At 41.0% G+C, this 144,179-nt stretch overlaps 1 protein-coding gene across 2 annotated transcripts; it reads right to left on the bottom strand.

Moving 5' to 3' along the window:
* Positions 1-32,846: 32,846 nt before the first annotated feature.
* On the bottom strand, positions 32,847-142,171 carry TBC1D4 (TBC1 domain family member 4). Of its 2 annotated transcripts, none has more exons than XM_068929634.1 (19): positions 141,631-142,171; positions 78,713-79,315; positions 77,228-77,317; positions 73,032-73,136; positions 70,568-70,700; positions 68,571-68,662; positions 67,599-67,709; positions 66,895-67,014; positions 63,152-63,226; positions 61,896-62,122; positions 50,094-50,254; positions 49,011-49,220; positions 45,316-45,477; positions 43,553-43,711; positions 43,011-43,255; positions 40,011-40,170; positions 37,484-37,653; positions 35,158-35,334; positions 32,847-33,476 (listed from the first exon to the last, which is right to left on the bottom strand). In XM_068929634.1, the coding sequence occupies exons 1-19, from the start codon at positions 142,129-142,131 to the stop codon at positions 33,258-33,260; spliced, it is 3,720 nt and encodes a 1,239-aa protein (XP_068785735.1). In that variant the 5' UTR covers positions 142,132-142,171; the 3' UTR covers positions 32,847-33,257. The 2 variants fall into 2 exon arrangements, with proteins under 2 accessions (XP_068785735.1, XP_009678449.2); XM_009680154.2 differs by lacking the exon at positions 141,631-142,171 and adding an exon at positions 84,756-85,015.
* Positions 142,172-144,179: the final 2,008 nt, after the last annotated feature.

Raw genomic sequence — 144,179 nt, 5'->3', positions numbered from 1 at the left:
ATACCTAGATAGTATGACAGACTAGGTGAGGTGAGAGGTATTTTTTTATCTCCAACTTAAATTATTTTACAATTCCTTACATGGGCATTGCCACTGACAGCAGGGTTCTTGCCGTGCACCATATCAAATAATTCCCTTCAAGGTGATAGAGGGAGGAAAAATGTTCTTCTTTGTAGTAGCTAAGGAGTAGGAAGCAGTAGTAAATAAAAGATTTGCCAGAGAGCCTGTCAGGGGCACAAATGCACACAATGGAACAAAGCTTAACACACTATTATATAACAGAGAGAACGGCTATAAATACTCAGTAATCAGGTTTTTCACTTTTATGACTCTACACATCTATCCATTCCTTGGACACAGGATTGCATTATTTAAAGACAAGTGCTGGACCAAATCGTAAAACTTGAAGTGCTTTTCAATTGCCTCCATTCCCTGACTGATATTAAAAAGAAAAAAAAAAAAAACAGGCAGATAGGTAGAAAAAAAGCTTGCTAAACATGAAGTGTTGTGTTATGCTAGCCCATCAAATGCTGAATTATTATTATTGGCAGGGCATAGTAAACATTTGTTAAACAGCAAAGCTATATTTGATAGGCTTGGCTTATTTTCAGAGGGCTAATAACCACTAATAGCCAAAGGCATGTAGACAAGTGAGTGGACATATCTGCAAATCAGACCCAGGACTGCTTCAGAAAGAAATGATGAAAAGGGAGGCACAAACTGTGGAAACACTTCTGGTCAGCTTTCATACTGGCATCAGTGCAGCTCATTGTCAGCATTTGATTTACTGCATCTATGGGCAGAGAAGAGAATCAGAAATCCAGCGCTATTTTGAACCTCAAGAAATAATCACTCACAGGAACAGCATTTTCAAACTCAGAAGCACGAACACCTGTGCTCTTTGTTAACGCCCTCCTTGCAAACTGAAACGCACCTTTGCTTGCTCTCCTCCCACAAACTTCTGAGTAAGTAAAAACAGGATTTGTGAGTATGCAGAATTTTCTCATTTCATTCGTTCCTGTTGCTGAGCATTGCGGTTCAGAAACAATATCTGCAGTATTTTGAAAACCCAAATAAAATAGTGTTTCAGACTCAGCAAACTTCATTTCCTTTCTCCTTCCTGATAATGCAAAGCACTGAAATGGGAGCTGAAGCAGCAAGCCCCGCAAGATATAGATTAATATTCACTCTGAAACAAGAAGAAATATTCTCTAAATAAGCAGAAATAAACTGCCCTCCCACTGATTCTTAGTATCTCCTAGATTTTTAGCTCTTCAGAAGCTAGACCCTCTGGCCCATTTTCACTGCTCAAGGTTAAAAGTTTGTGAAAAGGAAAACCCCCCAGTGTCACAGCTTGATCCTAATCTGCTGCCACTGCCCTCTTTCCCTTTCCTCTGCTGTTTACAGTGAAAGGAGTGCACAGAACAACCATAGCCGAAATCCATTCCAACCACTTAACGTAGGATAACCTGGCAACTGCTTTAAATTGGAACATACAGCTGGAACCAGCCACGTTCATAGCAAATAAAGCCGTAGGCATTCGGGATAAGATTCACTGGCCCTAACTTGAGCCGTCTCAATCTGATCAGGTAATACAAGGTCAATTTATGTATAGTGGAGAGCACAAGCATTTCATGTAACCTGTCTAGACACCTACCTTAGCGCGAGACGAATCATTTTCTCAAGACTCCTATTCCCTTTTGTTAAAGGGGCTATGGAGGCACTAGATGAGGCTTTTGGTACGTTAGATGCTCAGCTTAGGGCAGACGAACCCATAAGGGTTCACAGAAAGTTTTCCCGAAGTTCTGTTATCCACAGATCACAGAACATCTTCAATATTTGTTAAAAAACTTCAAGCCTATGGAAAAAAAACTAAAATTATAACGTTAATGAGCCACAGAAAAAAGCAGCAGAGATCATCACCAGTGTTCTGGATCCCCGCAATAGAAGGGCATTTTCATGAGGGGCAAGACACAGCGCAGGCACTCAGCAGACAAGAGTCTGGAATACTATGAGGAGGACCACCACACTCCTCCTGACATACCTCCTCTCTGTCTCAAGGGTCTGCACAGATTTACGCCAGGCTGTAGTGCTTCCAGGAGGGGAGAGAAATGGGCCAAGTCAAAGCGGAGGAGCTGGCTGGCTGAAGGTGGCTACAAGAGCTTCATGAAGTGGCCCTACTTTGCCAGGTGCTTGGAAACATGAAAGGTATTTGTTAATGACAGGAGGGAACTAGAGACCTTAGGCGACTACTGGAGGACCTAAGGCCACCAACAGTGGCATGATCTTCAAATCTTTATCCACATTTTATATATCAATGTATAAGCACAGTTTGCTCTGGTCTGGCAGGAAACACAAGCATCCCACTAGCGTGAGGCATATAGAAACATAAGTCTGAATAGTATCATGGGACACACAATTCTGTAACCTGACTATGATTCGAATTTATTTCATGTGACTGAAATAAAGACATGATGGCCGTTCTCTACACAATTCCTGCCTTGGCTGGTTGTTTCTCTGAGGAAAGGAACAGCGTTTGCAACCCAGAGCAACACATGCCATCTGCTCGCTTTCCTGAGAACCTGCCATGTGCGATAGACTCTACCTCTTCATTGTGAGTAGCCACCTTTGGCAGCATATATGTATGTCTGATATGAGGATTAAGCCTAAAGACAAGGGCAGTATAGATTCCCTGCCTCAGAGACTCTCCCTCACTCCTGATAGTAGTAAACCATCGTCATCAAGTGGGACTCGTCTTTCTGAAAAGAGGATATTTTGCCTTTTAAATGCACCGTCTGTGCTTGTATGTATGTGGCGCATTTCCAGACCATTTTCCTGAAGTTTTCCATCCCTCAGGTTTCAAGAGATGCAGGAGCCCAGCCTACTAGAGCCTCGTTCTCTTTCCTTCTTTTCTGCCACTTCAGCAACATAATTAACACATTGGGCTACAGTCCCTATGGACTCAGCACGTCATTCTTCATGACAATAAAGTCTAAGCACTGGGGTCAGATATTTAACAATGCTCAATAGTAATAGGAAGTCCGTAAAGCTATCCCATAATGAATTGCAAGTTTGTCTTGGCAAGTCAAGGGCTGTTATATTTTGCTTCTGACAAAGTAGTCCCTTAAGCTGGACATGTAATAGGCTCCTGATCCCTCCTTCTGCTTTAGTTTCTTCGTATATTCCATGCACTTTGTGGTATTAAGGCAGTTACGATACAAGGAAAGATTTTCATTTTGTTTTATTTTGTTTTTTCACGGGGAATGTCTTAGAAGAATGGTGACTGACACCATTTAGCTGATGGTGACTCAGCTAAAGTTACTTCTTAAAACCTACTGCCACAGCAATACCTTTGGAGATATGTGAGTTTCTTCATTTCCTTCCTCTTCTGCTCCCTTTCTCATTGTTTGCAGTTTCTCCGGCAGATGAGTTGAAAATCAAAATCTTACTGCTGGAGGGAATATACTGTACATCTGTTTCCAAGTTCAGAAATTATTGAGATCATAGTGTTTGTGGATCTACAAAGACATCCCCTTGTTCTAACAAAGACTTATGCCAGTTCTATCTTGTTCCTGCAGTACGTATTACATTGCCGTACACATTACATTATTGCTAATCTAAATTTCCCATATTACTTTTGAAAGTAAACGCACTTCATCTTGATCATCAAATCGGTAGGACACACACCACCACATAGCTGCTTAATTATGCATGTGAACATTTCACTTTATCAAAACTATACCTTTCATGTGCAAGTCTCTAGCAAAGCAGTGACTTCTCTGAAGCTGTTTTTTGAGACACATTCCTGCATCACTTTACAGTTACCTATGCCACAGTGACACAACATTCACATTGTAGCATGCCACAATGGGATGCAAAGACAAAACAGGAAAATATTGCTATTTGACAATGTAATGCTGACATTATCTGCTGTAAAATTCGTAGCAGCTGCATATCCCGAACAAAACACAGGACTGACCCTCTTAAAGCCAACCTCAGTGTAAAGAAGAGACCTGCGGAAAGAGGCTTTTGGGTGCACTTCCAGCCCAGGGCCAGAACACAGTTATTGCTGTTTGTGTGCAGTTACGTATCCTTCAGAGTTATACCTACACATTGACACAGGGATAGAGGGAAAACTTTCTCCCTCATTAAGCTCAAGAAGAATTAAATCTCCAGTGCAATAATGTGTCAGTCTGACTCCAGTCCTAAGTGGACTATCCTCCATAGCAGGAATTACGCTAGGTGACACTCTTAGTGGTTGCAGCAAAAGGCTAATGACTGATCACTCCTTTTACTTCCAATCTAGCTCTGTGGATGTTGTGACACAGTATGTAGGAGCTAACCTGCAAAAGTCTGTCCTGTAAGTACTATGAGGAGAGACGACTCAATCTTTCAACACTATCCGGTCAAAATATAGAGGAACACCTACATGATTTTAGTGTTTTGATTGTCCTATATGCTTTGCAGATTGGAGGATTACTTGTCAGCTATCACTGCCTCCCCTGATTTCTGTATTAAATAAGTCTATTCTCTTGCAGAAGCAATGTTATGCTTCTTAAACTATGCTTCTGCAACTATGACCTAAATGATTTGCTTCTTTGGATCATTAGCTTGTCCTTGCTGTTGAGAAAGGACACCACCGCTTATAAGTTAAATGTCCACTTCAGCTGATGAAGAATACCAAAGAGATTAGCATGGCTTCATCGCCGTTTTGTCCACACTTCATATTAAATTTCCTTGCAGATTAAGAACTATGTAAAATGCTTAAATTATTGCAGAACTATTTTTTCTGTGTTTGCTGGCCTGTGGGTAATAAGATATAATACTGCAAATGGCAGATGAGCAGAACAAAGACCTAGAATATGAGGAAGATATGCAGAACAATGATATAGTCATGAGCAAAGCAGCAGGACAAGAGGACCTATGGACCAATTTGGGAAATAAGCTACAGCCGAGTTAAGTCCATCTGCAAACAGTTGTGCTGAATATGTCAGTTTTCTACAGGCCAGAGAGCGTCTAAGGACCAGATTAAAGATGTTTCCTAAAATACTGATAAGCTTATGTTCATCAAATATGATGAAAGACAATCAGTTTTTCCATTACTGTTACCTGCTTTTCCATGAACAGGGACAGGCAGCACATTAACAAACAAAACAGACTCCAAATATTAGGTGGTCTCCAGTGTTCAGCTAATCTTAGCTATAGACCTTCCCTTCCTCTCAGAGCCTGGCACCTTCCCATCCTTACTAATTACACTGGGATGGTGCCTGCTGAGGATTCACATTTTAGCTTCAAAGCCACTTAAAAAATATTTAACCCACAATTCCCAGGTGGCACAAGGAAAGCAACCTGCATCTGCATTTTCCAATAAATGCAATATAATGTTCTCCGTTTTAAAAAGTAATTAGACTAGCTGTGTATTCATTCCCTTTTTGGTGGAGTTTTCACTTCAGTAGGGTTATTAAATTTAATAGCCTAAATTCTGTTAAGTTACATCAATATAAATATGTCACTTCCAAAATATGTAGTTTTCCACTCTTAACATTCAATTGAATGTTTGTTGCTGTTTCTGAATTTGAATTATTTTAATGATAGCTTTGGTGTTTCTAGTTACAGAGAATTGTCACATTAGGTGGATTATCTCACTTTTTCTTGGCCTTTGTATAAAACCCCTTTCTATTAAATATAGAAAGTCAGGATTCAGTATTAACTTTACTACTTAAAACGTGAGAGCAGATTGGGAACATGCTTGCTACTTCCTTTTACTCCTGTAGACAAGAACTTCTGTCCAATTGATAGAGTGGATTTATAGTGATTCAAAACGGACTAATTGTTTGCACAAGTCTATCAATCAACAGTATTACGTCAGGGATTAATTTGCCTTTTAACATTTAGGACACATGTTATGCATATTAAGGGTATACATGTGTACACACTAATGTGCTCTGACAATCATATGGGTGTTTATCTCAAAGTCTTTCAGGGAAAATCCACCAGAACTGGTAATCCCTTCTGTAGAAAATAATCATTAAAAATTCACCCTTGGCCTGTTGCTTCCTTCAGTATTTTACACATTAGGTATATTAGGCATTTTATATCATAAAATGCCGTTAACCATGAAATATTCTCCTTTGCCATTTGCCTTCTATTCATCAAAAAGAGAACGTGTGGAGTGTTTCTACAAGGCTGCACCCTTTAAAGCCTTGCTCTTGCAAATGCTTGACTTCCATGACCCTTGAACGTGGCCATTACTCACAAGCATAAGGTTAAACATATTCATGTCCACTAGATCACGCCTTAGCTCCTAAGCATCTTGAAGCAGGAACATTGCCTAGAGATGAGTATACCTCTGGGAATAAATTTTCATTGCTGTGCTTCCATGCACAGTGAATAAAGAGTCAATGATGTATATATATCTTTTTTTTCTTTTAATGATAATAAATCCATCCGGTGTCCTCGGTGAGACTAGTTTATCACCGGTACATCACAGCCAAATGAGTCACAAGTCAGCTAAGGCCAGTCCTGCCTCCTCAGACCTCATCTCCGTCTCCCGCGCTGGGTTCTGTACACAGAAAACACAACAGGATCTCTTCATGGGAGATAGTCAGGGCTCACTTAAAGGCTGACACTATTACAGATTCGAATCAATATATTTTAGGTATCTCCAGTCCTGAAGTCAATCAGTGGGTTCAGTTCATTTCCGTTGTATTTTCATAAGACCGTACTGGGACGGAGGAAAAAGCAGGAGGGGATCTTTAGCTCCTACTACAATCCAGCAAATATAGGACTTGAGAGGGTCAAGGCTGTAAAAAACATTAGTCACACATCTTTATTAAACATCACTGTGGAAGAGCACGCTTAGAGTTCACTCCTGCTAATTCAGCAAAAGCGAGTAACTGCGGTTTATTATTCTTCACGCAAGCATTTACCATTTCAGAGGAAAAAGTAAAATGGAAGCGGCTTGGGACTGAAGGGCGTGAGACGCAGAGCAAGAAACACACGGGTAGGCGTAGCCCTGACATTTTTACCCATATGAGTAATCTTTATGTAGACCCCCAAACACTCCACTGAATAAAGTTGCCGGACCAGGTTCTTTGTTTGGGGGGGGAATAAAGACAAAAGGCACGTCCCCAAACCTGCAGCGTGGCTCTGCGCACGCGCTGAGGAGCGGCGAAGGGATGGCAAACGGGTGGCCCGACGCTCAGCTGGGGCGACAGCGGCCCTGCTAACGGCAGCGCCGGGGCGAAAGGCACCTGGAAGCCCGATTCGCCTTCTCGGCGGCTAGAAAGGGCCCCTGGCGCCCTGCCGCTCCCCAGCGCCGGTGGCCCTCGGGCCTCATCTCTCACCCCAGACAGCCCCCGGCTTCCCACTAAGCTGTGGGGAATCGGGGATATCCATGGCAACCGGGCTCCGACCCCGGGGGGATGGGGAGAAGGCAGCCGAACTGAAAGGCCCCATCCTGCCACCGCCTCTCTGGCACGGCCAACCGCCAGCCGAGCGGTTTCCTCAGCCTCCCCCCCCCACCCCCGTTAGATCAGGACGCGCAATTCTGTCTTTTCCTTTAATCTCTTTCTCTGGGGCTTCTGCAAGGCTCAGCGGAGGTTGGCGAGTTGCTGGCTGGAGGGGCTGGCCTCCGAGAGCCCCGGCCCCGCCGATTTTGGTGGCATGGCGGCGCGCGCCTAGCGCGGCTACGTTGTGCGGACGGCCCTCGCGCTCGCGCGCTTCCGAAAGGAGCGCTCGGTCGGCGAGCCTTGCAAATCGCTGGCGAACGCACGTAGGCGCCGACCGTGCCGAGCCCTTTGTTGTGCCACGCGCGCCCGCCCGCCCGCGCCAGCCAGCCGCCGTAATAAATAGATTTTTTTAATAACACGATTAAATTGCGGGAATCAAATAACCGTAATCATTATAAAGTGATTGTTTATGCCACGGATAGTCAGACGAGATAACAGATTGCACGTTGCTTCCTTTCTGCTCGCCAGCGTAGCCTGAATAGCCGATTTGCGCACCCTGGCCCGGCGGAAGGGCAGCTGAGACCCCGGTGGGTTGGCAGCAAACCCGTCAGCCGCAGACCGTTTGGTCCAGGGACCGAAAGAGCGCCCAGAGTGGAGCTTTAGCACTGATTTCGGTTAATTTGTGATAGCAGCAGCCCCGGAAAGAAGAGGGCTGCCAAGGAATTTTGAACCCCGTGCTGGGAGCGTTTCCGTCCTTGTTTGTTAGCTAACGATTTGGGAGATGCGGATGAATCCGAGTTGCCTTTTGGATTTGCGTTCCTTCAGTGCAACGCTTTCGGTTTCGCTCTGTAGCGCTTCTTGCCAGGTATCTGCGGCCAGAGGAGAGAAAGCGGAGCGTTAAGGGGAACGTAGCGCCAGCAAGTAGTCCTGCCTCACCGAGGCTGCAGCAGTGAGAGGCCGGTAGTAAACCTCTGTGTTGTGCCCAGGTGGCCTCTAACCGCTGCACTAGCCTAAAGGGAGGCTGAAAGTCAGACATCTTACCTTTTTTTTTTTTTTGTGGGGGGGGGGGGGCGGGGGGAGAGACCAGTGTCAAACGCCTCTGGGGTTAAATGCCTACGAGTCTGCCTTTGCTTTGGCTGCTTCACACAAAGCACTGTACAGCTGTGCATTCTTGCAAAGGCCTTTCGGTATTAGTCACTGAATACATACGCTATTAAAACATATCAGAATATACCTATGAAACATCTACGGTAACTTTAGGTTTTGTTAAAAAAATATTTCTAACTATTTTAAATATTAGGAGGGTTGTTTTCCAGACGCACAGAAAATTAAGAACATCTTTGTACCCTGTGTTTTAAATCTAAATTCCAAAGAATTTACTCGATGAATTTCTGTTAGCTGGGATGGCTGAATGAGGTAGGTCACAGAGGTGCTTCAGGTAACTGATTGATGTAACCAGCTAGAAGACTACCAACTTCTTCTTCAGCTGTGTTGTGAAAACAGCCGAATCAGAAACCTGTACTTTCCCCTGACAGATGTTGTTGATGGGTCACCTATGTAGGCTATTAATACAGAGAGATGATATATACAAGCTTTCTGCCTCATCCTTCTAAAAAGGTTATTAACTGTCTTATTTATATCTAAGGGGAGAGATTGGCCAGAGCTGTCATACATTCCTGTCAGATTTTTCGTACTAGCACTGCAAATTAGGGCTTTGGGGAGTTAGCGAAAAATAAAGATAGGTGGTACAGAGCCTGAAGGAGGGAAATGTTCAGTGCAGTATTTGCATAGGGTTTAACACAAATAGAATCAGAGTGAAACCCTGCCCTGTGCGGAGGGCTAGCACGAGTCCCATGAAACACTCCCTTAAACCCTGGCGGCTTGCATTACACGCTCCACAGGACCAACTAAGGTAGATCCTTTCGCAGAGAATAAATGCAATCATTAAAAAAGAGCTGTCTGGTGTGGATGTCCACAACATTTCCAACTGACTCCAAAGAGATCCAATGCAGCGTCAGGAAATGCAAATACTATCCTCAAGTAAAACAACGTACACAAAATACACCTACCACTAGAAACTGGTAGGGGAGATAGAGATGGGTAGAGATATAGCAATTTTCTCCTACATAGGAACAGTCGTTATTGGCCAGCAATACAAGAGCTATAGAAGTGATAAATTTCTGCACTAGAAGTCCAGTTAGAGGACTTCACTTCCACTTTCCTGTGATTTGTATTCTGGTAGTGCTCGCTGTATGTTAGTGTGTTCACAAAAACCAACATTATTGGGTTTTATTCTTTCTCGTGGGTTATTTCTTTTTGATACTCTATCATCTGCCACATCTCACTGAAGGTCGAGGCAACTCAGAAGCTGCCCTAATGTACAATTTCTGCATGAAAAAAAGGGAAGGAGGAACCCTGCCAAACTCCTGCCACACTACAACGAGGCATAAGGTGCTTAGCTGAAGAAAAGGTTCCTACTGCATAAAAATGCATTGTGATATTAAGAAAAAGAAAAAAACTGGTTTAGCTTCATGACTCTGCTTCAGCCCTGCCTTGGCTCCTGCTGCCTGCACTGATTCACTGCTGCCTGCACTGGTTCGCTGCTTGCTGCTGTCCTAGCTCCAGTGCTCTGGAGCACCAGGCTCAACCCATCTCAGCACAGTGGTTGCCCCAATGAAGCTGTAATAGCTGCCTAGAGGCAGCTTTTTCCTCCTTCCAGGGAAAAGAAATGCAGAAAAGATGAAATGACCAATTCTGGTAAGGGTAGAATTCACATCATGAGTTGCCTGAAATTTGAGAAGCCTTAAAAAAGAGCAAGAATGTTTTGAGAATCTGATTAAAAACACACAGTAAACTGTAAAAATCATTAACTGCTCATATTTAGAAGTTCAAAGTACTTAGCTACCACAGGAGAGTTTATTTCCAGCTTCACTCAAGCTGCATTCTCTCCTTTGTTTAGTAGGTTCAGAGCAGCTGGAGGCAAAGACTTGTCGTTTTATTTATCTGTAAAGTACCATGCACACCTCTTGTTCCATATAAATAATAGAATACTAATAGTTATAATAGCAGCAGTGGAAATCTCTTGTGAAAGCTTGTTCTTTGGAGACTTCAAAACCCTTCTCTCTCAAATAAAAAAAAAAATCTAAATAAGCTACAAATAAACACTAAAAGGGTTTCCAAGATTTGAGACTTTCTCGAAGATTTACCTAGCATCACTGGAAGGTTTTGCTCACCGGGGAAAGATAACAAAGTCTGTTTATGCAACCAGCACTTTGAATTTAGCATCAATTTGCCTCTTATTCCTTTTGAAAGTATTTATGTTTTCTTAAAAAAGAACTTTCTTTTCCCAAAACCTGCCTGCTTCTTCTGCCTGCTCCTGCAGTAAAGTCATCATAATCCTGTTTTTATGATGCCACAGTCTGTTGCCGTGAAAATAATTGCAAAGTCATAAATTCAGTATTAAAACTTTACTATGGGATGAAGAAAGAAAAAACAGGCTGTTAGGTTAAAAACATTCAGTGAAGCAAACAAATGCCTTTGAAAATTAGCCACAGAGGCTTGAGGAAAAAGAAGATAAAACACCTCAAAGGTAAGCGGATGTATGCAATGACATAAGTCACAGTCATCCCCAGTGTGAAAACTCTCCTACATGAGACAGATCAGAGCATTTAGGTCACAGAAGAGTCATGTCTGCATGAAGGGTGGAACATATGGAATTGTTTGCTGTTAATTGGGGTGTGCCTATGACAAGGCCGCTGCAGTGCAATTTGCTTCAATCCTGAAATGTTCAGTGCAGCATAATGGTCTGGTTGGAATTCAGAGTAGAAAACTGAGTGATGCCTGTTTCTTTTTTTCCACAAATGGCAGAACAAACAATGTAGAAATCAGGAGAAATGACAATGCAAGGAAAGAAGGAGTGCTCAGAGCGTCTGAGCTGGAGCGGTGATGCCTCAGGTGTGAGACCCAGGTCTGGGACTCCAGCTAGTGGGGAAACAATCTGGGACTAGTTCCATACCTTTCCATTTTGCTTAGGGTTCAGTTTTTGCCCTTCACAAAATGAAGATAACGACATTTAGTCACCCCTGTGAAGTTCATTGAATTGGGAAAAAGGAGATCTGGACTCTGTTCCTGGCGTTTTTGTCAGTGCTGAGTGATGCTGGGCCAGTTACTTTGCTTTACCCCAGTTTCCTCAGCTTAAAAAGGGCTAACAATACCGCCCTCCTCTATAAAGAGCTTCGCAGTCCACAAAAATCTGGATGTTATTATAATGATTGGCAATCACATCACTAGGGTGGGATTAATTTGTTCAAATTCAGATGCCTAAAACATTTTTAACTCTTTTGTACCAACCCTAAGATCCTTTTTATAGTCAATAAGGGAGGATAGGCACCTCCAGAGGGCAATTCAGCTCCTCCTGAAGTGGATCTGATCCAGTTCGATTGATTCCAGCAGGATCCCACTATTTAAGGTTTAGCCTAAGCTTTTAGACACTGACATCTGTTCCAGAGAGCTCCCAGTCCTTCCCTCCACCTTGGTTGTTTTACAGTTTATTAGAAGTTAGTGCTCTCTTTTTTGGGTTTTGGGTTTTTTTTTTTTTTTTTTTTTTTTGCACAGTGCTTGTGGGGCTTGACCCAATCACTAAACATAAATGTAGTCCTGGCTATGAAGTACAGTTAGACTCCTAAAAGAAATATGGAGTGGAGTCAGCCTGTCCAGGTTTATTTTCTGTGTATTAATGCCTTAGTAATAAATAGAATTCTTACTTGTGACCCCTAAATAAAGCAAGGCCAGCCATATAGCTATTATGATGATGCCTGTGTTCTCCAGTGAGATTTTTTTGCAGCTTTACTCCCCTTCTCCAAGCTGAACTTCAACAAAAATTTGAATTCAAGACTAACAGTGACATTGAGTTCTGTGGACTTTGCATAAAGTCTGCAGTGAGCCACGTTCACATGAGGCCTTATATTTCTTTCAAAAGGCTCTCCTTGTCACAGCCACTCATGGTGGATCTTATGGACTGGCAAGGTGAGACAACATAAGGCTTAGGGAAAAAACAGGCCCTCAAGTTGCATGAAGACCCTCATGGTCATAATGAACTTAGAAGCAGAGGGAGGCTCTGCGATGACGCATTCTAAGCAAATAGCCTTTTAAATTGCACTCTCTCACCTGAGCATGAATGGGTCCAAATTAACATTTTAAATGAGATAATTTGCAGTATACCAAGCAGGCAATCAATCACACTTTATCTAGGTCTTTCCAGGAGAAGGGAGGGCAAATGTAACTGCAGCATTAAAAGAAAGAACAAAGGCACAAATACAGCAGCAGTGTTGCCCGTGAGCTCCAGAATAAAGAGAAGGAGATTTTAAAGAGTCTCCATTGCAAGATGTCTCTTTTAAACCCAAGCTTTATTCAGAAAAGCTCACAGCTTTCACATTTGCAGTAACATCTGAGGTCTGAATCAAGCAAGACTAGCTTATATGTTTGAGGCATCCTTTTTTATGCTCCTGTTTCCTTTTGGCGTTTTCTGTTGCACACTTTCCTCTAACACAGCACACATTTGCTAGCTTGTTCCACAGTCTGTACTGCTGCATACATAGAACTTCTTGTACCAGGTTTATTGAGGTTCAAGAGCAACTCAAATGCAAAGGAGAGCCCTTGTTTAGTTTCGAAGTAGCATTGCAAATGCTGCAGAGTAGTTTCCTGAAGGACACCCTGACCCGCAGACTACAGGACATCATGATTTTCCATCAGTGTTGCAGGGGTTGAGAGGCTGGGAGGTTTGAGATGTTTTGGTTTTGGGTTTTTTTTTTCTGTTAGTGATTTAACAATGGAAATTTGCATCACATGAGACCTTCCAAATATAATCTGTACCGATGAGAAGAGATATATTTATCTCCCTTTGTACTTCTCTAAGACCACCACAAATACAAATAGTAGAGGTTATTGAGAGTGATCTCCCAGCTGTACTAGCTTCTCTGTAGTGCAGCTGCATACATGGAGTTGGATTTATTCACTAAGTTTACGTTACTGACATAGGAACCCAGAGAAAGATTCCTTCACTGAATTTAGGAAAGAGGTTGGATTAAGTCAACAGAGATTATGGCTTTTTATTTGATTAAGAACTTTTAAAAATTCTTTGAAAATACTAAACAGTAACAAGGCCTTTTCCCTTGTATATGTCTTTGCAGTCCAGTGCATTAGAAGCTTGAAAAATTATTCATGGTCTTTTCCTTCATCAGTGGAGACAGAGAATATTTCCTCTCAGCTACTATAAACTTTCCTTTCTCCCAGGCTTGAGACAGCCTCTGATGTTGATTAGCTTGCTTGAAGTTCAGTAGGACATGGCTAGAAAAATCAAATATTAGTGATGAATAGAAGACCAACATTAGATTTTTATTCAAATAACTATCCGTATTTTTTCTGGCTTATCCAAAATATATTTTTAAAAAATCTGAGAAATATCTGAAATATATATCAAAAAACCCTAATAATTTGAAGACTCATTGTTGCCCTGTCACTTCAGATCACAAAGTTTGCTCATGTCTGGCCAGACTCTATACAGTGAGCAGATTCTTTATTTGTGCGCATCCTCCTCCTTTTTTTAAAAGACTTTTTCACCTTTGGTTTACCACATGGCAGGTGAACAATAGCAGAACGATTGCCTCTGTTGGAAACCCAATTGTAAAGTTACTTGCAACTAATTTCATATTTTCTACTACTCTCCCTTCAAGGCAGGTCCAGTTTGAAGCAGTACTTAGGATTCTACTTCACCAGTAGTCCTGTCTAAGAAATGAGGATGGCTTATTTGAAAGCAATACCTTTGCCTTTTCAGTTAAGGAGTCTACAAATGTTTTTGTATATTCAGCTGAATTACACATTGCTTAGATGCAAAGTCTTTGCCTTTCAATATGGCTAATACTAACACTAATTCCTTGGCCAAATTCCGGCGGGATTTCATTGCAAGTCTGGACATGACCACTTAATTGACTTATCCCAGAAGGAGGATCGCTTATTAAATAAAACGTTATTTGATTTACTAATGTTTCAGGACTGACTTCTCCATTGATGATCTGGAAAATGCAGGAGCAAATGAAAACACTCACATCCTGGGGCCATTGTGTGCGATGGTTAAACTACCACTTGATTTGTGCATCTGGAACAGTTTACAGGTGTATGAAAACTAATAAGTATTTATGAACGTTCGGGTGCTCATATTCTTTGAGACTTTAGGGCCATTCTTGGGGATACAGTGGCAAGAATCCTTAATTTAATTCAGCAAATGGATGACCAAATACAGATGAAGTGGTCTGAAAATGTAAATGTTCCCCATCATGTCACTGTTGCTGTCACTGTCTGCACTGAATACGAGTGACGCATTACAAGAAGTGCCCAGACATTACCCGAACAAACAGCGCAGTCAAGTTTGCATTTTTACCCAGAAGTAGGTAGTTGAGGTAACAGGATGCTTAGAGAGGGATTTACCTGTTGCTGGATTTCTACCAAAAGAACCTCCCAGACCCCCACAGGCACCCAGGTACACAAGTCTTTTTTGGAAATAGGATATTTCAAAGCTGGAAACAGAGGGTATAGATAGGAGGTATGATACACAAATAACACCACTCCTCATCTCTTTTCCTTTCCCCACACCAAACCACAGCAAACTATGGAGGCAGTGTTGGGGAAGCCCACGGCAGACTTCTCCAACTCACTCTGCCATTTGGAGTGTGTTGTTCTCGTGTCTTCACAGGCCATCCACCAGTCTGGTCTCCATCCCAGTCCCACAGATACTCATCCCTGGCCTGTGACAGCAGCTGCAGACCACTTGGACACACAGAATGGGTGGCAAATCCTCCATCTGGCCCAGGGCTGAGAGAACTCCACTGTGAAGGTGTTTTACACCCCAATTGCGTTCATCCTCAAAGATATAAATGGCTACACAGCTAGCAGAACTTTATCAGATCTGCTGCACTGAATCCAGAGAAGCAAAATACGCATTTTGGAGTCATGTTCAAGGTCTCAACATAGCAGCTAGCATGGGGAAACGTGGATGTGTGTGTGTGGTGGAGGATGAAGGTCACGTAGTACAGGAGCACACTGAGCATCAGATGATGCTCACAGAGGTACTGGGGGAAGAGGGGTGCTATTTTGCCTTCACTTTATCCTCTAGTGAATCCGAGCTAGGTGGCTAATTGCCAGTTACTTCTCCCCAAAACAGCTGGAAGACCAGGGATCATAACTTAGCATTTAAAGTAAAACCAACTACCTTTCTGAAAAAATCTCACTAAAGACACCTTTCCTCACGTCAAGCACAACACCATAAAAAATGCCATGTCCAGCACACAGAGCTAGGAGAAATGTGCCACTGCCAGACTGAACTCAGCAACAGGTAAGAGAGGCCCAACAGCACCACAAAGTAATTTCTGGGTTGATCATTTGTCTATGCCTGCAGGCTACCACAGGAAAGGGAACAAACAGGGCCAAAATCATGACTATGCTTGGAGGACAAACACTAGTAGTTTTTGTAGCAATATCACAGCTAATGCTCTGGAGGTTGTGAGTCACATCCCATCTAGGTTTGTTTGCTGTAGCCCACCAGGGTCCTGGGCACCGTGAAGTTTGGTCTCTCCCTCAACCAACTGGGATTTCCTTCCTGGGGAAACCAGGGCTGGGGTAGGGCTGGCACCTACCTGGATATAGAGTTGGAGCGCACATTTGAAACACAGAACTGGAAAGCCCTTCTAGGTTCCCTAGCCCAGGACAACAGAGGTCAGCTCCAGCTCAGCAGCCAGTGCTGGCAATGTCCACCTGACAGGTCAAAACAGAAAGACATACTTGCACGTTGTACTGGTGAGAATAACCTTACCAGAGTAATTATGTTACTCAGTTAATTTCCAAGACAAGCAACCCCAACAATATTTACAGCTCACTGAAAAAGTAAATGTATCAGGGAAGCAATTCCCCGTGAAACAAACAAGTAATTGAAAGAGCAGAGATCTTTGTGAAGAGAATTGTCAGTTTTCACTTGAGGGGTATTTCTTAACTTCAGCATTGTGATGGAGCTTCAAACTTTCGCAGTAAGAGTTAAACTTTAGGTATCCTCACTTTATACATCCATGTGTGTCTAAGATTCAGTGCAGTACCTGTTTGAAATGAGCTGCTGTCTATACCAAAGGACTGTACTCCACTTGCAAGAGGATGGAGGCAGTACCACAATCACCTCTTTTCTTCTTTAGCTTCTGGGAGCTCATATATTCTAAGCATACACAAACATGCTAACTTCTTAGATATCAGGTTTCAAAAACAAGGGGGGAAGATGTGTTTTTCTGGGTCTAGACTCCTCTAAGGATTACACAGCTGCAAAGATCTACCCGCAAGGGGATTCACATTAGAAGAAACATAGGATATGACGAAAAAAAAATCAGGTCTGCTCACTAGACTAAGAACAAAGAGGGAGTTCAAAAATGAAAAAAAAAAAATCTCCAAACCTGATGCTTTTGAGGATGCTAACCAGTAACTGCTAAAGCTGCGAGAAGACAAAGATTATTGAGCTGGAATTTTGGTACTAGTTTTTCATAAGGGAATAAAAGGTCAGGATGACGTCTTCCCTCCAAGATGTAGTTTCGTAATTTTCTCCCTGGTACCAAGAATGGATTCACACAGAAAGCCATGCCCTTGCAGAAGGCGTGAAATCTTCTGCTTAATATTTACATCTTTACCGAGCAGTAATATGGAAAACAGGTTTGGGGAATGTAGAAGCAAGCAGCTTGGGGAATACTCTGCCCTGGGCTGAGCCTCTGCAGAGGCAGACAGCCACCTACTGCCAAAAAATGAAATAGAAGCAGCCACACAGACTTCCTGAGAGCTGCATTACAGAAAACCATGCCTCACATGAAACAGCTTTGCTTGGCACATCATGCAATCCATACTAGCCAGCATCAGAACAAACCTGTCTCAGGAAACACAATATTTTTTTCTCCCACTGACATGTTCGTGCTGCATCTAGGGAAAAGAATCAGAAGCAGATGATGAAGTGGAAGCCTTTCACATATAGCTACGCTGAAGGTTTTTGGTTTCTGCTTGTGGAAAAGCCCTTCTCCCTTTCCCTCCACCCCCCTGAAACATGCACAGTTGAATTCACAATGATTCCCTACAGACTGAAATGCTCTGAGCTCTGACAACGAAGGGCAGTTAAAGGAGGCCAGCAGTGCAAATTGGAGCAATGGGAGCACACTGCAGGTAGCCAAATATTAGATTATAGAGGCACCACAGCCTATGAGGGATATACATAGCTTCTACCTGGAAGGAAGAGAAACAAAAGCCTCCCTTTGTGTCACACGTTTTTGCGGGAATTAAGCACAGCTCCCCTTTGTGGCAGACTGAAATTTCGCTAGGTATAGGGGGCAGCCAGTAAACTCTGCAGGCTGTCCCCAGGGAATGGCCTATTTTAAGCCTGCTTGCAAACATCTCTCTGTATATGTGCTGTATTTTCACGGAAGAATAATTTAATCTTCATTGCCATCATTAATTTTTGACGGAGAGCACCATACGACATCCTGTTTACAGCCCACTAAATCTCCATTATGAAGCCATGCTTACAGAAAGAAGAACAATCTGAAGAGCCGTGTTAACTTTTATGGTTACATTCCAGCCCTGAAATACAGAAAGATGATTAAAGTTAGAAAAAAAAAATCAGTAATACCACATTAGCATTTTGCTGTGCTGTTTTCAGGCCCCAGAACAAGAAAATCATTTTTAAACAACCTATGGTAATACAGCAGATGCCTTTAAAAATGCATGTGTAACATATTGGCGTTCATCCTTATTGCAATATTTACTCTGTCGCCTCCACCTCAGTTGGACGGTAGAGGAAAGTGCTGCTATTTAGAGCCATGCAGTAGAACAGTAATTCTGTGACAGAAGCAGAGATTTAATTCTGACGAATGGGGTTTTGCTAATACTTATTCTGCCTCACAGTCGTATCCTCTCAGTTAGAAACTTAAGCAGAAGTTTAGTGAAAATTGTTAGTTTCCCCTGGAGAAAAACAACCCAAAGCCAAAACCCACCATCAGCAAAGAAAAATGAGGATAGTCAAGAACTCCAGAGGGTTTTTAATAAAAGGGCATCAGGCACAACCAGCATTGTGAAAGGGCCTGGTAAATTTTTCACCAAAACGGGCCCAATGGCAGATATACGACCATCAAATCCACATCAACATAACCACCACTGCCCAGTTACAGTGCGTCAGCCCTCTACTGCTGCCGCCTGCCACAGACACGTGCCCACGTTACGTGAGTGTTTTACATCACCATTTCCAAATGAAGCTTCCTTACCAGTGTCAGTCCTGCCTGGGGAAAGATCTTCGTGTCTGCAGCAGGATTTTACACTGAAGCAACCAGTAACGCCATGCAGGGCTGGCTGCTTTGACAGCCCTCTGCCATCTGGCCATCTGAGTGGCAGTCCCTGGAGTGGTCAAGGGGGTAGGGTACGCTCAGGGTCTGCAACAAAGAGCAGGGGGGTCCCTGGTCTCATGCCTTCTGCTGCATACTTGTACTCTACTGGCAAGTCCAAGTAAGGTGGGTTATAAGCAGATACTTAACTCTTCTGGGAACTATGTGACACTAGATGTGCTCACCAGCCAGGGCACACAGCTTTCAATGAGATTATCATTTCAACAAAAGTCAAGTCCCATCATTTAGGACTAGCATGGTGCAATTAAGCTAGGCACACAGTTAAATTAAGGCTTCCTCAATAATCACTGAAGCAAGAATGGTACCTCCAGAGAGCAATCCTGGTCTTAGATAGGCTGAATTACTTTGAAGATAACTTGGATCTGGATTGTCCTTTGGAGATTTCTCTTTCCTTCCTCCTGCAGAGAGGGCATAGAAACACTCAAATAAGTGCTTCATATTGTGAAATAAATCTGAACAATAACTCTCCTCTAACCTACCATCTCTTCTTAGCTTTGAGAGGAGACTTTCTCTTTTGCAGTGACTTGAAGTACACCCAAGACACAGTCAAGGTTTCTAGCTCTGCCTAACTATCCCAGGTGAGACTATCCTTTTCCGATATGTATTTTACATATATTTAATGCAATTATAGTAAAACTTCCCTTATGAATATTGCTTCCAACAGCAATCATTTTTCACAATCTCTTTTCAATTTAAGAAAGTTAAGAGCTATAACTCGATATTCTAAAAGAAAATTCATCAACATTACCTCCCAGTTAGTAGTTTCTAGTGATTGTCCCAGGTGGCACCACTGAGGTGACAGTTCTTGACTATGCATGGCAGAGCCAGACATGCCTGAGTATCTCAATGCAGTGGGAGTCTCTGGAAAGAACGTCTCTTGAAATTGAGATGATAACAACTAAATACTAATGCCAACAGCAATCACATTCTGTGGATTGAGAGTTTTGGTGCTGTTTACCTATTTGGGTAAGAGAAACAAAATAAAGAATGACTAACAGTTTATACCATTGGTTCACTGAGCTCCCTCGAAGCTGCGGATTTTGCAAAAGAGCAGAAGACATTTGTACCTTCAAGTACTCCTATTCATAACCCAATACCCAGTAATGGCTATTAGCTATCACCATTTGCTGAGTTAATAATCTGTTGCATGTTCTTTTGATTCAGAGGGTTCCATGGCTTGTTTTTTTTTATTTATTAGCATTTATTAGCACTGAACTTCACACTCCAGAGGACATTTCACTACCTTCATCTGTGAAGCCCTGCATTGTCCTGTTTGAAAGGGAAGGAGCTGCCCCCCTACACACAGCTCACCAGTTCTGTTTTCTGCCTTCTTCATCCATTTCCTTGAAGAAATGTTGTTCTGCTCCCTTCTCACAACTTGATGCTCTGCCTATGTCTTGCAGTGATGAGAACGGTCCTCCTCAAGTCTTCTCTTCCCTCTTGCCCTCCATCAGCCCTCACAGTCCATATGCTTTCTGCTTAGAGTCTCCTGCTCCTGTTTCACTGCCCTATCTCAGCCCTCATCAGAGTTGTCAAGAGGCTATCGAGAGAGCAGGGACCGTTTCTAAGCCACTAAGGAGGCCTCCTCACCCTTTGCTGCCAGTACTCCTTTGTGGTGCTCTCTTTGCTGCTTCTGAGTTGCTCCACTGCCTGAGTCTGTCCCCTCTTTTAGGTTCTGGGCTAAAGCCTAAGGATCAGGGGTAGGAGACAGACAGGGAGGACACAGAGAGTGCCAGTGGAGCGGTCTTGTTTTCTCTGAACATTGAACCACCTCTCAGCTGCCTCAGTCATCATCATCTCAGCTTGATGCTCTACTGCTCCATCCCTCACCATCATCATTCCTTCTGCTGCTTGAGATACTTTGCTTTCTCCTTCCCTTCCCTCCAGCACACAAAACAGAGCAGAGAGCAAATAATTAAACTTTTAGTGCAGACTGTGGTTAGAAAGGAACAAACCCAGGCTAACAGTCACTTTTACTGACGTTTCTTTGTTTCCATGGCTATTAGGGACAAAATTGAGTCCGGAGGTAGAATCAGCGATGAAAATAGCTCTGCACAGTGGTTAAAGATTTGCAAACTCTGCTGAGAAACTGATGAGCATCTTTTTGCCTTTTCTCTCAGTCTAGGTCTAATGCATTTCTATTTAACTGCTTTGATAACATTTGCCTAGTAGAGATTAGATGTAGGATTTAGAAAAGAGAATAACTGTTAACAAATGTAACAATTAATTATGCAAATGAGAAGAGTGCTTAAATACTTAGATGGCAGACTCTGCAGAAAGCTCAACAACAGAAGCCTTTGCAAGCTCGGTGCTGTTGCATTAAGTTAATCCTACATAGTGTAATAGGCATGACTTGTGTGGCTTTTCATGTGGAGGGAACTATTAGAAGCCTCTATGAAAAGATGCACACAGGAAGTCACTCTTAGTGGTCAAATTTTGTTGGTTCTACAAAAACCCATAAAAATGCTGCAAGGAGGCCTCAAGTTCTAACAGCATGGCTTGGTATTTGGGCTTTTCTGAAAAGGATACTTCTTCACCTGCAGTTCAGAGGTCAAGCAAATAGATGGGGGTTGTTAATGCACTGGATCTTTGCTCAAAGAAAAGCAGAGCAGAAGATGAGTGGTTGTAGCTCACCTCTTCTTTTCCTGGATTGCAGAAGTTTAAATTGTGCTGAACTTGATATTTTGGAAGGGGGGCAAAGCTTTGCTCACTTCGGTGGTGAAGCGTCTTGTCTTTTCAAGGCAAAACCTAGCATATGGCTTGCTTCACATCTGAAAATGAACACTATTTGTGGGAAGCAGTGGCTATGGTGGCAGTCAAGATGTTTCTGTGGCTAGCAAGGAGGTGGCTGTAGGTGCTTCTCCTCCCTGTCTTGTTATACTAAAAGGGGGAGCAACGGTTTTATCTTGACATGTTTACAGCTTAGAGTTGCTGGCAGAGCCCCAGAGAGATATCACTGACTTGATGTGTGTCTCTAGAGCTCATGACGACAGGCAGCTTCAGCATGTAAAAGACGACTGGCCTCATTTCTCCCTGCATGCCCAATGCTACCCCAGTCCTTGTTCTTTCCTGCAATACATATTCCTCTCTCCTTTTCTACTTCCCCTCTACCTTCCTATCCTTTGGACTATTCTGATTTTAGCTGCCTGGAGTGGCTTACTCCTGTGCACACACTATGGATGCTGGTAGAGCACACATTTATTTTATGATTGCTATATTGAACCAGGCCCCATATTCCAATATACTCTCTATCTACTTAGGGCACCTGCAGCAGCTAATCCTCCTCCTCCCCGATCCTCTCCTCCAGCATTGCCTGCAGCTCCAGGTGAGGCTGCTTTGCTATTCATTTTCCTATCACACAGGAGGGACTATGGTGTGTTTTTTTTTTTTTTTTCCTGTTTTCAGAGGCTTATGCTGAGGGTCTCTTCAGGCTCTAACTCCTATGGGAAGAGGAGAAAGATAAAAAAAAAAAAAAAGACTAGCTTGGATGACACTGCAGCTGGAGAACAACAGCTCTTTGGGTACTGGTATGTGTGGAGGGACAGTGAGAGCATCACTCTCCCCTCCTCTTCCTTTCCTGCCCTGCACAGCTTGCCGTGGCTGCTAGAGATCCCATCGCTGGCAGCCAGGAGCAAGGAAGGGCCAGAGGCTCACTGGGATCCCGGTTCACATTGGAGAGCAGGGAGAGAGAGGTAGGCATGCTCCAAAGAGCGGAGGATCTCCACAGCCCAGATAGCCTAAGGGGTTCATGTTTTGTTTAATAGCATGTTCATTATAATTTCCCTCAAAGCATGCCATAAATAGGGAGAGATAGTCAGTAATTGAGATCCTTTGAGGGTCTAATCACGTTCGTTATTCGATGCTCCAAGTATAAGAATAAATAAATAGGCAGTGGAAGCTGTCAGCATTACATAATTCCACTCTACTTGCACTTTTTCAGGATACGTTTCCCACCAGAAACCAGGTCTTTCATTTTCTTAACAATTGTTCTAACCATTGGGCTATTATGTAGAGGGAAAGAAATAAGGTACCACACCTCTGCTCTCAGTGCTGCTATTTGGGGTAGGGGGTAGGAAATTGGCAAATGTCTTAGTATACACTGCAGAGAGGTAGATATCAAACCTATAGATGTACTAGACTTACTCTCCAGAGCTGTCTCCATAACGTCAGTGGTGAGCCAAGAAGCTTGAGAAAGACTAGATCAAACCTTCCCACCTCCTGAAAAGAGACATCCCTAACATAACTGTATCCATGCCTAAAATTAGTCATAATTGTCTTGGGCCAATGCTGCTCTTCTTACCAGCTTGCCCTCCTCCTCACCTCTTTGATTTAATGGTAAACTTCTTCAGACACTATGTCTCCTGCTCTCTTACTAGATCCATTTTGCAGCATCTCTCTGTGGCCTGTCATACTACCAAATAATAAAGAGTGCTTCCAAAATGCAGATTGAGCACTTAGCACCATTGCAATGCTTTGGTTCTTTTCGCATCTTTTCTCTAAGCTGCCTTGATTATTTCAGGTGGTGCTAGAAGAGATATGAGCACATTTACTGTAAGGAGTAAGTAGGACAGATGCCAAAAAGCTAGAAATCCTCAAAAATTGGCACATTATCATATGCTTTGGCACATGTACATAAATAAGCTACTACAAGAGCAGAAGTGTCTGTCACATCTACTTCATGATTTCCTGTCATAAATCCATTTCTTCCTGCCTTCCCAAACATAACTCAGTATATTCCCAACCCTTTGCAACTAAACAAAAGTTTACTTCAGTGCTGTTTAACTGCATCAGGTTTATTTCCACTGGGGAAGGGGGACCCAGAACCAAATAGCTTCATGGACTAGGGATGTTATAGTCATCCAAATCCTGAAACTTTAACAAGGAGCCAGCTGTGCTGTGCATATAAAGCATCCTCTTGCATTGCTTGTGTGTAATCTCAATAGGAATGCACAAACTAACCTCAAGCAATTGCCAGAAAAGGCGCTCTGCCTCTACAGGAAAGAGGCAGGAACTCTACACTACTGCCCATCAGGCTGACAGAAATCCAACTCTTAGAAGACAGCAAAGCATTTTAAAATGCTTTGCTTCTCCAAGAGGATGAGGTAGGTATGAAGCAGCATGAAGTCCAGCTGGAGAGCAGTCATTAGTGGTGTCCCTCAGGGGTTGATACTGGGGCCAGTGCTGTCCAACATCTTCATTAACGACCAGGGTGATGGGATAGAGTGCACCTTCAGCAAGTTTGCAAATGGACATAAAACTGGGAGGAGTGGCTGATACCCCAGAGGGCTGTGCTGCCATTCAGAGGGACCTTGACAGGCTGGAGAAATGGGCAGAGAGGAACCTCAGGAAGATCGACAAGGGGGAGTGCCAAGACCTGCACCTGGGGAGGAACAGCCCCACACACCAGTACAGGCTGAGGCCGACCTTCTGGAGAGCAGCTTTGCAGAGAGGGACCTGGGGTCCTGGTGGACAGCAAGTTGAACATGAACCAGCAATGCACCCGTGCAGCAAAGACGACAAACAGTATCCTGGGCTGCCAGCAGGTCGAGGGAGGTGATCCTTTCCCTTTAGTCAGGACTGGTGAGACCACACCTGGAGTGCCTGGATCCACTTCTGGGATCCCCAGTACAAGAGAGACATGCACATACTGTAGCAAGTCCAGCAAAGGGCCATACAGATAATTAAGGGACTGGAGCACCTCTCATACGAAGGGAGGCTGAGAGAGCTGGAGAAGAGTCAGAAGAAGAGGAGGCTTGAGGATCTTACCCTTATGTTTAAATATCTGAAGGGAGGCTGTCAAGAGGATGGGGCCAGACTCTTTTCAGTGCTGCCCAGTGACAGAAAAAGTGGCAACGGGCACAAATTGAAACACAGGCAATTCAATCTGAACATAAGAAAACATTTATTTACTGTGAGGGTGGTTGAACACTGCAGCAGGTTACCCAGAGCGGTTGTGGCATCTCCATCCTTGGAGATATTCAAAACCTGTCTGGACATGGTCCTGAGCACCCTGCTGTAGGTGATCCGCTTGAGCGGAGGGGGGTGGACCAGATGTCCTCCAGATGTGCCTTCTAACCTCAACTGTTCTGTAATTCTGTGTTAAAAAAACAAACAAACAGAAACAAAAGACCAACCCCATTCCACACAAACCAAGGAAACAGTTGAAGTAGCTCAGTTATTCCAAAGTTGTCTTTCTCTCACCCTTTCTGAAAAAATGTGAACAGGAGAGGAAAGGCTACACACATGGGGAACAGCTGGTCTGAAAGGAAAACAAGACACCTGGCAGCATCCCATCCTCATGCAGGATGTTCAGGAGACTGGGGGCTGGCTGGCATGCAAGACATTAGGGAAAAAACAAAGCAACATGGAATGAAGCATGGACATTTGGAAACAGACCATTGAGTAAAAAGATGTGGTGATGCGAAATTGATTATCAAGAAGAAAAAAAAAACAAAAATTTTAAAAGAAGGAAATGTACAGGACAAGAAGGTTGACAAACACGGGAAACTAGAAAAAAAAAAAAACACTTCATACTAGCGTGCACATTTTGTTCTGAGGACTAAGTCACTGGGGACCGTGGCATAGATCAGGCTCTAAAGGACTTGATACCAAGCGTCTGAGTTGGGCTATCGTCCACTGCACCATTACATTTCTCTCCACCCAATGACACAAACAAATCATGAACCCTTTCCCACGCAAAGTGTAGAAGTTGATTGCAGCATTATGCCAAGTTTATTCTTACGGAGAAAGAGGAGCCAAAAATCTTTGTGGAGTGGATTAGTTCAAAGTCAGGAGAAAGGAAGGCAGAGAACATTACAAGGCAGGACTGTTCTCCTGCAACTGCCCTGCTTCGTTCCTTGCAGAGACAGGGCTGTTTTTTTCCCCTATTGTCAAGTTTTGCACGTTTACGTTCAAGGTTTTGAACACAGGACCTCATGCAAGTCACCATATATAGTTTATTTTTTCAGCCAAAAAGAGAGCAAGACGGGAGAGAGTCATTATTATTTTTAGAGGTCATGAACATTACCTATTGGTCTCCATTAGAAAACTTTAAGTTACCCCCCAGTTGACTTATTCATACAGTTACACATAAGCAAACACTATCATTAAAGCAGTTACGCCACTGTGAGCTACGTAGTTCAGCATACCTTACTTCCCTTTACTGGTCCATTTGGAGTAAGAAGGACCTCACTTCCCTTTACTGGTCCATTTGGAGTAGGACGGACCACATAGCTTTTAATTGGTTTAGCCATAAAGTGATAAATTGGCACTCTTCCAACAATGCAAAACGAATGTTACCTTTGCTCTTTCCACAATATGCAAGACCAGGGGTAGGCTAAGAACACCCACTTCGGCCCATCAAAGCCCTGTTGCAAGTTTTCAGGATTACCACAAAGGTAGAGGACCCAAAACATCACAAGTTTTAGCCAGAACGATGGCCTCGGCAATGCATCCAGCCACAACAGCCATGATTATTCAAGCAGGCGACGGTGGGTGGGGAATCGCCAGCTCCCCGGGCCGCGCGACTCCATCGCTGCCTCTGGGACTGCAGCCCTTGCGGGACAGGCATGCGTCTGGCCACCAAACTTGTTAAGATCCTCTGCCTCGCTAAAGCCCTAGACACTGCCTGTCTAATGCATTAAGTTAATGTATTGCTTCTAATTGTTTCTTAAATGAACATGTGACATCAAAAAATTATGCTGTAGATTCTCCCTCATCTATATTTACCCAGGCATAATACCAGCTGCCTACACAATTTTTGTCTTGCTAATGCACAGCAATAATCATAGATCCACCCACAGCCCATCTATTTTGGTAGAGTGCAGAAATAGACATTAAACCTATAAATGTCAGAACATGCCTTCATTTTAGATGTTAGTATTATTTAAATTAGCACTTGAATGATGTTTCCACAACGTGATAGCTTTTCAAATGACAGTATATTGCACATGAAGTGCACTGGCCCTGCTTTAAGCACCTTCAAGCGCATTAGGCCTATCTATAATTTGGTGCTTTTAGAAATGCAAACATTGTAGAAGAGGTGTGGTCTCTTTGTTGATGCCCAGAAGTCCCCAGGGAAGTGCTGATGCCATAATTACCTGAGTATGGTTTGCAACATTAGGCTCTGGTCGGTAGGTAAACATGCCTTGTGCTTGTCATCCAGACATATTTGGGAACAGCTGTGTCTTTATTCTTACGGTGGTTGGAACAGCATATTATCTTGAATGTGTCCTCTGCATTTTAGAACAAGCGTGATATTCTAAAGCAACGCTGTTGGAACGAAAAACATTAACTGTAAAGTGAAAGTAATAAATAACGTTTTCTCTGTACCACCAGGAAAAAGTCATAGGAACAAATTCTCCATTTTTTATTCTGAAACTGAAACCACTATAAGATTAAATAAAATAAAATGTGGAAAGACAGACCAGTTCTTTGAGATTTAAGGGACACTGGAAGGTCATTGCAAGAAATTCTTATTAAAAAAAAAAAGTGGAAAATCTTAGTGCAATTGGATCAGCTCCATGCTGGTTGCAAGAGACAAAAATAAATCCTGCTCAGCTAGAACAGTACAAAAGGAGACAACCAGCATGAGATTGCTGGAGGACAATACGCCTATTGTAGGCTCTTAAAGTGGTGCCATAGTCCTCTTGCACAACAGAAGAGGCTAAACACTGCAACTGCGGCACCCATTTCTGAGAAGCCCATATCCGTCACTTATTAAGTCCTCTTATTACAGTAATTCTTTGACCACGACCATCACTTTGTGTTACAAACAGTGTGCAAATAGAACATCATGCTTCACCAGGCAGGAGAATAAATTAATTTCCCTCTGTAAAACAACAGCCATAGTGTTCTGTTCACATTGCACAGGAACAGGGGAACTGCAAAACCTTCAGACACATAAAAGCAACAGTGACACCTCGCGGACAACATACAAATTTAATAATGAAGTTATTTCGTCAGAAGTGTCAAGTTCAGCAGATTATGCAATCACTGAAAAATTAAGGCAAACCTGTTTGTCAGACTGGAAAATTGCCCTTCGCTGAGCGCTGGAAAGCATAGTGTGGACAGCCCAGTAGCTTCATACAAAATTAGCCTCGCTTCCTACTGGCGAAGTGCTGAGCAGACGCTCGCTGGCTTTGCCTGGGAGCGTAGCACAAGACCATCAGCGCACAGTTACGTGCCAAGGCCCTACAACAGGGTTTTCGTTAGCATTAGGCATACACTTCTCAATGAAATCTCCCACTCATCCCCACTTACCGACTTGGTTTGCACCACGGCACCATCTCAGCTCATAAAATTAACCCAGAAGACGCTTTCCAGAAGCATGCAGACCACACGGGGCAAATGGGCACTCAGTCCATGGGACCAGACTTGACCTAGTCTGATGTAAAAAGCTGAGAGATGCAGCTAGCCTGGATCTACTCTTCACTTCACACTGTACTCCTTGGTATCTGCATTTTACCAGATTGCCATTATTTCAGGCAGCCCACTTGCATCAGAGTCCCAACCAAGGTCAAATTAAACATAGGCTCAGAACAGCTCTGTAAGCCTTTCCTCACTGTTTCTTCTGCTCTGAAACAAGATTTTCAGTCAGATGGCTATTCCAGAAGTGGAGGGAAGGTTTATACTATACAGAATGCTACTTTTTTTTTTTTTCCCCACTCAGGATTAGATCAAACAAGCAGTTTAAATCTTTTAGATAAAAATAGCTGTACACATCTAAACATTTGCAACTCCAAATATTAAGCTCACACAGGTGGTTAAATTAATTGTTCAAACAGATAAAAGCACACAATTAAGTCTCTAAATTTCCAAAGACTATTTCCCCCACTAAGAAGCATCATCTCTTTCAGTCCGTTACAGTATAGCATCTTACAAATGCAAGCCCACTCAGTATTTCTTTCAACCTACGTTCCAGCAGAACTTTAAACAAAACATGCATGGCTTCCCTCAGCATGTAAGCCATATCCTCTAATCAGAAACTACAACCAATACATTTAAAACATCTAACTTTCTTTTATCATAATGAATATTTGATGAAGTTGCAATTTGAATACAGAAATAGCTTGGATACATTCAGACAAAAGTTCTTCCAATGATAAGACCAAGAACACCAACAATTCCCAATTTTCTTACAGAAAACGTAGTTGCTGAACAAGAGTTTTGAAGAGAACGGTGTCAACGAGTGGAAAACCTTCTCAACTCAAAGGAAACTTCAATGCATTTTGTTGAAAGTTCTGGACCAAGCTGGAAACAAGTTTAATATTGAAATCAAACACCTCACCAAGCACCAATCCGGCCAGATGCCACTTCATTGCACGGATGCCACTTCATTGCAAGCCAGTTGGCACACACTCCAGGAGCTGCTCAAAGCACACTACAAAAGCAATCACTACTTTACTCCCCAGCTTTCGACTGCTGCTCCTCAGTTTAATATGCTTTCAGTCGGTGTGACCTAACATATTAAACTTTAAGCATATTAACTCTATCCCTTGCACACCAAATATCAGGAGGAAGGATATAGCTAGGCATTTGATATTCCTCTTTAGAAAAGAAAGTTAAATTTTGTTCTTTCTTGTCACTAGAAAGGTTTGAGGAAAGTCAACCATACCCTGAATGCATTTAATAGCTAACACTGACAGTAAAAGCTAAACAATGGAAATACAGAATCAATTACAACCCTTCGAACTGATGGTGTAGCCTGGGATAAAGTTTAAAATGCTACAGCCATCTATGATGACGACACAGATAGAGTACGTATTCACTGTTCACACTGCCTGGGGTTAGTCACTTCAATGCACAAAAAGGGTATTCAAACTAATACCTATCTAGCTTCAGGTTTAGATTAAGTATTCAAATTCAGAACCTCTGGACTGTGAGAATGACACCAAATTCTTGCACAACTCATTGGAATTGCTTTCACAAACTCCTTCCTTTACTGCAAATCACTCTGTCTTCTTACAGTGATGATATTAAGCAAAGCAGCATCATGTTGAAGAAGGGATAATTGACCCACTTAAGATTACCCAGACATAGTAGATCAGTCTGTACTTTCAATTTGGGGCTTCATTTGGAACATGCCCTTTATTAGTAGAATAATTTCAGTAAAATCTTTCACAGAACTTTCATAGAAAGGTGAACAAAATACAAACCTAAAGATACCTTAAATAAATATTCTTCTTTTGGGGAGGGGAAAGCACCCACCTTTTTGATCAAATTTTCCATTTATAAGAGATGTGGATACCATAAAGAGCCTTCCTTATGTTAGCCCTTCTTAGCAGCCTGACCTATTTCAGCTGTACTCCTGGTAAGCAGTACTTGTAACAAGTCAGCTATGCTAGCTAAAATTACAGATCTCTGCCAGCAGCAACCAGTCTAAGTTAGCTGCTCCTGGACACAGCAGATACTTTTTCCTCCTTAGGATGAAATAGCTGTGAGAGCTATTATGTTTAGATCAAGCAGAGAACTAGTTTTATTCTGAAAACTTTTTCTCCAACATCAGATAAAAGCAAGATACAGGAAGAACAGAGCAACTGACCAAATTCAGGAATCATCCCCTTCTCCCCAGCAAATATCCTTGCCATTCAGTCTCTGGCCCATTGCACCTTGGACTTCCTCTTCACAGTAGCACAATCACAACCCAAGCAGAAATTGCTCCTGTAAAACTATCTATAAGATATATATAGAGAGAGAGAAAGACAGATGGACACAAATACCCTGTCCACCACCTTCAACTATATTTTTACTGGAAGAAGTAAATTTTTTTGCTTTTTGACCTGAAGAAGGTCTGCAGCCTATCTACTTCAGGGTAGATTTCAAGCTAGATGCCCTAGAAATATCCTAGTTACAAGCCATACCTGTGTCTAAAAATGAATTCTATGATAAAAGTCCTCAATGTCATGAAGCACTCGCCTCACTGTAGTTTTACTTCTATAGTTTATTCCTATTTCTTGTCAGTGCCCTCGTCCTCCTTCCAAACTAGGTGTACAGCATCCTTAGGAGCCCATCAAATTACTATTCTCAGCATGCTTACATACTGAACAAACCTGAACAAACAGCTACAGAAAAAAATACCTTGAGCATGCAAAACCATGCAAAAACTATCCTGCTTGTGTTCTACATTTTTTTTTTTTACAACTAGAAATTATAAGCAGATTTTTTTTTTTATCTTCCAGGAAAACAATATTATTAAGAATAAGACCAGTATTTAAAGTGTAGAAAAATAAAACTAGCCAGAGGCCATGGGAAATGCAACAATGACATTTATTGGAATTTCTCCAGGCATTACATGAAAAATTTGATAAGTGAAACAGAGAATAAAGCACATTCTGTGCATCTTAAAAAAAAATATATATATATATATATATATATATATATGGATAATCTTGATTCTTTGTAATACACTCTACTGCAGTTCCCTGGGATTGGTTTTGTCTGTACACATCAGATAAAACTTACTTTGAACAAAACTGCAAAGAACTGCCTTTTCATTTGGCATTTTTCCACCTGGTACAATACAATATTATTGAAACATCTAGATGGAGTCCACATAGTTTTATACACAGTGTTAAGACCCTGCACCCCAACTGTAATAAGAAAGACTGTTAAGTAAATCAATATTTTTAATCAAAAAACCCCACCATGGAAGTAAAAAACAACAACAAAAATCAAGAAACCCCAAACCTCTCAGTTCTGCAGTGGCGTGCAGCAAATCAGCATGGTTGCTCTCAGTTTTCTTTATATCAACATAAAGTGTAACACTTAGAAAGTACTTGCTTTCTAAATTGGACAATCTTATGCATAAAGACACTGCTGGATTTGGCACTTTGCTTAATTGTTTTGCTTACTAAAAAGAGCAAGTGTTTCCTGAAATACAGTATAAACGGTAGAGATAACATGAGCCACTGTAACACTCAATTCGACAGTTCAGACATGCATCCCAAAATATGTGTCTATTACATATTTGTTTAAGCCTCTTTGAAATTTCCACTTGAAAACATTTTCAAATCTATATGCATCTTATTACACCTTTACAAACATATTTTCGGTCTTGAAATGACTACAGCTTACCTTTCCCTCTGCCCAGGACACACACGTTCATTATTTTGTTTGTTTGCTTTAAAAAGACCACCACAAAGCAGTATTAACACAGGAATAACCTGAAAAGCATTAAACTGCCCCTGCACTTCAGAACCCCCTTTGAAATGTATATCCACTAGGTATGTGAAAACTGAAAGGTATGTCATACTTGAAACTTGCTTGGACCTCTCCCAATGCGCTTTTGCTGTATTTCCTGCAACCTGCCTTAATTTTCTTGTCAGATGAAATCCAAAAACAGCGCGCTCGCTCCCACCATGGTAAGACAAGGCTTCTTGCAAGATTTCTTTGGTTAAATGAGAACCTCTTCCACGCCTAACTATTTTTACAGCAAGTCTCCTGCAGAACATGAACATCAGAATAGATACCACTCCATAGCCTTAATTCCTTCCACCTACCATCCCTGACAAACTGCAGGATAGGTGGAAGAAAACAGAATGGGAAGGAAGTAACAGTCACCATTAGCTCTTGCATTTTTTACGCGTTCTGCGTGTGTGTGTATAGATATGTATTTAAGTCCAAGTTACTTAGGCTGAGCTGTGACATGATGCTTTTTTTCCCGATTCCAACATGCACGTGGAATTACGTTGCTGACTGGTACAACCTGGGCAGCGTATGGCACTAAACTCTCCCAGTATGAGCCAAGGAGCGATACTTAATTCCGTGATTCTGCATTACTGGTCTATGTGCACAATATCAGTAGAGTTAAACGACAGACACACATGAGTTCACATAGCTTTTCCACAGAAGATGTGAAACGTGCTGCTCTTTGGAGGGAAAATTACATTCTTTTTTTTTTCTTTTTTCTTTTCTTTTTTTTTTTTTTCAAGTATTATTCAACATATATATAAAGACACCTTATCCTCATTTTACTACAAGACAAGCACATCCGGAGTGAAACTGTAGCTCACCATGATCTTGGCTTTGACTCTGATATTTTTTTCATCTTTTCCTTTAGGTCAACTCTAAATATACATCTACTCATCATAATTACATGTGAGAATTCTTTATTTTCCCCTTGTGATTTATTTACACAATCATAAAAAAAATTAATAGCCTGAATTTGCATACTGAGATTTGAAGGCCCATCTGTAGCTATAAGTGTCCCAGCACTAGTTTTGGATAATACCGTTGCCTATTGCTTTCTAAGTCCATTGAAAGCAGCATATTCATCTTTTCTTTCCCTTAATATTTGAAGCTATGCTGCTTAGAAAACCCTGATTTATGGCTTATTTCCTTATTTTGTTTTATTATTTGGATTATAGTTTACTTCCTTCAGAAGCAGTTCACAGTCAGACAACGCTTCTGTTGGCAAATACTTCATTATCTGCTCAAGAGTCTTTTGATAAGTTATCTTCTCCTGTTCCAGGGACTGAATTATAGTCTTCATTTTGTTCTCTCGAGTCAAAATAGTCTCCAGGCTGGATTCCAGACTCTGAATTTTAGCATGAGCAACCTGTAAACAATAACATTATCTTTATATTACATTGAGATATTCTGAATTAGATTTTGTTTTTTATTATGGTATGCTATTTGGTAAGGACACAATATAGCTACATAGATATTTCTAAAAGACATCTCTGTAGGCAGACGATACAATGAGCACCTACTGTACATCACACAGAGAATGGCCTTACACGCAGGACAACTTGGAAAATACAAAATCCTCTCCAAGATGAGCTCTCTACTTTCAGCTTTCTTTTTTATAGTGGCCAGATTAATCTGAAGGAGTTCTGAAAGCGTTACAGAGGGAACGAGATGTGCAAGTCGCAGTGAGTGAACAACAGCTGGCAGTAACACAGGACTGGAATTGCAAAAGACACTTTCCCAGGAGGAAGAGGGAGGAAAAAAAAGGGAAATCACAGCAGTTGAAGTAGCACTGGAAGAGATTACTTGCCCAACAGTGATAAAGCAATGGGAAACCTCTGGAAAAGCGTAAAGTAGCAGGATGGAGAGATGAAAGGGGGAAAACAAACCTAAATAGTTCAGTCTAGAAGCACTGCTCCCCATTCTCCAACAAAAACCTACAGCTTCCTCTAGAAAGGAGGATGACCAGTAATCAGAAACCTTGGACCTCACCAGCGGCAAATCTCTCTCTGCAGGAAGTAGAGGAACTCTGATCAAGTGTTACTAGAAAAGGGAAGGAAGCCCATACAAACAAAAAGAAAGAGGTTAAGGCAGTGAGGAAGATATACTAGAATACGGCAATCTGGAAGAACAGAAGAGCTTCCATGGAGCCTTTCAAATCATTCATAATTTTTCTATGCCCTTCATGCAGTTTCAGAACAGACAGAAAAACTCAGCTAGTAACCCATAATAACAACCAAGTAATTCCCATTCTCCATAACATCACAAGAGCACAGCACAGCACCTGTAACCCATAAACACCAAAATAATGGGGACATGATAGGATCCTTAATTTTTCCTGCTTCCATTTTCAGGTTTCAGAAGCTGAAGGTGCTCTCCAGGATCTTCTCAATGCTGGTTAAAATGAACAAGTAAACATAGCAACGGCCTGGTGACACAAGGTGGTCTTTTCAGGAAAATGCAAGACAATACGTATAGGGAAACCTGAAACAAGTCCTGGTCTGGCTATGGGAGAAAGGGTAAATAGTGAAGGAGAAAGAAAGGCGGCTTTTTTTTTTTTTCTTCAAAGCGTGACTGAATCAGACAAGATGTGATGGGTGCTCAGATGTATTCAAGACTGTTAGGAGAGACCACCTTCCAAAACAAAGTATGATTATGAGCTTGTACGAAAGACACTGCCTATGCAGGTATACAGAAAGCAAGACTACTGCACTACAGCTTATTTCTTAGAAATTTCCAGCAGAGAAGCAAAGTGATAAAGGGTCAGAGGACTGATTTTTAGGTCAGATACAAAAAATTTAGCCAATAGACTATGTTACGGGAGATAAGCCTAGAGATATTTTGAGAAAATAAATATCTAAAGCAAGCAAGAATATTATAAGGAATGATAAAAAGGTTAAAAATATGCCTAACATAGAAACAAATTACCGTAATAGAGAGAACTGTTCACCTGCATAAAATGTTGCGGTCACGAGACCACTCATGCACATTCCTATTGGCTACATCACAGAAATAACCTCTCCGTGAGTTAGTGATCTTTAGTCATTTACCTGTAGCTTCTCCAACAAATCCATGTTTTGTCTCTTTAGGTGGCTGTTCGCCCTCTCCAGCTTCTCCAAAGGTTCACCTTCATCACAGGGATTCATATTTTCCTGGAGTTCATCCTGCAGCACATGGTACTCTACTTCATAAGCATGGAGCTGTTTTGATATATCCATCTCAAATACCTGCCAAAACATAAAAATTAATTTTTATCTGCAATAGGGAGTATTTACTCCATAAGAAAGCTCAGTTAAGAGACAATTCTGCCTGATGAACTTCATGTCTTTTTTCCTGTTCCTTTTAATAAAGCATTTTATGTGCAAGTCTGTAGTAAGAGCATTTTAGCATATAGAGGTCTTAATTGTAGGCATTATAAGCTACAGATTTTAGAGTAAACTGGATCACCTCTTTTGCAATTGCCAAATACTATCTCTAATGACAAGGATAGATAATGATACCTCTAATAGATATCATGATAATATCAGCAGAAAATTCTTATTTGATACAATAATTTAATAATCGGACCAGGTCTTATTACATTACTCGGGAACATAGAGAAGTTTAAGAAGAAACATTTAAATTCAATTCTCACCAGCTTCTGATGGGAGCAGAGTCTCACAATGAGGAAGAATAAACCCACACTCAAAATTGCATCTCTTGACTCCAAGTCCCCATTCATGAACTTTTATAAAACACTGTACATAGTTGCACAGCTTCTCTGTTCTCCATCTCTGACATGAAAATACTCTACTTTCCTGCTGATAAACACCTAAATATCTTGAATAAACACTGCAGCGTGCTCAGTCCTACAATGATGGAACCACATGACCCTTATCTGTATATAGATCAAGTAACAGCCTCTCAGCTTCCAAAAAGTTACTAAATCATTCAGACAACTAAGGGAAGGATGTCTACAGTGAGGTTAATTCTGTTGCTTATTCTAGAAATCTTGAACAAGTCACCAACAAAAGACACACACGTAACAAGTTCTGCTTTACGTTCACTGTTCTTCAGACAATCCAGATGTGACATAGCAATTTAAACTATGTATGGTGTTGAAGCCAGGCATATAACATGACATTTTCTTCTGATGCAACCATCCTGGCAGTTCCTTTCCAAGTATTGTAGTCCTGCATAATATCTCAGTTTTCCTTCCTTATCACAGTCCTGGGAATTACACCACCGATTTACCCAGATGACACCACCTACAGCCAACCCAGGTAGCAGTAACAGGACACAGGCAGTATGCATGTTCCTGCAGATCCAGAAGGCTACTCAGTGTGGGACCATACCACAAGGAAGTGGGCTGTCCTCCCATCAGAGCTGAGCTGCCCAGCATATAGCCACATCCACCTCTGCTCAGGCGACAAAACCCACCCTTTTAACAAAACCCCTCAGATCCAGCTCTGCACCGAGCCGGTTCCATCACGTTTGTTACAGTATGGCTGATCTGCAACTCACACAGACCACAGGACAGAGATTTAATTTCTAATAGCCTCAAAAATACTGACCTACCATCTCTGTCCTTGTCAGAATCAGTGAGTTCTGAGGATACATATTTAAAGTGCCCACAAAGAGACAAAGGTTTAGCATGGCTATCACAGTCAATGCAGCGAGAAATTTAAAACTTATACTACAGGAAGGTGCTCACAGCAGTCGTTTGCAAAAGGATTGTTAAACAACAGCCCTTCAAACATTCCAGGGCTAACTGGGACTTAAGAATGCAACTGTATTAACTGAGCTCCTGCACATGGAGATTGTTTTCGAGAGATCTTCTGTTAACTCAGTATGAATACAAAACACAAAAACAGGGCCTCACCATCCTAACTTGTGGGATTTTAAGCTAGAGGCGTTAGAAAAGTTAGCATGGGGTAACTGACCCTGGGCAGCCAGGACTCCTAGGGATCAAAAGGAGACATTGCTACGATGCTGGCTCATCCCAGCATGGTGAGTTCTGCTCCCTACCCACTAACAAGGAGCGCGTGCAGGGTTTAGCTTCGTAAAACAGTCTACTTCTACGCTACTGATGACGATGTGAAGTTGATAAGCAAAGTCACGCTTTTCCAACAGCTGGGCAGAAAATAACCCTAAAAAGATCTTCTCTAACACTGAAGTAGCAACTAAATTCCTGACAGAACCACAGTTCAAAAACCACTGAAACTAAAGCATACCCTATTTTTATACAAGTTACTGGGAAGATGACTCCTTTGTATTTCACACCTCAGCTACTGAGAAAGGAACATACTTGGAAGGACCTTTTCTATTTACCTTAGTCACAATCTCTTAAAAACAAACTAAAAGAAAAACAAAGAAAAGGAGAAAAAACAACCTTACCTGGGTAATAATTTTCTCCATCTGAGGCTGAGTCATGTCTGGAACAGTGCTTTTAAGAAAATCAACAATATTCTCAAAACTCTCACATCCCATTATAGATGTTTCTTGACTGCTAAGTAGGCTCAGTGCTACTTTAAATATGACTTCTGTTCCTTGAAGGAAAATAATATCTAAAAAAGAAAAACATTAAAATACCTTGAAAATAAGAGCTTAAGTAATTCAGTAAATATATATTTGATGGGAGGTTTTTTTCTTTTTAAGCAAACATACTGCAGATTCATTTAGTTCAGGAGAAATACAGTAGCTCTTATTTTAGCAGGAGAGTAAAACAAAGAAAAACATTTTCTGTCATCTTATAGATGTAAGAGTGCATTAAAAGAAAGTACTATATGCTGAAAGTATCGTTATGCCTGTAAGTTATCTGCAATAAGCATTTCATTACTGTCTACTACACACTATAGACTTAACTGCTAACTGTTTTTAAATTCACCTATGATTACTGAGAAGTGGATCACAGCCCAACTGTGACAGCCCAACGTACTGACATTTCTCTCTCTCCCTCTCTCTCATATTTTTTTAAGGACTGGCTTCTGCCTGTAGAAATAACCATTTCACTTCCAATGCCAACTTCCGATCATTGGTAACTTCCAATACCAATCATACTCTTCAAAATCCATAGTAGCAATCATACTGGCTATAACTGAAGTCCTAAACATATACTTGGAGGTATAATTATGTCCACATGGGAAAAAAGTCCAGGCCTTGCTGAAGCAAGTAGATACAGGCTGCATTAAAAACTAGAAACACGGTCACAGGAATTAGAAAATCTGTCTCAACCACAGAGGTGGACTTGCAGCTGCTGAGGTGAAGGCAGAACATAAGCAAGTCATCACAGCTCCTGTGCTGTTGGCTCGGTCATTCAGCCAAGAGCAGGGCCACACTACTGAATAACCATGCCTTCCCATACCAACACTGCTAAGCTATCCCCAACCCTAATCTGGTGTCACGGAGTAGCACCAGGACACTGATAAGACATTCATCTCACTTCTGAACCATTTCCAAAACTCTCTCTTCTCAACTATATGATGCACATTCGAGCAGCAAAAATATACATATTTTGCATGCACACAGACAAATACATAAAATATACATTATATATATATGTAAGTATATATTTTGAGATTGGTAGACGTTAGCCACCTCTTACTGGTATGTGAGAGGCTCACAAGACACTGAAGATGCAGGGATCCAGAGCATTAGGCTCTAAGACAGCCTGTTGACACTGCAGTTTCAAAATAAAAACATGCCTTGCTCCGGTCATTTACAGAGAAATGAACACTGACCTTACTCACCCTCAAAACGAATTTTCCAAATTCAAAGCTCACTGAAGCAAGAAATATAGCCAAAAAGCTATGAAAAGTACTTTAGCCTTGGTGGAGGGAGGGGGAACGGGGGGACAACACAAAGAACAAAACCCCAAACAAGTCCAGAACGCAATAATCCTGCTGAGAAACAGACACAGAAACCATGTGTTCACCCAAAAACAATCAGAAAATGCTTTCTGTAAAAGGGAAAACTCTGGAATGGAAAAAGCTCTAGGTGAAAAAAAAAAGTCAAAACAAAACACTCCTTCAGTAATAAAATATACAATAAACGTCAGACTGAACTTCTTACGAAAATGCAAGTGCTTTGCAAAAACAGAAAAATAAGTGGAAAACATATCTGATTTAAGAGGAAGTACATGATATGTCCTTCTACTTCCTAGATGCATGTCTGAATGTAGTTCTAACTGCCCCGCAACAAGCAAGTGCTTCATTTCTAGTGACTTGATTAACTTTGCAGTTCTTATTCCCAATAAGGAATACAAAACCAAGTAACTGTCATCCTGATATTGCAAACACTACAAGGTACAATAGTGCCTTGTACTATTTAAACTTCTTTACTGTATTTAAACTTCTGTACTAGATGCTATCTGAAGAGAAGAATGCTTATGAAAATTACTGAAATGGAACATGAAGCATGCTTAGACTAGGAACCTTCAATATACGCAAACACCTGAAACAGCCTTTAAGTACAAGTTTACTTGAATTTTTATGAGAAAAAGAGATCAAGTTTTTATTACAGTTTACTGAAAATTAGCACATTCTACGTTTTTCTTCATTATGTTAAAGTTCAGTCTGTAAGTTCAACAAGATGAAATTGTCTACAGGCATAGATAGAACGCTTGAACTGTTATATACATTTATGCCAAAGTTTTTGCTGTTCACACTTTAGAAGTCAAATCTTGGCCAATAACAGACATACTTAATTGCTCAAATTCAATGTTTCCAGGAATATATGTCACTGTTTTCTTGCCTTCCTCTCTGGAAAGGAGCTGACATCCCACTCCATGAGGAGTGGTTCTACTTGCCACCCACAACAGTCCCCCAAATGGCACTAGGAGGTAGAAAACTATTCCCTTGGAGTTTGAAAACACAGACAACATTGTTCTGCTTATTACTGCCATAAAGTAGGTAGTCTTTCTTACCAAATACTCTGGCTACAAATCCTAACGGAAACTGAGATGCAAACAGTGTAAGAAACCACGGTGCAGCATAAAGACTGGGACTGATTTCATTCTCTTCAAGATGATTATAGAGGTCTCTGTGATAATCATGAAGAAGCCTTGACAGCTGATACATCTGAATCTACAATACATTGGGGAGAGGGGAGAGGAGGAAGAAAAGTTCATCTTTACTCAGTTTTCCAAACCATTCACATTTTACTCCAGGAAAATTAACTTCAGTACAGATGGCACTGTAAAACAAAGCATAATTGCTGCCTAGGGCCTTGGGTGGAATCTACCCACACATAAATAACCCACCTCCAATGAATTAAAATCAACACACTAGTGAATAATACAGAACAGTTTGAATATGATCATTAATGAATGAAGTATCCTTTAAGTTCAGATTCAAAGGCTTAAGACAAGAAGGTATATATTGATCTAATCTGGCCAGCAAGTCAGAACTTGGTCTTGTGGCAATGAAAGCAAAAGTATCCTTTCCAAGTAATGCAGTTTTCAAGATGCCAAAATTCTCAGTTACTGAGCTGAAATATTTCTCGTCTAAGTTTACACACTTCAGCTTTCACCCTTTGAATTTTGGCCATATCTTTGCTGTATTTAAGACTCCTCCGCTGCAATCAGCACTTTAGGCAACTGCTGCACACACATCCTGCACTAGATGCAGTGAGTTAATAGGGGTGTACCAAATATGCATTTCCCAGCACATCTCTCCAGCAGGACAGGGCAATTTAAGATACTGATGCAAGAAGTGCTGCTACATAACCTGTCAAAGGTTGCAAAGCAAAGTGGTGAAAAGTTGATACTCATTGCTAAAGACACCCTTCTCGGGCAAATTATTCCCTTGTAATTTTGATGGTTTATGCTCCGCAGTAAGTCAATCCTAGCACAGAGTGACGTTTCTCTCAGAAAGCAGAAACTGAGAAGCAGGAACATATCGATTACCTGTCAGGCCCAATTTTACTGTCAATAGTGCCTAATGCTTAACATGAATTCATTCCTCAATGATAAAATGACTTATCTAGTTACCTTTCTACTTTTACTGGTCATGATCTTTCCCTAACACAGGTTGACAGTACTTGAAACTATTCATCTATCAGACTGCAGCACCCACAGACTGATCTTTTCTCTTTCAAACAAGTCAGCTAAATTTGCACATGCATTTGAGCCACTGCTTTAATGGGCAAAGCTACCAGTCAAGCACAGTTTGAAGAGTGCTGCTATGACCCATATTTACATAGGAAACTAGAATGCCACCACAGAGGCAGTAAAACAGCTACTGGATGGGTTCATTAAACCAGTTACTGGGTGGGTTTGTTATGAACTAAGGAACTAGATTTCTACTTTTTTTCTAGACAACTTGGCATTTATAAAGGCAGGAAGCTTTTTTTAATCCTAAATAAATATCTACATTGTTCTTCTGCAGGACAGAAGTTAATTCTATGTATGGCTTTGCTCATGTTTTAGTGCTGTGTGTGCGCTCTAATCCTGTTAAAAAAACAAAACAAAGGATTTAGCTTTAACTAGATCCTCTGGCTAAATCATCTTAAATAGTCCAGTTTGTCTTTAGCAGACAAAACTCGTACTGTTGTCTAGAATAGGACAACTGCCTAGGAGCCAACCATGGGCGAAGAGGTCACCTTGTTTAAAGGGCAAACAGTGGTACAAGTTGTAAACGTTCACAAACTTAAAAAAAACACTTTCTTCCTAAGAGCATCTGATGAGGAATACTTCAGACTCATTTAAGTCACAATGAGGAAATCCTGAATATCTGAATGCCCTTGAAGCATCATAAATTACTGAAAGAGTCTACAACTGCAGTATAACATACAAATGGGCAGTTTCTTGGGGAAAAACCACATATCCATGTGTTTATCACATTTGGACCTTCACTGGTTCAGAGTGTAATTTATGGGGCAAGGACACAGGAAAGACGTGGAACAATGCTCTTTATGGCTTTTCACCTTTAATTCACCACAACAAATCAGTCATGGCATAACTAAATACCTAGTGCATAGTGAAATACTCCCCTAAATCATTTTTAAAAGAACTATATACAATTTCTTTACCTAAAAATCTATTCTACTGTGCTGGACATTTGCAAAATGAGTACCTAAATTACTGGTCAAGCAAAGTGGATGGAACACCCTCCTTGCAAATTTTGTACTTAATTGTAAGTGTGTGCTAGGTAGGGAGCATGACAAAAATTGAGACCTTTGTAGCTGCCTCTTAGTATCCGCTTTCGCCACTGTGAATTACAAGCCTCAATTCAGCAATGGTATTTCCCTCTGTAATGCTACAGGCTTAAGAGCATACAGTTATGTAAGTCAGCAGACAGTTGCATTTCAAGGTGCAAGATTCCTCAAACTTGAAACCCCACAGTTTGCACAGATTTGAAAGGTTTTCTGTCTCCCTCCTAAGAGGCCTTAGGTATCTATAGCTAACTATTCAAAGGCATATATTGATCATATATTGTCATATATTGATCATATATGACAATAGCCCCAAGTAGAAATACCCTGTGGAGTGTATTGACTGGCCACTGGGTGGCACTATTGATTTGACTTGGAGTTAACAGGACAAAAGATTTAAAAATCTTCTACATCTAAGTGTTTATGTACTGAAGAAAAACAAAAACACACTTATTTTTAAACATTGCCTATATAGATGCAAGCAGATAAGAGTTTTTTGGAATAAGGAAGGGAGAGCAGCAAGGAAGAGAAAAGGAAGAGCAAAACAGCAGAGAAAGCAGAGTTTCCAAACCAGAGATCATGGGGACGTGTGACAGGAGAAGTCTGCAACTTCTAAACTTCTTTAATTTGCTTGTCACACCCTCTTCTGACTCTGAACTTGCAAAAAAGCAATACAGGACAAGAAGCTTCATAAGCCCCTGAGGAATACAAGCAACCACCGAGAACTTAAATCTCATTCAAAATTTTAGATTGCTTTACAAGACTGACTTACTTGTAGTGACATCATGTCTGGCCTGTACTGCTTGCGGAAGCCAAGGTCGTACATGAGGAATTTCAGCATTTCAAAGGCTTGCTCCTCACTCATATGTAGAAGCAGCACTCCAGCTACAAAGCTGATACCTTGGCAATAACCCACTTCCTTGTCCAGCAAAGAATACGCTTTCAGGAGATTAAAGAGCGAGAGCTGTCCTGCTCCCAGTTGGGTAGAAAAGTAAGGATGGGTAGGGAACGTCCGCCCTGGTGTAAAGAGAGAGTAGTTGATACATAGGTCTCCCCAGGAGAGGAAATAACCTCATCAGACAACCAGATTTTCTCTCTTCCCATAGACCTTTCACATGCAGACCGACTTCAGTCAGACCAGTCACCTGTTCAGAGGACACTAAATGGCATAGGCAGAACACATCCCCACAATATAGAAACCACTGTTTTATACAGCAACACCCATCTCCAGCAATAGATTCAATTAAGATAGTCATGTTTCCACTCAAAGACGCATGAAAAACCTCTCAGCCACACACACATACACACACGTACCTAGATCTACGAGGATGGCATGCTGCTGAGCTGTCAGTTGTTTCAGTAGCTCTTTGTAAGAGATGTCAGGAGGCTGTTGTTTGTTTGGCAGTCTGTGTCTGACTCGATGCTGCACAGCCAAAAATTGCCAAATTTCTCCCCGACGACTTTTTGGTACACCTGCAGGTCAGACAGAAAACAAAAGGCCTAAGCAGGGGTGTATTTTTACCACTATAACACACAAGAATTTGCTTTGTGAAGTCCTTTACAAGCCTGTCACAATTTGGCATAACCAGCCCGGGAGACACCTTACAGACAGACAGCTTCAGGTGTTGTCTGCCCCACAGTGTGTTCATTCAGTAGCCACAGTTCAGTCCCATGCACTAAACATTAACTACATATTTAACATAATTAAACTAAGCAGTACACTGTGCAGCTCAGGTACAGACACCATTTGTTTTGCCACCTCTGAGTTGTCAGCCTCCAGCAATAAATGACACATGATTATAGGCAGAGGACAAAATGGCAGAGAGCAAAACGGCCAAACTAAATTCACGGGTGTAAAAACATAAGGAGGTCCCTCTCCTCTTCCTCTTCCTGAAAGGCTACCAAATGAGTGTTTACCCTTAGAGATGCACAGAATACAAACGTTCCACTCAAGCGTAAGAGCATTAACGATCTGTAGCATAGGAAAAGCACAGAACCACTCATACTGAAACACAGCCTTTCTCTCCAGTCATTCAAGCACTTGTGAAAGTACCACCTAGATTAAAATACTGTTTTTGAACTTTCACATACATCCCCCCCCCCTTCAATATCTGACACACTCAACTGATTTTTGGAAGTCAAAAGAAATTATCAACTCTGCTAATGCATAGTATTTTGCAATTAGAAAGTAAGAGGAGCACAAGTTAGAAAAAAGCATCCCCTGGCTCCCAATGCCAAATGGCAGTCTGGCAGAAGATACAGCTGCAAGGTAAGTAGCTTGGGAACCACCTCATTATAGTAGCTTGGGTAAATAACAGGAAACACCTTATTTCTTCCATTGCTTTTTTTGGAAACATTTTAAACTTCCCTACCACACCATAGCCAGATTACACTGATACATGATCATTTTTCAGCACTTATAACATGGACAGGAGATTACAGAGAGGAGGGCACAGCAGAGCAAGCGGAATATACGTCCATGTGACACTGACAAGGCCCTTTGGCTGCCCTTCTTCTTATGGCTAGACCACGGGAAGATCTACTTGAAGCCAAAATGCCCTGGCCTTTCACTCAAGGAAGCAGAATATTTAAAGATCACAGTCTGCACTCAGCAAGTTGTGGCTCTTCTGATTCTCTAAAGCATGGCTGAGATTCCTTCATGTATTCGTATACAGTCTGTGTTAGACAATGCAGCCCTGCCTTTCCAGCGAGTAGGTGAGTCAGAGGACCTCAAACGCGCAGTAAAAGGAATCTTCATAGAGCGAAGATCAGAAAATCGTGGTTTTAGCTGCAAAATCTCCTACTTCAGTCCTAAACGTAACACACATGGGGATAAGATGTTACTCTCAGGCGTCAACAACTACTTATGTTTCTACGTCACTGACTGCAAGTTTTGGACACAGTAGAATCTATTTGATCTTTCACACTAGGAGATAGGTGCACTTACAAAAAGAAGGTAATTTCTTAGTGATTTTGTGCTACTGGGAAAAAACGTACTGCTGGCAGATTTCCCTCAGCATCAACAGACAACATAAAATCTTCAGATTTCCTAGTTAAAAGCCATCCTACATAAATACCTTCTTTTAAAGTGGCATGAATATCTTCCATGTCACATCGGATTTTGGCTCTGCAGTTTAGTAACTTCTTATCCCAAACATTGATGACATCTTTCTGACACGGTGTACCAACTTCATCGTAGTCCAGTTTGACTTTTCTTGATTGGAGCTCATCTCTGCTTGCTAGAGCACAGAAAATAAGGGAAGAGAGAGCACATGGGAAACTAAAACATCAGAAAAGCACAAGAGATGTCAGGAATGCAAAAACAACTCAAGTTAGATACATCTATCTGATAAGCTGACTAGGCACAAATACACCTACAATTCATCAGTTGACAGCTGAGATGGGGCCAGCCTTCTGTCATAAGACGCTGCAGGGAGCAATTTGACTTCTATTGCTGAGCTGTGAACATCAGGAATTCATGAAGTACATGAGCCCTTTTTTTTTTTTAAGGCTTGGGGCAAGAAGAAAAACCCACTGTACACTGTCAACCCCCTCTTCACCACATGCGCTGCGGCTTTCAACTGCGAAAAACACCTTTGATAATTTTTCTCTTGTTTATACTGAACATTACAATGGCTTTAGTATGGAAAGTCCCAAATATATGAATGTTTACATTAGAGATTGAGGCAAGCAATCTACGTAAGTCTTGTAAAAATTATGGCCTGTATGATAGGCTTCATTCTGGATATCCCTTAAGAGATCATAAAAGCTGTTGGCACAGCTACTTGGCATCATCAGGCAGACAAGCAGTATGGAATGAAATATCCAGCATGAACCACATGCAAAAAGGTACATCTATGCTTAGCACAGAACACATGTTCCTGTACACTTTAGAGGTCTGCTGTATAAGACTACTTGAGGCAAGGAATTTATTCCAGGGGACTAACTTTTTCTGAAGCAGAATCAAGGAGTTACTCTAAAACCTCATGAAGAAGCAGCTTTCATTTCCATTACTGAGAAGTGAGCTGTGGTAGTTATTTTATTATACATGATATGCACGTAGTAGAACACTTCATTTCCTCATACTACTGGCGTATACAAACTGGAATCAAGACCTGAATGTGTCTTCATTTACAGAAATAGGTCTAATAATCATTGGACTAAACTGTGTATTTCACAGTATGATCTCTGAAAGCTGCAATTGAGTTTATGCCTCATTTGCCATGATCTGTGCGAGCCATTCAGTCCTTGAAGAAAATTCCCTCCTCTCTTCGTACAAGAGTACGCCCCCCCAACGCCTTTGGAATAAGGCTGATTCTCCCTCACACTCGTGCACACTCATGTCACTACACAACCTGCAAAGCGGGAACAGACAATCAGCTCCTCACCTAATCATCTTACTTTGGATATAGCCAATACTGAATTGATTAGTAAGGTCCATTAGGACCTTACCAGGAATTGATTAGTTGGAAAAATATTTCCAAGAGTTGTATGTTAAACCAGTAAGATACTATTTTTTGAACACTACAGGAAGCCTTGCCTTCTAGATGCAAGTAATATGCAAGGTGCTGTACATTTCCATAAAATCCCTGCGGCGCATGCTTCTCCTGCTACTACTATGCCAACTTCAGTTGCTTGCAGCCATCCCTGCTAATGCTTTGCCTAGCTCTTTCTAAGTGGCCTGCAACGCTTTACAGCGATTATATTTTTAAGTGATCTACTGTAAAAAGTAGCTTTTAGCTGCTCAGAAAAGGATTAAGCAAGGTGTATGAGATTCACAAAACCTACCTTCTGTAAAACAAAGAGCTAATAGTATTCAAGTCTCCTCGACAGCAAAAGGAAGAGGAAAAAAGGTTCTATTAATATTTTATAAACAAAATCAACAAAACAATAACAGAAAACCATTGAAAACCATTCAACAGCGACTGTAGTCTTAAATCCGTCATATACAGCTGAATCAATACACAGCTAGGAATGAGGCTTCCAGTAGAGACTTCAGCCATTTCTGTTACTACATTGGCCATTCCTGAGGTCTATGTTTATCTACAGGTTACGACACACCAGCCACGGCCAGAATCCAAGCACTTGCTCAGCGCACATCAGCTCTGAGGATGTGCTGTCCATACAAAGACCCGTGTCAGCGTTACAACAGCCCGCAGAGAGGAAGCCTAGAGACAGATGTTAAGAAGGTTTACTTCTCACCCTTAGAAAATAAGGTGATGAATCTGGTTAGCAAGGGCAGATTAAGACAGCACCAGTTTTATTAGCAGTGCTTAAGATCCTGTGTGCAAGAGTGCAGATGTACTTCTGGGAGCATAAATGAAGATGTGGGCTAGCAGATGAAAACCACGGGTGGCCATGGTTCTGAGTCTCCACTGCTGACGCTCGTTTTTGTGACGAGTGATCAGGCATGCTGAACTTCTTTTCTTCAAATCAGTTACAGAAGTAAACAACTTACAGTTGAGGAACTGGGCTAACTTTAACTGCTTTCAGTATCTTCAGCCACATGGGGAGCATACGGAAAAGAGTTTGTCCCTCAACAGCTCATACCATCAAAGAGATCAGTCACTATGGCAGAAGTCTAGCCTCCCCACCCCACAATACAGATTACCATTTGCTAAAACAATACACCAATATTCTGACTGAAGCAAAAGGCTTCTCTGCAGATGTTCTCTCTGAATCTCAGGGCTTTCCATAGATGTATGTATTAACAGGGAGATATTGCAGAAAAAGTGCACAGAGTAACATGCTACATATGTACGAAATGTATTCAAGGATCTATGCTTGCAGGGACATGAGAAGACATATCATGCTATTTTTTCTTCCTCCCTCTACCTTCTCGGAAAGGACCAGTAAAGAAGGAAAAGAGTTAACTGACCTTTACAAGACCATGATATTTTGGATGAAGAATCAGACTACCATATAATGTGGTTATATGCCACACAGAAGAAGATAAGGGTAGCATTTGCAAAAAAGGTATTTAAAATTCTAACTTACATTGAAAGTCATTAGTCTACTGTACTCAAACTTTATTTACATACTGACAGATACTACATTCAGTCTTTCATTTGTATGAGTCTTGACTAGCCATAATAAAATGTCTTAGCCAAAAGTTCTGAGAGCTGACCAGTTAGCATGGCCAGCTTCAGATCCCTCTCTAACAGGACTGTTTTCAGAGTACAGTGCTCATCTTCTTTAGAAAAAAAAAAAAAAAAAAAAAAAAAAGACTTTTTCGACATACCTTGAGTCAGTTACTCAAAAATCTTATTTGGATTGAATTATTTATAACTTACTACTGTGACGTGGTTAATGAGGGACAAAAGAAGTCTAGTTAGAATTGCCACATGCTCTTACAGTGCCTGATATTTGTTTGAGTAATTTGTGGCTGGGCTGCAAAGGATTGAAATGAGACACAGAGGGTAAGGTCCACCATTCTTAAATGTTCACACAGAACCTATTTTCCTGACTCCACTTTGTATTAGAATTCCTTCATTTCGTCAGCCAAAACATATACATATACTGTAGTGACTTACGCCTAACAACATTTTCTCCTTTTACCAATCTGGCATGCAGAGGAAGAACGTAGTAAACTAAGATAGGTCTATGCAGGGAATTAAAAAAGAAAGAAAAAGAATATTTGGTAATATTTTCCGGCAGCATTAACCAAGAAGTTACAGAACCACTGTTTGAGGTACCCAACACCAGGACAATTTTCAGTGTCTGACAGCAGAATCTGTAATGGTTTTCAGGGGAATTTTTTTAAATAGCTAACCTTCCAGCTTCTGGTTTTCTTTTTCCATTCGAAGCAACAGAATTTGCTGATGGATGGCTTTTCTCCATAGACTTTGTAGTTCTTCCGAGTTCTTCCTCTCTTCACCTTTATCTGGGACATCTTCGCTCTGCAGTACTAAAACTAGAGGGTCCTCCTCCAACGGTGGAGCAAGAGGTGATAATGGCAACAACTCTCTTCCCTCATGACCATCTGCAAAGAATCAAAGAGCTATTACAGGAAACAGACCGTTTGACATATCATGAATAGCTATGTCACAGCAGAATGGAAATAGCTGTCTTTCAGCAGCGAAGCACTCGGTGCAAAGCCAGAAAGCGCAGCTCAACAGTGGAGAATTTTGTTTTATTCAAGTGTTAGGGTCACCCAGTATTTCAACACCTTCCCCCCCCTAACTTCTTCTTAACTGCAAACAGGCATTTATCCATAGTCTTGTCTACAGCTGAACATGTTTACTGTCATGATTTACCACAGGCTGTATATGAAAAGTAACTTTTTCCATCTGCTAAGCTGCAGGATAGGGATATAGAACTTTATGGTCAGTACATATAGAGTTTGCCATCAGTCTAGAGTTCTCAGTTCTACTAATGGCACCATATTCAAAATATATCACCATTTCAGATATTTCAGAGGTTTCCAGCTTACGGGACCTAAAGCTGTTAGAATTATTAACCCACTCAGGAGGCACTATGTACAGTCCAAGGACAAGGCAGAGAAATGACCCTGTTTGCTGCAAACACTGCTATTACATAAGCAGGCTAGAGTAAAAACTTGCTGTCTGGTAAAGGGGGTATCTTTGTGAGCAAAAGGCAGTTTTTAGTGTCTTTGCTATCTGTGCAGGCACAGCAGAGAGCAATTCACTTGATTTTGATGACTGAATCATCTGTTCAAAGCAACAAAGACCTAAAACCAACTGAGCAAAACATATCTGTAGCGAGGTTTTTGCAAGAACGTTATACAAATCTGACTCCCTTTTTCCTTCCATATTTTTACATGTTACAGTTTTATTTCAGTAGTAACTATTCAGTAACATCTGCTTGTTTATTTTCTTTAAAAACACACACAGACCTGGATGCTGCATCCTGGAAGGAGATTTATTCATAGGTGAAGCCACCCGCAGGAATATTCTCTGCCGCCAGGAGATGCGGCGCGGTGTGAGCGCGGCCCCCACAGCATTTAGAGACTCACTGCTGCAGATAGTTGGTGTTCTTTTCTTTCCCTCCCCATCACTGAAGGAAACAAAAAGCAGACAAGGTGATCAAAACAAGTCCGCCTTTGGAGGAAAAAGAAAAAATCTTTATTAAACCTGTCTACTGTACAATAAAAACTGCAGGAGCATTTGCTGGAAAGCTTTAGAAGGCAAGGAGTGCTGTGTGTGAGCTTCACCTTGAGTACAGAAGTGCCTAACTATTTTCATGTAATACAGTGCTATGAAGTTTGCACTATATACCACCAGGAAGAATTCAAAGCGTTCATACAGTGCTCAGCTGGAAGCTCAGAATAAAAGCTAAGCTTTTTTGAAAAGCTAAGACGTTCAAGCAGAGGAAAAATGAGCTGTTGTTTAGTCTCTAAAATAGACAGCAATGGGCTTTGCTTTGCTATATATCAGTCTTACGGGGTGATCTGATGTAATACCTCTAAAAATGCAGATGTCTCTTGAACGGAGCACAACACTCCATTTAGTGACATTTTAAACGGCCTGATGAGCTCCATTTCATTGGAGATAACGTTCTGGTCTTCTCAGGCAGCCTTTTTCCTATGCTTCAAGAAGTTTTCTTCACTTGTGCAGATGGGACCAAACGTCCTAAGTTCCAGCAGCATTTCCAGCTGAAGGAACAGAGCCTTTGCAAACAGGCGGAGGCTCAGTCCCTACCATGATGAGCTGAAAGAAACTTATCCCCAGTTGCCCTGTAGAAGTAAGTTTACACAGTAACTGTAGTAGTAACTTATGTTGCTGGAAGAAGCAAGGAGAGGTTACAGAGAAGCTTTGATAGGAGGTCACAGGGAAGGTTGGCTAGGAGGTCACTTGAAGAGGACACCAAGCATGCCTCTACTGCCTATTGCCAGAGGGAAGGACACTCAGCCTTCATAAGTAATTCAGCCACCTTTAAAGATATTGCTGTATTCTGCACTCGTAGTAGTGAAATAGGTTCACCAGTCTAGTATATAGCAATGGGTACCTTCATCACCTGCCACAAATCCCTCCTCCTTGCAACATCCAGAGCATGCCGCACTTGGATAACTTCAACTCATCTGGAACAGTTACAAGCTGTTTTTTTGATCAAGCCTTCAGACAAAAAAAAACCCAGAAGTCACCTGTGGCAGCAACAGCCTGAGACAGCTAGAGAACACACCACCCCTAACATGACACGGACAAGCTTTCACCTCTGAAGTGGAATTATTCAGCTAGGATAGACGTTAGGAAGTGACAAAAGAAGAACACACACATTCTACGCAAATGTATTTCACCACAGGCATGTCCTTTTACTTGAAGGTGTCCTCTATTCGATAGGGAAGCCCTCTGTGAAGGGAGGCCCAAGGTATTGCTGTGGTTTGCAGTACCCAAACTGAAGCAAAGTCTCGCAGACGAGATGCTTCATTGCAAGTACTGCAACAGCATCTCAGTGAAATCCAGCATCCTTCCCTGAAGGTGTTAGGTTTTTATCTATAACTGTAATTCTACATGCTTGGGAAGTCTGCACCCTTTTTGCAATGTTTTCTCCTAGACTGCAACCAGTTGAGGATTAAACAGGTGCCCTTCAAGATGTGTAAAGCCAGCGAGGAACCTATTATCACTACTCACAACTAAGGGCTTCTTGGGAAGACAGCATCAAATATGGCGAACTGCGTCTGCAGCTTTATCATTCTTCACATGCAAAACTAGCGTAATCAACACAGCAGCAATCACACTCAAACCTTCATACTGTGAAGAACTTCCATGCTACAGAACATCTCTGCAAAGAGTCAGATGAAAGGAAAGCCCAGAACATCAAGTGTTCCCTATGCTTTTAGAGGCAAGGCTGTCATGGATGATCAGTCTGCCAGCTGCTGTCAAGCTCCCTGCGTTCAGCTTGCACAAAAAGAGAGATCTGCAAATGAGCCAGACTACATTTTAGTAAAGTTTCAGCTACACCAGTTTACCAACCACCTTGTCCCAAGCAATACCTTTTACATCAAAGACTGGCGTACTGAGTGATAATCCACTTGGAAAGCTGGAATTGATCTTTTCAGTGACCAAAGTTGTCCATATTCTAATGATCTACAACAGCTACCTGACATCTGTAAGCCCCAGTGAGCAAGCTGAGCTAGCTACTACACACAGGTATCAGACCCCGCTTCCACACCCAGACAGAGGAATAACCGTGTCCTCAAGTTCACCTCCACAGAATTAGGCACCTTACCTGCTTTCCTGTAAGAACACAACCACAACCTGGATAACAGACAGCCTGAACTATTCACTACTCCCGATTTAGTTTCTGCAGTGCTTCAGTACCCCTTGATACTATTAGTAAGTGGCCTGAATAGAGCCCCATGTTTCATTGACCAGAACAGTGACAGAAAATCCAGTGCCGACCTTCTTCAGCTAACTCTTACACATTCTGTGGGGGAAGAAAAAGAAAACAGAACCAAAAATTACTGCTTGTGCTAGGTAAATATAGACTACAAAACTAATTTTCAATCTAGAGCTGCTCTTTTCAAAAGGTATTTCAGTGCAACAGCTCTTAGGAATAAGGAATTGAGTTTGGCTGTATTAACGCTTATAACTCATGTTTCTATAAATAACGGTAATGAAGCTACTACTCAATATATTTCAATTCTTACACACCACATATTAGCACATAAAAACTAAATCATTCCAGGGCTCGCAAAAACAGAAGCTACTTAACAAGGGAACGAAAATTTCATTCCTACTGCTTTGTACAAAACCCCACATTCAGCTAATGTGCCCCTAAAACAGGCAGACATTCCTGTGAAAGGAGTTCAATTTACAGTAATAAAACTTGCAGGAAAGTCAGAATAAGACGGTGGCTATTTTAGGCTATGGAACTAAGCTGTTTAGGTCATTTGAGTACCAGAATTTACAGTGGGATGGATTAGTCATACGTGCTACTTTGTGAAGTGTATAAAGCACATAATTCTGTGGGCCTCTATTTCTGTTGTCACACCTTCCCAACCAAAATTCCCCAACGTTTTGAGCAACCTCGGCTAATCGCTTCCTCTTTCAAAGAGCTGACTGATGAGTGAGTAGAGGAAAATGTTTTCAAAAGTCTCAAGCACACTGCTTGCCATATTCAAGAGAAGACAAGGGCAACTGTGAAAACAGATTTAGGAAAGGTACAATAGAAAAGGAGTAAAGAAAGTTTTTCTTCTACATTGGAATTAGGAAAGGGGGGGGGAAGGGGGGGGAAAGAGAGCCCTAACTTTAAATCAGATCTGAAGGTACAAAAATGCACTACAGAGCAAAAGCAGAAAGAAATCAGCACAATTCTAGTGTTGCCTATCCTACAATGAAACGGGTTCAGAAGCTTGGTGCAAAAATATGAGAGTTACCTCAATTGCATATTCCTCCACCTAAGTAGACCTAACTATTTCTCGTACCTAAGCTTAACTGGATGGCTTCTGCTCTTGATTGTACTGCATGAAATCAGATTACTTCAGGTTTTAAGCTAGCCGTGGGGATGTTAACACCCAGCCTAGGCAGGTGCTTTTCTCAAACTAAAAGCCCAGTGGCACTTCAGACAGTTTCTCTGGAGGGGCAAGAAGGAAAGGATTTATAGCTGAGCATTAGTTCCCAGCTCCCCCCACAAGGAAGAAATTTATTAACGTAAGCAGGAAGGCTACAACGGCAGCTCCAAAATGACAACAAAAAATTATGTGGAGTCCAGTCATTGTCACCAGAAAGCAGAGATGAGTTTTCACTGCCTCCCAAACTGCGCAAACAGCTTTCCTATCAGGAAACTGATAGCAAACTTAAAATATTCAGAAGGACAATTCCTAAGAAGAGTCCATAAAGGCCCTGTTCTGACAGCATATGGGCTTAAATATCTACATGAGAAAAGTTTTGCAAGGTTAACTAATGGAAATAGTCCAAGCGTTAATTGCAGTTTGCAATGGCATTTTTCTCTTCAAGAAAAAGTTGCTACCTCAAATTCAAGAGAACATAAAACTGACCTATAATCTATGGATTGTACAATCGGGGCAAGGCAGAGAACGAGTATTTCTTTGGTTTTACAGTGACATAGGCATCAATAAGAAAAAAAATGCAATTATATACTACAAGTTACTGTCCTACTGCAATCTACCAACAACTGAGCAAGATTAAATGTATCAAAGCACTACAAAAGAAGAGATGATAACACGCAAAGTCTTAACTACAGAAGAGATTAAAGAACTGAACTGCAAACTAGGACAAGCAGTCCTAGTAGTATGAACAAGTAGTCCAAGAGAGGAATCCCTGAAAGTAAAATATTTCTGCCATCAAAGTTAAATAATGTATTTTGCTTACATATTGTCCCTGTTTTAATCACTTAACATATCTCCTGCGCAGCTCTGGAAAATTAGTAAGTGTAATATTCTCCATCTAAGATGAACACATTTCAGTCCAGGTTTTGAAGAACAGTGTTTCTCCAAAAAGCTACTGAGCCTACACTCCTGACCAAATAAAGAAATCAGAATGCATCAATCAGCTTGTATGCAATACAGAATGAAAAGCTAGAAATCAACATACTGCCTCAAACATTTCAGTCTGCATTTACAACCTTAAGCAGTTATGAGCAATAACTCAAATACTAATGAGTATGGATTACTAATCGTTTAAACTTTCTAATCTCAGATAACTACAATTCAAATCACCAAAACACCACCACATTTGCTACTCCATCAGATAACGCTTACTATGAAGATGAAGATGAGACAGGTAGTAAAAAAAAAAATCTCTTCATATTACAGACATGCTTATTACTTGATTTCATTTATCTAAATTTCTTTTCAAATCTGTCCTTCAAAGTGTTCCCCAAAGACTGCTATTCCAAGAAATACATAAAGACTTCATTACACATGAACTCATTACACAATACTTATCTGAATTATTTTGCACTTGAATCCATGCAAGCCTACTGACCCAAGAATAAATGTTGCTGCTCATGCCAAGGTCTGCATTTCTTTCCAGTTTGCATTCTTTTCAACTTCTTCTTTTGATTGCTCTAAGTAGCTATTGAAACAACTCAACCTACTTTGTAATTTGGAGGCTAAGATGGTACAAAATCCCCCAGACACCAGTACAAAAAGACAGCTAGTATTTCAGTTCCCAGGACTTCAGCTGGCAGAAGCCTATATATGTAAGCCTAACACATGAAGTATTCCTCCCCTCAGGGAGGAAGAAAATCTAGTTCCCATTAGTTTACATGTCCCATTGGTTCTCACTCTTGACATTTATCTTTATTCTGAATGATTACTTTCCGCTATTTTGTTTAAAGAATTTTCTCAAGTATTCTATTTTCTGCATGAGAAAGGAAACTGTTTTGAAAAGGCTACCTGTTCAAATTTAAGTGCTGGTAATTTAAATTATCAGTGCATAATGATGCAATGAACAGAGACAGCTGGGGCTAGTCAAATCTATCCTGTAGGTCACTCCATTTTTAAAGGTAAAGTTATTTTTCTATCAAATCAGACACTTCCAAAGGCCTAACTTTCAAGAGCAACTGTAGAACAAAGGCAATAATTCCTGAAGCTAAAAAAACAAGATTAAAAAACAGCTTTCCGGTTCCTGATTATTTCAATGTCGGCCTTTTTTTTTTTTTTTTTTTCTAATCCTTCCAAGTACTCGTGTTCAGTATTAAAAACTTCATATGACACTTGTCAGAAATGAAGATCATGTGCTCCTTTTCTGCTCTAGAGTTTTCATTTGAGCAATAAATTATCACTGCAGTAAAACTTTCTCCAGGTAAGTTTTGAAAGCATCTATTAATAGTATGTTGATAGACAGTTTCATTATACTGTTCACTCCTTAAATCAGAAAACTTACCTGGAAGAGGGAAAAGGTTGATACAACATCTAAGCAGTGATTATTAGAATTAAAAGCACATCAACCCAGCCTGCCCACACACATTAGGAAAAAGAAAGAAATGTCTTTTCCCATAGTGAAGCTAACCAGAGAGTAATTTTTTGCCTATCTTTAGCTAGGCAAAAGACAGACATTTAAACCTGACCTAGTAAACGAGGCTCCCTATTTAATGACGGTCAAGAGACTTTTAAGGTGTGTTTCATCCTTTCTAAATAGAGACGTTCCCACTGACTGGCACAATGCGCTCTATTAGCATTCATGAAAAAGGCAGATAAACAGGCAGGACCAGCTCTGTAAATGTCAGAGCAATAAAGGAGAATCACTTTAAGCAACTGTACCCTAGAAATGCCTACTGCTCTCCATTGACTGGCCAAGATGACGATCTCTGTGATCAGGCAAGAGCCATTGCACCCTACATCTCCAACACCCTATCACCTGTTTCTGAGTTTCTGACTGTATGGCAAATTTGATGCAAATGCAGTTTCAAATCATCTTATATATAGCAGTTAATACAGAAGAACAATTTGTAATAAACAGAGCTGATTTTTAATGCACTACTCCCCAAGTGACCCTGACATGATGGAGGGTATTTACCTAAGCCCATCTGACCGCTGCAAATCAAACATCTTTCTAAAATGAATTCTGACTGAAACTGGCTCTGCTCCTCACATCGACGTTCACCAAAACGCCACGAAAAGTTGCATTTGTTTTATATGTAGTCTCAAAGCTATGGGATATGGGAAGTCAGACTACCAGGAACTCCCCAGTATGTTGTTGGTGATGTTGCATGCATAGTCACCATCATTCTTCTCAAAGAGGAAAACGCACTGAAGTTTTAATTAAGTTAATAACTTAATTAAGACTTAGTTAAAATTAAATAACATGCCTTAACAGTCACACAGTTTACAGTTCTTCATCTTTCAAAGGACTGCCATACTGCACTCAATGTCACTTGCTTTACATTTACACAAGAACGCTAAGAACACCTCATGTCGAGCCTAGCAGGGTAGAATAGGGTCCTCTCAGGGAAGAGGAGCCAAAGAAAAAAAAACACCACATACAATTTCAACTTCCTCTTATCCATAAACGTGATGGCGTGACAAGGTACCTTCATCAACACATTTGCAAGCTCAGTCATGGAAAGTTTTAAAGAGCTTAACTTGCAAAACAACCACCAGTGGGACAATATGCTTTATTCCTCACTAGCCAATTCAAATAACAGTGGGATTACGTGAGTGACTGTCAGCAGCATATAGAATTATTCATTAATCCCTTCTTTCTGACTACGTTTGTCATATTTACTTCCCTAACTTGAACCCAACTAACTGCCAACACTTCACCCTTGGCTACTATAATTTGCCCGTAGTGACAGTTTAGGCTCAGTTGTTCTCAGTAAAATTCATAACTAATGAGACTGCATTTTCACACATGCACTCTCAAGATAAAAAGAAAAAGCAATTGGAAAAAAAAAAGAAACAAAGAGGCTTTGCACAAATTCAAGGTTAAACAGTTCCTGAAACCTGCATACTATGGAACCTAAATAGCAATACGGTTTTCTTCTGGGAATTGCTCCTGATTTGTAGATTTTCCTAACCTTACAGTTCAAAATACCACTATAATGAAACCCAATATCTTGAGTAGTGTGCATAACCAACAAGAAGAGTAACATCTCAGACGTTTCAGCTTGGAATTAGGTGGCATTAGAGCACAGTTTTAGTACAACGCTCAGCACCCACACTCCCAGTTCCAGAAAGCTATGTTTAATGGAATTCAGCTTCTTGTACAAACGGATCTGGGAATTGGTTCAGCTTGCTGTCTGCTAATGGAAGGGAACACAAAGTTGTAGTGAAACACAAATAAGAGGTAGACTGTAAAGGCAGGATATTTTTCCCTCATTTCTCTGCACACCTCTAAATCCAGTCACCAATTTCTTAACCTTCCACTTTAATAAGCCACTTACCAGCTGCTTACTCTAGTGTTACTGCCATCTAGCATGGGCTGACAAACCTAGGCATCCCTTCCCTTATATAGCGACTATTAACAGACAGAAGCTTTAGAAGCTAGGTGATATTCAAAGCTTACTTGTTCACTGGATGAGATTTCAACCTCTCTTCTCAGATTTCAAACACATGCAGCATGTTACCTATTCATTTATGTTTGGGTACAAAGGTAGGACAATGTAGACAGTGGTTCCATCTCAAAATTGTAAATCGTTTCTAAGAGTGGTTTTGGAAAGACTTCCTAAAGTTTAGTAAATAAATGATTGGTTTACATTATCCCTCTATCAGGAAGGAAATCTACACAATTTACCATCTACTTTTAAAAAGCTGTGGGTTTTAGCAGGGGGTCCTTCCAGTAACGCTATGCAGTCCAACTCCTGTAAGAGAGTCAGCTTATTCCATGTTCACGCAAGTTTATTCTGCTGGAAGAACATGAACTGTAGAGTCCTCCCACTAGCAGTTTTATAATTGTCTCTGCATTACAGTTTTTGCTGCATGCTGTACATCAGCTACAGATCAGAGGCCAGAGACATTTTAAATATCAGTGAAATCAAGATGGGATGCAGCGTGCTTAGACAGATACATACTTTGTACCTAGTCGTTCTAACCTGTATACTACTAGACATGACTAACCCAAACTGTACAGAAATGCCACCTTTAACTCAATTGCCTCTCATATTAGTTTGCGTATTTACATATTTCTTCACAGTCTGTCCTAAAAGAGATTACAAGCTAATCTGAGTGTGTTTAATGAAACTGCATTCTACCAGGTAGAAACATTTCTTATGGCACTCCTAGAATGACTTCCACACTCACCTCATACAACTGAAATCCCCAGGTATTATAGTCCTGACAGGTCCAAAACCCAGATTTCATCAACACTTGTTGTTGTTAAGAACACAATCTATTATTACTTTTTCAGGGAAGGATAGGCGAAGCAGTCACAAAAGCACCTATTACAACTGCATGGGATTTTCTTGAGAACGATTTGGGGAGAGCCACGTTCAGCGATGAAGAGTACTAGAAACCAGAGAACAGTTCAGCCTATAAGGACAGGCTGAAGATGGGGAAAAATTTTGTCATTAAAAAAAGTATGGCCACACCTCACTCACTGTAGGCCCACTTCAGAGGAAAAAAATAAATAAATACAAAACACCACCACCACCACACACTATAAGCATTCGCTCAAGCGGAATCCTGAAATAAGGCCAGATGCTTAACAGTCTTTCACACTGATGTCAGAAAACTTCTGCATGTGCCACTCTCCCCTTTTAATTTGAAGTTATTTGTTGATTCTCTCAAAACAACCCACTGTGTCAGCCTACTAACGTGGTATTTCCCCTTCCCCATGCACAGACATCCTGTGTTAGTACTGTACTCCCTTCACATTGTGCTTCTCTCACTTTCACACGCCAGTGATCACAGCAACACATGCTGGTATACATTCAGCACAGAAAGCATTACATTGGTGTAACACTCCTAAAAAAAAAAAAAAAAAAAAAAAAAAAGTACATTTCAAGTGACAAACCAACGCAGCAGTTTTGCAACACTGCAACAGCAATAGGATGCAGCTACTAGATGTCAGCAGACATGCCTCTATTTTTAACAGCCTTTTTCGGTCAAAAAGCCTGCTCGCTCGTTTGCGTCACGTACGTAAAGTCTGTTAGAAAGGCAGCAGCGCAAGGCAGGGTGGGAGAGATCACGTGTGCTGCGCTGCACTGGGGATCCCGAGTCACACGCCAGTGGCACCGAAGAACCAGGCAGCAGACACCGCTCTCACCTCCTGGAGGGGTCATTTTCTGAGTGCTGGAGCAACCTTCCCGAGCTCGGGTAAAAGTTTTTCAGGAAAGATGGGGTAGAGAGAGAGGAAGGGAGACCAGGTGGCGCAGATTCACTCTCATTGCGAGAGCGCCGAACCCCCGTAACAGGACTGTGCAGGCAATAAGAGAACACAGCAGATGTATCAGAATGGAAATGGAAAAACAAGACACCCAAATTACAAATACTGGTCAAATGCCTCCTTTTGGCTTACAGTAACTTTGCTTTCCAGAAGATAAATTGTACCAAGTGCACTTCTGGACAGTTTCCTTGATTACATTGATTCTACTATTACACTCGATTTCTTTTAAGGAACATTTTAATGACGTTGAAGAACAGGCAGAAGATTTCTTTTTTTTTTTTTTTTGGTGTTATTTATTCTCAAAACAATTCCGGAAAAAACAAGGCTCTGAGGTGTCAGAAAATATCCTTTCAAACTTGCTTCCTAACGTAAACCACCTTGTTTTTAACCTTCAGTTGTCTCTTGTTTTTATAAATAACTTAAGTGCATTGCTAGAACATGTTGTAAAGTACTGATTATTCAAATGTAATATTTTGGGGTAAATTTTTCAAATTTTTGTTACGTATTTAAATGAAAAAAGATCCTCCCACTACACAGTTAAACATTACCTAACAACAGTAAAATGTGTTAGGACGGACATCAGAATCAGTTCTGCTTCTTCTACATAACATTTCTGGCTAATCCTCAATAGGAAAGGAGAAAAGAAAAAGCCCAGCCTAGAACCAAGCCGTTACAGAGCTGTTTTGACTGAAAATTTGCTGACTATGCAACTTAATCAGTGACTTCTTGAAAGTTATTACAAAGAAGTGAAGTCAGCAAGTCCTTCACTTTGAACTGTCAGGGCTTCCTGTTTGCATATGACATGGTCAATGGAAAAAAAAAATAACTGGTTTATCTCTGTAAAAAACACATTATTTCTCTCTTCAGAAATGCAAAATAGCAAGGCCATTTGAAGGCTAATTTCTTACTCTTCTCCTCCTTCCACCATTCGCTTAAACAGAATAAAATCGTTTGCCTTTCTCTGCAAGCCGGTGTGGCGTTCACGTTGCTAATTTAATTCAGACACCAAAAGGGTGAAAAAACATTATTTACGGTCAGCTTTGGAAAGGGCCCGCAAGAAGTGTAAGTTGTGAGCCACGTACTGCAACAGCTGAGTAGTGTGGAGAAGGTGCTTCTCCAGTACAAAAAAAAATCAGCTCACGTAGGCCTGAATCCTGGACAAGTTGTGAAGTTTACGTGGCCACTTACTGGAGATGGGAAGGAGGGATGCAGAGAGAGTAGTACCTCCAAGGAGGTCCAAAACGATCTGTGGGGACCTCTTCTGACCAAGTGCAGGAACTCAGCTTGGCTCTCAAAGGAGAAATGTCCCACACGAATTAGCTGGAGAGTCTCCAAACGTGAGGGAGAAAGAAGTGTTAGAGGGAAGCTCCCAGGAAAGGCAAATAGGGAAATGGACACGTTTCACAGCTCAGAGGTGGTGTTTAATCCTTCAGCTGTTTTGTGAGACTCCTGAGTAGTTTTAATTCTGGACACAGCCTCAGGGAGCCCAGTTAACACAGTGGCAGACACTTGAAGCTGTCAGTGCCTTTTTCATCCTGGCAGAAACCGTTAGGCACCCGTTTGCGCTGCTAAAAGCCGTAGGAATCTTCTCTCTCAAGTGCCTGACACAGCCAAAAGGCTTAAACAACTTGTCAGAGGTTGCAAATAAATAAATAAAAAGAGCGGAAGCGACATCCGGGCTGATGATCAACTCGCTAGATCGCTGTCGTCTCCAAATCACGGATTCAGGCTTTAGAGAGCTACTGCCAAGCGCCAGACCGCTCGGACGTGGGAAAACCCAGGCCACCGCGCGAACCGCTTACGGAGGGGAACAGAGGTGAGGCTCACGCACCAAAACCAGCTCAAGCGCTTATTTCAACGCTGCCGTGACACGGAGAGGCAACGCGTTTTGCGCCGGACTGACTCACCTCCCGGGCTCTACGCAGCTCTGGCGCAGCAGGGGGGCCTTGACGCTCTGGGACCTGCCGTTCTGGAAGGTTATCCGCCGCTTGGCGCTGGACGGCGGGTGGCTGAAGGTGTGCGCCCGTCTCCTGAACTGCGGCGAGTCCGAGTCCTCCTCGGGAAATGGCTGCCAGGCCGAGGACACGGGGGAAGCCGGCGGAGTAGCCGGAGGAGAATCCCCCGGCGAAGCGTCCTGGAAGGAAGTGCGAGAGCGATGAGGCCGGTCGGCCAGACCTTGCCAGCCAGCGGCTCGTGGAGCCCCCCACGGTAACGCTCATCAGCGCACCACAGCCTCTCCCTCCCCTTCTTGGTCATGGCCTATTGTATGCTATTTACCAGCTGGGCCACCAAAACCTTTGACAATTGACTCCAAAACAGCAGCGTCCTTTCAAAAAAAAAAAAAAAAAGAAAAAGAAAAACGGGGGGAGGAATAAAAGTTTACACACAATGCAAACAACATACTAATTACTCTAAGCATCCTCTTGCTGCGATCAGCATTCCAGTTACCGGGCTTCTGGCTCTCTCCGGAAAAATAAGGAACCGAAAAGATTAGGGAAACTGCTTTTTGCTAGCTTCCTTGACATATCATAAGCACTTCCTGTGCCGTCAAAGCCATATCCTGGAAGAGAGACCGTTATTACACAGCCAACGTATGAGTAGCTGCAGCAGGAAAATCATAACCAAATCCTCATCTCCGGGGAAAAACCAGGCGACCAACTCGTGCGCGAGGTAGGAAGAAAAAACATTAAAAACAGGAAACAAAAAGAAAGTGAACAGACCGCTGTCTGCCCACCCTCCAGTGCAGCACCCCCAACAGCGGGTTTTGGGTCAAAATTCTGACTTCCCTAAAGCAACCGTTACTTACAAAAAAAGGACTCTTCACCCTCAGAGCATTTCATTTGGCTGGGATACGATCATTTTTAATTACCGCAGAGAAGCGAGGCAGAAACGGCCCAGAAATTGCCTGCTTTTATAAAAGCAAGGGAAGTGCAGAAAAAAAACAGACTGGTAATCAAACAATAGATTAAAGCTGAAGCTCCTAGTCAACATATATTACAGCTTTCCTACGCTCTCCGCCCCCCAGTGGAAACTCCTATTTATGAGTTCGGTAAATTGTTGTGCTTTGTGCTACTTCCTTCAAACCGAAGCGAAGTGCCATGGTTATGCTCCGTGAACAGCAGCGCATCAAAACGTGCCGCTCGTAACCGAGCTCCTCACGTACTTTGTCAGAGGCCAGGCTGTTACAGCGCTCGAAGCCGTCCACGCTTCCCAGGCGGCCTCGCATTCTGTTGGCTCCCTGCAAGGAAAAGCGAGTCATTTAATCCGGCCTTCTGCCCCCTGCCTGAAGGTTAAGCAAAGACGGCAGCAGCTGTGCAGGTGAAGAGAGGACGGCTCGGACACGTGACACGTCAGACCACAGATAATGGGACCAGCGCTGTTTTCTATGCAGTTCCGCCAGCTAAAGACGTTACCGCTTTTCTTCTCTCCCCCAAGACTTTTTAACCCTGCAACTCGGTTTTCTGAAGCAACCGAGCGTTCCTTAACCCATTCGATGCAAAATCGCTCAGTTGGCTTACCCAGCCAAGTTCAGAAAGCTTCAGACTTCGGTTCTGCGCAGGCACAGCAACTAACGGACGCATTTGACATACTTTACCCCCCTGTCTAGACATTTCAGACAAATAAAGGCCACCTGGGCAAGGGTAGCAAAAGCACTAAAATTAGGGCCAGTGCTCGCTAGCTGCAAACCCAGCCAAATAAAGTGAGATACAAGTAAGTCTCTTCAACTGTAACAGCAGATAGTGCTGAGGCAGAACTGCTAGAAGTCGGCGACATCTGGCTTCGTGGGAGGAGGAGACAGAGCAGCAATACCTTTGACTACCTTCTACCTCTTAACTTTTACTCCTGTGAAACACGGCTGACGACCTATGCTGTTGGACACTTCCAACTGCTGAAGTAAGTTACCTCCAGCACTTAAATAAGAAGGAAAAAAAAATCTGGGTTTTACAAAAACTATAGACAGACCTAGAGCACAGTAGCTCTTCTTGGTATGCCTGCAACTACAGGGGAAGTTTTGTCAACAAAAGCAGTATTTATTTAGCCGGCTTTTTCCTGGTTGGGTTTATTTTCATTTTCAAGATTTTGAATGCCCCTTCTGCGCATTAACCCATTTAAGCTTTCTACCAAGGAACACTCTGTCTGAAGCATCTCTTCATTGACCCTCGCAATAAAACAAGAGCAAAGGAGAACCTGGAAGTTTCTCACTAGATTTAAAAACACTCAAGTGTTATGCTTTTGGCATCCTAAGAAGGGCTTTTTGGTTCAGAAAACAAACAACAACAAAAAGTTTAGCATGGTATGGGCTAGGATAAATCTGTTGATGAGGTCAAAGAGAGGTTATATTTATTTTTCTGAGGTACACAGCTAGGAAGCCACAGCCTGTTTTCAGTTCAAACCTAGCAAAAATAAAATCAGCCCAGCAAAAACAAACAAGTGAAAAAGTGACATTCCTTTGTGAGTAAATAAAGTCAGAGCACAGAACCCAATAGGTTTCTCTGCAGCGAGGAGTCAGCAGTAACTCATTCAAGTAGCTTAAAATGGGACTTGATGCCATTTATCCAGCTAAGCTATCATCCACTTAAAGTGTCCCTAGATAACCAGTTACTGTATACTTATTTCTAATTTTGCTATGATTGAGGTCTCCCCACAACAATGACTGATTTTTAACTTTTTTTTTAAAACTTAAATCTTTGTATCTACAATAAGATTCTGAATGACAGCTTCACAAAGAATGATTTTCTTTCTCGATCTCTTTAGTACTATCTGTCTTAAAATAGAGATGATAAATCATGCACAGTTAGCGTTCCATCACACTAATACCATGTGACTTGCAGCTGGTTTAAGGGAAAACAATCCCATACCAGTAGGCATTTGGTGCCTAAATACTTTACAAATTAACCAAGACCCAGAGGCTTGTTATAGCAGTAGTCTGATGCAGAATAAGAACTACTGAACCAATCACTGGGTAACACATGCATGCACACATCTCACACACACACGCACACACACACACACAGTATGCACACAGACAATGTCTAGAAACCGTCATTGCATGTACTGGCTTCAAGTCTAAATAAATAGGGGTTGATCTGTACCATATATTATTTTTCTGTTTCTTGTATTGCATAATCTTTAAACAGATCTGCAAGGATAAAACCCTATGTGCACGATGATTCCCTTCAGGGACATACTGCTGTCCCTGACCTCTTGCAGTTACAACAACCACCACCACCAACAAAAAGACAATCGTCATCACAACAGCAAGTCCATCTGGTCAACAGGCAAACTTCAAGTGGCCTGAACACAGACTCAGGCGTCCACTCCCGCTAAACCTAAATCAGGGCCTCTGAGTAGCTCCTTGCACTATAACACGCAGCACATCACAGCGGTCGTGGTGGGAAGGAACGTGCTGTATCAAATCCAACAGCAGATAAGTGATACCCCCTTCCGAGAGGCTTCAATTTAAGCACTGCGTTTGTTTAAATGATTTTTTCCTTTACATGACCCGAGTGCTGATTTGTCCATATATGGCACGCTGCTTTACTGGGTTAATCCCAGCAACGTATGCCTGTGCCACAACGGCTGCAGGGTTAGTGCCCCACTGTCAGCGCTAGATCACTTTCCAGTCACGTGTTCTTTAGATGTGGAAAATAAATCAGACTCAGCGCAGCCGTGACTGTAGCTGTCACCATCTGATGATATTTTAGACTGCTGAAACTATCCAGATCTTCTGAGCGTCACCACTCCCTTTATACGGTCTCCCCACACTCTTGATAAAGTTCCCAGGGTATAAAACTTGCTATACAACATAAGCCAGATTTGACCAGGCAAGTTTTAACGCTAGCTTCAGTCCTAGGTCAAGCCCATGCTTTACCTTCAGTGCAAGCAGTTCTAACAGATTCTACCTGGCAAATAATGTTTTGCCTCCTTTTTAAGGAACATCTGTGGCACCTCAAGTTTGCAGGTTACTTTATGACATGCCCATTTAAGCTACAGGGCAAGCGGACAAACTTAGGCTTTGATTTAGCAAGGTACTTAAATTAAGATTACCAGCAGAAGGAACTTAACTTCACTGCTCCAAACTATATTTAGACCGTGTCATCCAGTATTACAGCTCACTGCAGTTTATCCATATACCAGATCCCAGGCGCTTAGCCTTCTTCAGTTACACCTTTATATGCCTCTTCTCTTCTCTCAAGACTCTTCCTACTTACTGTACAGAGGACACCAAGCAAAACCTGCACTTCAGACTTCTTTGTAAAAGGATAATAAATACAGAAAGTTCCAAAGCATGTTCTAGTGATTATCTGCAATTCCATGTTGCACCAGGCTAGCAACACTGTATCGAGGAAGAATTCATTAAAAATATATAGATACATATATGTGTCTAAGTTTTATAGATGGACAGATAGATATTTTTGTACAAGGATCATTTTTCTACTACTTCCCAAAGATTATTAGTGGCCAGCATGAGCTTTTTAGCTGAGATGTGAGGCGTTACTTCTCATAACAGAAAAATCTCCAGTATAATTTATGCAGAGACATTCATTCAGGCCTTCAAAAACACGATAACATATCCCTTTATGGGTTCATACTGCCGTTCTGATTTAAAAAAATCATTTTAAAGTAACACATCTGATAACACACTGCTAATTTACCTGCCACCTGCAATGAATGCTTATTTTTCAAAAAATTGCCTTTTTCCTCAGTATATGTGGCTTCTCATAAATTTTCCAGCATAGCTAAGTCACAGTCAACCCAGCTGTAACCCTCAGATTTCACAACATGGATTTAGCTTTATTAAGCATTTATTAGACTGAGGCCTAAAAACAATACAAAAAAAATCTGACAGGACTTTTCGGTCAAGGATATCTGGGAGAGCTATTGGCAATGAATAGTTAATCTTACCCTTGAGAAGATATTTTCCAGAGAGCTAGTCAAGGATTTCTTGGCCTTGTTTTTGAGAATGTCAAGTTTAAACCTGCCACCACTGGTAGTGTTTTCTGGAATTGCACTGTTAGAAGCAGTCTGTTGAAATAAGGCAAGGACACAATTCAGCTCTGGCAATTCCTTTCGCAATTGCAGACCTCAAAAGACTAAACTCAATCAAGTTACATAATAAACAACATACCCTTGGCCTTTATTTTAAAAGGGGAAAAAAAGTTAAAAGAACATTCCATCCCTAAGGACTACCTTAGAAAAAAATATCAATTAAACAATACTGTTATCTGTTCCGTTTGCTAGATAAATTTGTGGTTTAACCTGAAACGGTGCCCTCTTGGTCCCTATTCTCCCTGGAACGACTGTTAGGGAGCGGGGATCAGGGAGGAAGGGAAAAGACAGAAGAGGTATTCCTCACACCGTAAGGAAATCTAGACCTCAAAAAATCAAAATAATTTCTTGGCTTTTCTCCTTCCTCCCTTCCCACCCAAACTTAAAAGGGTCAAGCCCGCCACAGTAAATCAAATCAAATCACTTCTATTTCAGTCCCCGCTGAAGTCCCAGCTTCAGCTTCCCCTGCTGAACTCTGGCATTGGCCCTGCTCGTACTCAAGGTTGCATTTGAATAGCGTGGGGGAGGAGGGAGAGGCGTTACACAAAATTAAGCTTTACCGGTGGTGCTTCGCCAATATGAACATGCGTTTTCTGCTTAGCCTCACAGAGCTGGCGGAGATGTAAGATCACAAGTTCATTTTCTTCCTGGTCATTTTCCGGCTTCATTTTCTGTTAGTAGCAGCAAAAAAAAGAAAAAGAAAAAGCTGTCTTTCGAGTCATGTTTTGCTTAGTTTCACTTCCATACATTCTTTGAAGTTAGTGCATTGATACTCTAGATGCCAGAGTGCCCTATGAGTAAATTAAATTACACTACAGTTTGCGTGCCTTTGCATTCTTGGGCAACATAGACCAAACCTGTCTGTTTGGAGAACTCTGCACACCATGGAGGGAAGGGAACTTGTGACTGCATATTTTTTTTTCAAAGACTATCTGCCCTTGACGCCCTTGTCCAGGCTTACAAGTGGAATAAAGAGCGCACAAAAATACACAGGCATCTCCTTTTCCAAGCAGATGGAGAGGAGCATAGCCTTTGGAGGCCTAAACTAGTTTGTGCTTACTTTAAGCAACCTAGATGACTGTGAGCGTGGTTTTATACTATCGACTTGATCCACTCAAGTTCACTAAGAATCTTGCCTTGGAGTACAAGTCAAAGCAGAGCTGCTGCAAACGCCAGCCACCTCCTGATACCCTGCGTGTCTCACCTGCTCTCAACTCACCCTCACAATATCACTTTCACATAGGGAAGTGTATTTACAGATGAAGAACCAAGCTCAGAAAAAAAAAAAATACTTTGCATACAAGGCATAAAAGTTCCAATAGAGATGGGAACCAAAACTTTTTTGATACCAGCATATCGCAGATCATCTTAGGCCAGAGCATACTATTTTAGGATGATGTCTGGCAGAACAATAGTAAATTCTAGACCAACTACATGGCGACACAGCCAAGCAGGGAAAATGGGAAAAAATCTTTAGCCCGTTTTAAACACGCTCTTTCTCAAACCTGAGGCAACAGCTTCTAACTTATTACCTGAACACGTTCAAAAATGTCGGCTTGCTCATTATCAGTTAGTGATGACAGGTGTCTCTGAATTACAAGCTTGGCTCTTGGTGGATAGAGTCCTGCGAAGAAAGGAGAACATTAAAGCTTCGAGAGTCTCACAAACGATCTGCCAAAACACTTCAGGGCAGGCGAAAAGAAACATTAAAAGATATAAACCTGTATTTGAATTTGTACTGTTTAATGTTTGGCAGCTGTATATGCAGGGATGTGACATGAATGACACAAAATACTTCACATTTTGCTAAATCACATTTTGCCTTATTTTATGGGCAGTAAAAATAGAACAAGCCACAGTTAAGCTGCAGGCTCTTGTGTGAAAGGTTGTGCTCTCTTCCCCACTAACGTTTGCCATCCGAGAGCCGAGAGACCGCTACGATGAAAGTCTGACATCGATGCAGGGGCGGGAGGAAGCGGGGAGCGGAGCATGGCAATAGCTGGAAAGACATTCAGTGCACAAGGCGCTCAGAAATTTTCAGAGGCTTTTAATTGAAACATTTAGAGCACTTTCACACAAGGAATTGAGAGGGTACCGGTCATACTGCAGAACTGAACAGTCCCTCTTCAAAAGCAAGAGGGGCACAAATGCCATAGAAACAGAGGAAAGAATTTTTGCTCTTTGCTAAGCCCCACGTTTGTGCGTAAACCTTGTTCTAAGAAGCTAAAAAAAAAAAAAAAAAAAAGAAAGAAAGGAAAAACCCTGAGGGGAAACTAAAACCCCTAAGTCAGGTGAAAAAATATTTTTGCAGTCAAGGTAGGTATCATTCATAGAAAATCGCAACCAGAAGAGACGAAGACATGTTAAAAAATCATAAAGCCCTGGATTGAATTAGTAATCTTGTAGATGTTAAAGAAAATGGAATGATAAAATAAATAAATAAATAAATAAATAAATAAGAGGTACTACGGTAAGTCTTTCAATCACTAACTATAAAGTTTAAGAAATGACCACTTTCATACTCAACTTGTTATATTAGAAGAGATCTTTTTTGATAATGGATTCTTATATCAGGCTTGCAAGTATCCTTATTCAAGGCACTTACACTGCCACATACACATACAGCAACCTCTACAGTTTTCCACTGACAGAATTTCCAGTTAAGGTTTATGATTTCTGAATATCCGTTGCTAAACCCAGAAGACACTGGTCACAGCCTAACAGAATGCACTCCACCAAGGATTTTACTTTGCTTTTCTTCCACCAGAGGGAGGTAGGTAGCAATAGTGACTTTGAATCAATGGGAAAGCGGGCAACTTAACAGCATCACCAGACCAGAGGAGATGAGATCATGGTAACATATTTGCTTGTTTGCATACAACACTTTGCAAGGATGCAAATTAGAATGACTGTAAAAATAGGATCCTGATACAAGATAGAATTAAAAACAAACTAGTAAGACATTTTGTATGTGTTCTAGCATACTGCACTTCTACAAAAAACCAACAATGGTTGTACGTGCACATATTTCCAGACAGGGAGTTGCCTTGACTATCTTTATTAGATGTTAATCTCCTACCTTAATCATATATTTCCTGTAATAGAACTAGGTTTTGAAATGCATACAAAAATGAACACAGAAAGAAAAGAAATCCCACACAGGAAAGAACATATAAGAAAGCAAGACCCTTTTTGATTTGTCTTTTTATGACCCATTTTGAAATAATGAATCCTCAGAGAAACAAAAGGAAAAGCTGTTGGTTTTTTTTTGGTTCTGTTTAACACTTGAGAGGCACAACGATGAAAGAATAAGAATTTACAATACAAGCTGTATTATATTTAGCTACAATATCATTACTGCAGTCACCTCCCACTTGATTGCAGTGAGTGGAAAGCGATGACAAAAATTTCTTATTGGGCCACTTTTCCCTCTGTTCCTACACTTCATTAACCAAAAGCGTATGGGACGCATAATTAAAATTAACAGATACAGTAAGATACTTCTAGAATAAATAGACTTCACTGTTACCTTCAATTCTTTCACACAGTTTATGCAATGAGTGCATAGGGCAGGCCTCGCACAGTTTGACCTGCGTCTTGGCATTTTGCAGAGCTGCAGCAGTGCTAAAGGCCTGTTTCAGGGTAAGCATTACCTCATCAACCTAAAGGGAAACAGAGAAAAGACAGTATATAAACAGAAATGTATGCCATATGCCTCAAATTAGATTTACAAATCACATCACAGTCAAGTGCTTTACAATCAAAAGTCCTGCTGCTGTCTGCAAGAAGACACAATTGTCTACTGGTAAAGGATCTATTTGCGGCTTTCTACCAATTCTCTGAAGACAAAGGCAATGGCATATTAACAGGACTTAAACATTGGTGTTTTCTGAAACATCCAACTGCAAATGTTTATAGAGGTTCTAGCCGTGTGCAGAATTTCAAAGGGTAAATGGAAATAGGAGAATGGAAGAGAGATGTTAGTATTTAAAAGGGCCTAGATATCCAGGTCCTGCTGCATCCGAGATGTATCTGGACACACAGGCACCTAAACACTTCTAGAAACTTGTCTGTCGGTAGGCTTGAGAAGAGCTCTACAGCTGTATACTAAGTTTCCACTACTAGCAAAATGGTAATAAATCACAATTTTGTAAAGCAGTTTATCATTTACCCTTTGTCCCAGGATCTCAGACTGTGCAGCCAAGTTTCAAGTGTTACACTGCAAACACATTTTTGGCCCGAAGAAAGGTTTTCCGAGATGCTGCATTTCCACAGTCTCTGTTGAAATAAGGGCTGTGTTGATGCTCACTGTCTTTAAGTTCGGCCAGAGGGCAATTTTGAATATTTAACGGCAGCTACTCCAGCTTGCTGGGCAAGGCAGTCACCTTTTTCAGAAGCCGCAAGCAAGCATTTTAGCTGGGATATACGCTGGCTAAATAAAGAACAGTCATTTCTTTAAGTTTCTTTTGTAAACTGCACATGCTCCCTCTCAACTATTTTCCTCCCACTGTGGTACCGTTTTAGCACAAAACATCGTAAGTCTATCTCCCTGCAGACAGGAGCTCCACGGAGCAGTTCACTTTTCTCGGGATCAAAAATCTCACAGCCTGGCTAGCGGCTTCACCGTAACCAACACCACATCTGTAAGCATTGCTCGCCTGCCTTGTCGGCTGCCCTGATCTCTTCTCTGCCACTACTGCAAACACAGCAAGGCTATGTTCCCACACACCACCACTGGGAAAGCTCAGCTTTTGTGCAAGAAAGGTCAGAGGTGATGGGGTTTCTCCTCACTTATTCAAATACACTCCCCAGCTTTATACACAAAGCCTTTGGAGTTTCCCCACTGGTATTTTAAGGCAATACAATGCTTATTAAAAACTGTTTACCCATGTCTTTGTGTTAGCCTGGAAAGAAGGCAAAAGAGTTAAAAGGCAATTTTTGAACAAAACTGAATACTGTGCTTCAGAAGCAGGTTTTTGCTTTCTTATAAACAGGATGAAGAAAGCTGAAATATTTAAGACTAAACACATGCAGACTAACATTCATACAGACTATTCTGAGGGTCTGTCAGCTACAAGAAAAAGGCACCTAAATGTGGAAATTTGAATTAGTTTGTATCTTGATATTTTAGGGCTTGTTTATTTATTCTTATATAAACATTTTAAACACTACTAGAAGTTCCTTAGTGGTCTCTCCTCTTAGCAATAGGACAAGAAATTGAACTACAAATGTCCCTGTTGCAATATAGATGCATACTTTTTTTAGATTAAGTTAGCACAGATGTCTCTCAAACGGAAGAGACATAAAACGTTGCTAGGTATACGGACAGTGACTACACTGAAATCACGAGGACTGTAGTACAAACTATAGCTACGTTCAGTGCAAATATACACAAGACTATTAAGACAGCCTAGCTAGCAGCACAGAAGCCAGAAAGCGTTAGGTTTTATAGCTCTGCCCTGACACAATCAAACTGCCATTAGCAGCCAAGTAATTGCATCCAGAATCAGCTCTGGAACGCTCGTTTCCTATTGCAATGCGGACATACCTGCACATAGCAGTATTAGAATACGTAAAGGGATCGATAAATGTTCGATTTGTATATACACACCACATTTTAAGTGTCTTTAAATTACCTTATCCACGGCTAGATTTATTAAGAGATCAGCTGTAACATTTTCTGTTAGTACAAAGATTCAATTGATCTCACAACAAGCTCCCGTGTTCTCATTTTGATATAAGTGCAGATCCTCAGCTAGCGTAGGACACCTAAGGCTATTAACTGCTTGAAGCTTTACTGACATAGAAATCTATTTGTTCTTGAGTTGGCTACTGAATTAACAAATGTTTTCAGCCAGCTAGAGAGATGATTTCTAATTTTACATGAAAAAGAATTAGCAGCTATAAGCACAGAATACTGCAGATTTTTAGGATTCAGGAAATGCTTTAGTCATCCTCTGAAGGAAAGGTTATGACCATTTGTAATTACTTACCAGAGATTCATTTGCGCACTGGAACACATAGCAAACATACTGGCTTAACCCAGGTTCAAGAGATTCCCGACAAATGAAGCCAAAGTGATCAACATGTTTTATACCCTGAAAGAGTTTAAAAAAGAGCATTAACAGACTATTTTATAAACATGTGGAGTTTCCAACTTGATCCGAGAAATAGTTATCAGTCTCCCAACACTTGACAATAGAAAAATTTGAGCTACTACAAACATATCCTCCCTAATGATCTCTTACCCAAACTCAAGCAGTCTTTCAAACTGCTTTTTATATTAGAAAGTTATACAGAACTCTTTGCACAATCAAAACAAAAAGTTATGTAGCAATGTATCTGGGCCTGAATTTCTTCCACTAGAATAACTGGATTTTCAGGGAAGCCAACAGAACAGTCCTAAGTTGTATCTGGAACTGCCCCTGTAGTGAAAACACTGATGTGATGAGCCCACACTAAAACATGGGACTGGGATAGCATCAAAGCAGTGACACATCATCTTTTTTCTGTAATATACGTTTGAACTATACCAAAAAAAGCAGGGATGAGCAAGTGACATGTGGGCTAGGACACCAAAACTGCATCCTTAAATAAATTCTTGGTTATGGGACTGACACTGAGTTACATACCAGAGGTTTCAAGACTTACTACACATTACTGCTAATATTTTATTTCAAGATCCGAGTCTAACTGCTCGACAGGGAATGTTGCCTTGCTAAAATGAGCAGTGAGAAGATCAAAGAGACCTGCTTCCAAAGAAGCACTGTATTCTAGTCTCAGTTCATGGAACATGACTCACTATTGTTAAAGGTTTTGCCAATGTTTTTATCATCTAAATATGGTAATAACAGATTCTCTCCAAAAGAAAGCCTGAAACCCCAAGTTCAAATAAAACAGAAAGCAGAACTCAGTTGCTTGGATCCATCTCCAAAAAAAACACCTATGTCGTAAAAAGATGGGAGGAGATGAATCAACTTAACTTGTGCCTACAGAAAACACTCTAGACAAAACCAGTAACACACTACGTGACAGACTGAACATACTGTCGCTACTGCTAGTAGTTTTTAAAACTAAAAATTGAATTGCAAAAGTTACATTTGTGCTACCGGAAGAGCAAAACTTAACTCAAGCGCAAAGAGAGACCATCTAAGAGGGCACAGATGCCATTATTTTACCACAGTCCACACCAATACTGACTTAAATGAAACCATTTTCCTCTGACATCTGAGTCTCCAAAAGCATAAATGGAAAAGAATGACGTGTACTTATGTTGATCTATATAACAGTGAAGTGTTGCCCCCTATTTTGTGATGAAAATGTATTTACTCGACGTGGATCAGTAAGATGCCAGTTCCCTCACTGCTGACAGTGCCTGAACAAGTCTACTGCTGTCCGATTTCTCATTTCTGCATAGGACAGCATGCGTGGTAGAGGTGGAAATGACACTCATGCCACTGAAGCCGTAAATAGTACAGTGTGTTTTTCCATTACTAGCACTTCCATCGGTCTTCTTTAACAGGGCAGCCTGACTTGTCACAGCGAAAGGACATGCAACTTTTTGTTGTTCTGTGCTACCTGAAGGTCAGCAAGGCTGGAACAAGAAAACTTCTACAGCTGCCTGATGCTTGAGCTGAGACAGCATGCACTGAGTTTTATCACCGCTTACATTTGCTGCTTAGTCAATTATGTGAAGCACAGATAATGAATTGACTACAGCAGGTCAATCATACTCAAGCTGTAGAATAGAAATACCTTTCTTTATTAGACCAGACTAAAAGAATTTAGAACGCAAGCTCAAGAGAACGTCTCTTTTCATCCTTTTTTAAAGCTTGGAAGACCAAACATTCCTAAGCTGCAGTCTCACAATACGCACTAAATCACTTCCCTATAAATCCACAAAGAAGCCCTGTGGCTAGCACTGAGTTCTCTAACAGAAATACTGATGAGCTTTATGCAACCAAATCCTTAGTCTTGAACAAATTAGAGTGTCATTTCTATTGAACATAGAAAAAAAAAAAACCCTCTGACTTTTCTAAAGTATCTGATGCCTTCAGAAAAAACCAAAAAAATGCAGTATTGTTAGTTAGTGCCTGTTCACGTTATTCAAGCATGCAAAATAACAAGCTTTGCTCCAAATGAGACTGAAGAGGTGAAGAACATAACAAAGCCCAATTTTACTTGACACTACTGTATGCAATTATTTTCCTGAAGGAAAGCTCAGTCTCAAAGGACTGCAATGATCTTGCTTTGGGTCTTCGCCACACTTTTAAATCATCACCAGCAGCAGAACAAAGGTTGTCCCAGCTTAGGACTGTTTTGTCCTATTACCAGTATTTTCACAGAAGTCACGAGCCCAGTATGTAAAGCTTACATGTCACTTTTTTTCAGCTCAATACATGCACAACAGGGGGGAAAACCCAAGCCATCTGCGAATTTAGCTTTTCATAGCATTGCTTTAAGATCTTTGCCAACCTTTGATCTTTATTTATTAAAATGCTATTAATACATCATTGTTTGATTATACTGTCCCATTCTAAAAGGCACATGCCTTTTCCCTCCTGTTCTGTCAGCAGCAATAAGAATTATTGTTCAGCAGTACACTTTAGTAAAGTGCCTGGACCTATAGAGGGTCATTCCAGGCTCCACTTGAGTTACAAGCACTGAGCAGTTCTTAATTTGTATTAGCATCTGTAGTACAGTCATGCAAGGGCAGATTTGTTGTTAGTATGAAAAATGAAAGCACTTGGGGGTGGAATCCTGGTTTAGAGCATGTCAGGAAGTGTACTTGAAACTAGAACAATAATGTTTAAGGTGGCCTGAAGTGATGCATGTGCAGAGGGAATGGAAGAGGGAAATGAAACAAGACCTCAGAACAGAAAGTACCAGAAGTAAGAACAGCTGCAAGATAGAAAGAAGTATCCCTCAGCCTAGACATTTCACTTTATAAGAGGTATTTATCTACTGCTTGAAGATAGCTAGGTTCTTCTATTGCCATATTTTCCAGAAGATACGATGCAGGTGAACTGTTATCTGTCTGGAGGGCTGATCAGACAAGACTCTCAATCTTTCAGGAACCTTTTAGGAGTTCAGCTGCTCAGAGACAGTGCTCTCAGAGCATCCTAAATGGGGATTACTTCCAAAATTAAATCCAATGCTCCTTCTTCATCTCTCTTATGAAGAAAGGCTGAGAGAGCTGGGCCTGTTCAGCCTGGAGAAGAGAAGACTGAGAGGCAATCTCACCAATGTCTACAAGTATCTGAAGGGAGGGTGTCAAGAGGATGAGGCCAGCCTCTTCTCCGTGGTGCCCAGTGACAGGACAACAGGCAACGGGCAGAAACAGGAAGTTCCACCTGAACATGAAGAAAAACTTCTTTGCTGTGAGAGTGAGTGAGCACTGGACCAGGTTGCCCAGAGAGGCTGTGGAGTCTCCTTCCCTGGAGATATTCAAAACCCGCCTGGACATGATCCTGGGCAATGTACTCCAGAGGACCCTGCTTGAGCAGGGGGGTTGGACTAGATGATCTCCAGAGGTCCCTTCCAACCTCAACCGTTCTGTGATTCTGTGAAAGCAGAACAGCTTACACTTTGCTTTCTGAACAGTGATCAAAGCTGCCGCTGCTGCAACTCAGGCTTGTTATTTTGTGCCCATCTTTTCTGCATTTAAGCTCTGTGGGAATGGCATCATGTTATTTGTGCAGTATCTACTTGCAAGTGCTACCAGACAAGTGACATAAAAATCCCTGATCTGAATGACAGCCTCTCACTATTGTAAAAGCAAACCACTATGTCAAGTCTGCTGTAACTGTTCATGCATCAACTGCACTTTAACATACAATTTATTCAGCTGTAGTCCCCAAAGAAGTCATGATATTTTTGCCTCAGAACTTCACACTGGATGTGTGCATACATTCATCACAAGCACTCAAAATTCCCATTTTTTAAATTAGGCAGCAAATGGGGTAAAGTAGCAGCCTACTTTCATTTATGGGAATTTTGCTGGAGAGGATAAATGGTTTGAAAAATGGCCTTGGAAACCAAAAAAAAGGAAAATAGCACAGAACGCTGAAAAAGAACTCTAGATTTCCTTTTTCTGCTGCCTCTAGGCTAGCAAGACAGCCTAGCCGAAGAACAAATTGATTCCCTTTATTTTCTGATGTTCTGCGTGTTGCTTCTTATTAACGCTTACCTGAGAACATGACGAGATATCTTTAAAATTCTTTTCAAGCACAACAGATTTGGTGTCTGGACTGATGAGGTTAACTTCAAACCTTCCAACCTTGAAAAGAAATGAGAAATAAGAAAATGTAGTTCGTGACTGCCTTGGAGGCACAGTGCTAATGGCAACAAAAAAAATGTCAAAATCTAGCCTTTCCTTGTTTCTTGTCCTGAAGGAATACCTTCAGCATAACAGCTTACTCAGCGGGAATAAGGGTGCCATAATTTAGCCTGCATTGACTTAAGGACATTTCAGCAAGAACACCACACAGTTCACTGGGAAATAGATTTTAAAAATAGGTTTTTTTCCCCCCTTTTGAAGTTATTTTGGTCCAAAGATCACATGTTTAACAGACACTACTTAAACCCCTAGCGGAGGAACAGTGTGGGTAAATTACAAGCTACAGTAAAAACCAGTGAAACTACGTAATTCATGGATAGCTTTCTCTTTTTTCAAACTACACCATAGATCAACTGAGAGTTGATTTTAAGGTGATACCTTTAGTTTTCATAATAATTCTGACTGAAAAAGAGTATGTCATGCAACGAATTATCTTCTAGCTTTTCCAAGCCGCTTCTCAAGTGCGTGAACTTACTCCATGGAGCTTGAGAAATTTTTCAGTTAAATCTTTTTTACTAGTTACTAGTGATAGCTGCGGCTTTCTAAAGGGGAATGCACTCCTCCACTTCAGTTTAGCATTTCCCCAAAAAGAATAAAACGCAAGACTGATCTTTAAAGCAAATGGAAAGACAAAACCCAAGCATTTAGCTCCCCGTTATCTTAAGGTCCGAAGATCTTTCCTTTATGGGTCACCTCCTTTAAGTGCCCTTTTGTTTTCTCCATACTAGCTCTGAAGACATCAAACGCAGCTGAGGAGAGGGAAAGAAGAACTGTGAGGTCTGATGGAAGAAGTCTTCATAGCAAGTAGAAATATTTGAGATTTTGCAAACGGACTACTCATTTGGGAAATGCAAGCTTAACATCAGTAAAAGTTATCATAAAGGAACTGACTCAAACATAAGGCTGTGAAATTAGGAACTTATTTCTAAATGCATAGAAAGCAAGATTTGTTCACATCGAAAGCCTCAGGGGGTAACCTGTTTGAAAAAACATCCACTATTTTCACCTATCTCCTGCATCTCTCAAATAGAGAGACACACCAAATTCACATATAAAATACACCATTCTTTCGTTAGAAACTCTGCTCCAGTTGTCAAAGCATAACTCTTTTCTAAGTTCACCTAACCTCATGAGTTGAGCTGACTTACTTAAGCAAGTCCAGCTACTTGTACGCCAATCATTTATGAAGAGATGCATCAATATTCACAACAAGTCATGAAACCATACTAAATCCACACTACTTATCTTACAAAACTTGCCTCCATTTCAAAACGCACAGGGGAAGGCACAAAACCAAGTTCTCACATTCACAACATTGCCAGTCCTAGCACACACCTGAAACAACATTGTCCTGTTCTTCTCCGAATCTGAGGGCTGAACATGACTGGGTGCACTCGCGTGCCTTCTGCGCGGCTGTATTTTAAGGTTTGTGTCGTGGACCCTTCTTTGCATAACCGCAGTGACGCTGCTGCACCGGGAACGAAATTCCTGCTGCTCATCAAAGCCAGAGTCCTCTAAGATCCGCTCTGGAAAGGAGCTGCGAGTGCTGGTCAGGTTGCTCAAGTTGGTCTGGCTGCCAACTGTAAACATCCCAGCCTGCGTTGTGGTGGTATCTGGGCCACTGGGCTCCTCAAAGGGGCTATCTGATGGAGAAGCCGGCGCATCTCCTTCGCACAAGGGTAAGTCCAAACTCGACTCTGCACTGCGCTGCTCGCTTAATAGTTTCAGGCGCTGGCGCTCATGAAGACTGAATTTCTCAATACAATCATCAATGAGTGTGGAGGGAGCTTTCTTGTGAGCCACTGTCACCTTTCCACAGTACAAGACCTCAAATTTTTGAGAGTTATAGAAGGCATCTTCACTATCCTTACTTGGCTTGGCATCCTCTTTCAGTGCTGCTTTGGAGACTTGCCGTATGCTGCTGATGACATCAGGAACCTAAAAGACAGTTTTAAAAGTCCCTTTTTAATAGCCACAAATGAGATACTGCAGATAGTGATATGTTAAATCAATATAAATATTTACACTAAAGTGCCACCACCTATTTGGTTCACTGGTGCAAGACTAGTAATTTCCAGGTTCTGCATAGACAGTTTCTGGAACGTAAGCAAAGAAAACTGTTTCTAATATTTTGTGCTGGAACATGTTTCAGAACATAACGTTTTAAATGTCTAGAGTGATCAGCTAAAAGTCTACTGACAAACGTTCACACTTGGTTCTTGTACCACTGCTCTTTTCTGTAACCTTCTTCCCCCATCAGTGTTTCTCTCTGATGTATTGTGTACAGGGCCACCCTTTTATTTTTTGTTCTTTTCTTTTGCAAAGCCAGATATTCTACTCTACTGTTGTGCAAACTGACATGTGCAAATGAAAAGAGACAAATAATCCCTGTTAATTTCAACCAGCAATTTTGGAATACAGGCAGCAAGGATATGGAAACTTTACAGAAGTACCACGTACAATCGCATTACCTCTCCTCTATTACCTACTCCAAAAACCTCACCTAGTCCATCCTAAGACGTAGCTTACTCTCAGGTCACGCTTCCTCGCTGTCTCAGTCACCCGACATTTGAGAGGCACACCCAAACCTCTCTGCTTCTCTGTCCTTCTTACCTACAGGTCCTTCTTACCTACTATACCCTTGAAGGCCAAACTGAACATCTCTGTAGTCACCACTGCCAAATTCAGTCCTGTATCACCCAGTCCTTAGAGGTCACCTAGTTCTTCCCCCATTATACCCCAATTACCTTGGACGATGTCTGCCATCAGCGTATTTAATAAGCAAGCTCCTCTGTCATTCTGTCCTTACTGAAGGAAAATCAAAATTCACTCAACACTACTAGCCACGAGTCAGAGCAATTCCATTTCTTCTTTCAACACTACCTACTTCTGCTTAACTCAGTCTTTCTCACCTCAGTTCTCATCATCTCTGGTAAGATGAGAATGATGTTGTTTCACATGCATTTGGGAAGTTACTAGTGAGATCAAAGAGAGGCTACCTATGTTCATCACTAAAGAAATCAGTTCTCAATGTCAAGCTAAAGCAATGTATCACTGAGTAGCACACGCTGCATTCTACACAGCTTCCCATCACATCTATAATATCTGGTAATTTGTTCCAAAACTTTTTCTAAAAAAAAAAAAAAAAGTAACTCTGAAGTCACAGCCTAGCATATAATCCATGCTCCCTGAAGTATCTCTTTTTTTCTAGTCACACCAGATACCATCTGAAACTTGCTAATTAAGCAGCAATCTCGTATACCAATACTTTTGCAAGTAGTGGCGCAAAATTACCTTGTCCGACTCCCTTCCCCCATCACACACTCCTTCCCAGGCAGGCATTCAACTCAAATGTGCTTCCACTTCATTGGCTGCAAGATGAAGTTCAATTACCCTAAAATCTACGAACCATTTACCTTTTGTCCCTTAGAGACATCGTTTCAGTTTTAAATGACTGTATTTAATCCTCACTCATTCTCACTAGCAGTGCTGCCCTACGCAGACCAAGGGGTGCGCTACCCCTATTCATGCCAAATCAGCTAGACATGGATGATTCTCGCTTTCCCTGCGCTGCTTTATCTTTCAAGATTGAGCTTTCTTCACTGATCACTCCTCCTCTCATTTTTTCCACAGACTGCGCTTAAAGAAGCTCTGCAGTTTAAACCTCTTAAGTGAAGTTCACTAGCTTCCTGTCCTTTAATTACATTTCCCCTTTCAGAATCCACAATCTGTTACAGGACAATTTCACTTACTTATTTAATGTAAAGTATAGTGACAAATGAGAATTCTCTTCAAAATGTTTAAATTCTACAATGCAATCGCTGGCTTAAACCATGTCAGCTGCTGGATTTTAAAAAAACGTACTGACAATCACTTCTACTGCAATAACTGTGTCCTCTCACTCGCTAATAATTTCTGAAATACAGACTGGAGAAGAAATTCTGAAGTCTTTCACATAATTTAGAATAGCCTCCTAACACATCCTGTCCCTCATCACCTGCCAGTGAATGTCCAGATACATTGCGGATTACAACCGCATCCCTTCTCAGATTTCCCACACGTACACGTGCACACACACAGTTTTATGCAATTAGAATTCTATTAGAAGAAACTCAAAATGTTACCCTACCATCCTGCTATTTATTGCTTGGTTTAGTGTTCATCTGTTTAGAGCGCACATATTATTCAACTCCTGGTATTTGAGTCACAATTACTATTTCACAATGCCTGCTACCTTTGTAGCTTCTGCTTCCACCTACCACATCAACAGCTATACCATTTTAATTTCAGCATATATGATCCTAGCACTAGGATCATAGAGGTTTCAGCTGGTGCCTGACCATTCCTTATTATATCCATAAACTATCTTATTTTTGAAGAGTGCACCTCCATTAATGTTCACTTTTTTTCTATTTTTCATCCTATCTACAGATTTAAAGTGAGAAATCAAGGTTGGAGGAGGAAGGCCCATTCAGTCTCTGAAGTTACGGATAGCTTTCTTAGGTACAGAAGAGGAAGAAAACAATGTAAAACACGGATGCCACAATGGATAAGAAATATCTCAGTTGGGCCAGAACCAGTTCCACATGGCTGCTGATAGTCTCATGGATTCTCTAGATAGTATGGTGTGAAAAGCACCATACTTCAAGCATAAGATGCAACACAGATACTGGTATTGCTAGGCATTTAGTCATATGAAATGACTCATGAAATTAAGTAGCCAAAGTGGAAAAATGGAATTATTATTCCTTAATTCCATAAGGTCATTGCATCTCGTCCTGGACATAAGCTACTGACAGCTATGGCAGAGTGAATCAAAAAGGTTAACTAGCTTTTCACATAAATAGTTTCTCAGTGTTCACTTGCATACACTGTAAATAAATTTAAAATATTTAAATAATCTATTTATTTATAATTCTGATTATCAAGCCTTGAAGATAGTTATTTCAAACCATGAGACTGGGGTAGAGGGGGATAGGTGATGCGTTTACAGGGTAAAAGAGGCATACTTCATCCCTATCACATCTAGCGGTGCTAGTACTGATGCACCTTCTAATAAGAAGTTAAATTTTCCATGCTTTGCCTCTCACCCAGGTCCTACAATCTTAGGGGCCTATGTCATTTCTCCTTTTGCTGGGAAGAGAAGGAGAGGAAAACTGCTTCCCTGAGGGAGACACACAGGAGTTCTCAGGCAAAAAAGCAGAGCCGATGGCCCTGATGGAGCTGCACCAGGATAGCAGCTCTCAAACTGGAGGCAGAAGTCAAAGGCGTAAAGCAGGCCATGTTATTATTATTCATGAAGTTTGCCTAAATCGTAGAGGACTAGCAGACTATAACATTAAGGGGAAGAAAGCAGTTATGAAAAAGGTTTATAAACAGAGTGGTAGGACAAGTTTATTCGAGCTATAAGTATTCTCAGTCTATACAAGCTAACATTATAAGCATCTTAAAGTGACATTCTGAACACTAATTGTCCAATATTTTGTATTTATTGACCAAAGGATGTAAAAAGTCTATTAACTTTTCCATTTAAAAGTTTAAGAGGATGACATACTGAAAAGCAGGCTCTGACGATACCCACTTGAAGTGTGTACTCCTAAGTGAGGGGCCCTGTCTCCAAAACTTGGTTCATCAAAAACAGCAATAATAATAAAGAAAAAGACTGTAAGGTAAGAGGCAAATATGAAGAGTTCCACAGTGACATTGAAGTAGACATATTTCACTCTAGGGAATCATGATAGATCTCAGAAGTCTTGACAGATGAAATCAGCACTTGGGAATTCAAATCAAATTGGTTATCATGCTTATTCAAGTCTCTTAGGAACATTTTATGATCACTCTTCACTCAGCTAGATCTGATTCAGTAGGCAGCGATTCAGTAAAGACCATTAGCTGCACTCTGTCCATAATGGATGTCCCTGCTGAAGTTCTGCATCACCTACAATAAGATTCAGCTGTAAATACATACAGTAGGAACTAACGTGTGCCTCTCTCACTAACTCTCTGTTAACTATACGCAGTACAGTTTTGGTAAGCCGAATCTCACGTCAGCATCAATTCAGGGATGAGGCAAACGGTCCTCCAATCTATCCTACTTGCACCTTGGCTATGCGTCCCCCTGTGACCTTGTTATGGACCTGAGGAGCTCTGCAGTGCATCATCCTTTTGGCCAGCCAGTTTAGGGCTGCAGCGCTTCATCCTGGGTAGGAAACAGGTAGGTTAATATTCTAGATCTGCTAATTCCAGCTCTGCAGCTCTTGGGCTCAGTCCATTTCTGTCCCTTGTGACTAGACCTATAACAGGGTCAAAACGTAATGGAGAGCAAGCACCTGCCTTATGCATAACTAGTACACTGTACCCAGTGTGCATAAACGCCGAACTGCCAAGAACCTTTCTACTATATATTCCCAAAGTGCAACCGTGCTCTATACGGTTGTGTTTTCACGTTGGAAGCATCAGTTAAACTGACTTAACTGAGGCAAGCTCTTTCATCTGACTTGATTAAAACTAAAGACAGTAAAAGAGGAAAATAATTAACACTCACAAGTTAAAACTTCCTTAGTACGCCCTACCATGTCACATAACTAGATTTTGTGAAAATTATTTTGAAACATCAAGATACTGGTGATATACACCTAATAACTGAAGTTCCCTTCTGCTTTTAAGGCAGGGTTGGTAAAGTTGAAATTAGAGAGGCTATCAAGCTTTCTAAGGCATGCATACTGCAGTATTTAGCAGCTTTCTTCTGTGCTTTTTCTTTGTTACAACTCTAGAGTGAGCAGAGCATCTCCAAGGTGATGCTGCGTGTTTTCTTGAATAGCAGTAACAGCAGTCAAAGCATTAGCAGTATATACTCCCTCTGAATTTCCAAAAGCCTTCACCAAGCAAAGGTGGGGCTTCCGCTTTGGCTGGAGGGATTACATTCAAACACACCCAGAAATAATTGCTGAGCAGACGTTTCAGTTTTAACCAAAAGGTAACACTTTAATGCTTTGGATACGGCAAGGAAAAACAAAACTCACTTGCTGTATATTGTCACATCCTCAGCTAGACAGAATTTCATGGCAATAAAGAAGCTGCATCTCTTTTTAGTTTGTTTCTACACGGCAAATTTCAGTTTGGAATTTATTAATAAAGCAGAAGCCCTTAGCATAAGGCTTATAACCATTAGCATGACTGCAAAGTGCTAATCTGACAAACGTCTGATAACTCGGGCTGCTTAATGACAGCAGTTCTAAGAAGGTGTTTATTCCCAAAGTAATGAAGCAGCTCAGCTCCTCGCACTCCGCCACCGCACTAGCTGCAGCATCAGATCCCTTCCGACACACCAAAAGAAACGAGATGAATCGACACCACACATACACGTTAAAAGCGATACCTTCTGGCGCGGGTTCCAGTTCAAAAGCAGCGGCATGTTCACGCAAAGCTCTTGTCGCTCGACTCACGGCGTAACGAACTCAGGAACAGATTCCTGCGATAAGCGAGCGCAGAAAGATCCCCTCTTACAAAGGGCTGGCACTGATTTCGCAGCGTTTCCTCAGACTCCGCTCATGGCAGCACACCACAGCCAGTTACAAGGCAGCGCTCCGCACAGCGACCGTTACGCTTCAAAGGCCAAGCATTTCCTGACCTAGAACTGGAAGCACACGTGCTGCCTAGGATTTGAATAACTACAGTCCCACTAATGACCAAGCTACATACATACATACAAATACACACACATGTACATATAAAATATGTGCACACACACACATATATAAATATAAAATCAGAGAAGCGAGATACTATGCAGAACTCCATGTTCTGCTTAAGTTATTTGACACCTATTGATTAGAAACCTGCCTAATGTAAGAAAAAATTAGGAGCGTTTGTACACTAATCACACAGACGCACCTCTCCTTTCAAGTCAGTGCTCAGCTGCATATCCTCAAGCTAGCAGAACCCAGCCACAGCAGTGAGACATGAACAGAGATAAAATATGCCACACAATGTTGTGCTACATATCAGGCATTCAACAGTCCGAGTCAATGCTCTTATCTGGTACAAAAACACATCCAAATACCAGTTAAGGTCCATATATCAATAACTATTCTCAACCAGAAAGAGGGATGGGAGGGGGAAAAATAACCCTGCTTTCTTGTTAGCTGCTAGCAGCACTGATACAAATGTTTTTTACTGCCCCCCAGTTACCACAGCGCTGATCATCCAGACCTTTCCAGCTTCTTAATCTACAGCGGTCTGCCGCTCCACTCACCGGTGACAGTGCTCCACATATCAGCTTTCACTATTAGAAATGCACTCTGTCAGCTGACTTGGTGCTGAAGGAATACTGACCACCTTCAGTTTTATGGAAAGGAGCAGGATTTGTAACCAAGTGAAACGCTAACACAACAGAAAAGAACAACTGAAAGGAAAAAAAAAAAACAACACCTAAATAACCCACCTGTGCTTAGTGTCCTTCTAAAAACACAGTTTAGAAAACTCAAAGTCAGGTTCCTAGCAGGCAGTAATAAGCATCTGCCATGAGCTCTGATTCGTTGTATTGCAAGTCTGGACTAACACAAAACAAGCCCGCTGGTAAGCAAGCTGGAACACAGGGGCTGGCCAAGACAGAGGCGCTGAAAGAGGCTCTGGGAGCTTCGAGCTGACAGTCACCCTTGGCAGCCAGTGCTTTCAGGTTTCAGCTGTTCTTTACAGGTTCACGAGTATAGCTGAAGCTTTCTGTTTTTGTAAGTTCACACCGAAAACATCAAAACCCCACGTAAGGATTGCACACAGCCAACTTTGGCTTTCAGAAGATAGTCTTCCTTTTATTTGCCCTGCCCATATTTTTTCCAGGCGACTGGTAAAGATCCAATTGGCTTTGCTTCTGAAGAATTGCTACAGAGCAAGGCATGTATTTCACTCTGATATTCAGCCCCAGGCCATAGGTTGGGGATATCACGCATTCCTGCTGAAGGCAGAGCGGAAGGCCACCACTAGACCAGCCTAAAAGGAAAGGGATTTTTAGATAGGTAAGCTAAAAAAAAATTAAACTCTCAAGGTGATTCTTTCTTGAGATCAATCCAGAAATTATTTGTGCTGTTTAGTTTCAATACAATCACTGGACAAAAAAGTCTGCGGCGGTTGCAGAGCTTCCAATTCGAGAACCTACGACGTTACCTAATTTTCTTCTGGAAACTTGTGGATCGCCTAACACATCACGTGTACTAAGCAGGCACACAAGACTGGCTACTTTGCCAAGTATCCAAATTTAAATAAGCATAATGATATAAGGTAGATCAAGTTGCTTAACAGGAAAGAACATGTAAGAGCTACAAGAGTGTTTGGATGCCTGAGCAGGTAACGGACGCTTTTTCATATACTTACTTTTTATACTAGCACTCTACAGGGGCATATCAAAGAACAGACGGCAGTCGATAGAACAGAGCATAACAGCAACAGGAAGGTTCTTGCATTCACCTATGTTTAGGTCAGCCACACTTACGCCTTTCTACTTTTCAGATGCAGCTCACACGGCTCGAAAATTTTTCAGCCCAAGGAAGCGTCAGCACAGAAAGGCAAAGCTGTCACGAAGATCCTTTCATGCTTTGAATACGTAGCATAGTACGTCTCAATTCACCTACCAGTTACATATTTTGAGCATATGCAAGTATTCTCAGGTTTGTTTCCAAGTTCAGGACACAGTTCCCAGTGAAAGATTTAGCAAAGTACAGCTCGCTCATATTACCAATTCATGTTCTCTTTCAAGCTATCTGATGCAAGTTTTTTTAAGCTATGAAAGCACAAATTCAGATATCAACTATGAATATACTCCTGAAAACTTGGCATTTTGAACTGAATTTGGTAGTTCAATTTCTAGCAGGAGATTTATTAAAGAACATGTTGTTTTTTTTAGAGCTTCATCATTTTTAACACATACTCTACTTTTAAAAGGGCTTGCCTGGAAAGATAAGACTGTCACGTGGACCTCTCAAACAATTAATGCATTCTCTGCATTCATTTCCTTTTGGAAAAAAAAAAAAAGATACAGTTGGCGAGCTCATTGAAGCATTTTGCCCATTTATGGCCACTATCCACTCCTCAAACGTACATTGGAAGACAGCGAGTTTCGTTTTAGCAGATTTAAAGTGCAAGTACTAAAACTGAAATGAGTGCTCTATCTACCAACCTTTAGGAAAGAATAGGGTTTTTTAATTCAGCAATTTTAGACAGGAACTCTCAACATTTTAATTTAAAAACATGAACTAATATGTTTTTTCACTGTGCAGCTAACACATCCTGATAAGTCTGGTTTTCCCTAGTCAAGAGATTAGCTTCAGCACTCTTGCACGGCAGACCATGACAACTCCTAAAGCAAACGTTAACCCACATTTGCTCTGACTTCTGTGAATGCCAATACCTTTACAAGTTGTTTGCTGCAATAACCTTACCATCACTGAGGGAGAAGGTAGCAAGTATCTGGTAATTCAGGACCAACTCTAGGAGATGTGAGAGTAATTAGAGACTCCCTTCAGCATCAGAGACTTTGCAGGGCTCTACATGTTTAGTCCAGGATCTAAGGAGCTACTGCAAAAGCAGCAAATAAAACCCTCAGTGAGGCTACAAATTCCTTAATGACATGAAAACAAGGAATTAGGTCTTTTCCCACTTCCTAGAAAGTCTTGACTGAGAAGGTCTACTGAGAGGTTTCAGACTCCAAGATCTCCTCAGGAGAAGCTCTGCTTACAGAAAGGTGGTCATCTAAAACAGTGTCAAGCAGCAAGTGACACTGCAACAGTGACAAAAAGAGTTACTGCTGGGTTCATGAAGCCTTAAGAAAAAAGGGCATCCAGTAAGCAACTCTCTAAACAGATACACATAGGTGGCTGATAAATAGCATGTGCGGAGCGGAAAAAATGGATTGCAACCTTATAAACCTTCAAAGGTTTCTCTACCCCTGCCAACTTCAGAAATACACTTCTGTGTAAATTCTAGCTCACTGGGCAGTCTTGCAGTTCACATGAGCAACTGCATTGCCTCGCTACAATACCAAATGCCTAAGCAAGGGGTAGCAGAATTAACTTTTTGCAGATAATAACCAGCAAATAGCCCTAGTTATTATAAGCACAGTAAGAGAAGAAGCCGTATCAATCCACATAGCCAGTTCCCAGCAGCTGGGAGATCAGCTCAGCAGAGCAAGTAGTTTTCACCTAACCAGACTTTGTCCAGCATGTAAGCCTTGAATCACTCTGACAGAGGCACAAGCATAACAAATACAGTGCCTGAAGGTACAGCTAACACACAGTGAGCAATACCCATGCTGGAAGGCATGATAGTTTAACCGTGTCAATCGCTAACTGTTAAAACATTAAGATGTCATCAGCTGCTTAAGTGAACTGTAAAAGAATACTAAGTAGTTAAGGTGCTCAAAATTAAGGCCACACAGATAGGGCTGAATGGGTGAATATTTCAAATTTAATAGCTGAAAGTGTTCAAGTGCAGGGTTGTTTTCCTTCCCCATATGGAGAAATTCCAAAACAGCTACACAGTTACTGTTAATAAGTTTAAAAAAAAAAAAAAACACCACACCACAAGACCCAGGGGTAATAGGAAAGGAAACACTTCCCCAGGGAGCTTTGACACAAGTAAGTCAATGAAGTAAAGGAAGGAGTTGTTTCTAAAGATATATGGAGGTCTGGGTTTTTGTTTTTTTTCCCCTAGTGAACATTTTCCTATACCTTAGGGAAGATAGCTTTTGCAGTGCTTCACTAATTGCTACTGGTGGATACTACTTGCTTCAATACTTCTAGCTAATCAATATTTTTTCAATTTATTATGTGTGATACATAATAGTTATAACTGAGCCAATAGTTGCACAGTGCTGCCTGACTGCATAAACCGTAATACAGTCAGTCTGGTAACTCTGGGGTAAATGAAAGACGCAGCTTTTGGAACTGGCTTGTGCCTGCACAGATAAATAGAAGAGGTAGGTTGTGCTAACTTACTAGAGCTAACATTGCTAACAACATTAATAGCAAGAATAGAGGCACAGGCTTTTTCATGTCCTGGCAATAAGGTATTATTTGTCATGCCCAGCTGTAATCAAGGCAAAAGACTCTTTCAAGTAACTCAAAGCTTCGGAAACAGGCAAGTCGTTCTCTTATAAAATAATATAAGACACTCTTCTCTGCAGTTTATCCATAGTTTCATCATTCTACCGCTGAAGCTAATTTTTACTCACTTAAAATAGTCCAGATTCTGAAATATTTCTCTCTGCAACCAAAAGCCATTTTGCTGTGATAGCTGCAGTAAACGTTCCAGACATTTCTGTACGTTCGATCCAGAGGCTCTTTAGAAAGGTACAACAGAAACTTCAACTTCAAAGATTATCCCAAACATGACAGAAACATGCAACACTTAAGTTATTTATTATCATCTAATCTTTTATCATGCTCGGCATAGTCATGGCTGTTCTAGTATCTACTTACTTGTGAATTCTCAGGGAGCTGAAATTAGCCTAGTATACAAGTCCCTAGGCACACATCTGTATTTGCACCCTCACGAAAAAAAAAAGTTATAAATGTATATATGCTAGTCCATTTAAAACACAGGTAGGATACAATGAAGCAGATATACAGCTTAACAGCATTGTAAAAAAAACAAATGTTATTAGAACCATAAATTCAGAAATGCATATAGAGAGTTAAGTAGCAGCAAAAAAGAAAGATTCATTTGAGAAGCTCAGTTAAATTCATAGGCCAAGATGGAGTTTAGTTCATAGGGATTTGCAGTTGTTACATAAACAAAGCAGAAGTGAGTAAAGTTGAATACATTAAAATCTCCATATTTTCTGGATAAAGAGAAATCAGGCTGACCATTTTTACTAGTTACCCAACTATTTATTTAAAGTTGAGGGTCAGTGATCTGTAAAAGGGTTACAATACATTTGACCAATGACAAAACTATCAGCGACAGCAGAAAATAATAATAATAAAAAAAACACAGCCATATTTGTTTCCCAATATGCTACTTGGCATGTAAATTATTTCAAAGTGGCCTATGACAGTAGCCTTCTGCCGAGCTGCAACCTGCCTACCTGAATCTGCTCTACATACACATTTGGACTCCATGCCCTTTAAAGAGATTTCTCACATCCTATTTCCCTTTATAGGAACACTAAGGACGACCAGCTTAGATGTGGATGTTCAACCTTAAATTGCACTGAAACTGCCGTACCTCTTTCAAAAAACTTAAAGGTGATGTAAAAGGAACTTCTACTCACTCTACTATATGAGACAGCCAAGCTGTGTTTCACTCTGTTCAGAGCACAGATTTCCATTTTTCTGTGTCTAATCTGCAATCTTAGCTTTACCATGCTTCCTCCCCAAAAGCAGCAAACAAGAGGGCCGATTTTATGCCGCAATGCTTGTGTTTATCACAATCCTTGTTCAGCCTGTCCCACTGCTTGAAGAATATATCATATATAATCGGCAGTCTTGCAATTAAATAGTTTAGGATCTCACACCACCATGTAACACTTGAGAAACGGTATTGCTTTCCATCAGCAGCAGCATCATAATTATTGCTAGCCTCATTTGTTTAGTTGAGGCTTGCTCCGAGGCTGACAATAGCGGACAGCGACTCTGGAAGAACATGTAAAGCAGAGTCGCTGCAAGAAACTTTGTGAGGCTCAGTAACATTTTTCATATATAGAGTTTAAAAATGCTTCTGACCAGCAAATTTAAAACTTGTGTCCTCTTTTTGTATTACAAGAGCAAGGGGGAAACACTTTAGGCAGCCGTAAGAAATTAATCCGTGTTAAGGATACACTGAAATAAGAGCTTATGAAAAAGAGCTAATTTCAAATTCCGTCAAAGGAACACAGAACAAACACTTGCTATAAATTGCTGGATTGAGAGGCCTGAAATTTTCAGGTACAGCTCCAGACAAGAAATGATAAGTCTTTTGAGTAATAAAATAAATAAATAAATAAAAACCTCGCAAAGCGTCAGTTAAGTGCTTACCTCCTGAAATAAGTGGATAAATAGCACAGATAAACAGCACTTCAAAGAGATGCATTAGGTAATGACAGATAAACGTATATGCGTCACACAACATCCTGGTATACTGAGAGTTCTTATACTCTGACATGAAGGTGAAATATAGAACGTAAAAAGATACGGACTCATTTCCAATAGCAAATATGTGGATACTGATAAGATTCAGACACCGGCAAAGTACAGTAGGCAAGGCCAGTACTTCATCTGGCTTTTCTGTACCGATCAATACAAGTACGAAACGCAGACCAAACTGAGGTCATGCTGTTGCAATATAAACTATACGATGACATGTTGACTGTGATGAGTATTTTAGTGGAAATAAGCAAAACTGAGTCCTCTTGCAGGCAATTTTTTTCCCCAAGAATCCTGTTAATATATAGCTACAGCAATTCCTATCTGTGGATTCCCAATTAGTTAATAACCGCTCATGAAGCACAAGCTCCCTGAACAGCCCCACCTCTGAAAACCCCAAGGGCTGCACATTTCCTATTCAGCAATAAGGATTCCCCTCCCTAAAGTTTAAGTTATGTTTTATATCATAAACTAGAAACAGTAGTTAACGCACTATAAAAAAAAACTTATTTTAAAGGAGCACCTTTATTTTCTTTTTAGTCGTGATGGGTCAGCTTCAGAACTTACGGGATTCTTTACATGGAGAGAGGAGGAAAAAACCAATCAACCAACCAACAAAGGCTTTGGACAAAAGACAAAGATATCTGATGGAAGAAGCAAGTATCCCACTGCTTTTGATTCATGCTCTTCTGAGGGTTTTTTTGTTCAGGGTTTTGATTTACCAAGTTTTGCAAGGAGGACTGGAGGGGAAAGGACCTGCATTTGTAGGAGCTATCAAATCCTGAGACCTGGTATTTTGATAAAAAAAAATAAAATATATGCTACTTAAACTTGTACAAATCATCTATGTTAAGATGTGGATGAATACAGCACTTTGGATTCTAGTTCTTAGAAGGCACCTAACCGGAAGCTAAACTCACGGTTCATGCAGCTAACAGCTTAGCAATACTGGCATAAGCAGGAAAAGCACATAACTACTGACACAGTAGGGTCCTTCCAAACCAAATCAAGCATTTTTCCCTTTGCAGTAAGACCCAATATCAGCCTGGCTGCAGCAAGCAACTCCAGCCACTAAAAGCACCCTCGCACTTGCTGTCAAGCCTGAAGCTTCCAGGCATCTGTGAAAACTACAGCAGACAAGATACTGTAAACATTTTGTGCCATGATCATATGCAGCAAGACTGGAAAGCCTCAAGTTTATTGGAAGAATTACATGAGTCGTTGCAAGAGGAGAGGCGAAACCCCTGCCAGAGGGGCATCACCCTTTAAGAGCTGGTCCTTAAAAGGGTTCTCAACTGCAGCCGGGAAGGAAGGGATTCACCTGGAAGTTGACATGCAGAAGAGCTTCCTGCCCCACGTCCTTAATAGTAATTCCTCATGATAGTCCACGAAAAACATTCGTGCATAAGTTCATCTTTATGGCTGCATACAAATACAACTGCAGCCACTGCTACGTTTTTACAAGGTTTAATTAGATGCTCATGCCCATATAAGGTAAGGAACTCCACATCCTCACTTACAATGATTTTAAGTTCTGCAGTGCCAACTTTACCAAGAACTTTTGAAAGCTTCATGCCTTCATTCAGGCTTTCCCTGAATACAAAGCAAGAACTGCAGCTATGGGACCCTACATAGCAGCTGCTGTGTAAAAACTGGCTTAAATAGAGTTTCAGAGCTCTTAGGCCCCTAGATAATGTAATAGACTGAATAAGGGAAGGAGGTGCTCTTTATAATAGAGGAGGCGCCTTCACCACTTTAAGAACAAAGCCGTATTTATTTTATTCAATAGCTTATCTGAACCCCAGCCTACATTACCTAACAAAACACACACTGGTCTTTTGTGATAATACACCCTGCACTAATGCAATCTTACATTTCTAGCAGGACTTGAACACGTGTACTGAATCCTATTGCAGGCACTGCAAGTGCAAGTAGCACAGAAACAGCTGATCTTAAGTTTATGTACTCAGCTTGGATTTAATAAGCCAGTTAACAAAGCTTTTGCACACCTACAAATCTGAAACCACCACCTGAGGAACCTCCATCTGAGCAGTCAGAACATTTTAGATGGATATTGCTATGTGTGGCATATTAATGCTAAGTTGAGCAAATTCTGTATCGTGTTTAAATCATATATTTACTTTGATGGTCTAAAACAACATGGGAGGACAAAAGAGACATGATGACGACAAGATAGTCCTGAAAAAGAGTGAGGGACCCAATGCTTCTTTGTCTTTTAACTCTTTCTCTTTTTTTTTTTTTTCGGACTGAAAATGGCAGATTGAATGAAAACCCTAATTTTTTAACCCTAAAGGGTTACATTTCCTCAACTTTCATACTCTGCTACTGCAACCAGTACTAGCTGCAATAAACTGTAGTTATTAGAGGACCTACAAAATTAATATAAGGGAATGAAAGAAACCCCACATCCCACATATAAGGAAAGGAGTCAAGTCAAGAAAGTCTGCCTTTCAAAGGAGATGCTTGTAGCTAGCCATCCCTCCCCACAAAGCCACAGTGGCGCTTAGTAGCCTGAAAACCCTCCTCAGATAATTAAAAAACAGACAGCTAACAACCACAGTTACATAATGATTTTCATTACTATCCATATGCTGTTAAATAAGCTGAAGATAAAATTGGAGAGCATAAGGAACAAGAACATTTATTTCTTCAAACAAGAAACATCCACCCAACCCACTCCCCCAACACATGCAAAGATGCAGTAAATAACCCTTGCAGCATGCACGGTGGGCTTCAGAAAGCTTCGAGAAGGAACAGCCACGTGGTTGAGAGGCTGCAATGCCTCATTCCTGTTCCTTTACTCTATTCTGGGTTCAACAAGGACCCTCTACAAGTGCTTTTAATTTTAAGAACAGAAACTAAGAAAGTATTCCTCATTTTATTCTGAAGGGGAAAAATGAATTTGTTTGCTACAGTGTTTATTATACTCACAACTGTAAATTCACTTCTTTAGCAGTTCTCTCAGAGACGTTTGCCAATAAAAGGTTAAGGTTACAATACTGAACACATTAGAGCCTAGCTGTTTAGGGGAAAAGAAGAACTTGCTTTTCTGGGACACTGAAGAAGGAGCTGAGAAATGGAAACTCTGCCCTTTCTGGCAGCAGACTCCCTCTGAGCTGCAGCAGTGTTTCTGCATCATTGTCAAGACGTAGGCTGCAAGCCGTCCTGATCCAGGGCCAGATCCAGAGGCACTAATTCAATCATTCCTAGTCAACAGGTCTCTATGAAGGAACAGCGGGCCATCCTCTCAAATTCAATTGCAAGATCAGTTTTAAATGCCTACATAGGTTCATCTGAACTGATGTGACATATGCAGTAAGATTTCTTTAGAGTAATTGCAAAAGCTATGCAGTAGGAAAAAAATTAATAAATAAAAAGATGCCTTCAGTACCAGAGTTAACTACCAGTGTTAAAGCTCTGCCTGTATCAGAACGTTATTTCTTCCAAGGGATTTACTTTACAGATATTCCTGCTATGAATTTTCCCAGATCACAGTAGTAATTCCACAGGAGGCAAAGAAAAGAGTCACAAGACTGCAGAATGTTTTCCTTGAGAACGGAATAGAGTTAAGAAGGTAAAGTTGTCGTTCAAGATCATATTTAAACCAAAAGTAGCTTAGCTATTGGGACTTTTTTAAAATAAAAGTCACTTTTTCCTCACCTAATCCCTGACAGCTGAAGGAGCTTGTTTGTTCTTTGGAAAGGTAAGTTCTTCTGTCCTTCTATCATACCTGTTTGACTACAAAACTGGAGAGAAAATGCTTTACATTTTACATGGCAGAGGTGGAAAGGAAGAGCGAGCAGAAACCAGTTTGCCCAAATGCTGAACTCTCCTTTCTAGCAATTTATTATTTAAATAAAGATTCTTTGCTACAGCATGACAGACAAACGAAGTGAAGCGCAAGTATTTTTGAGTTTGCCATCTCTAAAACTAGTTTTCCAGCTACATCCATCTGACTTTTGTTTAAAAAAAAAAAAAAAAAGGCAACCTAAGTCTTTATTTGGCCTCTATTATGTCTTGTAGCCTATGATGACTAAAGTTAAACCCGCACATTTTCCCTCCTGTTCCTCCACTCTCCTCCCAGAACTTGGGCCAAAGAACAAAGTACATCTTTCACAAGAGGAAAATTAAGCTTTCCCTCCATTTCACCTATTTCATTCACACACTCATCCGCATAGTGACATTTCCTGCAGCACCCAGGTTCTAGCCAACCTACAATAGCTCAGACAAGCCAGGCCAGGACTTCCCAGTTGTCATCTCTACTAGTTGTTTTGAAGTCTAGAGTCATACTAGCATCATCTCCCTATCTTTTTAAGGGGTCTGATATGGGTTATCAGACCCCTCAGATATCAGCAGTAGCGAAAGGACACCATCAAAGACTTGGGGTTTTTTTTACGTACAAATTGCGCCTTTATACACTAAGGAACTGAAAACACTGCAACTGTGCAACTTCAAGATGAACTTGGAAAGACAAGATGTACCATTGCTTTGCAGTGAATTCTGCCTGGAAACACTTGAAAGTAATGGCAAGCACTGTCAAAGAATTGGTGAGAATATACGCTCACATAAAAATAATTTAAAAGTGCTGATTTTCTAAAGTCAGACTCAATTTACACCCAAGTTTATTTTTGGGCCTCAAGTTCTGCTTCTTCATACCTTAAAAAAGTGACATTTCAGATGCTCTATTCACTACTAAAGTTGATTTATATTACACAGCAGAAAAGTAGCATGTAGAATACAATCTGATCTGTAGTGGTTGATGAGTGATAAACAGGACATTAGCCCATTTATATAAGCTACTACTTAGTAGCACAGTCTCTCATAATACAGAGTAGAATGCCAGGAAAGTCTGCTCATCTCATCTTACAAAAAGCCAAAACAAAGCCTCTCTCCAATGTTTTTACAGAGCCAAAATAAATTCCACACAGCTTCTGTTTAGGGAAAGCAAAAAGAAAAAAAAAAAAAAGAGGAAAAAAAAGTCCTCATCTGTTAGGAGGAAAGTTATTTGTGCAATTATGACTCTTCAGTCCAACAGAACAACAGTCTAAACTCAATAAGGCTGGGAAGAGATTCAACAGTTCTCTTCAAAACCTTATTTTGAGTACTTTGAAAATAGGCAGCACAGAGGGCTGGCACGCGCACATCTTAACTTTTGACGAAAGCACAGCCAACTTAACCAATCACAATGGCGTTCATACTGCATATATTCCAGGAAATAAGTGCTTGTAGTGTGAGCCAGGACTTCATACATTTATTCTTCATATACTCTTAGGTTCCTATTAAATTCCAAAGCAGAGGCAAGACTGATTGGTGTTTATACAGCCTTCCCATTTTTCATTTCCCACTTCAGAGAATGAAACTATTAAAACAAAGGTGCAGTGTAACAGAACACTACAATGCTTATTTTTCCTTTGTTCATAAAACTCATGTTTGGAAACAGCAAAGACTTACAAGAGCCAGGACTTGAATTCAGTATTGCCTGACAGTTCCGTTCTTGGACAGCCCTTACCCTTTGGCACTACACGCATAGAGGAGTTAGTCTCAGTTATTGCTAACAGGTAGTGTCTGAAGTGGGAGCACTTTAGGACAGCCAGGAATTTACAGAACACTCCTTGCACACAAGCAGTTCTGTCCCATCCCCAACGTCATGAGGGATGGAGGGACAACATCGAGAAATGACGTCCTCAAACACAGACCGTACATATATTCTGTGGACTTCTTTTGCTACGAAGTACTGAGATTTAGTGCTTAAACTTCCTTCCTCATTTCACATATTTGATCCTCTCAGAGGAATACAGAGCTCCTCTGTTCCCACACAGCAAGAGGGGAGAATTTTTGGAAGGAAACCTTCATTGAGAAGAGAGAGTTAAAGACTTACCAGAAGCACCCATCCTACTTTGGCAGTGCCCCACTTGCCTTTGTAAGGGATCATACTGTCTGGGGTGGTTCCTCACACTAAAGAATTACATACCTAAATCATGGGACCTGTGATTAGTCTTTCTGTTTCCACGTAAAACATCAAGAACCATTTGCAGGCAAATTTTAAGCCTCATTTCCTAGATAAACAAGATTTATGAAACTGCATTATCTTGTCTTCTCCATAAGCATCCAGGGCCCAAACGTCCCACCAACTCTGGCAGTGAGACAGTGGTCTAAAGAGTGTCTAAGTTCTCTCTCTGAGAGAGGGGAAGAAGAGAAAGTAGCTGGATAAGGCAGAGACAGCCACACCGAGGAGAAGTGTCAAGCACGTACCCAAGGCATACGCCAAGCATATACCCAAGACATCTGTCCTCTTCAGCCGGCCAATACGCACACATAACCAAGTGCACAACAAGCACCAGCTCCAGCTGCAGTAACACACTATATCCTGCCCAGCAAAAGTAACTGAGGATGCCGGATGAACTGGGAAACTGGAAGACTTAAAAACAACAAAAAACCCATACTTTATTCTAAATTGCTATATATGAAAGAAAGGCTTATTGTATGTTTTATTCATGTCTTTTCCCTCTTCCTCTTATTTCTACTTCATCTCACAAGATGATTGCACGTTCCCTTCTAGGAAATGCTGAAGGCCCAGCAGACTCTGCTGAGCTATCCAGCAGTATAATTGTAATCTATTTCCCATTACTCAACGAGAAGTTGTTTGTACTACGATTTCATGTGAACGCTAACACAGTATTAGTCATTTCAGGGATGATGATGATCACTTAGCTTCACAAGTTCTCTTTCCTGGTCCCTCTCAGACCCAAACAGATAGTAATATCTGACCGGTTACATTCATAGCTTTCCACAGTGTAACCGAAACATGAGTTGAATTAGTTCTCAGGCCAGCAAGGAGGAAACATATTACAACTTGCATAGTGCTCTAGTGAGCTCAGAGATCAGGAAGGCTGCATAAAGCAACTCTTCCCTGTTTAGAGTCTTCACAGCTAGCCAGTTGGGGATCTATTAATTACAAAACATTCATCCTCACTAACACCATACTAATTTAGTGTATTTAGCTTGATCTGTTCCTATTTACACTCAGTAGTTTGTCATTCAACACCAGAATACTAAACTCATTCCCCAACTCAGATACTGTCCCTGAAGCCACCTCAGATTGAACAGCTACAGCCTGTCCTTCCGATACAGGCTTACTCTGAAGAGCAATCAGATGAAAGCATTTCCAGAGGACAGTAGCGAGCCCAACACACCTCTGTTAGCTTGACTTGCACTGCGTGTGCAAGCTTCTAGGCATAACCCCACTTCACATTTTCAGACCATGCAAGAACTATCCCCCACGTCCTTCCACAGAGTACTTCAAAGCATAATGAGCATTACATTACCAAGCTGGAATATCTACTGTCTGTCTTCAAGTGACTGACAGGCTCATGCATTAGAGTTTAAGGAATGTTACACAACACCCATACTTTTAAACAACACTTAAATTTTGGCAGGGAGTGCAAGTATTCTTTAGGAAAAATACAGTGTCATAGCTACTTAAGCTTCAGTCAAGTCCGATATAGAGAAAAAAAAATAAAGTTGACTCTTTTGACATATTTGTTTTCCACAGAAAGACGGACTACTCCGAATACCACTTAAGACATTGATGGACTCACAGTCATGCTTGTTTAGTCAGTGGTCTTCAAATCCTAAATAGCTCTAATGTTTAAAAAGTTAGTCTTGGTCTCATATTGATTGCTTTTAATGAAGCAAGTTAGAGCAGTTCGGGCATACATGCAATGTTTCTGGGGCTCTTGGTCAAAATGAGACTCCTCATGCCTTCAGTGAGACTACAATAGGTAAACAGAGACTGCATTAATAATTTAGTGAGTGGTAAATAAAAGATGGAGAGGAGTTTTGTTACAACCTGTGTATTGGGTATAGTAATCATCTGATGGAGGACACAGAACTTTAATCTGTAGCTGAATCCCACCCTGTGTCCCCCACATGCATACACATCCCCCAAGCAGCTTTCCATTTCTCTCCTCTGAAACAAAGCTTTCTAGATCAGAACCACCTGAATTTCCACTATAGACATTGGAAATGCAGTTAGGCCACACCTCACCTTGAAGTAGATGCCTACACTCGGTGAGACATGGAGCACTCCAGACTCCACAGACTGAGTTTACTAGACTGCCATTGACTGTAATGGCAACTTTAGCATCTGTTAAGCACAAATCTAAGTATCTATGGGTGAGTAAACTCACAACTGTGAAATGGCAGTAGAGTGAGAATTCATTAACACTGAGCTCAACTTTTTATTGTGTCTGCATACACGAACCCCTTGCGTACCTGGGCAAGAGTCCCTTTGTATACAAATAATCACAGCTTCGCTTCTGCCTTTCATTTTACAGTTTACTAAATATCTAACAATAACTATCTAGTCTATTACACAACTAATTACCTTGCAAGTTCAAAACAAGAAAAAAAGAAAACCATCCATATGCAACTGTCAGCTGTACAAGGAACTCTTTCCTTCTAGCTTACCACTACCATCCCATGAACTTGAACGAGTCAACTTCACAATTCAAAGTTATGCCTACAAAGAAATCACATTTTTGCACCCCAAAATTGATTTCTTCAAGTCAGTACCTCTGCTTTAGAAAGACATACAAAGAGTTCTAATTCTATTACTTTAGCACTTCTGCATTTTTTCTTTTATTTTAGACAAAGTAGAGTGTACCAGACCTGAAAAGTAAGACCCAAATAGTGAGACTCAGGAGTCCTGTAGAAGATAAACCTTGAGAAATGCAGGTACCTCTCTCTCAACTGATTCAGCAATTTTTTTCCTGAACCGTTAGGGTAAAGGAAGTTCTTGATCTAAAGAGGAAAAAAATCCTATAGGCTCACTTTGTCAGAGGAATTTAGTTTTTGTTACTTGTAGAAAAGACTGTGTTTAGTAATTTCACTACTGACAACAGATCAAATTATGGGAGTAGAGGGGAAAATAACACAAATGAGATCAGAGAGGGGCAGCTGCTCTGATGACAATAAAGTGACCTGTAGGACAGAACAGAGCCTGTTTCCTGGAGGTGGTGTGATGTTACGCAGTCAACCCGAACGCCTTCCAATGCCATCGCCTGGGAAACAAGGCATTGCTGAGGTCCCAGGTAACAGCACTACAATACGCCAGTTGACTGCCTCAAAGTGCCATCATCAAAGTACGCCAGTAAATATGATACCTTCTGCAGCAGCTAACAGTTTTTTGCCCCTTTTTTTTCCTGTCCCCCATCAACAACACTGAAAGATCTTGTACGTGAAGCTACTATAGCTATGGATACAGTTCAGATGCAAAGGGGAAAAAATAGTATAACCAAGAGCAATTACTCTCAGTTTTAACTCCAAAAGCATTCTTTATATGCATTATACAGATTTAGATCTTTCACAACACAGCCTTTCAGTAAATATTACGGTAGGAGTCAAAAGATGCTGTTACAAAGTACTGCATACTTCAGTAAGGGACCCGGTTGTCAGTGGAGGGAGGAGGAAGAGCGGCAGCGTTCCTCCAAGGGCTTTTGGGAAAGCCACACAAGCCCCAACCAGATCAGCTCTCCAGGAGCACCCTTTCTGACGCTAAGCGGGCAGGAGTTGCTCTTTACATTTAAAGGACCAATAAAACACAGTCACACTGAAAATATAGCCCCTCGCACACACCTCCTACAACAGAAAGTCCCTTTATTGTAGTCACAGGAGCCAGCTACCACTGAAAGGCCTAAGTCTTCCAAAAGGAGTCATGATTTGTTGCAAACCAACTGTCCTGCTATGTGAACAGTGTCGCTACCTCTGAAACAGCTGCAGCTATGCCACTACCTGGCAGCACAGAATTACCTACCTAGACTTTGCTCTTGAAAATACTAATGAGTCAAGAGAAAAAACATCTTCTTGTATCATAAAATATTATTACCACATCAGTGATTCAGTCTGGCAGTCTTTCCAAAACCATCAACATAAACAAAAGAAGTCTTGCGCACCAGGTAGCAAGACTGATAAAGGTATTAAAAACTGTGGCTCCAATTACAAATTGCAAACTAGTTTAAAGTACCCAAAACTAAGTGCTTTCAGACCGAATGAGGCAAGGCAAGTTTATTCTTGTGGGTGGAGCATTTGTTCTCACGCGTAAGATTCAGTCCAACAGCTTGCCTAAATTGTAATATTTGGAACAATCAAGCCAGAGCAACATGCCACCCACTCAGTGGATCCTTTTAAAATCCTTTGATATGACCCACATATGCATCTAAGTATCTGAAAGGAAGCATGCAACCCCCCTAGTGGGAGGGAAATAGTTTTTGGAATAAATGACCAACTCAAAATAAACTCTTGAGCCAATGAAGAAATCACATTGGAAAGCTCGATCACATATTGAGCACCAACGTTTGCTACATAGCAGTTCCTAATAAAGGAAACCTTCTTTAGTCCTTTCCCCTGCCCCTTTGAATCAAACTGTATTATCAAAGAGGGTCACAGTCTTAACAGAAGAGGAACTTAAAATTTTTAAGTAGCTCAAAGATCAAACATAAGTCAGAGTACACGTCCTCATTATACTGTTATCAGGCAACTGTTATCTTCACAGCTGATGAACAGCCATATTAATCTACCCAAGCAGAGCCACACAGTGGTCTTGCACGCTGTTTCTGCACCATGTGTATGCCTGCAGCATAGCCCATGGCTGTGTGTGCTGACACAATCATCCTATGATGGTCGATGGGGTAAGGGTGTTTGCCTTCTGTCTTGCTACTTTGAGTAAAAGCCTGCTATAGTGAAGTTTCTGTAGATCTGTCAGTACTCCAGTACTTTTCCCAGCACATTTGCTGCGAAGCAGACTGGTCTGAACATGAGCTGAGACATGCACCGTGCTCCACCTGTGATAGACCCAGGGTGGGCTTGAAGGCTTCCCACACTGGTGCTGGAAGACACAGCTCTCTTCCACATCCAAAGGAAGAGAGCTCAGGTTTGACAGAGAGACACCCAAAGGACTCATTATACTAGGTCTGAGGATCCTAGGCATCCACTGTTCACACCAGGAATTCAGCTGCAACCTGGCCAAGTTTCTTTTGGCAAAGACTGGGTAGCAGAAGTACACACAGAAGGGGAAAGAAAGGAAGAAGGTGTCTCACCATCTTTCACATTCATTTAGTGTCAAGACAACAACAGAGTACCTAAAGTTAAGAGAACTTCAATTTCCCTTCCTGAACATAAAGAAACAGGCTGCTCTAACTGGGACCAGAGGAGGCTTCACCCGGTTCTTTCCCTAGAAATATCTTAGCGTCTCAACTTATTCTCTTCATCTTTTAAAAATCAGATGGTTAAATTAAAACCGTTCCCCTTAGAAAGTTATTTTTCTGTTTCTAAGCATGGCAAGTAGCTAAAACAATGGGAAAAGGGGTACAGGAGGGAAGAAAACATTCTGTGCTTCAGTCACTCTTACCAAAAAGGAACTTAAGGGAAATATCTTGCATCTTTCTTTTCCCCTTAAAAACCTATACCTGCTCCAAACTAGACCCTAGTCCCACACTAGTCTGACACCAGCCAGAGAAACTCCATCTGATTACAAAATGCAAATAAATCACCCCAAGTTTACAGTGCCAATCATTCAACAGGGAAATCCACATTCATACCATCAGAAGTTATTAGTAACATGGTCCCCATAAGTTACTGCATTTTGCAAGGGGGGTGGTGAGAATCACCACATCACACTCATCCTTTGATGATTAGTGTGCAAAGAACAGCACACATCAGAGTGGCAACCACTGCTAATATTCACCAACAAAAATTCCCTTCTAGGTCCCGAACACGGCCAACATTTTTCATTTTTGTTACACAACTGCAAGAAGCATTTCAGCTCCTGCTGTCTGCGGATTTTCTCTACTGACAATTGCTAAAGACTGTTTTTCCTACTGTGCTTGGAACAATGGCAATGACAAATGCACCCAAGAGCAATATTCGAGTCTAAGATTTGTGATATCAAGTGCTAGTGTTTGGCGTGAGATGAACTAAGTTCTGCTACGTTATAGACAGCTCCTCTCTGCCAAAACCCTAACCTCATTCTCCAGGGCAAGAATTCAGTATAAGCAAAACACTCTGTTAGGAAGGTTATCCATTTAAAAGATATAGGTAGTCCCCATTATTTGTTAGGTACTGACAGTAAAGCTTATACAATTAAACTCCTGCAACATTTGTCTAAGGTTTAGAAAAATTTAGGAGTACAAAGACTTTAGCTTTACACATGGACTTGCCTCTGCTAGTATGGGGTAGTAAGACCAATGGTCACTAGCGTGCTTTAGTCGACTTGCTTTTTAATCAAGGCTGTTTGTTTATTCAGTCATTATGAACTGGGTAAAAGTACAGTTTTGCTTAGGCAAACTCCGGTCACCATCAGCTCTCCCCTGGGAATCATTGTTCACAATCGCAAAATTTGCTTATCTTAATATTTCAGTGTATTCTCCCATTTGTACTGAACATCCTTGATATCAAAAGGCATACATACCAGTGTTATTTGAAGCACTTCAAAGCATTGCTTTCTAAAAGCAGCTACACAGGCAGATACCCAGCTGCAGCTGCGAGCGGCAGCTTCGGGCTCCCCTCTGACCCAGCACGGGAAGCACCTCGGCACCCCAGCCGTAGGACAAAGCAGAGGGATGTGGGAGAGGACACAGGACTGCCTCCCTGCTTTATTAAGACAAGGATGATCAGTAGTAAGGTGGGAGAGGAAGAAGGCAGGAGAGAAGTAACAGGCAGGCTATGCAAGTATTTGCATTTATCATTAGCAGAGTAAACCGTTATATAGGTGTGTACCACTTGAGCAGTGAAATGCTAAATGCAAGCCACTGCTCAAAAACAGATACAGAGCATGAGGTGCACGAGAACAAAACATGTTTCTCCTTCGCTGGAGATATTCAAAACCCGCCTGGACGCGATCCTGGGAAACATGCTCCAGAGGACCCTGCTTGAGCAGGGAGGTTGGACTAGATGATCTCCAGAGGTCCCTTCCAACCTCAACCGTTCTGTGATTCTGTAAAGTAACCAAGGGTTTATCATTTCTGGTGAATGAAATATTAACTATTTTAGCATATTTGGAGGTTGAAACCCTTCAGTTTAAGTTATTTTGCAACATTCAAATGAAGCGTTACTTTTGGTTACATGAAGACAAATTACATCTAAACCACTTAGTTGTATGTGAAAGATCATGATTTCAGTGTTACTGAAACTTTGGCACTACAAAAGGGAATACATGCAAGTTTCCGCATCCATTTCTTAGGCACCTTGCTGAGGATGCTCTGAATCTTACAAATGGACAGAAAATAGTTTCAAGTGAAAACATTACAAATCATAATAGTAGTATTTCCTGCCTTCGCTGGAGATATAATCCTGAGTCAATTCACTGTCTTCTTTTTTTAATTGACTTGCTAGGATTATAAGAAAGGGGGCAGTAAGACTTGGTTTTTTTAGTTAAGTTTTATAATATTGCTTCAAGATTGTAGGAATGACATGCAAGAATGTAAAGACCATCCTTTAGATGCACTGATGCAGAGTCAAACAAGATTTTTTCTGGACCTTTTCAACTTTTCTTGCAATAACAATCCTCTTCTCCAGTATTATTCTAGTGCATGTAGTACCAGCACCTTATCACAAGCTTTGCTACTGGACCTCTTAAACCTTAGGCCTGTGAATGAAATACTTCTCAGCTTCTACTTACATTTCTTTAAATCGGATTTGCAGGAAGAGAGTGGAAGAAGTCCATCACTGCAGTCAACAGAACAAATGCAGCTTAAGCTGAAATATCCACTCTTAGGACGTTGGTCATAGTGCTTTTGGTGTGCCAGATTACAGAAAGCAGAAGCATGTCTCCAGGAAGCTTGTGTAAATATTATGTGTGCTCTTAACTACCTGAGTGACACAAGCCACTGCAGCGCATGCATATGTTATGTTTGCTGTAGATAGACAACGACCTTTCTTCACATCAATGAGACTAATGCTTAAAAAGCTTTACTACGTGCTTATCCGGTAGCGAAACGTCAGCATCGTCAGTCATCAAATCCCACAGTCCTGACCAAGGACAAGCCGCAGTTCCATAGTTTAAGACTCCTCTTCAGTCTGGCATACAAGTGATTTCATTAGCAATATTAAACTGCAATGTGAGATTTAATACATCCTGGCAGAAATGATTACGACGTTTTCATCCTGACACTTATAATCAGGAAGAAACTTGATAGTCCTATTGTGGAAAAATTTCCTGATACTACTTATAAAATACTCCTGGCTCTGAAATTCGGAGTCTAAGTTTTTTCTCATCGATTAATTACAAAGGAAACGTAGTCAAGTCTCACATAAGTGGTCAATCACAAATAAGAGAAGTATTGGCAAACTCCTTATTTGACACAAAGGATAACACAAGTAATTTAAAGCACATAACATGTCAGATTCCTGTATAATACTGAAACCAAGTAACTACAGGTAGTCTGCTTATACCTCGGGCAGGGATTAAGAAGCATTTCTGTAACAAAATGCCATCATATTTCACATGAGTACTCTCATAAATTAGTATCTACTTGCATGAGTGAACTGAAAAAATCTGCAGAACGCTCAATAATTTTTACAGAGGGTTTTTCCAAGTAAAAAGGAAAACTGCATTTGGGTATAATTACTAAACAATTGAGAACACTGAGGATGCTGCTCAGAGACTGAGGTGCTGCAGGTTTATCTCCTTGGAGTATTAGATGAAGTCTTGTTCATTCCACATCCTGTAAGAATTAGGAAAAGCTTTCACAATTACAGGTTCTGGGTTTTCCTTCTCTGCATCCTTCATGAAGTATCACCTACTGAATAATTTTGAATCCCACTTTGCAACAGTCAAAACTGTCACCTTTTCTGAACTCTGCATTTCACCACAAGACTCAGAGACATTTCCGAGTTTTAACACTAGTCTCAGTGACTCCAGAAGGATCCCTTTAAGAAGCATCTGACTTCTCTCATACCTGCAAAGGGGATACTATAATCACAGAGCTCTCCAGCTTATTCACTGTTGGGTGTTAGTCACAGAAGCACAGAACAGTTGGAGTTGGAAGGCACCTCTGGAGATCATCTGGTCCAACTCTCCTGCTCAAGCAGGGTCACCTACAGCAGGTTGCCCAGGACCATGCCTAGCTAGGTTTCGAATATCTCCAAGGACGCAGGCTCCAAAACCTCTCTGGGCAACCTGTTCTAGTGTTTGATTACCACTGTCGTTAAAAAAAAAAAAAAAAAAAAGAAGTTTAAAAATGCCTGTTCCTACAGGAAATTGAAATTTCCTGTATTTCAGTTTGTGATCACTGCATCTGATCCCGTCACCAGGCACCACTGAAAAGAGTCTGGCTCCATTATCTTGCACTGTCCCCAACCAGGTATTTAACCACATGGATAAGATCTCTCTGACCCTTCTCTTCTCCAGGCTTAACAGTCCCAGTTCTCTCAGCCTTTCCTCATATGAGAGGCGCTCCAGTCCCTTAATCATCTTCATGGCCCTTTGCCACACCCAGTCCAGTATGTCCATGTCTTTCTTGTACTTGGGAGCCCAGACATGGACACAGCACTTCAGATACATACTGGAAAGAAGGCATAGGCCCAAAGAACCAGGCAAATTATTTTCCTTTATAAGTCTCCCCTTTATACCATGGCAGCGTATCAGTTTACAGAAAAACTCTTTTTTTTTTTTTTAACCTTAAGAACCTGTTCCAAGTAATCAAGATTGCAGATACTATTAAGAAGTGCCAAAAAAGTGGCAAGTCAGATGCTGGATGAACTAGGAGAGCAATATAAATGGATATATATATTTTCTTTATGTAAAATGGACTGAATAGTCCTAAAATCGTGTTCTGCCAAGTATAAACATTGATTCATGGATGTTCTACTTTGTGTCCATAAAACCAATAATTTCTTAATGTCCTATTTGGTACATAAACTGAAAGGAAATAAGCCATAAAAACAGATACCAAAACTCCCACATTCATCACAGACTAGGGAACAACAATTCAACATTATCCACTCTGCAGGAGCTCCTTCTTTATCTAGAAAGAAACTGCCTCTTTATCAGTAAGATTGCCTCTTTCATTTAAATGCATACATAGGCCCAGCTGCTGTTAGATGTGGACAGCTCTATTCCTTCCCCAGAGCTAACTTGATCTGGAGCTCTCCCCAAGCACCTAGAAATTTGGCCATGATTAATTCAATTGTTTGCTCCTCACACTGCCAGTCTGAGTGGCTACAATTGCCTCCAAGCTCCACTCGGGAAGGTCGCTCACTAATCTGATGAGAGCCTCTAAAACAGAAAGTACGCTTCGAGGAAAATCATTCAGCAGAAGACTGTAAAATCAAGGGATGAACCTGCTCCGTAAAACATACAAGGACAACATGGCACGTAATGACGTTCAGACGCCCTTGAGGCAGAGTAGACTGTACAGCTGCAGTAACTCCACCTGCATCCTTGTATTTTTATTTATTTTTAATCAAATGGGACTGAGCAAAGACTGCATTTAGTAATAAATAATGCTGTCAGCCTTCCCTATCCAAAGGAAGCTCTTCATTTCTATAAATTCTACCTTTTGAGAAGATATTTTATGTCTCTACAGTTTCACACTGAGGAAAAGCTATCAAATTCAAGACAACTTGATGATCCTGATTTAAAAAAAAAAAAAAAACTAAAAATAGAGTTAATACTTTTTGGAAAGTGTTCATTATCTTGCATCATCTCCTCAATGTATAGCGAAGTTACCAGCCTTCCAAAAAACCCCTCTGGGTATACGTTTCTTGATCATCAGCTTCACCATCTCTCTCCCTGAATGGACTCTCAACAAATCTAATTTGGTGAAACTCATTTTGACAGCCATGAAAGACTCTTAAGATAGCTAGAAGACTCTGAAGTAAGACCCTCCCACTGCGCATCACATGCTCTGTGCTCTTCTGAGAGCTTTCAATATCTTATTTCCTTTTAATAGTTCATCAAAAAGGTCTCCTAGGAACTTTTAAGTATTTAAAGAATGCTTCTTCTCATTCTTCACATCATTTAGCAACTCTCTTTCATCCACTGTGGACAAGTAGCTGGCCAGGTATTTCCTCATGCTCTTAAGGCCATCAAAATAAAACCCCTTTAAAACACGGACGCCTTTCAGTTTGTCACTTGCTTCCAATTTCCGTCCAAAGTCCCAACTCTGCTAACCCATGTTGTGCATACGAACTCACTCCCAAGCTCCCTGTTGGTTCTAGCAGTCTTACCTCGTCAGTTTGCTCCAGCATTAGGCATTAAGCAAAGAATAATCTACTGCATGGCGCCTTTATGATAAGCAACAACAGCGAAACTGCATCAGATTTGATGCTTTCTTCCCCAAGATCTCCAGCACTAATCCTCCCTTCGCCAAGTCCCAGGACATCTTACGACCACCTCAACACCATGCCAGTCTCATGGCTGGCAACCCCAACCTCACATTTGAAGCACTCTGAACCACACAAAACACCTACCCTTAAAGATAGGTGCTGCTCCACAAGAAACCCAGAGCACACCCTGAGCAAGCACCGTGCAGTGAGGACACAGCCAGTACCCTCCAGAGGGAGCTAGCATGGCAAGTTTAAACACAGGACTTCAACCAGGAGTGAACCTGGAAGTGAGTGTTTCCAGGAGCGGTTAGGCATTTTTGTTCTCACAAAAGAATACAGGACTCAACAGCAGCACACTGAACTTAACGGGAATGAGTACACAGCAGATCTAAGCTCTGCTGCTATTTTGATCTGAAATGTTGTTTTGATGGACTGATGCACCCTGTATCACTGATTGAGGTGTCATTTCATAAAGGTAGTGCTTTGTGAATTACAATGCACAGTGGTATAATTTTCACAGTTAATCTCCCATGCACGCCTCAGTCTGAAATCCCAGCTATCATCCAGGTGGATGCTCTCCGGATCCAAGATGATAACAGACTGATCAATAACTTGGTCCACTGAAACCTACCTCTCTGAACTACGGTATTTGATAGCATCAGCTTTTGTCATCTGCCAGGACTAGAAGAACATGGAAATTAAAGAAACATGGTTCTATTTCCCAGCCTGCTGACCCTGACTTGGTGGTCAATAATACTTAACTCCATTATATTTCCAGAGCACTACAATGCCACCAGTTACCGCAGTAGTAAGCCCTTCGGACAAGAGGTCAACATTTCACGGACCTCTGAATTGAGAGAGGCATCTCTTTTTATAAGATTTCACTTTACAGCATGTGCAGCCTTTAAACATGTGTTTACACTTCTCCTTAGCCCAAGTACATTTGGTGAATTTTAGGAACTGCAGTCCTCCTTTTCCTCTATCTCCTCTATCTTTATAGACCCCTGAAGTGCTAATTCCACAGCACTGGTGTCTCAGCTCTAGACGATATATCAGCGCTACCTTCTGCACAACCCACGTAGCAACTCCTGATTTAGACAGCACACGAACCTTTACCTATACATAGATTTGCTACAGCTTTTGCATCCTCCTTTGTTTTTTGTTTTTTTCCCTTGCTTACCCCCAACCCATGCCTTTACTCAACAGAAAATTCAAACAAAACAACTTTCTTTTGTTATTAGGTCTAAACATGGAGCCCTATCAACAGGGCTAATCCGGTCAAGGCTTCCTACTAAAGGATAACTTATTTTATAATTGCTCTCCAGAGAGACTACTCCAGAATACTTTGTGAGTACAACCCATGCAGTAAGCTGGTCTGAAGAGCTAGTTCTGTCATTATGATCCTGAACAGTTTTACTAGGAAAGTAATGCCATATAAGTTTAGTAATAGCAATAGTAGAAAAACAAAAACAAGTGGAGAAAACTAAGAATAGCAATTGTACGACGACAGCAAAGATTTTGTAATGGGGCTCCAAAGCAATAATCTGATATAGATTGTCTCCATTACTCTAAGATAGATTTTTTTGTTGGTGCTTCAGTCCCTTCTTGCAACAATGATTCAGCTAGAAAATCCTGAGCATAAAAGTACTAATATTTACAGGTTTATTCTTCACTAAGAGCTTTTACAATTGACAAAAAGAGTCAGAGTTTAGCTGCTTATTCACATGGAAAAAAATGGTAGTTTGCATAAAAACAAACACTACACAGCTGGGAATAAGAGACATACCACACTAAAGCATTATCACTAATGAAAGAACTTCTCAGAAAGGTGGGGAAGAGAAAGAAATAAGACACCTTGCAAATTGACTCCAGAGATAACTAGTAGACTCTTCAACAGCTTAATTAAAACAGCTGCTAAACCCAAGTAGTTTCTTTGATTTTCTTCATTACTTTTCACAGCTTTATAAAGTCTGCACTTAACTACAACATGGAAGAAAAAGCATACAAAAAAAAAAAACTTACTGTTAGAAAAGGTGGGTTTTTGTACTTACTAATATACTGAAAGATACCATAAATTTCCATTTGAAATACACCTAGGAAATCAACATAGACGCACTCCTTTTCTTAGACATATACCACTAAGCAAGCCTAACACATAACCTAGTTCTCCTTAGAACTGCTAGCAGTCGAGAAGAGCATTAAGGAGGTGGAGCCCAGTTCTTACATAGAAAACACCTGATACCACATTCAAAGGCTTGTATAAAGTATTTATTACAGGTGATGCTTGTTTAAGATAAACACTTTAAGGAGTTATTTCACTGTTTTTTTCCCTTGAATGGGGGCTTTTTTTTTTTCTTCTCCTTTTAGGTACCAGAATTCATTCCAAAAACATGTGATGTTTCAGTTCTGTGATCCAGAAATTCATGAATCAGTCTTCATTTTGTAAAAAAAAAAAAAAATTATTTATTTTTGTAAGTGAAATTACTTTCACTTACATTTTCACTTATGTATTTAGTGATTATAAGCTAGCCAGAAAAGTGATGTTCCTTCAGTTCATGTGAAAATGTATTTACACAGGACCTACTGTTATGTCCCCAAATAGAGCCAGGAGTAATTTTACATTAGTAACCAAAACCTGGTTCAAGTCACCTTGAAATTATATATACTACTATTTTCTAGGTTTAAGAATGGAAGTTTAAATCTGAATAACACTTTGCATGTTTTTAAAGGCTGATTTTTACATTACAGTCACTACTAGGTCTTCCTGACCTACTCTATATTAGTTGCAAACTGTATCTGGCTGGTACAGGATAGATGAAAGACCCACTGTGCCTCAGTTGTTTACAGTGACGTTAACAGACCTCAATTTTTTCCCAGACTGATGAGTTTGCTTAACTGGTCTTCTTATGCTCCTGATACCCTGACTAGCTTTTTAATTCTTACTGAAAAATATATAGAATATTATCCTCTGTATATGTATTTTAGTAAGATTTCCTTTACTTTAGGGTCTTTTGAGCTTCTAAGTGAGTCTACCCATCACATTCTTGTAGGTAAACTCAGGAAGTGTGGATTAGAAGAGTGGACGGTGAGGTGGATTGAGAACTGGCTGGATGGCCGAGCTCAGAGGGTTGTGGTCAGTGGTGCAGAGTCTAGTGGGAGGCCTGTAGCTAGCGGTGGCCCCCAGGGGTCAGTCCTGGGTCCAGTCTTGTTCAATGTATTCATCAGTGACCTGGAGGAAGGGACAGAGTGCACCCTCAGCAAGTTTGCTGATGATACTGAACCGGGGGGAGTGGCTGACACACCAGAAGACTGTGCTGCCATTCAGAGGGACCTGGACAGGCTGGAGAGCTGGGCGGACAGGAACATTGCGAAGTTCAAGAAAGGCAAGTGCAGGGTCCTGCACCTCAGGAGGAATAACCCCAGGCAGCAGGACAGGCTGGGTGTTGACCTGCTGGAAAGCAGCTCTGCAGAGAAGGACCTGGGAGTGCTGGTGGACAACAAGTTAAGCATGAGGCAGCAATGTGCCCTTGTGGTCAAGAAGGCCAATGGTCTCCTGGGGTGCATTGGGAAGAGTGTTGCCAGCAGGTGGAGGGAGGTGATCTTGCCCCTCTCCTCAGCCATGGGGAGGCCACATCTGCACTACTGTGTCCAGTTCTGGGCTCCCCAGTACAAGAGAGACATGGCACTACTGGAGAGAGTCCAGCGGAGGGCTACAAAGAAGATGAGGGGACTGGAGCATCTCTCCTATGAGGAAAGGCTGAGAGAGCTGGGCCTGTTGAGCCTAGAGAAGAGAAGACTTGAGAGGCGATCTCACCAATGTCTACAAGTATCTGAAGGGAGGGTGTCAAGAGGATGAGGCCAGACTTCTCCGTGGTGCCCAGCGGCAGGACAAGAGGCGATGGGCAGAAACTGAAACACATCTGAACATAACGAAAAACTTCTCTGCTGTGAGGGTGAGTGAGCATTGGACCAGGTTGCCCAGAGGGGTAGTGGAGTCTCCTTCTCTGGAGATATTCAAAACCCGTCTGGATGTGATCCTGGGTAACGTGCTCTAGAGGACCCTGCTTGAGGAGGGAGGTTGGACTAGGTGATCTCCAGAGGTCCCTTCCAACCTAAACCCTTCTGTGATTCTGTGAGTCTATGCAATAAGGTATAAATTTTTACTTATATCTGACACAAATCTGAAGACCTTCCTCCTGGAGGTACTCTTAGTGTCCATTAGCTTAAAAAAATCCAACTTACTCTTCCTACTGCACTGTCTGATGCATGTGCTACAACAAGTTAATGTGCTATAAAGACCAGTGAATTATAATGACCAAATCTCAATGCCTTCTAAAAATCTGCCTATAAAGTTAGATTATTTCTGGTTAACGACTCCCAAAAGTTGTTGTGTTGTGCTTTTAGGAAAACTTGTTTAACTTCTCTCTATACTCCACAAAATCAGACTCTTAATAATTAAACACGTATATGGCTGCTTAATTTTTTCCCACTAAGATAGTATGCAATCTTGTATCAATAGGCTCTTGTCCCATGCTCTGTTTTGGAACTTGGTGACCACTGATCTGTACTGCCATGGTATCCCAGTTTAGATACCAAACCTGAAGAAACATGTAAGGCTGAACAACCATATGTTCGACCATAAATTCATAGATAACAGCGCACAGAAAACTCTAGCTTGGAAAAGATGAATAATTTTAAAATGTGACTAGTATATTTTTATTTGCTATATGATGGGTATGGATCAACAAATGATGATTTGATAAGAGCTGTTTCTGTAAAAAAAAAAAAAAAATGGTGTCCACTTCTGAAAGTTATAAATGGTGACAAATTTAAAGGTTATAGAAGAAAAAAACGGAAGCCTACAAAGGTAAACAATGTTTTCTTTAAACTAATCCTAATGCTGTTATGCAGGAGATTACAGGTGATCAAAGTCTTGCTATACAGAGCTTTGCCTAGAAAGACTTAAAATTGAGGATGAATAAGCAGCAACTAAATGGGAAAGTGGGAGGAAAGGAAATTTACACTGAAAAAAACTTTTGATACTGAAGTGACAGAAGGTCAAATTCAGCTCTGATACCAATTCAAACGTCCTTATCTTATATTAATGTTTAACAAAAATAGCTCTTGTTCTTTTTTTTTTTTTAAAAGAAAAAAAACCAATATGGACATTTAATTTAAAAATATTACAATCCAGTTTAGAAGCTTGCTTCTATTACGATTAGCTTCAAATTTGTCTCTCCTGCAACTGGGAGTGGGGGAAGGAAGGGACTGAGGTTTGACGGTTTCACCATATCCAGAAGTACTCAACTGCAAAATATTTCTCATTTCAGGCCCCGATCCAGCAATGAGTTCTGCATCTCCTTCTATATATCGCTTTACTGACTCTAAGCAACCCTAAACCTAAAAAATAAAATAAATACCCGCTTTGCTCTCATGAGAGGTCTTGTTTAGAACAGCGCCTTTAAAAGCTATCCTAATCCAGAGCTATAGCTCTGGATTTCTGGTGATCAGCTACAAACATTCAGCTTACAGATTTTTACTTTGCAAGGATTTCATTGCTCTTTAGCCACTGCAGCAATTATTTGCAAGATCTGGATGTAACAGTCTCTCAAAATGCACCATCTTTGCATCAGTGTTTGCAAGGCCAGATTGCATACCTCAAGCCTCAGGTATGTATTTCCTTAAAATACATACTTTCTTAAAATACATACTTTGTGTTGACAATAAAAAAACACCCATATAATCCAAATAACGCCTGTGTAAAAATAGCAGAGAGAGTTTTCTTTCTGCTACTTCAATGACAAGCTGCCTTTTTTAATATAGCCTTTTTTTTTTTCCAGTTGGTGGTTCCGCTAACTCAGAATTTAAAAATCAAGTTGTACACGTTTTTGTGGTTTTACTTTTTCACTGAAAAGTAAAATTCTGCCTTCAGTTGCACAGCATTGTCCTGTAACTGCCATTCCTGCCTGCAGTTTCATCAGAGTCACTGAGGGCACAACCTGCAGGCTGGATACGCTTAATCTTGCTGATCTGTGAGGCAGAGCGGATTCAAGGCCTGCTGGCTATGCACAAACAACTAAATTAGAAATATGTGAACATGCCTAGTGTATGACAAACCATACAAGAGCTTTGACTGTGCACAAGCAACACATCAGCTCATGAAGGTGGCGTTTCCTCAGTCACTGTCTCCCAAGCAAACATCTATGCCAAAGTTACCATTCTTTCCAATTGCTAGTCAGCCTTCTCAAATATTCATCACTGTGCGCTGAAGCCCTTAGTTAGGTTAAACTAAACTGATCATTTTTGTTTAGTAGCTGCTGTTCAAGACCTGTCTGATGGGATCTTTTCAACTTAAGGTGAGATGAAGCTCTCCTGTAGTTAGGACACAAAACAGCGTATCTGTGCCCGGATCCCAGCAATGTTCTACTGCGGCAGCTGTGTCTAATGGCCAGGATATAGGAAAGTCATACTCTTCACCAAAAACAGAAAGGCTACAAACTTGTTAAAATGACTCATACTATTCAGAAAAATAATTTGGATAGAAGGTGCTTACTCATTTAGCAGTTTTAAAGCAAACTGCATGTGGCAAGTATCTTACAGACACGCAAGAACTCTGGTAAAATACAGCAGAATCTGGGAAAACACAGCAAACCACAAGCCACCATAAAAGCTTATGGTTAACTTAAAAGTTAAGAAACGTCACCATATTTTGCAGAAGAACGTCTGAATTTCTATTAATCTATTGCTTTCTTGTGGAGAGGCTCAGCTAGTAGGTCAATGGATACCTAAACTTAGATGTGAACAACCCTTACACTTTTCTCCCCTTTTCAGGTGTTCCAGAGGGGTTTTGTTTTTTTTTTTTGCATTTTCTGCTGCTATTCTAGCTGTTCTGCAGCACTTGTTTTCTCTCCCTACAATTCAGTCTGCCCCTGAGAAACACTAGAGTTTATTTTAAAACAAAAGCACTATAACAGACATTTAATTCAAAAAAAAAAAAAAAAAGGAAGCTGAAATTAATGATGCTACTTCCTGATGATTTTTGTCTTACATTTTTCTCCATTTCTCATAGAAAGGTTGTCTTGTTTTTTCTGGGCTTTTTTGTGTGGTAAATAACAAAATACATACTTTTGTTGTTTGCCATTATTCAGTTAAGGCTATTGAACTGTATCACAAAACAAACTAGCCAACTAATCTGAGAGTTACTGTTTTAGCCTATTTCATCTAGTAGGAAAAATGCTTTGATAAAAATGCTTTTTAGATCACAGAGACTAAGAACGCATCCGCAGTCATAGAAAGCAGAGAAGCTTTCAAGAAGTTTTAATTTGCAATTCATACCACATGTAATAATCTGCACATCCAGATTCTTCAGCAAACGTGCACACCTGCTAAAATTTTCTCTAACCACACTGCTTTAAAACTTACTGTCAAAATTAATCCTGCCTAACCGTCAACTATGGCATAATTTACCTGATGCACTGTCTTTTCCAGAAAAGAACAGCACTATGCTATTCTTGTAGTTGTGTTCCAGCTAAAACTTAAACTACAGTGTACCTAAATATAGAAGCAGATGGAGTGCTAGTAACTTCAAATGAATGACTAGAGCAGAAACACCTTCAAGGTTTATCTTTATTTTATATGGCTTTAATTTTAAAAATTTCAAGCCACCATTCAATGTATTTAGCTGATGCGATGCCTTCAGCCTGCTTGGGAATCTTTCTGACTGTCCTTAAACAAATAAAATGAAGTTGAGCAACGGAGAGAAACAGTTGGAGAAATATATCCAAACTAGCTATTTCAGGCCTAGATTCCAGTGTTTTATCAGTGCAACTAACATCAGTGTTAAAGCAGATTTAATTTCTGATAAAACTTTGGAGGAAATCTTAACTGCATCCTTCCCCTTCTGTCAAGATATGATAGCTTAAGTTATATACAAATTGAAACACCACAACCAACAGCCTAGTCACAATGAGAAATATTAGGCACTTTAAAATAGAGGGATAGCAAATGCAAAGACTGCATTTGCACTGGAAGAGAGTCCAAAGGGAAGAGAGCACAATGATACTTGCCCCCTTTTTTTTTTTCCTTTCCAAGGTGAAGCAGCAATGCCTCTCCAAAGGTATTTTTCTTGTAATATCCTTACGAATATTTCCAATTCCTCCAAAGGAGAAGTAGCAGATAGATCGTGATAGGAAAAGATTCAAATATAGGCAGAAATACTAAGCAATGTAAAACATGCTTGTCACAGGTTCCCGTAAGTCGCTATTGCTGTTATTGGACAGGAAGCATGTCCTAAGGAACCACTGCCTCTAAGTGCACAGTACTTAGGTGCTTCTGCAAACAAACCGCTGTTGTACTGGTTTAAATCTAAATGGTAGGGAAAAAGGTGGTCTTGGAAGCGCCTGGATCATTTGTGCGGGAGGGTGAACAAAAAAGTGAAAGATCATATCTTGCTGGCATTTAATGGAGGCTGTAAGTGAGAAAAAGCAAGCCTCGCTGTTCTGGGCTAACACTAAAGCTGCTTTCACATCTGTTAATGAGTAGAGCCACATTTAATTGCTTCAAAGAAACCTCTAGGGTATAGCTGACAAGCTTCTATCCCACCTCTGAGAGTCTGACACTCATTTTGACTATGAAAGAACTTGTATTCAGTAATATCTAATCATAAGCAAAGATATCGACAGCTTGAGCAAATCGAGAAATAGGCTTACCTGTGACTTCTGTCATGTCAGATGTTTGAACCAGCCAGGGAAAGGTTCAGAAGCCTTAACCCTTCTTGCATCACACTTTCTCCGATTATGTTTAATCTTTTTAGTTATTTATTTGTTATTTTTAAGAACTATGTGGCATCTCAGAACTTTGACACTTGCAAAAATACACAAGACAAGCAATTGGAAATCTTACGATCACACTTCTGAATTGCATTTAGAGAAAACCCTTCAGAAGGTACTACTGGCATTCTTGTTCATCCTCTTACCTTTTCCTTACTGGATGACATTTATTTATTGTATTTTATGTCAAACGTAAGCTTTGCTTTGCAATCCTACTTCATGGGAACTTCAAAATGCAAATTAGTATTTTCAAATGAATAATGTTCTTCTCAGTCTATACACTTGCCATAGATATCAAAGACACTTACCAGAAAAAAATGCTTCCTTGGATTTTGGTTTCTGCTTTTCCTAATAATTGGATGCATGAATTCACCTATACGAATATAGCAGGCTTTTTCCCTAGTCCATTCTTTTTTCTTGTTTATTCTTTTTAATTTTTGTAAATAGTTTTTTGAAATCGTTGTAGTATAAGCAGTATAATATCATCTTTTTTGATATCTTACCGGTTCAACAAGCTAGCCTATGCGTTGTAATCTTATGCTTTTTTATCTTAGATCATTAGTACTACAGTTACTATTTCAAAGTGAGTTACCCATGCCTGTGCTGAACCTCATTATCTAAAACTATGCCTTAGTCTGAAATGAACATTTAGTCTAAAATGAAGTATGCTAAATGCAATGAAAATCAGGAGTGGACAGCTTGTGCCTTAAAGCATCAACATCAAAATTAAAAATATCAGTAATAACTTTTTCCTAAAAGTAGCTCTGGAGCAAATTAAGACCTCGTTAAAAAAATATTTTCCAGTTTAATTGACTTAATATTTTCTAGATTAATAAATATTTTTATCGGCTGGAATGATTACCTGTGCTTACCACTGAAAGCACAAAAACGGAAAAGCGAGGGAAGAGATTTTTTACCTTATCAGTACAGGATGTTTATTCCCGATTAACTTTCTACAAAGCTGTTAATCTTTAATTAATTAGAAATAGTTCTTGCATAGCACAATACTTGTCCATGGCGCCTGGAGGTTATGTTCTAAAAAAATACTTAAGGTACTGTACTCACATGTGAACCCTAAAAATGAAGGTGCTGCGCAGTCAACCTCGAACCACTGCACCTAAAATGATGACAGCAGGAGGTATTTCAGAGGACATGCAATGAGTAAAGTGGCAGCACACAAATTTTTTTGTAATCAATTGTAACATATGAAGGACGGCCTAAGGAAATACATGCCATGAATTCTTTTATTCTGACTCACTACTCTGAAGACAGGACTAATGCTTGGGGACCAGTGTCAGCTCCAGCTGACTAAAAGATCTGGGAATTAGCTTGGATCTTTCCATGCTGGGAATCGGGGAGTGGCTGGCTGCCAAACATCTGCTTTCAAAAACTGGCAGAAAGTAGAAAAAAAATCTTCTGATAAGAAAGCAGTTCTAATTTCTGAGGAAAGGGGATTTGTTATGGTATGTCTGGTTTCCAAAGACAGATTCCGACTCTTTCCCTTGAACGCATGACAAGATGATAGCGGCTATATCAAATCTGCAAGGTGGGTTCGTTCCACGGCACCCTTTGAAGCCCAAGTCAAGCTAATCTTTCAGATGATCAGGGTGTAGCTCTCCTCCTGCCCCAGAGGCTTTACATCTAGTGAAAAAAAGGATGCAGGAGTTGGGGAGAGGAATGTGGACCCACATCTTCTGTCAACACATAGCCAGAATATCCCACGATCATGAGCTGGGAAACATTCCTGAGTCTCCCATATTACCAGTACCAAAAAAGAACCAGTATGTTTTTTGGACATCAGGAAGCAATCCCTATGCATCTGTCCTTATGAAGACAAACCTGTCAGCCACCTTCCATCTGAAAACTAGGTGGCCTAAATTGTACAGGTTATTTCGCTTAATTTATGCTAACACTGTAGAAACCTTGTATCGAACAGCTAAAATAGAAAGATACTCTTCAGAGTATGCAAGGCAAACTCCCACAGAAATTTCCTTTCTGCTGAAATCCTAATCCTATTTCAAATGATGTGCTGACAAGCGACCATCGATTGGAACTCAACTGTTCCAATCTTATAGTCTATTCCAAAGGTTTCTACACCTGATCAGCTCTGAAGGAACCTTGATAGATGAAATATGACTCATCCCTTCAGTTACCACAGTTCAGCCATGCACATATATATATATATATATTTAGGCTAAGCCAGAAATGAGACTAATGACAATTTTGTTCACAGTTGATGGAAAGACTCTTGCTGAGGGGGTGAGGATGTGGTTTTTTGCAAAGTAGGATGCTGGCAGGATGCAAGACAACATGCCACACTATCTTGCTATAACGGTATGTATTCCATAGCACAACTCGGACCTTTTTCACAAGTTAGGAAGACTGAAGAATCATCCCCCATGATGCATATATTATGTTTTCATACAGCGCTCATTCCTTGTAGCATTATGTCAAAAAAGTCAGACTCAATCATTCTATTTCTGAGGGAGCGCTGTTTCAGCTTATTTCCAAACTTTTCATTCGTTTTCATCTAGTCAGGCTAGGTTTTTAATTATTTTAAAACGTAATTCAGCTGGAACTGTAAAGAACTACTCTTTCCATGACATCAGGGGCATTTATATTATATTCCTGGATCCAGATGCTTATGGCTAAGCCAATAAATGTAAATACTTCCTAGTTTAACTCTGACATGAAAAACTGCTTTTCAGGAGGACTCTCTTATTTTGTAACGCAGCCTCAGCACTGCCAACTAGATGCTTTGTCACCTGCTGTTTGTTCAGAAATAACACCATCTTCTGTCCTTCCTGAAGATGTTCTCACATAGAAACCTCAATTTTTAGAGCCTCTCCTACCTCCAAAGGTAAGGGTTGCTCCCTAAGTCTTCTAGCTGGTCCCTCAGGCCATTTGGAGTGAGGTTAGGAGGCTCTTGTGCTTAAAACACCAGGCATACAGCTGTTGTTTAAAGTAAGTCAGAAATCCTTGCCCTAAAACATGAATGGAAACAAGGAGTCTACGAAGATAAATTTGAGCAGTACTAGAACTTCACTGCTTGCAGGAAGCTGAATGTGTGAAAAGTCAGGCACTAACACACACGTAACAAAACCACTTGTCCACCAAACCTGTGCTGTTAAGTTAGGAAGGTGCCATGCCCTGGTGAGACCAGAGGAAAATGACCTCTCTCTACTACCTTTAGAAGTAACCTGTATGTTTTCCCTTTGTTAGTTCCAAAATACAAAGGCATCGATTGATTTCAGTATTAAGAAATTGTATTTTAAGTGAAAAAATAAGGTGGGTTTTTTTCCCCTTTCTCGTTTTCACAATTGGGCAGTACCCTGCTATATCTGATGGTAGTCAGTGAAATGGGAACACATACCTCTTTCCCGCATCTGAGAACACATGCCTCATCTTCTTGGCTTGGATTAGGGTAAACTGCCACTCTCCTCTCAGAAAAAACAGCTTCAAAAATCTGGGCTCTGATGAGAGGCCTAAAAGGTTAAGTTACCCGTCTTGTAATTTGCCCAACTCTCTTTCTGTAGGTCCCCCTTTCATTTAGCACTCATATTTTAAATGAGCTGAAACTATGCAACTGTCTATTTAATCTTTGTCCATAGGATGGTCATTCCTCTATGAAAGAGCATAGCTTCTGAAAGATTTTTCCTTATCAGTAGCATTTCAAATACTGATTTATCGTTCTATACTATAGACTTGTAAGCACCAGTCATCTAGAAGGGAAAGACAGGTCTCTCTTTAATGAGCATTCCCACAGGATTGGAATTGGAGATGGAAATCTTTGTCTAATACTCCCAGTAACACCTGGAAACAGTCGAACTTTCATTTCTAAACTCTTTCAAAATACTGTCTCTTCTATCATAACCTCAAGTACAAAATGTAAACATTCACTATGTTAAATCTGAATACTTTTAACATACCTAATTGTTCATTGTCATATACTCATGTCTGAGACTAAATTAATTCGTAACAAATTTGGCTTCGTTCCTTTTTTTTTTTTTTTTTTTTTTTTTTAACATTTTTCATAAAATTCCCACTGCTTCTGAATTGAAAACGTTTCTTTTTCCCCAAGATAATCAATCCATAAGAACTAGATCATACATTTGATAATTTAAAACACTTACTGATGCTCTGCAAATTTTTTCTCAATATTGCCCAGGTAAACTATTTCACACCTGGTGAGCTTTACTCAAGTGGATAAATCCAATGAACCCCAGAGGGAAGAGACTCTTTTCTTCAATTTGGCTCTTATGGGAATTCCTAATCTATTTTTTTGTGTCAATGCAATGCACGCTCCTCTGTGGAAAAGCATCACCTTGGATTGTTTTTTCCCAATCAACAGTTTCAAAATAAAGACTACCTACATTTACAGAAGTAAAAGGATGCTCAGGTTACCCAATAGTCCATGCTATAAGGCTTTGGTTTTCATTCACTACTTTGTCAAGCTTTCTGGGCTGACATCTTCAAAATAGTTGAGTCATAGCTAAGAAAAAAAAAAAAAGTACTTCTCTTTGTTTTTTGGCTCCTCCTTTGTTTTTTGAAACTCACTGCAAATGACTTCTCCAAGGCATTTGGATACTCAAACTCTTCAAACTGGCTTTACTGTACAGTCCATAGTTCTTGTCTCCATCAAAATCTATGCAAATTATAAATCTCTGCAAAATGTCAGCTAACAAGTGTTCAGGAATAAATATATCCAAGTCGTTGGATTCCCTGGATGCTAACCAGACTCTGAAAGTACTCTAACCTAAAGTTTAGCTGTTTCTACCTGCAATAAGAACGTAAAGTTGAAATGGAACATGCCAGGGTCAGGTACCTGCCCCACGAGCTTACTGTCCCAAGAGTCACTTTCCAGTTGGGTCTATAAGAAAGTGTCTGATTTGAGCACTGCAGGGACAAGACGTGAACCGAAAAGGCAGAGAGATGGGTAGAAAGAAGGTATGAGTAAGGAAGAAAAAATGGGAAGACTTGGGATGTGTGAGAGAGGGATGGAGAGACAAAGGGAGACTGAAATCAGTTATACAGTGAGGCTGGAAGTGCATAAATTTGGGAACGGGAAGGGAAGGACCAAGGACAGGAAAAGAGGGAAAAAAGATCGAGACTAGAGAGGACTGAGAAGGAAAAGAAGTGCAGGGGAAGCTGAGGAAGGAACGGGGACTAGATAAACACACCACAGAGGGGATGAGGTAAAAGCAAGCAAGCGAGATTGATGAGGACCAGGGACTGCCAGTACAAAAAGACTGACAAAAACACAGAGATCAGAAAAAAAATCAGAGACGCAAAGGTCACACTGAGTTCAAATAAGCATAGGAAATGCAAGCGGCAGCAGCCTGCAAACTGGGAAGGTGTTGTGATGGCAAAGCAACGGGATTAGGCAAACACGAGCTGGAAGCAGAACATGTTATGTGAGAACGAGCTGACTGTTGTACCACTATAATTCTTACTCTAGCATCTGAAGTATTTTCTCTCAGCAGAGAACATCTGGGAAAAATTATCGAAACATCTTTTTCATTGGCACTGAAGGATGAGAGTCCTCTATTGCCATCAGTTACCCAAGTAGCTCAAAAGGAATGGAGGTTTGCAGTAGACATAGCGAGGCTGCTGACACTCTGTATCGGTATTTCTTTCATGAAGCTCTGGCAGTTTTTTCCTAGTTTACTTTTTTCTAAAGGGTTAGTGATGCATATAAAAAACACATGCATAAAAAGAAAACTACCTAGCTCTCAAAGTCAACATTCAACGTAGAGTTGCTTGTGCAACTGTGCTGGACTTTGTATTATGATTAACGTGTTATGATTGTGATCAGTAGTTAAAAATGGGTGCTTTTTTCCTCCACAAGACTCCTCACACGTTCACATCCAAGGATGGGCATTATCTGAGAATGAACTAAAACTGCAGGGGCAGACAGTCCACTTGCTCCATTTATAATAATGTAGTAAATGGCCTGAGGAATGGAAAGCAGAAAGAAAGAATGACTTTGTAGTTAGAGAAGATAAATTGTGGTAAATGAGATTCTTGCTCTTTTAGCACAGTGGTCTTCTGCAGTGCTAGACAAACACTTAAACTTTTCTTAAAGTGTTCAACGCTTGTGCGCTTCTCAGATTTCGAGTGTCTGGCTTAAGATCCTGAGGTCTGATTAGCTGGAAGGCTGGGTATTACAGCTGGAACAGAAGTCAGGATAAGCTCTGGGTATATAAATTATTTTGACAAGAGGGCTTGAAAACGCCTTCAACTGAGCATTCGAGTAATAGATATTTTCTATTTTTATTGTTAAGAATTCTCCACTGTAAAATTAAAATACCTCGTCCCTCCCCTCACAACTGTGAAAATAAATTTAATAATGCTTTGTAAAACATTCAGATGCTGTGGCGATATATACCTCACAACACCCTTTGAAGCAAATAATAAGTAAATCAATGCATAATGTGTTTGTAACACCTGACCTAAATAATAAGCATACAAGAAACCGTGTCCAGGTTGTTTCTACACATTTGTACGTCTTCTGCCATCCACAGGGGCTCCTGCAATCAAAAAAAGGACTTTGTGAAAGAGTGCTACCCTCACCATCAATGTCTATGGAATACCTCTAGTAAAACTACTTTTTCAACAGAGCCACAAAGCTATCAAAATGTCGTAGAAGACTGTAATCTACTAAAGAAAGTATTTAGATAAAAAGCATAACATTAGGCTCTTCAGTACCTGAGTCTGTGGTAAATCAAGTAACAGCATTTCTTTTTTTTTTTTTTAATTAGTTTTGTAATTAAAGTCGATATTTCATAGTGAAATGAAAAACCTCTGCTGGGAGAGGACAGGTGACATTCCAGATATATTCCTATTAAAGCAAGTTCTAAAACAGCTGAAAAAGAAGTAAAATAACTTTAAAAGTCTCTATAAAAGTTAAAATAGATCATAACACCTAAAATAATCTAATAGCCTTCGCCTGGAAATGAGATTCCAGTACAGTGTTCTTCAGATTAAACCTCTGAATCAAATTCTGGGCTTATAGCTGATTTCTAGAAAATTTATGCACGTGAGCAAATTCACTGAAGTCAACTACACTTGCACAAGAACACCTGAGAGACTGGGCCTTTAGAAATAAACTTTGAAAGAGCTGTTAGTTCTAAGTATATAAGCACATAAATATTATCAAAATAACAGAGTTCTGCATAATAATCTTTAGTGTCAGCACAGCTGTAACACAGGGTAACTCTGTCCCAAGTTAAATCAGAAACTGAGGCTCAGAACAGATTCCATGACTGCAAGGTCACAGAGGAAGGTTATTTCAAAGAAGAAAATTGCAGTCCTCATCCAGGGCATTCAGTCAGCGCCAAAAAAAAGATTATTTCAAATGTGACTTAATAGACATTTTATACTGCATTATAGTTAGGTACAAGCTAAAGAGACAAGAGTCAGAAATTCTCTTTGATATTATGTTCAATAGAATATAGTAACAGAAGTTTTAGAAATAAAGTTTTATGCTTCTAAATTTAAATCTCTTACAGGCTTGAACAGTAATATCTTTATTGTTCATTTACATATTTGAACAGTCTAAAGATTTGGTTTCCCAGCAGAATGTAAGGTGAATGGTCCTGTTTGTTACCCAGTACACACTAACCGTTCTACAACATTCACACATTTGATGGAAACCATTACGCTACAATTTCCAGTAGGAACAAGCCTGGGAGAGCTGTAGTGATCATCTATCAAATATCAAACTTCAATTTTGACCAATTCTTAAATGGTGGGTGAAATTACGTGAAATGATCTGAAATGGCAGATATGATCCCTGCTGCATGCTCTCAGCAAGAGATCTACATCGCTAGATTATAGAGTTAGATGTTCTAAGAGGATCTGTCCCACCAAACAGTGGGACTACGTCTGTTGAAAGGAGACTCATTTTGTTCAAAGCATCCACCAGTGTCACATTTGTAAATTCCTTTATGTGAAGCTATGGAATAAGCCAGAAAAATCCAGTACACAAAGTTATGCTTGATAACGTTTAAATTGCTCTACACAGTCTAGAAGTTCCAATGTATTTGTCTTCGCAAGGTGTGGAAGTTTCTGTTTTATCATATTGTCTTGGGGAAGACTTGGTGTGCAAAGGGGAAGACGTAATTCTTGTATATAAATTTAGACATTCAGATCCTGAAATAGGAAAGTAAAAGTCAATTATACCTAAAAAAAGGTAAGAATGGTAGGAGCTGCAGAGAAATCTTACTGAGATGATACCATCTTTCACAGAAAAGCTAGAGAAACATACAAGTATTACGTTTTCCCAAAGATTCTGAAGAGGCATTCTTGTTAATCAGGACTCTTGAACATTACTAGTGACTCAATCTGTTCCTCCAAATATCTAACCTTTTTTGTTTCCAAATAAATTCTATGATAAGCATTCTGCAGATAACGGTAAAAACCCACCCATACAATCACGACCTTCTTTTTAAATTTACTCATCACTAAAAGATTACATCTAATCTCATTGGATAAAGTTATTTCCAAAATACAAAAAGCACAATGGCACAGAGAAATATTACTTCTTTGAACAGAATTCCCATCCTTGAGGAATTCAAGTATAGTTCATGCAGTGGTACCCTTAGAAGATATGTGATTTTTGGATACAGTTATTATTTTCTCTTTCCTCAGCTGATGCCATTTGTTAGCTTATACTACTTGGGTTAGAATAAAAAGTACGCACTGACGTACATGGTCATATACTCAGTTACTGCACACGGACATGTTGCTGGCTTGACAGAAAGAGATTATTGGCTGAAATGTATGAAGAGTGAAGAATTCATGTAGCACTCTGAGCTCATCAGTCAAAAGACAGAACGTGGACCAAGGTCTGGACCTCTATTGCGCTTGAAGCTGTGAGGCTCTAGAAGTAACTTAACTGAATAGGTTATTACTATACCTCTTAAGATGTTTGGGGGGGGGAGGGGTTGCTTTGAGGAGGAGGTTTGGGATTCTTTTTGTTTGTTTGTTACATGTTATTATGTTCAAAACTACACAGGTTTCAATACAGTAGAAAAACAAATGAATAATCATGACACTGAACCCTTTTGATCAACTACTGTCTGTTACAGAGTCAAAACAGCACCAAAAGGGTAAGAGACAAGAGGTTACAGGGCTAATACGATGTCTGATGCCCAAGAAGGTATTTAGGTAGTTATTTAGTTTGTAAAGTTGCAATGCTGCATCTGTGAGCAAACTGGCAACCTGACCGTGTTTGCTTTTAGAAATACTGCGATTCAAGAAGTGGAAGGAATATATCTGTCAATGTTGACAGTTTGATCATCCATGCAGCACATGCTGGAAACTTCCTCATCCTCTGAGCTGCAGCTCAGTGTTCACCCGGCAGCAAACAAGGACTCCCACATAACCTCTGCAATTTCCTAACGGGGACGGGAAGGAGAAGAGCAGGCGACTTGCTCCATCCCTCTGCCCTGACCTTCACCTACGTTGACGTAACTCCTACGCAATGCAACGAGACGCGCCAGAATTTTGTGATACACGCGTCCAGCCGCCTATGAACTTGCCTAATTCTTTAAGACCAGCGAAAGAGGAGAGGGCTCATTAAAAACTCTACCCGCTAACCTTTTTCCACCATGCACCGGGATAAAAACTTGTGAGATATTCTTTATGCTGAGTTTTGGGTCTGCTGGCTTGGAAAATGCATTTGAGAGCTGGGACGCACAGATATTATTAGGGAAAGTACAAGTCATCTTCCTCTTCAAATTAGACCTCAAATAGTATTTTAAAATGAAAACATTGAATTGATAGTTACCTGAATGCCTGTCGTTATGAGCTAAATATGCTTTAAAGCCTCTTCATCAACAAGTAATCTATGAAAAGCTTCTTCCAAAGACCACAAACTGAATTATGTAAATTTTCAGAGGGATTAATTTTACATCATTGTAGGGAGAGCATACTCTGAGGCTCGTATTAAGCACTTTTAAACCTCATTAGAGGCATAACAGATCACCACAGTGACCTACAGTAATAGTTCTGTACTGCATTAAGATGCATAGAAATGCTAATCAAGACACTTTCAAGGATAGATGTTAAGTTTATAGGTCGACGTATGAACCATAACTGAATTAACAGTAAAAAAGAAAGTGTCCTCTGGCACTACTTCTAGTGGATTCATATGGAAGATTAAATTAGAAATCCCTGATTAGCTCAATGTCATGAATATGTTTGCACATTTAAAAGGTTGTGCCATTAGAGAACACTGCTGAACCAATTACATGTTTTAAAGATTAACGCACGCTTATCTGGAGTTTACTTTTTCACAGCAGTTCTTGCTGGGCTCAAGTTTACTTTGCTCTTAACCAGGCAATCCACCAGCTGTAGTTGCAGTCCTGCGCTCACAATCATCCTTGAGCAGCAGTGTGTCTCAGGAGCGACCATAAATGACTCAGCTGCTCATGTAACACTCCAGGAGTGACTTTGCTAACAGTATAGTCTTTTACCATACGGCACCACATCCCTTTCCTCCATAGCGAGGTGTGTTATTATCTATACCTTCCCTTGGAAGCACCATACGGCTGGCCTGAGCTTGAAGGAAGCTAACTCTCATTTGGTATTGGCCCAGGCACAGGGTTGACTTAAAAATTAACACGTGCCAGGTAAACGTCTTTTCAAAAAAAAAAAAAAAAAAAAAGAAAGGGGGGGAGGGGGTGAAGGGGAAAATTTGGACTTCAAAGATAAACGAATTTTGAGCAAGTATGAACATTAGAACAGCTCTATTAACATCAAAATTCTCAAGTACATTTATTTCATTTTTAGACAAAATTGACTGTCCACACACACACACACACTAGTTCCAGTGATGTTTCTAAAATGTAAAATCTGGAACGAGGAATAAGAAAAGCAATAACCCAAAATTTTTATAACCCTGACGGTTTCTGAAAGGTGCAATCACAAACCTATAGTGTCAGGAATGGCCTAACTACGAACTCTGTTGCCAAATGAAGAGTTTTCCCCCTCCCCCAAGCTTGCTATTGTTATTTTTAGCTATATATTAAAAGCCCAATGGCAACATGTGATCAAAAGAATGAATGGCTTTTTTTTTTTTTTAAACTTGTCTGAAATCAAGATTTAAGTGTTGCAGCAAGTGGTGTGGGGAGAGGGATATTGTTTTCCCCGATCAAAATCATGACTTTTACTAGTTAATAACATTGCAGGCAGTATTGAAAATTCTTGCAATAGGTAGTCAATAATCCTGGATTGTGACAAAATTGAAAGGTGAACAAAACAAAACGGCAGGAGGTATGACATGAGAAAAAAAACAGTAGCCCTGAATACACCTATGGTAGCAAGATTGAAAGAAATGGCAAATTTGAGAACTAACATATCCGTTGACATGTAGTAAGGGATCTAAAAGAAAAATCCTTCTAACTAAACCAAACTTAAAACTAACCCTCCAATAGATCAAGAACCGGAAATCCTCAAGAGGTATTTTACATAGAAACAGCAGTGCTTAAAACATCAATAACGATACTTGAAGTGGGGAACTACCTTTTGCACGCACAGGGATTTCACTATAAGGAATATCTGATAATGGCTCTAAACCTCTGACCTTCAAACACTCTCAAGATATCCTGGTATCTAGAGCTTCTGTCAGAAAGGTGCTGCTCACTAACCAGAATCTAAACTCTGATTCAAGGCTGTCTTGCCTACAAGGCCATTGAGAAAATTAGAGTTTAGAAGCTTCCTAATGATCCTTTTTTGTAATGATCTGTGTTTACTGGTTTTGGGTTGTTATAACTTCTGTACCAGATTGCTCATTATTTTTATGTTAAAGTTTCTAACCCTGATGTTGTTGTGTTCATCCACAGGCACCAACTGGGGAAAGCGTCCTGTTAGTAAATGCGTTCCCCCGATGTACACTCCTGGTGTATACAGCAGACAAGGCCAGCAAATGTACACGCCATCAAAAACTGTTATGTTACCTTAGGTGCCTGCAAGACTCTAATATTAGACGGTAGCATCACGTACCAAATCTAAATTAGAAGTCTGCCACATCCTTAGTATTTACCTGCTTATTAAACTAAGCTTATATTTTCACACTTTAATAGGAATAGTACTAGCAGAAACAAGAAACTTCCAGACTATCAATTTTATAAAATAATAATAGTAAGAGAATCCTTACTATACAGGATGGTAAGATTATACAGCAGGATAAAAATTAAAAGGTGTTCCAGATCAGTAAAACACAGTTATGACCCCACACTTCTAGTAACTGGTGACCCTACCAGAAAATATTTTGCAATTTTGCCTGAATAAGTACTGCAAATGGTTTCTTATGCAAGAACAGGGCTCTCTAGACCAAGGTTTTGTTGACCGAATAGTCCTCTGAAACCAACGCAAAGCAGTTAAGCCCAGGATGAAGGCATGAAGGCCTATCCTGCATAGTCTCATGCAGAGCTCGTGTGGGTACATAACGCCAGCCCTGCCAGGGGCAACGATCCATTACAATTTATGTACGCTGTTCTCTGTGACACAGCTGGAGAGGCCACGGGGCCACAGTATACGCTTCAGTGAATTAAGTTACTTCTGTAACAGGACACCATGAAGTCTACTCATTATTCCCATAAAATTGGCCCAGTGTAGGGTAAAAAGGAAATATTGTCTATATATTACACAGGTAAGAGACTTAAATACTTTATAAATGGTGGAAAGAAAAAGATCACGCAGAAATGAAATCTGAACTTTCTGTAAAGAAGCTTTCATGGTCCTGATTTTAAACCTCGCTCCACTTGGTATTATTGCAATCAGTACTCAGATCCAATTCAAAAGCATTAAATAGACGTGAGCGTGCTTCAAATCCTTGCTTAGAAGGCTAAAACATATGGCAAAGTTAAGCACTTTCGCCAACATATTTTTATATTATTAGGTGTAAACTAATATGTACGTGGCTGTGTAGGCAGGTATGAGCTGGGTGCTGTGCTTGTACATGGAGGGTAACTGCCCGTGGGAGTCAGTAGATTATTCTCAGCTTCCCACAGAGAGACACCAAGAGCGCTGAAATCAGCAAAATGAGTATCAAAGCCTGTGGAGCTGACGAGGGGGGTTTTCAGGTGATCACGTACTATGCATATAAAACCTAGTAATACAACTGTAAAGCATAACAGGATTAAATTTCATATATTAAATATCTAAAAAACCTTAAATATTACAGGTTGGGGTGCAGTGGCAAACAAAGCATCAGCATTGCCATGTTTCATTCCAATACTTTTCTTCAACTTCAGACTCAGCATGATGGAAAAGTTTATGCTCTACTAGTTTTATAATGAGATGCTTCAAGATGCATCATCAGGTGCCTGGTATGCAGTTAACATCAGCCTATAAAACCCTGGCTTGCCTGAGGATGACGCTTCTAGAAACAACAGAATTCAGCTGAAGTAACCACTCTGTTGTACCATAAAGTCTTTCTCTTCCAGAAATCAAGTATTAATCATCTTCTCAGAATCTGACCTCTTTGTAGCCATACATAAAAATAATGGGGAACCTGGTACAGAAAGTATAACAACCCACAAAACAGAAGCACATCAAATAAGTAGTCACATCTGAAAAATTTAGACTCAGATAAGAAATAACGTGCCACAAAGGTTAAACTTCTATTCAGTAATTTTCAAAAAAGTTAAATAGAAAATCTACCAATTCAGAAATACTTAAAAAGAATTGATGTAGTTTTAACCATTTGAAAGACTTTAATATTAACGTGCTAAATCTCCCTCCAAAAACTTACACTGGGGTACGCTTACGTACCTTTCAAATTCCCATATAACAGCAGCAAAAACCAGCAAGGGTATGATAGGAAGTAAAACAGCTGAAAGGCAGAACAGGGAATACAGGGAAACAAAACACTTGGCTATGTAAATACCAGGCTCCTTAATGTAGCATTCAGGGCTGGTCTCCACATTTGTCACACTCCCAACTGTGATGCTGTATATTTTAAGAACAACCTGGAGACTGAGCAAAGCACAAAACAGTTAACATTCATACACATCTGTTGACAAGTTCTTCACAATTTGCTACATCTCCTTATTCTGTGGTGGTTTTGCAGGCAGAGGGGTCACTTTAGAGGAAATAACATTCATTCTGTAAACTTTACACCAGCCCTCCAAACCACAGACCTCATTTTTAGTTCTCCCTTGCACTATACAGACAGGGAATCTGAAACACGGGGAGGCTCCGTGCCAGGATGCAAACCCACTCCTTCTGAGCTGGCTTTAATCACTTCGCCTTACTCCTACTCTGTCATGTTTAGGTCAGCAAGTTTCCTCAAAGCTAGAATCTGAGTATATATGCACACATATACCGTGGATAATTCGGGTGTGCTGCTTCCTGAATAATTCAGATAAAGTATGATGCGCTGCTCCTCCTGAAAGGCCCACTTGCTTTCCTATTTTGGCAAGCTTCACCCAAAGAAGTGCTACTGACGAGTAGCCAAGCTCCTGCCTCTATTTATAATGCAGTTGGCTTGCATAAGAAGTGGATCCTCTTTACAAACTATTTTGTAGTACTCAAGCTTGCAGTCCTGCTGCACAAAAAAACTAAGTGACTCTCATTGAGCACAACCGCAAAGTCAGGCCAGAAGTATTTTCTGCAAAAGACAGACTCGTTTAAAAGCTTTCTCCCTTTAAAAAAAAAAAAAAAAAAAAAAAGGCTCTTACATACAGCTAAAGCAGGAAGCCGAGTCTCATGCGCTAAAAAGATAACGTTTTAGATGTTACAGAAAGAGCAATATTTTCCACTTTAAGCCCTCCTGCATGATCTTATAGGATTTGCACCTTAGAGCAAGATGTCATTATCTTAAACGACTGTTCTCTGTTTTGTTTTTTCAAGCACAGCTACACTTGCTTGTGCGGGAACTGATATCCTAAACCACTCAGATCCCCATGAAAATACCATGACAGTGACCGCAGCTTGGTATTTACTTCTATCGCCGCAAGCGGTAGCACTCCATATACACGCTATCTTCTCTTTCTAATCTCCGTGCCAGCAGTAACGAATGTTTCCCTCGGACTACTGAAGCCATCCGTAACCCTGCATGCTGGAACAGAGCCGAGGCCAGCCCTACAGAGCTTTGTGCGCACGACAATCGGCTCGTGCGGATCCACTCGAAGGTCTGAGGCATCCGTCTGTATGTCGGTCAGGCATCAACTTTCAGCACAGGGTATAACTCGAATTTATGTGCTGTTTTATTTCTACGCTTCCACCGAGCAGCCTTCAAGGAAGCAAGCGGTTCCTCTCTAGTAAATACAGCTGGTAAATACGTACTACTCTGACTTCTCTTTTTATTTAAAAATTTGACCGTAACTTGGGAGCAAGATGTAAGCGCCATCAAACCAAAGCAAGAAATGAGCTATGAGAAGACATTAAAAATATGTTTCAGTGACTTAGCATTACATGTCTAGTCTTTTACTGCTCTGTTACTACATATTTATTCCAGTTTAGAAATACTCCAGAACCCACAGACCACTAACTATTCCCAAAGATCTCGGGACATTTCTTTTTTTACTGAACATAACAGGAAACCCGTGTCAGCGTCATAGACTACATGAAATATATTTAACATCAGCATTTTAAAAAAGAAAATAAATATTTATTAGCCTGGCTAGGAAAAACAAAGTTGTGAACAATCTGAAAGGCAGTCACTGCTATGCCCCAGAGGATAATATTCCTACTTCCCACAACATGTTTGAGATGCATCGCAGATCTCCAAACTGCACTGCGCAGTTCTACACGTTCTTGCCAAGAAGAATAATGAAATAAAATACGCTCCTAGGCATTTTAACTGAACAAAGCTGCTTGTTGAGGTTTATCAACATGCAAAAACTAACTGTATGACTGAAATGCACTTTACTGAATGGCAAGGGGAAAAAAAACCCACAATGTCAGGAATGATGGAGTAGGGGAAAAGTCATAGTTTTGTTTGGTATTGGTTTTATCATATCTAATAGCTTCTACAAGTCTTTTCACATGGCCTTAGAAGAAGGATCACCTCTCATGTTTGCATTTCAAATTAATTTAAACCTTCAGAAAAGCGCCAAATGCCTTGGACTGTAGAATCCTACTTATCCTCAACAGTTCCAGAGAGGCAAAACAAGAAAAGCCTTACCCTATTACTCTTCCAAATTTCCGAAACAGATCATTTGTAAAGGTTTATCTAATCGAGATGAGATAAAATGAAAAGCCCTCTCTCCTCCCCCTTTCTTTTTAAAGGAAATTATTGATTCCGTGAGAAAGCAACCAGATTTGACTGAAATGAAGACAACTCACTATTATGATTAACTTATAAAGTCAGGAAACGTGGTTTAACATCGTGCTCCAAAGCACTATGCAGAATTTCAAAATGGAATAAAGACGCCAAAGGCCTATTTAAAAAAAAAAAAAATTGTTCTTTTTGCAGTGGTTCAGCTGAAATATTTTACCTCTCTTATGGAGAAGTCAAACTGAAGAGAATTGTCATGCATCCAGACAATCCCTAATTGCTCCCTAATTTGTGACATTTTTCAGAACCTCTGAACAGAAGCCTAGAAGTTTAAAACGTGCTCGAAATGCACTTACTATATGTCACCTACCCCATCCGCACAGTCTGCGCGGTATGACAGGTTTTGAAGTACGCATCACAGTTTTTGCGCACTTGGCTTTAGCAATTTAAAACAGGCGGAAGAACAGCAAATCTGTGTTTACGTACTTCAGCTGAAGTCCAAGTATAACGTTTCACTTGAGGCAGGTGGAAGGAGACCTAGAGGGTCTGTTAGCTGCAGTTTCTTCTTCTGCCCTGGACAGACACTGGCCAGAGAGCAGAGGAAATCCCAGCAGCACCATGCACTCCAGAGGAGAACCAACTAATCGGCTTACTACTGCAAGGGAGGTGGAGGAATAAGGAGTTGATTTTGCTTATGAGGGGGATGGCTTTAAGTAGGCTTCACTTCAAACAGCAGGACATAAAACTGTTCTTTTCAAGCAGTATCTGAGCTGCAGAGAAGCACAGATGAGGAAGCACAGCTACAGATGCTGATAAGTTTTGTGCTGGGAAAGCACGACTGTTTGGAATGAAGCCTGGCTGTTTTTTTCCAAGCCCTGAAAACATGCAAAGATACAAGAGTTAAGACCTAAGGTTAGACTCTAATTTGGGCTAGAATCAGTCCTTGGGGGCAGTCTGCATGCACTTTTTTTTTTTTGCATAAGCGTTGTTCCAATTTATTTGGAATTCAAGTTATTGCACATGCTCGTGATATACCTTTTTGTGTCAGAACACAACATGACAGACTACAACGTCATATTTATACAGAACAGAAAAGCACAGATGAGAAATACATTACTTGCTTTATTATGCCTACTGCCTTAAGGTAGTTGTTGGGCTACCCTCAAACACTACATTATTTATGACCCATCCAAGACTTCCTGTAGCTCTGGTCCTTTTATCCAGCGTTTCCTTTATAGTCTCTAAAGATACATCAGAACAATACAGAAAGTGAAGGTAGATGATGCCACAATTTATGTATATGACAAATTCTTATCTTTTTTTCTCCCCGTCTCTGAACTTGAAAGAATAGCTGAAACCACAAAGAACACAAAAGCAGGTGGCAGAGCAGAGCTGGTGTCATGAGGGGACTGTGCCAACACGCAGCAAATTCTGCATGACCTACAGGCTAAACAGCGACCTCGACCTCAGCGATCAGCCTCCAAAAAATCACTGCAGAATTCACCACGTTACCTCGGAGAACCTGAGGACAACCAGTGAGTTCCAGGCAAACCAGGAAAATGGATGGAAAAAATGCAAAGAAGGGTGATCTGTATACATCAAATGCATCACCCCTAGTAAATACACCAACCCCTAGTAAAGGTGTAAGGCAGTCAGTCACGCTACTATTCTGCAGAGGTTGTTCAGAAATTAAATTTTTTGCAGTGCTCGAGTTTATGAACACTAACTTCAAAGATTTCAGTCTGAGATTTTTATCAACCCTAAAAATCAGACTCTCCTCAGCACTAAGACATGCATAAGCTGGCCAAACTTTTTAGGAGAAAAAAAAAAAAAAAAAAAAACAGTCTTCCGAAGGAGCTACCTCCTCATTTAAAAAATGGGAAAGAAAAATATGCAAATAGATCCTCATCCCCAGAAGAGGAGGCCTGATTTTGTGTGCACAGGCTAAAACATTCAAGCTCCTCTCTTTAGATCAAATAGCCTTATTTTCTGCTCTTGCATCACCTATAACCACTCTTAAATGAGCATGCTATCATCTCACATTTATCACTTCACACTTCATTTTGCCCTTCTGAAAATACCATCTTCAGTGATGTGCCTTCTATTCCGCAAATAATGAGGTGGTTTTCAGGAACTGCACAAGAAAAAATTAATAAATTCCTCCTATGAATACAGTCGAGAAAAAGCTAAATATCAGCAGTTAGAGAAGAATTTTAATGTTTTCATTATTTCTTCTACTTGAGACTCAGTGAAAAATTATCACGGACTAGATTTTCAAAATCAAAATTTAAAGATAGCTTCACAAGCCTAAAATAAGAAGCTTTCCTTTTCAAAAAACATGCTGAGTCTGTCACTCAGAGGAAAAAAAAAAAAAAAAAGAAATGAAACCCTAAGACCTCAACTTTCATTTTGAATTACAGAAAGCTTAATTCAGACACTAGTTAAACAAATAAAAAAAGAAAAAGCAAGTCTCTATAGTCCATATAGGCTGTAGATAATGAGGCTGTTCACAGAACAATCCTGTATTTATTGTAAGCTTTGAGTCAAAACACAGCGTGGATGCTAAAGGCTTTGCAGCTTCTCATGCCATGAATGAAATCCTGACCCACACAGACTTACAGAAAATGTTGTTTTGGTCTCTCCGAGACTCGTTTCCTTGATAAAACTGGGTGAACATATCCTTCTCATGGAAAACAGCATCACCTCTTCCCTCTGCAATCACAACGCACTCAAGTCTACCTAAAAACCAAACTCTGCATCTCCCATCTCCTGCAGAACCCTTCAAAACCCAGAGCCCATTTTTTTATCACGTTTGTTATTCCTCGTCGAAATACAGCTGATAGGGCAACTCAACCTGTGCAAATTTTAATACGAACTGAGACAATGCTGTACGTACGTACTTTATACGCTGAGAATTTGCTATGATTTAGCCCATGCTCCTGTGATACGTAAAAATCTAAGCACAAAAAGGAAACAAAAGAAACCTGAATGTACAGGTCATTGACATTTTGCTTCAAACGTTTCTAACTTGCGTTCTTCAACAAGCAGCTTTACAGAACGTTATTCTATTTATGCTTTTATAGCATAAAAGCCTCCTTCAGATAGCTAAAGATTTTGTACTGCTGCTCCCTTTCTCAGAACAAGCTCTCTTATGGCCTTGTTTTACTACAGCATATTTATCTAACAGACAATTATCGCACATCCGGAACAGACAAACGGTTTTGACTTTTAGCCCATACAGTGATTACAAAGCAAGGACCTGAGTTACCAGGAGGCTGCCGCCGGCTCTTACCTCTGCCCCTCTACCTCTCATAGGTCTTATCACAGCTTCACTTTATCTGCAAAATGCTCCATTATTTCTGCTCTGCTCTGGGCCAGTCTAGTCCCCACTAACTCATGGTTACAGCAGAATTAACAGCTGCAGATTACATACAGAAGAGCTAAACCATACCGAGGTCGGTACCTTGGAGCTTTTTACTTTCCCGGCTAATTTGGATTAGTTTTGAAACACAGTAACTTGGATCACTCCTTACAAGATTTCTAAAAAAAATACAAAATGCGTTGAGTAAGTCTTTGCTTTACTGGAGGAAGCTATGATTACGCAACTATCTTCACTAAAAAGACTCAATTACGGTATAATTATACTTAGGATACCAGTTCAGGTTAAAAAAAAAAAAAAAACAACAACAACAAAAACCAACAACTTTCCCCAAAACAGACTTACTCATGTTTCAGGAAAACATACAGTCTAGGCCAACATAATAAGAAAGTGAAAAAAGCAGATCAGACCTTAACCCCCTTCCCAAAAGAAAAGGTAATCCAAGGCAATTGTCAAACAGGATTGATCTGGTGTAGCCTTAAAGTCCATTTTATAGAATAAATCCAGTATTTCATGACAAAAATGAGTTGCAGTTGGGCTTGAAAATATCACCCAAAAGGGCTTTTCTTGGTGGCTGCAAGGAGGGTATGTCAGCTATATTTATAATCTCCAACTTTCAGCTTGGAAAAAAAAAAAAAAATCTGTTCCTGTGGTTGTGAAGAAAGTCTGCCAAATATAAAATAGACATGAGATGACAGCATTGTCTCACAGACAGACTCCATGCATCCTACATAATTCTCAAGTGACAACAACAGAAAACTAACAAATCTCTGGCTGCTCTTCAGAAGCTGCTAGCCAGCACTAAAGCAGGCAGCCACCCATGTCCACTGCAGCTGGCGGTACTTTGCAAAGGCAGGAGGGGCAGCAAAGGCGGCAATACCTCTGACGAAAGAAGAGTCAAAAGCCTCTCTTCCCACCCTTATCAGTCAAAAAGGGCCAAAAGTTTTATCTCGCCTTGTATTTAAAGAGCAAAGGAAAGAAATACCTCCCCTCCGCAATAAAAGCATGTTCGCATCCACTCTCACACCGACAGCTGAGCTCTGGGTTTGGATACCGTGACAAAGCTTGCTCGAGAACATAAGTCGCTTCACTGACTCCTACTTCTCAGCTCCGTCTACAACCTCCAGGCTTTCGAATGAAATCCAAAAATCTTTTCCTATCACCTCAATCTCATGTTTTTCTTCAGTTATGATAAATTAACATTAGAAATATTATCTTCCTGCCTGATCTTATCAGAATGCATATTGCATTGGCTTTTTAACTGTTATGTGCCACATTAAAATATATCATCAATCCTTGCAAATTTTCTTCTTTCTTCTGAAAGTAACAGCCATTCCAGGGTAATGCTGAGAGCACGTGCATCCTAGACACCATACAATGTGTCAAGTGGGCAAAGCAACAGGCTTGAAGCCAAAAATTTTAGTTCTCAGCTACACTACTGCTTCAATTACTGCACTCGCACTAACCTCTCAGAAGTCAGTTATTATCATCTTACCGTACTAATTTCTACCTACCATTAAAATTATGGCTAGCTAGCTCTGTTGTAACTTAAAGACTACACTATCTCTTGAACATCCTTCTTCTATTCCAGAGTGACTTAGTCTGTGCTGAACTTAATAATACCAATACTGATAACACCGTGGATACGCAGTCAGTCACCTTATGCTGGTCTGAAGCCAGTACAACCGCTGAAAAGGCTGTCCCCACTCTTCCCCTTCTTGGCCACTCATTCCTACCTTGTGCCAACACAGGCAATATTAAGGCTGCACAGTAAAACAAACTGGGGAAGTGAACTAGTTTGGAACCAGTCTAGAAAAGGAGGGAAAAAGTGAGTTTTTAACTCCAGTCAGTTCCCCGATCCTGTCCGCCACGCAGCTGCCCAAATGGTTGTGCTGACATGCAGACGAAGCAGGGAAGAAGCAGCGAGGCACTGAGGCTGGGAAGAGGACAGGTTCACTTCGCTCAGTAGCCACGCCAACTTCTGTTGGCTAGAAGACACTATGCCCCAAGACTGAAAATGAGGTCATCTTAAAACAACAGCTGTGAGAAATAACCTTCTAAGTTGATACGCACTACGAAGCTCACATAACCAATATGAATCAGCACCATGCAGCTGAAGATCTTGAAAGAGTGCAAGAACAGCATGTGTTGTATAACAAACAATTAAGAGCTGTAAAGACTTTCAGAGCTAGCAACCTGCGGCCTGATTTCATCCACTCAGAACTAGGGTTAAGCACAAATCAACACCTAGAGACCTGTTCAGACTTAGCCAACCAAGTCTCTCCAATTGCCAACAAAACTTAGGAGAGGAAAAAAAAAAATTTGCCTTCTTTTCCTTCTGACACCTTAAAAACATTGCCCATAGTCAGATACTTGGGAATCACACAGCTGGCTGTGCATCTACTATCCTTAATTCGGTTCTCTAGCTGACGATCCTGTGCTAAGTGACCTTCATGCTAAGCCCTTCTATTCTCTATTAATGATCATACGGTTAAAAAAAAAAAAATCTTTCCAGGTAAAATTTAGACTGCATTGTCAGAACAGGTGAGGCGTTTATAGCAGAGAATTTGCTCATACTAATAACTTCCTTCAATAAACCTTTATCTATAACATCCATCTGATTTAACTCCATGTATATAATGACATTTTCCTCCACGGGGAAAGAGGGGAAGACATACGCAAAAAAGGTTTAATCAGAAACAGCATCCCAAACATAAATGTGAATATGAAAAATAGTATACAGACTAAGACATCAGCATGAAATTGTCTTTCAAGTGATGGTACCAGACCAGAAATACATTTGATTTAACATTTACTGCCAACAGTTCCCTTCAGGGCATATGGTCAGACTCATACAGGGACATTTTGGCTCCTCCCTTGACAGACATGATCCCCTTCATTTCACGCTCTTTCTGCACGTTGTCTCCCGGCCCTTAATTCCCTTTTCTTGGCAGAGCACAACAGTGGCAGCACTTGCCAATGAGTTAAATGTAGTTACGTCCATTTGGGGTACCTCTCATGCTATTTTTAATGATGGCTCAAAGCCACAGCTACGTATATAAGCTAAACCCCTCCAGAGTTATAATCTCTGGCAGCATATTTGCTCAAATACAAGTTAACGTACTAAAGACTTTTCTGTCTTTCGTTAATACTTCCTAGCCCCTTCACAGAAAACAAAACCAAACCAAACCAAACCCAACCCCACCATTCAGTGAATTTAGTAAATCAGCTAAGCGGTTCCCATGAATTCCAGTGTTTATCGTTACATGTATTCTTCCTCTTTGCGCGTCCATGAAAACACAAGGGAAGGTGTCTCAACTTACTCCACTGAAGTAATCCTTTTGAAAGCCCTTTTTCTTGCTGTCAACACACTAAATCAATCATCAAATCTACTTGTCAAACCTCCATCTCTCCCACTGCCTACAGAGGGAGGAGAAAGAAGTCTGCTATACATTTGATGCACGAGCCAAAGCCTGTGGGAGAACCAGAAAAATACTGCCTTACTGCTAAGGCTTTTTTTCCATTTGGCACTCAATCAACAATGTCTCCACCCAAACCTATGGTTGGCTGTAACGTTACTGAGTGTGCCTGAGCACAGCCAGGTGTCCTTAGCATGACCTGTGAGCAAAACAGGCCCATCGGCTGCAAGTAATGGTTTCTGCACCACCAGCGGTTTGCAGAGCATTGGCTGAAGGCATTATCCTGGCTACTCAGTTCCTACCCAAGAGTCGTTATCACAGTTAAGGGCTGTTGAACACAAATTTTGTGTGTTGCTCACAAAGCAAATCGCGTGCTTTCCACAGGGCCGCCACAGGATGGGAAGCGGTCCAGAGGAGAGGCAAAGGAAGGGGCTCTGGCTCCCAGCACACGCAGGGGCTGCGACGCCTGGCCTGGTGGGCACGTGCGCCCTGCACCCTGGGCGGCCACCTAGGATGGTGATGGGGGGGGGGGGGTTGCACAGAGACCCACAGCCACGCAGGCGCCCCACAGCCACTGGCGACAGGGGTCTGCACAGCATCCCATGTCCAGCCAGGAGGAAGGGTGTGCACAGAGCACCCCACAGCCGCTGGGGCACCCCATGGCCTCCCGGGACAGGGGATGCACAGCACCCCACCACGGCCCACGCGGGCACCCCACAGCCAGCCGCGACAGGGGGCTGCCGAGCATCCCACGGCCTCCCGGGCACCCCAAAACCACTGGGGACGAGGTGGCCACGTAACACCCCACAGCCACCCAGGACGGGGCGGGGGGGGGCGCCCACCGCTCCCGCGCAACCGAGCCCCTTGCGCAAGCTGCCAGAGGGGGCAGCTTCTGGGGCGCTGCCCTCCGGCCGGGGGCGAGGGGAGGCCGCTTGCCTGGTTGGGGTCGGTGGCGCGGAAGACGTGGCAGGCCATCTGGGACTCGGGGTTGTCGGGCTGCGCCTTGATCAGGTAGGCGAAGTAGGTGAGGTCGTGGCTGTTGTGGATGAAGCGGGCGATGTGCTGCGCCTTGTGCTCGAAGATGAAGACGGCGGGCGCGGGGCTGGCGGGGCGGCCGGTGCCGCTGGCGGAGGAGGCGCCGGCGGAGCGGCCGGGGCTGGCGGGGCCGGCGGGGACGCAGCGCAGCGTGGGCGAGCCCAGGAGCAGCAGCACTTCGCGGGCCGCCACGGCGCTGGCCAAGGCGCCGCCGGGCTCCTGCCGCTGGCTGCGCCGGCGGATCTCGGCCATCAGCCAGGGCAGCATGGGCAGCGTGGTGCGCCGGTCCAGGCACGACGAGCCCACGTACCACAGCCTGAAGCGCTTCTCCGCCGGCGGCGCCGGCTCCGGCTCCGGCTCCAAGGGGTGCGAGAGCGGCTCGTCCCGAGCCTGCGGCTCCATGGCGGCGCGGCCGGTGCCGCAGCGCCGCTGCCCGCGCAGCGCTGTGCGCGGCGGGGCCGCGCTGCCCAGCCGCCGCCGCCGCCCTAGGTGCGCATCGCCCCGCCGAGCCGCCGCTTCCCTGCCCGTCCGCAGGAGGCGGGACGGGGAGGGCTCAAGGGGGAGGCCCCCGCCGCCTCCGCAACGCCCCGGGGAGGAGCGCAGGAGCGGCGCCCGCCACGCCGGGCGCGCAACCCCGCGCAGCCCCTGCGCGCCCGCCCGCTGGAAGCTGAGCGTTGTTGCGGCTTCGAGAGGTGCCGCAGGCAGCCCCTTTCCCTTCCCTCAGCGAGCGAGCCAGAGCCGCCCTGCTAAATGCCAGCTAGGCACTCAGAGGTTACATTAAGCACTGCTCCACCACGGAGGCGGATTTTAATATTCTTAAATACGACCTTTTTTTTTTTTTCCCCCTCTCCTAGGTTTCTCTTTCCTGTGGGAGCTCTTACGGTTTGTTTGCGTTGTTTTTCTCGCTATCGCGATAACATCCTTTTTGACACTGTAAAACCTGCCACCTGCTGTAAACGTTAGTAACTGGTCTGCTTCAGCTGAAAAAGTCGCCGGACAAGGCTTTTCCAATCTAACAGCCTCCCTGTCTATTTAGTAATTTTAAAAGGTAGTGACTGTGGCTGTGTTGCCTGTAGCAGCAGCAGCGATGATTCCCAGTAACGTGGTATTACAGCAACCATCTTACCCCTGTCTAGTTCCTCTAGAATAAAATCTGTGGCCTGAACTGAAGAGCTACTCTGTCATTTAGAGCCTGTATACTAAATTATTTGGGTAGAGCAGGATCATGTAACACAGCAGGTCACATAACCCACAGCAGTCAGAAGTGACACAAAAGTTGTTGCGCTAGCAGGATTTTAGTAGCATTACACGCAATTATCCGGATTGCTAGAACGAAACATTCTGCAGTTTCTGGCCAGTTTGCCGCTATTTATTTAGTAAATCCATTTTGGTTTTGGGATAATTGGTTGCACTTTTCACTTTTAATATCCTGACCTATAACTCAAAAAAGACCTCATACCTCTTCCCATAGCCCTTCTAAAAGGAGGTTTTTATAACAGCGCAGCTAATGGAAAAAGTCTCTAGTACACAGGACACCAGCTGAACACACACTAAAATGGTGCAAGTTTAGGCAAGCAAGAATAGAACTGCTTTCCCAAGTTGACTATTTTCTCGCATATGAGCATCTGAACCGCAGTGTTGCATAGTAGATTTTACAACTGAGGTAGTTAAAATAATAATTCCCAAATTTTTTGGATCACAGGCCTCTCAGTCCTAAAAATATCTTGTCCATCAGTCTACACACTTGTCATTAACCTTTTAGTCGAGACTGTTATTAAGATTATGTACTTCCATGAAACAGCTGCAGACACAGCTCCAGTCCCGTGGGCTGACAGACTGGGAACCACCAAGATGCTCTACCACCACCAGGAAGGCTGAATTGCTATAGCTGTTCATGAACACCATCTCTGAGAAAATTAATTCCCTTTGTATTATGTTTGTATGAGACCTACCAAAACCAGGCTTTTGGGTGCTGTGGCAATACAAATAACTAATAGCAAGCAAGAAAGGTGAAGACAATTGTGTAGGGTTTTTTTTTTCCTTTTTTTTTCCTTTTCCTTTCCTTTTTTTGGCTTAAAAAAGACTGAAATTCTTTTTGGTAATCACAGATCCATTCATGTTCTCACATTGTTCAAATGAAAGGGGAAGTTTTCACTTGGAGACGCTACAGAGCTTGTTTTTTTTTTTTTTTTTTTTTTTTTTTTTAAATCTCCCAAGGACACACTTCGATTTTTACAAATTATTCAGTCAGATTTAACTGTGAGGAACAAAATGTGAAGAATGACTCTGAAATTCTTAAATTGTCACCATTATGCCAGTTAATGTAAAGCTGCTCAGTTTTCTCTTTCACTTGAGTGATTTGCTTAATATGATGCAAGATCTGGTTATTTTGATCTACCTGATTTATTGCTTAGTTTAAAAAAGAATTTGTATAAAGAACTAAATTAATC

Source organism: Struthio camelus, chromosome 1, assembly GCF_040807025.1.
Source record: "Struthio camelus isolate bStrCam1 chromosome 1, bStrCam1.hap1, whole genome shotgun sequence".
NCBI classification, from domain to species: domain Eukaryota; kingdom Metazoa; phylum Chordata; class Aves; order Struthioniformes; family Struthionidae; genus Struthio; species Struthio camelus.
Note: the sequence above shows the minus strand (reverse complement) of the source record. Positions and strands in the feature narration are given on the sequence as shown.

What these genes read in the sequence shown, in the direction of transcription:
- TBC1D4 (XM_068929634.1), bottom strand. Translation starts at nt 142,131, where the DNA reads ATGGAGCCGCAGGCTCGGGACGAGCCGCTCTCGCACCCCTTGGAGCCG. An exon ending in TGGAAAATATCTTCTCAAGG is followed by an intron (nt 63,227 to 66,894) that starts GTAAGATTAACT and finishes TTTTCCTTGCAG; the next exon opens with GGAGCCAACAGAATGCGAGG. An exon ending in AGCTGCGTAGAGCCCGGGAG is followed by an intron (nt 50,255 to 61,895) that starts GTGAGTCAGTCC and finishes TGTTTCCTTCAG; the next exon opens with TGATGGGGAGGGAAAGAAAA.